The sequence below is a fragment of the Lathamus discolor genome, chromosome 2, assembly GCF_037157495.1.
Source record: "Lathamus discolor isolate bLatDis1 chromosome 2, bLatDis1.hap1, whole genome shotgun sequence".
In the NCBI taxonomy this organism is placed as follows: Eukaryota; Metazoa; Chordata; class Aves; order Psittaciformes; family Psittacidae; genus Lathamus; species Lathamus discolor.
In genome coordinates, this window is record NC_088885.1 from 120,405,603 (window position 1) to 120,512,443 (window position 106,841).

General features: G+C 41.2%; 3 protein-coding genes and 1 non-coding gene across 16 annotated transcripts; 1 reads left to right on the plus strand and 3 right to left on the minus strand.

Annotated features, from left to right (window-relative positions):
* The first annotated feature begins 22,275 nt into the window (after positions 1 to 22,275).
* Positions 22,276 to 68,688, plus strand: LYN (LYN proto-oncogene, Src family tyrosine kinase). Of its 10 annotated transcripts, XM_065668289.1 has the most exons (14): positions 29,148 to 29,240; positions 29,329 to 29,458; positions 43,882 to 44,018; positions 45,236 to 45,284; positions 45,377 to 45,482; positions 45,936 to 46,034; positions 46,128 to 46,231; positions 47,729 to 47,878; positions 49,156 to 49,308; positions 55,187 to 55,369; positions 56,258 to 56,334; positions 62,245 to 62,398; positions 64,478 to 64,609; positions 67,085 to 68,688. In XM_065668289.1, the coding sequence occupies exons 3-14, from the start codon at positions 43,887 to 43,889 to the stop codon at positions 67,285 to 67,287; spliced, it is 1,542 nt and encodes a 513-aa protein (XP_065524361.1). In that variant the 5' UTR covers positions 29,148 to 29,240; positions 29,329 to 29,458; positions 43,882 to 43,886; the 3' UTR covers positions 67,288 to 68,688. The 10 variants fall into 10 exon arrangements, with proteins under 10 accessions (XP_065524359.1, XP_065524367.1, XP_065524365.1 ...); XM_065668287.1 differs by lacking the exons at positions 29,148 to 29,240; positions 29,329 to 29,458 and adding an exon at positions 22,276 to 22,819; XM_065668295.1 differs by lacking the exons at positions 29,148 to 29,240; positions 29,329 to 29,458 and adding an exon at positions 22,276 to 22,819 and having other exon boundaries at positions 43,882 to 43,955.
* A 1,400-nt stretch (positions 68,689 to 70,088) lies between these two features.
* Positions 70,089 to 94,095, minus strand: LOC136008681 (kinesin-like protein KIF20A). 4 transcript variants are annotated; one of them, XM_065668285.1, is made up of 19 exons: positions 93,870 to 94,095; positions 93,461 to 93,608; positions 92,185 to 92,259; positions 90,379 to 90,498; positions 89,258 to 89,396; positions 88,975 to 89,159; positions 85,454 to 85,550; positions 84,788 to 84,985; positions 84,595 to 84,706; positions 82,937 to 83,008; positions 81,539 to 81,685; positions 80,927 to 81,092; positions 79,740 to 79,910; positions 78,888 to 79,027; positions 75,743 to 75,908; positions 74,132 to 74,249; positions 73,981 to 74,048; positions 72,196 to 72,315; positions 70,089 to 70,999 (listed from the first exon to the last, which is right to left on the minus strand). In XM_065668285.1, exons 2-19 carry the CDS (start codon positions 93,590 to 93,592, stop codon positions 70,724 to 70,726), a joined length of 2,502 nt encoding a protein of 833 aa, XP_065524357.1. In that variant the 5' UTR covers positions 93,593 to 93,608; positions 93,870 to 94,095; the 3' UTR covers positions 70,089 to 70,723. The 4 variants fall into 4 exon arrangements, with proteins under 4 accessions (XP_065524357.1, XP_065524356.1, XP_065524355.1 ...); XM_065668284.1 differs by having other exon boundaries at positions 93,787 to 94,095; XM_065668283.1 differs by having other exon boundaries at positions 84,788 to 84,982; positions 93,751 to 94,095.
* A 1,494-nt stretch (positions 94,096 to 95,589) lies between these two features.
* Positions 95,590 to 98,311, minus strand: RPS20 (ribosomal protein S20). Its single transcript, XM_065668298.1, has 4 exons — positions 98,196 to 98,311; positions 97,114 to 97,213; positions 96,207 to 96,280; positions 95,590 to 95,813 (listed from the first exon to the last, which is right to left on the minus strand). The coding sequence occupies exons 1-4, from the start codon at positions 98,196 to 98,198 to the stop codon at positions 95,631 to 95,633; spliced, it is 360 nt and encodes a 119-aa protein (XP_065524370.1). The 5' UTR covers positions 98,199 to 98,311; the 3' UTR covers positions 95,590 to 95,630.
* On the minus strand, positions 96,368 to 96,432 carry LOC136009530 (small nucleolar RNA U54). Its single transcript, XR_010610592.1, has one exon. It is a non-coding gene; the product is annotated as a small nucleolar RNA U54 (small nucleolar RNA).
* Positions 98,312 to 106,841: the final 8,530 nt, after the last annotated feature.

The following is a 106,841-nucleotide window of genomic DNA, read 5'->3' on the forward strand; positions in this document are numbered from 1 at the left end:
AATGTGTTGTTGGTCCAAATTAAAGTACCAGTCTAGACATACCTAGAGATAATGGGTGCCTTACCCAGGGACTGAACCCCAGCTCAGCAGCCTGGCGCTCTCTTGCTAGAAGAACTGGTGGGACAACTGGAGCTTAAAAAGAATTGAAAATCACTGCCAGCCATCTGCACTTCTCCTTATTTCTCTGTCTGTCTGTCTCTACAGACAGCAACTGCACACTTCTACTTTGCATGTCAGTATAACTTCACTTTGCCTTCACTTAAAATTCATTTCAGTTTGAGCTGAATGATATCAGGCTGGCTGGCAAACTACAAGTATCTCATTCTCTACGGACCAGCAGTCCCAGATGGGACTTTGAAAGCAGGGCTCACCAGCTGCAGACAAGGTCCACATGAACACAGGGCATGCTTCAAGCCACGAAGACTGGCTTGAGGCAATGGAAGGCAGCGGGGAACTGGAGTATCACCGGCATAGCACAGGGCAGGGAACACCTAAATCCTGGCTTCCTCTCCAAAATTATCTTCCAAAATGCCTTCCATGGCATTTTCTATGAATTAAAGCTATATGTCACCTCACATGAGAGTTGCAGATACGCACCACCCTTACAGGTGTTGAATCAGACGTCAGTTTACTAATAAATATTACTCTGTTAATTATATATCTACCATGGGTTTTCCTAAAATATCAGATGCTATGTAAACACCAGTTCTCTAGATAGGTTATCCACCTTTTTTCCTAATGGTCTCCATCTTGTGAGGCACCAAGTGTACATGGATGTTGGCCATCGTTACATTCATGGGTGCTTGGGACAGTGCAGCTCCGGAGTTGCGATGCCAAGGTGGAGCTGCTGGGTGTAACTCAGAAATGATGCAACTCCATCGAAGAAATTAATGAAGTGGTAGCAAGTAGGGCAAGACTGTTTTGAAGTAAGAATGAATTATTATTGTATACTAAGCTGATTATGCATCCAGGTTGAGATGTACCAAATGGGCGGGTTATGCTGTAGCTGGGAGAAGCCAGGCATGCAGCCAGCCCCACATACAATGTGTGTGTTTGTGTGGTTGGTGGCAAGCAAATCCGTCACCCTGTTCGGAGAGTACTGTAAATGTGAGCGGGGTCTGCCAGATGGCAGACATTCGGAAAGACACAAGGAGAGAGAAAAGCGTAACCGCATTGTGCATGGCAGTAAGCATGCTGGGCCTGTCCACAGATGGGAACTTGAAAATCACAGCCCTGGTGCTAGCTCATGGGAAAAAGCTGACACAGCCAGGCTCCAATTCCTTGGCCTTCTCTGCATGGCTGAAAAATCAAGATGAGGGTCCGGATCGATCTCATCTTCTAAGTTGTCACAAATTTGGTGGAAAAGTCTGGACGTGGCTGAGCTGCTCTTTGTGCCAGGCACACAGAAGGACTGTAGGAAGACAAACTGACTTATAGTGAGTGCTCTTGCATCTCATTAGCTCTGGGGCTCCTGAGAGACTAGATCATCCCATAGGTTATATCAGAATAAAATTCCAAAACCAGAAAGCACAAGGACTGCAAATACGTTCCCTCTTCCTCCTCCTGCTTCCTTTGCTTGTCACTCTCCATGGGCAGCACACAGGATAAGGTATCCTAGAGCTGCTGAATGCCAATGTGGAAGAGGGAGGGCAGTTTGTATGTGGCTGGTTTTTTCAGTTGTGTTATGCTACTACTTTTAAAATTTTATTCTATGAAATAAAGACAAGAATGGCTGGAAAAAATAAAAAGAAAGCTTTTCTTGTTTTTTTCTTTCCCCTGTACTGCATCATCTGTATTTAACCAAGTGTCTTGATTCTTTGCAAAACATTTTGTCTTCTTTCTCTTCCAAGGAGGCTGAGGAAACAGGGAGCAATATGGGACTCACACCTGTGTCCTCCTCCCTTGCTTCAGGACACAGGTGGGCAAGGGTGAGCTGTAGCTCCCTGGGGAAAAGGTGCTTCTGGCTCGAGCAACAAGTCTCTGTGCAACACACGTTCTGAATTGCTCCTCTGGGTGATAAATAGGGCCAGTCTTTTAGCTTCTGATGTCCTGTAGTTTTATCCTTATCCCATATGAGCCCAAATAATATAAGCCTGAGAAACCTGTCTGGGTCCAAGTGAAATGAGGTAGCTCAGAACAGTTAATTCGCATGTTTAGACAAACCAGCATGTGGTTTTGAAGCCAGCTACTAATAAGTTTTTCTGAGTTCCAACTTACTCTAGCAACAAAAAGACCTAGCAGAAACACCATGATTTAGGTGTTGGTCTGTGATATATTTTAACATCTTCTGTGCAGCAGCTCTTGAGAGCGCATTGGGGTATGTGTATTTGTCAAGGATTGACAGAAGGGTGCTTTGTAAAGGTATGAAGCTCTTACGCACTGCTGTGATATAACAGGTTGTTAGTGACTTGTCAGTTCATGTTTTCAATTACTGTTATTACTATTATTTTAAAATTGTGGGTGTTTCTAAAACTGCTTTTTATCAGATAATAAGTATACTCATTCTTCAGTTACGGTAATTAGCATTCTGAGTTTGATTCTGCCACCTCGATGGCTCCAGGAGCTGGGACTGGTTACCACATACACAAAGCTCTTTTCCGTAAATAGATTACAACCTCCTAGTTTTAACTCTTGATGTCCCAAAGACCATCCTCACTGCCTCTAGCTTTGCTGTAGCTCCTTCCTGTCATTTCTTCAGAGTTTCTCTCCTACCAAACGATGCATCTTGCAAAGTGCCTCATTTTGACCACAGTAGAATTGCAGTCCCTAAGCAGTTCCCTCCCTTGACATGTTTCTATTGAGCACATTTACTCGAAGCGTCCCTAATGAACAGCTTCCATAATAGCCTCTCCTGGGATGCTCTTATGTTTCCTACCAATTGTGCATGCATTCCCCAGCCCTGGGAGGGGACACTTCTGACCATTGCCAGGCTACAGCCTGGAGCAGCCTGAAAATGCCATGTGTGCCCATCTAGCTGAAAACAAAGCTGGTGAGAGGAGAAAAATCTTGCTTTTAAAACTGCCTTAAAAGAAATTAATCTGAGTTTGACCTAAAAAGAAGCAAAGCAGCAGAGTAAATCAGTAAGAGCAGAAAGAAAAGAGAATTTGATAGTGTGGCACTGCTGGATGTGATGACACCTTAAGGCGTGTTCCTAAACCAGAAAGATGTTTTCCTGAAAAACTTCTAGTATTTAGCTGGGAAAGCTCTAAAGGGGCATTTCAAAGGAAGAAGAAAACAACTAAAGAAAGAAAATAATCCAGACCAGATGAAACCTTGGAAGGTGGTCCACAAGGACTTGCATTAAACCGGGGAAAGGAGACTAGGTTATCTAACAGAAGTGACTGATTTGTCTTAAAAGCCTTGTCAGGAGGCCATGCATTTTATAGCCCACATCCTGTCTGTGTAATATAGTTTTCTTGGAGAGAATCAAAATCTGCCTTTTTAATGACCCTGAAACTGCAGCACAGTTGTCCTCCTTGCTGGTGTACACTTGCCTATCATTCAAAAACTAAAGCCTGTTAATCTTGTTACCAGAAGTTTGTTGCTCTGCTATTGCCAGATGAAGCACCTTGGCTGGTTTTCTTATACTATGAAAGCAAAGGAACTGCTGGCAGGTATTCATTATGACAAGTCATCATGTTTGAAGCTCATTTCACACCTTAGGTTTACCATCAATCAAGTCCCTTCACCTTCCAGACCCACTGCAAAGCCTGTGTCTTTCTAATCACTGATAAAAGGGTTTCTATCTGTGCAATAGCTCAAGTTGCTCAAATAGCAAATTTGTTTGCCAGCATGGGGAGAGATGAAATGTCCATATTTGAGCTCAGGACAGGACCAGGTCTGTTGATCGCTGCCTTGGTGCGTTTGCACACAGGCCATCTTGCTCTGACTGCCAGAGAAAGCTGCAAATTGGCACGCAGATTTACTAAAGGCGCAGGAAGAACTAAACTGACTTTTTGTTAAACATGACAAGATTAGAACATAGTGGGTTTATTTTTAGGGGAAATACATACAAATGCTTCTATTTCCAGCACATTTATTTGTTTTCTAGCAGGTTATTTGTAGCAAGTGTTTACATCAACTTTCAATTTGGAGAAAACTGCCTAACCTAACCTACCAATGATCTTTTACTGCGTACAACCAACACATCCTACTTTCTATGGTGATTGGTGTATTGGTAAAGCAAACTACAACCAAATAATAAAGATAAGCTCAAAACCCTGCCCCTGGCTTGGCTGCTGCCAGGGGCCACACTGTAGGTGTGCTGAACTCAGACACTTCCCTTTGTCTTTTATGCGCTGGGGACACCTGTGTTGGGGTACCAGAAATGCCATGGAAGCTATTTAACTCTTCCCTGAAGACTTCATCCCCAGATACCTCCGCTGTCTTCAGGAAAACATCATCAACCCATTATACACTGCTATCGAGTAGCTCCTTAAGATGCAATGAGTAATATGTTTGAAAATGTAATTAACATGTTTTTCAATCATTCATGAAAACTCTTTTCATGCAGTATAAAGCTTGATAATGTCTGTGATTGTGCTTTGACCTGATGAAAGCTCTATATGGAAACTTATACAGTAGGTAATATTTACTCTGGCAGTGTGTCAGTAGGCAATGTCTACTGCTTTTATTGCTCTGTGGAATAAGAGTTTTGAATTTTGCTCTAGACTGAACCATTTATTGTCTTGAAATTGGCAGCAGTAACACCCAGCTGCATGCCGGTGTGTTCTATGTTTGTGAACAGGCTGATCCATGGGAAACAATCTAGCAGACAAATCAACGTCTTTATGAATTAAACAAAATCTTTCCTTGCATGAGGCATTTGAGCCTAAGGGAGCTATTACTTTGGAAAAGCCCACAAAAGGACTTCTTAAGACATCGACTTTGTGAGTCTTAAACATTATATTCTTAGACTGCCTTTAGATATGCTTTATTTTGTGTGATCCAGAGGACTCTTATGAAACAGTATCTGGTATGTAAATGGTGCTGGGGTCCAAGGCTCTAACTTGCAAGTCAGAACAGAGCTTGGTGTCTGGCTAAGCCACTGGGTTGCTTAGATTGTTCTTGTTCTGCTTCCCACCTTTTATTTTTGCCTGTCCCTGGGACAGGAACTGCCATTTCCTATCTGATTCTTTCGCATAGCACTGAAAAAATTCCTTCTTATAAGCAAGAGAGAGAGGTAGAAAGTTTACCAAGAAATAGCTGAGTGCTCAGTACCAAAAATAAGCATAGCATGTAAGAGATAATTCTGTGTGCTTAGAGCCAGTGCTACCAACTCTCACGGTCTTGTGAATGTCATGGGATCTGACGTTTTCTTAATTCTCCGGCTGATGGTCATCGAGGAACCACATGACAACCTTGACTTCATTAACACAATGAAAAAAATCACATGTAAATTTCTAGCTTTGTGGTTGCTGAGAAAATATGAAGCAAAGCAGCCTTGGATCTCGAAGATAAATAAAATCAGCTGATGGTCATTCTGACCTTTCATTCACTCCTCCTGTGTTAATGTGCCTGAAGTTTCTTGGCTGCTTCTTAGACATGACCGCACAAAAATGTGGTTCATTGTGAGCTATCCTGTGACAGTCTTCGCTCTCACCCCAGTCACCCACCTGTATGATTTTTTTCCTCCAAAAGCATGTGCTGACAGTCAGCCTGCAGCAGCGTACATTGGATATTCTCACGACTTGCACATAGCTTGCTCTCTCTATAGCTTCAATATGAAATGAGAATAATTGTATTTCCTTTCCTTGTCTGTTTTGGACTGTAGATTCTTTGGGACAAATCATTTCTTAGCACAGGTATACTGGTATATATATATATACACATATATATATACACACATATATATATACACATATATATACATATATATACACACATATATATCTATACATGTATATATACATATATATATATACAGGTAGCATAGGGCCAAACACAATCAGGCTTTGTAATTGATTTCTGTTTAATTTATACATCCCTTGGAGCAAGGACTGGGATACAGGCTTCCCCCCCCCTCCCAGGCTGGTCCAGAGGAGATATGACGAAGGGAGGAAGCACACACCAAATGTCCCCACAGCTGTGCACAGGCACGTGCCAATGATCTGCAGCCTGGACACTCATAGGTGAATAACAATGCATTGTGTTCCATAAAAGATGAACCTGGAGCAATGTAATGTTGTTAATGACAGTGTGAATTACATCTCATGGACATTTTTTAATCAAAACCAAACAAATAATCATGTTACTAAATTCAGGGTATGATCCATGTCAAAGAATGTGCTCTGCATGGGACTTTTCCCAGACTTTGGATGATATTGTTTGCTTTCTTGCAGCACGGCTTTCAGAAGATGGGCAGGCACATTCTTGTCACGTGAGTTTTTCTGGACTACGATAAGCTTCAAAGAGAGACTCAGTTTCCTTATTCTTCCCTTGAATTCACATGGCTTTAAGATGTTGCCTTTAGCCTTTCAGAGTTTGAATGTTTGATATTTTGGGGGAGAAATGTGAGAAAGAAAGAAAAACACTATAGTTTCCGTTCATCAAATATTCTGGGTGAGTCATTCGCCTGCATCGCTAGATAAATGCAACAGGACATCCTGTAACCGTTGTGCAGTTTCTCTAACTTCTACTTTTTTTTTCCCCTACAACATAAATAGTGAAGTAGGGAAGAAAGTGGCAGTGGAATCTTGTCCGAGCACTCTTTTGCACTTGGATTCTCTCCCACATCAGGAGGGGGAAGTCAGTCACTTCTTGGGGTGTATCACCTCAGTACTGAGGTGTACTTCTTGAGGTGTATCACCTCAGTACTGAGATACACAGACGGACCGCGGTCTCCTCCTGACCAGTGGCAGGGAATTCAAAGGCAAAGCCTCCTGAGGGAGGTTAGAAACTCTGATGTAATTTCCCTGAGCTTTTTGCCTCATGGAGGAGTTTCTATCATGAGGGGGGGAGCATAGCTTTGAGTCTTTGCTGGAGCTTTCCTGGAAAAGACCTGGAAGGGGAGTGTCTATGCCACAAGTCTTTTCTCAAGACTAATCTACCCCCAACCATTTTTTAGCTCTTGCATGCCAGCAGAAGAATTTCTAAGAGATTTCTTTTCTTCTTTGCTGTGCTGATAAAGGGATACAGCTGATCAGAATACCAATGAGTGCTCCATCCCTGGCAGTGTTCAAGGCCAGGTTGGATGAAGCCTTGGGTGGGATGGTTTAGTGTGAGGTGTCCCTGCCCATGGCAGGGGGGTTGGAACTAGATGATCTTGAGGTCCTTTCCAACCCTAACTGTTCTATGATTCTATGATTCTATAAGTGTAACTGAAGTCAAACAGCTCCTGCTCCCAACAAAAGAAAACAATAAAACACAACACAGTAATTCTGGTCATAGAGTCGTCAGAATTAAAGATAGCAGGGAAACAAGGAAAAGTTGAAAAACTGGAAAAAAAGTTAATCTTCTTTCTCCTTTTTACTTCATCTGCAAGTACAAACAGAGATTTGAACATTAGATCTATCAAAAGTTGATCTGATCTTTCCTAAGGGCCTTGGAAAAACAATATACCTGTTATCAGGTAGATAAACATCAGCTGGAAATCTCATAGTAAGCGTAAAGAGACAGATGCATATGTATGTGTGTGTATATACATAAATAATCAGCAAAATTAAGCAGACATCTTTATGCTGACAGACCAAGTGAAGGGGAATTATTATAGAGATAACAACTGAATAAAGCTTAACTTCCAGTAATAACTTCTGACAGAGTTTCAGCGGCACGACTTCACATGAAATAACTGGAATCTCCTGAAATTCACCTTCCTCCTCAAAATCCCTTTGCCAGACTTGTCCCTACTCTGACACTTGGAAGCTGATGAAACTGGAATGGTGGCGTGTTACTGAGGTACAGAAGGTTTTATTCCATTTTTCACTGCCACTTATTATATATTGCCTTTACATAGTGCCAAGGAACTGCCTCTCTATATTTACACAGTATGTAGCACAGTGGTCTTTAGCTGTGGTCGTGGTTTCAATAAACCTCATAAATAAGTACCAGGAACCAAATCTGTTAATAAATAAGTCTCATAACTTCATGATCTGACAGTGAAATGAGATAAAGTCAGTGTCTAACTCCTATCAAGCATGCTTAACTGTGGCACTGTTCCTTCCCTCTCTCCCATACACACACAGCCTCAGCAGGCCTATGGAGGTGAGGCTCTTTGGCTTCATTTACTATTTACATCAACATTTTCTCCAGGGTGAGAAGTTCCCTGTAGCTGTTTTACACACCTCTCATCTGCACTTCTCACACTTCTTCATTCTTTGAGTTTTTCCCTGATCTGGTCACAGGTATGCTGGCAGCAGGAATTTTGTTCTTTATATTGGCAAACTTTTTTTCTCCACTTTTCAATCACTGACTCTCCTCTCCTCTTCCAGTGCCATCTATTCCATAACAGTTTTTGTCAACAAAATGTCTTCCACTCCCTATCTGCTTTCCACATCAAATTCATGCCTTAAGTCTAGACCGGGAAGTGTCTGGGGCAGGCATTGTCTCTAGGTTGACATATACGTATGTTTACTTATCCTTCTCTAGGTTGACATATACGTATGTTTACTTATCCTTGAAAAGCCCCAGCTCCAAACCCCAAAGTCCTATTACAGTAACTAATGCTGCTGTGGCTGAAAAAGCTTTAACCTATTAATTCCAGGAACCACTCTAACCACTATTTTCTAGCCTTGACCAAAAGTAAAGTTTACTATCAGTTTCTTCATGGACCTCCTAACCTGTGGGCTCTTCTTTCATCCAGCTCTGCAGCCTCTGCTGAGACTGTTCAACATCAGCAGTGTAAAGCCTTTTCTTTTTTCCCTTTTAACTGAAATAGCCTTCCTGAATAATTAGGATTTTCCCCTGCTTTTCTTCAAATATTAGCTGAATCTTAGCAGCCTCTCCTAATTGTTCTCACACTATTGTTTTCTAAAACCTTTGATTTAGCTGGCTTAGTAAATCATGCTATGAAAATTGCTAAGAAATTGCTAATCATGTTAGGAAAGCTGCTTTGTTCCAGGTGGTATTTTAATTCCTGTAATAGCTAGCAACTCTCTTTAGTGAACTTACTAACCTGCTTCCAGTGTTAGTTGTTGGTGATTGCAGTATCACTTTTCTATTATGTTCTCATCACCTAGTCTGGTGTAATCACTGTAATTCTTTACTTCTCTTTGTTCTTCAGAGCACACCCAATACACCAGTTTAGGGTTGTACTTGTTTCCTTTATATTCAAGGACTGGCACAGTTAAGCCACTTCACAGAAACTGTATTTACCAAGAAGTTGCAAAGGTGTTTTATATTGTCACAGAAAATAAATAGTTAAGCTGGGACGTGAAGGAGAGTTGGTGTTAGGCTCTTGTTAGTTTTTACATTCTTATTGAGTCTGTTTATTTTTGTAAAGCCTGTTTCAACATAACCCAGGTACTGTGTAATGTCAAGAAGTGTAACACTCACAAAGCATACACAGCAGCATGCTCAGAAGCGGCATGCTGGCTTTTGCATGAGAGAGTAGGTAATCCTCTACCTGCTGTTGGTATCTAGCCTACTTCGGTGTAGCCAAAATGCACCTCTATCAGAGAACCGGTGGATGGCTTATGTCGAGATCACCACTGTCCCTTTCCTTAAGTACAGGGCAAACCACCGTCAGGGTTCATGTCATTGTCTGCAGGCAATGCAGGAGAATGATAAGGAAACAAACTGTCCTTTCATAGCCTGGCTTCACCCCAGTCTCCTGGGGGTAGCCAGACTCAGTGATGGAGCCCGCGCCTGTAGAGCGGCAGTGTCCATGGAGGTGTTACCCTCCATGTGGCTCTGTGGCTCTGGCAGACACTGTGCAACTCCTCTGCACAGGAGCTTGATCCCAGCTGACACTCAGCCTCAGAAGGCTGTAGGCAGCTGCTGGCAGAGGTAGGTGCACAGTGTGGCTGTCTTGTGCAGGTGCCTCCTGACCACCTCAGAGCTGAGGCTGGGTCAAATGGCCCCTCTGCATAGCCTTTCCTCACCCATGCAGCCAGCTGAACAATAATCATCAGACTGCCCTACCGATGTCTCTGTGCCTCACAAACATCTGCCTCTGCCTTTCTTCGCCTTCATGTCCTGAGTGTGACACCCTGCAAATCTGTCCTGGGAACCTGGCTAAAGCTTCCCCCCTGAGATCTCATCACATTCACGTGCTCGCCATCTGGGGATTCACAATATCTTGGGAGTTACTTGTCAGCTCTCTCCTGGTACATGCCGCCGAAGTGCGGCTGCTCAGTGCAGAAGTCCTCTATGCCACCAAGTCCCTCTTTCCTCTGGCTGTCTCGTTCAACCCGACAGTTTCTTTGAGCAGTGGGAATCCCGGGGGACTCCTTCACAGAGATTTTCAGCGTTTCTCTTTTTAAAGAAGTAGCCACGCTGGTTCCTATTTATCTTTGTTCATATTTTGAACTGCATAGACGAGGGGGAAGCCAAGAAGTCAAACGTAAATGGGTTGCTTAGCCCTTACAGACTTCATCTCCCATGCCTGAAGGATCTGTCTGGCCAACGACATTTCTAATGTCATTAAGTGCTATAATTTAATATTTCTGTCATTCTAAGCAGTTTCTATTCTGGGCTAATTCTTTCAGGAGTGTCAGGTTGTTAGGTTTCTCTGTGTGCGTACAATTAGCAAGCAGCCTTAAGTTTGCCCTGGTACCATAACAGCAAGTTAATATTATTGTTAGTTGTCAAAACTAGACTCTTGCCAAAACTGCTATTCATGAAACAAGCTTTCAAGAAACAATATATTACTGACTACAGCTACCATGCAGTTCTCAGATATCTGCTACTTTGATTTTTGATTTTTAAATGCCATTCAGTCTTTAAATGGAGCACAGATTTTTTGCTCTGGCAGGCAAGGTTAAACTTACTTATGCAATTAATTCTTCTTTTTGTTTCATACACTTTGCCTTAGTGATTTACTTGGATAAGAACAAATGTGTCTTAATTAAAGATAATAGGATGGGAGAAAAGGTGGGAGACAAAAGAGAACGAGGAGCAAAGCCTTCAAAAAGCAAAGCCCAGAGTAATTAGGATACCGTATCAAAAAGAAAATGGAAGGCAGGAAGGCAAAAAAAATGGCAGGACTGTGGCCACATAGTTTCAGCTTTGCCCTGTAGTAGATCTGTTACTAAAGCACCTCAAGAACTCAGCCCAAAAAGCTTTTATCTGGGAGAGCTGCTGTTCCACTGATTCATTTTGAAGGTTAGACTGGATGTGGATTTCCTTCAAAAATAGCTTACTAAAAATCTAGTTAATTTTGCAGTAGAGTGCATAAATTATGGAGAGTATGAGACTGGAAGCTCTCAGAAGATTGTTATCCAGAAAAGTGAGTGACACTGCTCTTTTTGCATTAGACTTATTCTCTCACAAACACGGACATCTAAGACAGAAAACTCTGAGACACATATACAGGGGTAGCAGATAGTGATGCCCAGGCTCTGATTCCTTTATTTTTGATATATATACATATGCATGAGCTTGTGCAGCCACATTCCCATTTGTTTTGAAGCATTGCTATCTTCTGGAAGCCTCTCTCTAGCTTAGTGGCACAAGAGTCACGTGGCGGATTTTCTCAGAATGGTCATGAGGGCTGTAGCTGTCACTAATAAGAGTTTCTTCTGCTGCTTTGGGGCTGCTGAGAACTATTCCTCTGATCATGAGCTTGACAGATAATTGGCTGTTGCTTGATGACCCTGTCACCATCATTGGCAGACATTGATTTGACACATCAGGGCAGGCAGCTACTTTGGAGTCTGGGTAGTGCATGTCCCTGACAACACATGTCCCTGACAATGTACTACGTTCATGCAGAGGTAATGGCAAAGCAGAGCAGCATTTTAAGTAATGTCACTGAGCAATGGGACGACAGCTACCATGTTTAAAATGCGTGCACACTTGCCTTTTTAAAGAAAACATTTGTCTTATTATCTACAAATCTAATCCAATATATGGTTTTAGGGACTGTCTGACAGTTTTCTCTCATTTAGTGCATTACCAGGTCAAGTAGATATCTTACATTTTCAGCTATGCCTACAAATTTTGAAGCATTTACTTCTCTGCTGTGGGTGGATTTTTTCCACTTTTGAAATCTTTTTATGACTAATAAATCTGCTTAATCATCTACATAAATGTCAACAGTTATCCAAACCTGTGATCTATACTGAAATAATAATGTTATCAATAAAAAGCATTAGAAAATTTACAGAAGGAGCTAAAATCTTCATAGACCTATATGATCTTATTAAGTCTAAATGCCAAATTGAAGAGGAAATCAGAAGCCAGAGAAGTAGGAGAACATGTAGAGTCAGATGTCAGCTGTGTCCCATCTGAGATCATTTAAAGGCCTGAAAGAGATGGAATCCTGTTGGGCAATTCTGGCGATAACAGCCAAGGTGCTTGAGAGTCACTTAGCAGCTACACTTCTGGATGGTTCTGACAGCCTTCACTCTCCTTTGGTCCGCTATTTGGTGGCCTTCCTGGGAGGTGAAGGACTTGGAAAAGATATATCAGCCTTTTGATTTCTCAGGCCCAATACAATGTGGGTTTTTTAATATTACTTTCACCAGCTTTATTTAGCACAAATTATAAGGTTGGAAAAACTGTCTCTACAGTAATTTAGTAGATTAAAATTATATTAGAATCTAAAGTGTATCACATACTTTAGTTAAGAATGTTAAAGATGGGCTTTATCCACTTTATCTCTGAGCTTGCACATTCCACAAGCACACTCACAGCTGCACCTGAAGAAATGCTGATATATATACACACCACACTTACCATTAGGCAATTTGCATGCCTAATGTATGTATGCATTTCTATTTGTTGGGTGACTACACAGTGCACCTCTGTGTTTCTTCTTGTGAGCAAATTTGATTTACTTCTGCGTGCCAGCTCACTTAAATTTAACCCTTTATAAGCCAGACGGCTGCCTTAGTGACAGCAGTGCGTGCACATGTGTGGAACCTACTTGCAGGCTGTGTTAATAACCTCGTGTTAGAAGTGTGAACTGTTTGACTTGTTCATGGAAGCTGTTAAATAAAATTTCATGTTACAGTACAGACCACAGTAAAAAAAAAATCCACATGCTTGCCATTTTACTTCATAAGGATGAAAATTAAGTTATTTAATCAGACATCTCTTAACATGCATGCCATCTACAAGATTAGCCTGATTCCCCCAAGAGCTCAGTTTTAAATTGCTTTTGACATTTGAGCTGTATTTATAGTGCCATCCTTGCCTCTAAGGCTGTGGTCCAATAGAGCTGTAAACCTCATTTTCAATACTACTGCACCAAAATTGCAGTAGGGGTCTAATAAAAAGCACTGCCCTCATACATATAGTAGAAAGTTTTGATGGATTAATTCAGTATCGATGAATTGTAAGCTGGCTTTGCTGTAGTACAAACTCAGTGGCTAGTGCGATCCCAAGAGTCTACCCCAATGACTCTTGCCTCTGCCCTGATCATTCTGTTCAAAGACAATGATCCTTAGATGTCACCTACAAGCTTGCAACCACAGAATTGCAGAATCATTAGAGTTGGAAGGGACCTCTGGAGATCATCTAGTCCAGCCCTGCTGCTGAGGCAGGGCCACAGAGAGCAGGTTACACAGGAACACATCCAGTCATCCAATATTACATGCGTTGGCTATCTCCAATGGACAGACACCAGTCAGGCTTCTTTGTCATAGATTTTATCTTAGATTCTTGCCTTTCATCAGGTCTCTTTATCAGGTGATTTCCTTAACCTTTGCTTCAGTGTTGGCACAACCAGTCTGCCAACACAGCACTGTCACTGACAGCCAAGCTAACTGAAGTCAAGCCATAAATCTATGCAAGCTACAAATATAGCTGGTGTTCCTCAGAACCCCCTCTCTAGGAGGCACTATGCAGCCTATTGACCTTTGTGGACTGCATGTATCAAGATACATTTCACCATTTCCCACAGACACTTCAGTGGGTACACCAAAATGACTTGGGAAAGTTAAAGGCAATGGAAATGAAAGGATGTGTGAAATGGGTGTTGACAGGTTTGCTGTCCTTACGGTGGTGGACCACATCCTGAGCAGGGACAAACACATACGTTCAGAGAAGAAAGGGGAATCCATGGCAAAGAATCTAGGGTATCCCTTTATTACACTTGAGGTCACTCACTTTAAGGCAGAGGACAAACTTGAGCATAAAAACATGCCCACATGGAAAAGACAGCCAACGAGGAATTAAATACTCTTGGTAGCCAAAAACTGGGTTATGTTGGGATTTTTAAGTATTCATTCTCATCCTAAGTACTTTACTAACAAAATAGTTAGTACATGAGGAATGCTGTTCTTTAACTCTTTCATGCCCCTAAGTCAGTACCAGAGGCTTCTGCCCTGGTTTGTTCCAAGCTTGTACCATATGGTACCTTCCCATCACTACCCAGAGTGTCCCTCTGGCCCCTGCACTGTCATACTTTGTGTCAGACTGAATTGCAGGTCATACTCCTGCAAGCCTTTCAGGCCTGTGATCCCAGTTCTGCTGTCTTATCCTCAGCAGCTCCCAACCTTGGAAAGAGCCACTTGCCATTTAGAGTTAGGCTTGTCTGTAAAGGAGAAGAGGTATTACCAGAGGAGCAATCTGCCTTTAATGCCCTCCACCTTGATGCAAGTTCACTTACTTTCTGTCTCAAAGGCAGAGGATCATGCTGTGCATCCTTCAGAAATGTATATGCTTCCGCTCACACTAGGAGGTCTTCTTTTCCTCAAGTCTATTACCAGCATAGGTTTGCCACCACTCACTGACTCCAGTCTACAGTCCTTCATGGCTTAGGAGCAACCTGTACAAAGAATATATACATGGAATCTGCCAACAGTTGAGCTGGTCCAGGCGGGGCAGAAGTTGCTGGTGTAGACCTTCAAATAACCTTTGGAAAGGTTCATGACCTGTCTAGCTAAGAAAAGAACAAGGGTTACTTTTATTTACTTACTAAACCAGTTCCTCAGATTAGGTTGGTATTGACTACAGTGAACATCAGTAATTCCTACTCCCTCAGAATCTCCTAATTCAGACTTAGTTTTCCTGACCCCTTCGTATACTATCCTAAACACCTCCACATCAGACAACTTACACAAGGCTGCTGGGGAACAACTCCTGATAGAGCAGGTAGTGCCTGTAGAAGACACTGTATGAGATTCTTGCTTCCTGATCCCGCACAAGAACTCAGCAGTGCCCATCTTCCACTCTTCAAGTATGTGTGGAAATAGTTGCTATGTCCAGTTTTATTCAAGATTTTAATTTCTTTTTGCCTTGATTTTTCAATTACTTCCTACTTTTCATTTATTTCCAGCTGAGAGCATTATTTGGGGGCTTTCACAGCAGCACTGGATGGCATCAGAGATGTTAAGGGTTGAAATTTCAAACATTTCAAAGCCTGAGGCAAAGAGCTGCAGAGCTGCAACGGATGTGATGGCACAGCTGGGATTTCAAAGCCATTAGGGCCTGGATCCAAGAGTGGGATACAAAGGGCTTCAGGGGGAAACAGCAGCTGGGAACAGGAAAGTCAGGGAAAAGTTGATTTACTGCTCATGTCCGACATACACGTGATTTCATGTTATAGCAAACAGCTGTCAACCACTCGGCAGAAAACAATTAGTCAGGTTGTCCCTGACGATGTGACCCTCCCAGTTTTCACAGGAAACCAGTGAGCTGCAGCTGGTGGAGGCACTGGCTGTAGTTCCACTTGTTACATTTCTAGCCCTCCACCATCTGCTCTTTTTGCTCTCCAAGTTTTTTGTGAAGGACACAGCATGCAAACAGGAGCCTGCTTTGGAAGGGTGGTCCAGTAGCCCTCCAGCATCCTTTTAGACATAGCGCACACAGCCTTTTTGAAGACCTAACCTGGGGTGGTAATGCAAGAAGTTCTAGCAACAGCTAAATTGCTGCTAAATGCAAGAAGAGGTAAAGAGGCTTATCCGGTATGAGGGTGATTGAGTAACTCCAAATCGGCTCAGTAGCAGGCTTGTACTTGGCATGGCTGCATAGCATCAGATGGGCAGATGTGAGTGCCTGTGCCTCACCAGACCAGCTAGCCTGAAATGACAGCAATAAAGTATCTGTAATGACCCACGATGGCTCCTCTTAGCATTCCTGCTGATGGAAAACTGTGCCATGTCAGGAAACAAGCAGTAAGAAGATCACCTTACTCTGTTGCCGTTACAGATAGCACAGCTTTCCAAAACGTCCTCTGTGTCCACAGAGGATGTAGGCTTAGAACTTCATGGGTGGGAGATGTCACCTCCTGTCTCACACAGGCAGCTGTCACTTTCCCAAGCCCAGGCTGCAAAGTTAGGTGTTTCCAGATTTCACATAAGCCAGGCAACCTTCTTCTTGGCGGTGAGTGGTACTCCAGCGATAACTATCTTTGGTCCCAGGTAAGAGCTACTTCTCATAAACCCTGTGCAACAAGGTGGAGGGCTTGATAACTTCAATCAGTACCAAATGTTTTCATCAGTGCTACCAGCTCTGTCTTCATTAACTCAGCATCCACATATGTTGTCTGATGCTTTGTGCCATTCCAGAAGAAAATAAAAGCTGCACTTGGTACAGGGATGCCTCATATGGATGTGACCAGGAATGTGCCTTCCTACTGCTACTGCAGCTGTTCAAGGGCAGCTTGACTACCGTGCTGTTCTTGACAGCAGCAATGCTAATGATGGTCCAGTGCCTCTCCATGAGGAAACTTTCTGCAGCAACTGGCTGATCTTAGAAAAGGAATGCTACACTTCGATAGCAGCCCACTCTGGAAGCTGCTTCCAGAAACACTGTGTTGCCTCTGAACTAGCAATTCATGTGGCACAGGACAGGCAAGATGCAGTCTGGGCTCCCATCCAGGCTGGTGATACTGGGAGAAATGCCCAGAGTACAAGGCAGCAAACAAACAAGCATACCAAAATATCACCACGTGCTAATTTGAAATGATCATACACCTGCTCCTGAATGAGCTCAAATCTGTTCTTTCAGGTAATTAAATATTAGTGATCACAGAACTGTATCCTAAATTAAGCATGACTTAAACACATTCCCTAATAGTGTGGGCAGCCTCCTCAGACCAACAAATAATATCTGCAAATGCCACAAACCTTTAAAAGCAGAAGGTTCATGGAGTCACTTGTTGTTAGCTTGTACTTATCATTGCTTACCTGAATGAGCTGTGAAGAACCCATCTGTCCAGCCGCTTTCCTTGCCTCTGTGAGTAAGATATATTCATGAGAACCAAGACAACCCTTTATTTGAGCTGTCATTTCTCCAGAAGGGCAATTGGGATACTCTGTAGAGCACACATAGACCACTTTCCATCGGGATACTCATCAATGTTGTGCAACCAACACAACCTAGCTTGTTGCAACTGGTTCTCAAATTAGCTTCCAGTGTTGGATACATTTGATTTGCTAACGAGCAATTCTTCTGCCCACAGCCATGAAACAAGTGGAAACAAAATGGGAAAAAGTCCTATGTTTAAAAAGGGTAACAGCAGGTGAATAAAATATTTAATATCAGCAAAGACACAGAAGGAGCTTTTATTAACTTTCAGAATTAAAGTACCTTAAGAGAAGCACTTTTTCTATGTACTGTATTTTTATGGGTGTTCATAGGGATCCATGGGAATCAGAAGTAACAAGATGAAATAAAAGAGGGTGAATTTAAGATGTATGGCTGAAAATATCTGTGTAATAAAACATAAGCGACTGTGCAGTACGCAGACGACTGTCTGCAAGCAAGATGCCAGATTTCCTGAATTTAACCTGAGTGCGCATAGTGTTAGCATACTCAGATGCTCAGATGTTAGGTCAGACGCAGGTTGGGTCATTATAGGCATCTTGCATTATTCCCCAAAGTGTTTTTAAATAATTTCCAAAATTTTAGCCATAAAATTAGTCGAGGTTGTAAATTCATGTGTGATATATTTTAAATAATCACAATGGAACTACTATTAAAAATTAAGGTTTTTTTTTGTTTTCATTTCCCTTTAGTGTTGAAAACTTTCTTTTCCGGGTTCCAAACTGGAAACAAGAACAGGAACTGATGAATATCCACACATGACAGTGCATTAACTTGCTTCATGCTTGACGGTAATGTTTATTTCCTGTATTATTTTTCCCTGAACAAACAAACAGAAGCAAACTGGCTTTATCACATGAGGAGCACATTTCTTAGATTAAAATTTGTAAATATTCTTACACAGATCAATATGGCTTTCTCTGAAATCAAGGGTTACAATAGGAAAGGAAACGACACAAAATGAATGCCACAACATACTGCTTTTATTTCCTGGGGTTTTGTTGTTTGCTTTTTTCTCCAGTGACACTGTGTGAAGAATGTCTGTGTGATTTGGATCTCCTTTGTTATAATCCACTCTTTACTACTCCTTTTGAAATTGCTACATCATTACAAAGTAATTAACAATTTATAACAACTTTAACTACTTCATGATAATCCCTTGAGGAAGAAATAAAATACACAAAAACTGTGCAAGCGGTGACCATGAAAATGCTGGGATTTTCAGAGAAGAGACATTTTAATATGTCAAACTGAGAATGAGTTTCCAAAACTTTCTCATTCAAAAAAGCCAGATGCCTCAATGTTCTAATTTTACACCTGTCTTTGCTCTCTCTTTCCCTGTTCTTCCATGACTTAAAATTCTTTTAAACCTATTTTTGAACAAGGTGATCTTGCCCCTGCTTTTTTTTAATGGAATGAACCCAGGTCTTCCTTAGGTTTTCTCTCAAGCTACTGCTCTGGCTGTGCCACTTATGCTTTCATCACTAGCTACTATTCTATTACTGCTCTGCTTTTGGGTTCAGTACTATTCTTCCATTACTGCTCAGCAACCATGAGATTAAGAAACACATAAAAACATATGGTAAAATTTGTGGTTTCATTGTCCATGACAAAGTTTGATTTACTTCAGAGAGCCACTGTCCCCTACAGTTTGTGCCACTTTGCGCTCCTGGATGCCATTCAATGATCAGCAGCTACCTAGCTGGATTGGTGTGTAGCTAGATTGGTCTGTAGTCTACACGGCCACACATAGGCCAGTTCCAAAGGAAATGGTTCCAAAGGAAATACTGCTGGATGGTCCTTTGAGCCTACTGACAAATTGCTGCACTGATCCCTCATCCAGGCCACTTAGTACTCTCAAAAGATTTCCAGAGCTGCTCTGGAAGTTAACTTGGGCCAGGGACTATTCAACTACCAGTTTGGTGTACTCTGTGTATTCTGGATGCCAAAAGCATGGACATGGAGTTTCCCAGTGCCAGCTAGCCTCAGTACCAGAGCACTGTCTTGGAGACATGCTTAATTCAGCCATAGAGACATAATCTAGGAGTCAAATCTGCCCAAGGTGAAAAATCGATCGGTGAGTGTGAACATTAGCTGGCTAACATGACTCATAGTCCTTCGTACAAGGACTTCCACTGCAGGGACAGGCGTGAAGTTTGTTTCTTGCCCTGTTTTACACCACCCCTTAACAGCAGATCTTCAGCTGTAGGGAGGCTGGAAACAGCTTATTTTTCCCTTTTGGTGAATATATACTGAGGGAAAGAGCTCCTTTCCTGCTTACCCTTTCTAAGCTACATTTTGTAGGTATTCCTTTTATCAGTGGGGGTGAGGATGCATAAAAAAGTGACCTATTTCAAATGATGTTAACAACCTCTGTTTTTTCTTATAAAGCAGGGTGTATTTGTTCTACTCCAACCCTTCTTCATATCAGTTCTTCTGAGGCAGAACTGGTGAGTTTGTGCTACACCTCCTCCACCTACTATTGCACAGCATCCTATTAAGGGCAATTCAGCACTACTTTTATTTTTCCAAATTACTCACATTGTAGGTAAGATTGTATTTTACTGGACTGCATTTATAAAACCAAATTTTGTTTTATTTTCACTAATGCTTTGACAGGAGAAGGAGATTTTTAAACCCAGCAAAACACCTGATAACAAAAGAAGAAACAGGGAGGAGAGAGGCCAGGACATGTGGGATCTGTGCACCATTCTTCCTCTCTGGGAAGAAAGACACAAGATCAAGGTACTTTCCCTGTAGAGGAAAATGGAAACATGAGTCACAGTACATTTTCTTGAGCCTCTGTGACAGCACTTCCAAACAGAAACATCTCATTTTACATAAGCTTTTGGAATTCAAATTTCCAACCAAAAAAGCCCACCAAGCCCAAGACAATGTAACTAATGAGATCTTTCCCTTTTTTTTCTATAAACTTTTCATACAAAAAAAGGTTGTTTTGTGGGGTGTTTTTTTTTTTGTTTGTTTGTTTGTTTTGGTTTTTTGTTTGGTTTTTTTTCTTTTTAAACATCTTTACATAAGTTTGGGGAAGGGAGAAAATATTTACCAACATTTTATTAATCGAACTTGAAGGAATTCTTTATAATATTTTTAGAGGCTGGTCTTACAGTAAGCATCTACAGGACATTATTTTAATCAATGATGTAATTCAAAGAAGAACTGTAATTCAAAGAAAACAGCCCTGTGGAGAAGGGCTTGGGGGTGTTGGTCGATGACAAACTTAACATGAGCCAGCTTCAGTGTGCGCTCACAGCCCAGAAAGCCAACCATATCCTGTGCTGCATCAAAAGGAGCGTGACCAGCAGGTCGAAGGAGGTGATCCTGCCCCTCTACTCTGCTCTTGTGAGACCTCACCTGGAGTATTGTGTGCAGTTCTGGTGTCCTCAACATAAAAAGGACATGGAACTGTTGGAACAAGTCCAGAGGAGGGCCACGAGGATGATCAGGGGACTGGAGCACCTCCTGTATGAAGACAGGCTGAGGAAGTTGGGGCTGTTCAGCCTGCAGAAGAATCACAGAATCACAGAATCCCAAGGGTTGGAAGGGACCTAAAAAGATCATCTAGTCCAACCCCCCTGCAAGAGCAGGGTAACCTACAGTACATCACACAGGAACTTGTCCAGGCGGGCCTTGAATATCTCCAGTGTAGGAGACTCCACAACCCCCCTGGGCAACCTGTTCCAGTGCTCTGTCACTCTTAAGAGAAGGCTGCATGGAGATCTCATAGCAGCCTTCCAGTACAGGGATGCTGGGGAGGGACTCTTCATTAGGGACTGTAGTGATAGGACAAGGGGTAATGGGCTCAAACTTAAACAGGGGAAGTTTAGATTGGATATAAGGAAGAAATTCTTTACTGTGAGGCTGGTGAGGCACTGGAATCGGTTGCCCAGGGAGGTTGTGAATGGTCCATCCCCGGCGCTGCTCAAGGCCAGGTTGGACAGAGCCTTGGGTAACATGGTCTAGTGTGAGATTTCCCTGCTCATGGCAGGAGGTTGGAACTAGATGATCTTAAGGTCCCTTCCAACCCTAACTATTCTATGATTCTAAGACAAGCAACTACTGCCCACTGCTTTTCAGAGCTCTGCAGATGCCCAGGGACATGTGGGACAGATTTAGATGTGACACATTACGGTCTGACTGCTTCTATGGGCTGAGTCTTACATGGGACAGAGGTAGTGGCTTGTGTGCTGGAGTCGCAGCCTTGAGACAAGACTGCAGCATATACTAGAGTGAAATGATCGTGTCAGCTGCATACCACCGTGAGTGGCAGGCCTTTCCATCAGTGCCAAAGATCTTGTACCTGGCATGACTTTGACTGTTTTTCTACTGAAATTCTGTCTCTGAAATCCCTGTGACCCAAACTCATCCAGGTGGTCTGGCAGTCCACACGCGACACCTTCGCTCCAGCTCTTGCAGAGCTTTTCAGCTGCATCCTCTGGGTGTTATGTCCATACTTTCACATTTCCTGTTTTGCTGACCTGTGAGGCTAGTAAAAAAAAAAAAAAAAAAAGGCAAAACAAACAAAAAAACCCCAACAAAAAACAACAACAACAACAACAAAAAAAAAGAAAAAAGGAAGGGAAAAAGAAAGATGAAAAGAAAAAAAGAGAACAGAAAAAAAGAGAAAAGTAAAAAAGAGGAAAATAAATAAAAAAAAAAAAACAAAAGATGAAAAAAAACCCACAATATAGAGACGGAAAAAAAAAAAAAAAAAAAAAAAGAAGAAAAAAAAAAAGGAAAAGAGATAACCTTACTTGTTCTTCCTTTTCTTCCAACCCAGCCTCTCATGGACCTGAGAAGTTGCTATAGGCGAGTTTTGGAGAAGTTAATGACTGTTAGGCTGTTGGTGGACTAAGACAGCCTTTTCTGCCTTTCCTCCCAGACTGTTTTATTTGGACGTAACTTTTAACGGGGGCCGGTTCTCCTCCTGAAGCTTGCTCTGGGGCACTCCCTCCTTGACAGCAGCAGCAGCTCTGCGGGCCCGGGGGCAGCCCGGCAGAGGCATACTCCCCGCATACCGGCGGCAGCTCCTGCCCCACTTCGCCCCGTTACAGCCTCCCTCGCTCCCCGGCTCAGGCTGTGGAGCGGCGCCCCGCCGCCGTCGTGCCGTGTGCCGGCAGCCACCCGCTCTCCGCAGCCAGCCTCTCCCTCTGTGCTCGCCCTTCGCTGCCCTAGCAGCCCCGCATGCAAATCGAGCCCAGCACCAGGAAGTAAGCGGAGCGGCTGCGAGCCAACTGCCGGCGCTCGGGCGAGGTTCCTCCGCCGGCTGCCCCCCTCTGCGGCCGGCGGGGAGCAGCACCGCGCCCCGCACGCACACCGAGCCCTCCCGGCCCCGCCGAGCGCCTGCCCGGGACACCCCTTTCTCTCCGAGCCCCGGCGGTAACCGTGGAGCTCATTCGCTGCCGGCTCAACTTTCGCACCCGGGCAAGTAAGTGCCTTCACCGGGTGGTAGCGCCGGGAGCGGGCGGCGGCGGCCGTAAGTAAGACCAGCGCTCCCGGCTTTCTGCCACGGGCGTGCACGGGGAGGGAGCGGAGGGTGCCCGGCCGGGCAGCGTCCGTGCCCCCGCCCCGGCGCGGTGGGTACAAGGTGCTTTCCGGGGCGGCTTGCCCTCGCTTCTGCCGCCCAGAGGAGGTGCTGCTGCCGTCTGACCCTGCCGGTAGGAATGGATGGGGTTTTAAAGGGAATATACGGCATTTGGGGAGCAAAAGAGAGAAATCGTTCTCAAAAGCCTGATTTACCTCTTGCCGCTTCTCCCGGCTTCTGCTGTGATCTTCAGGGCTCGGGTGCCTTCTGGCTGCTTGTTGCCGGAAAGCATGTAATATTAGCCGATCAAAGACTGCACTCAGTGCCTCAAGCCAAGGCAGTAGCCTTGACTTAGGAGAAACGATGTTGCCTCTGGGTATTCCTTCTTAACACCGTTTTTTCTAGGAGAGTGATTCCTGGAGCGTCTTACAAGTTCAAGCTGCTTCCTCTTGACTGTGTGCTCAAAAACACCTTAGCTTAAAAGAAAAAAGGAGAAAATGGTCTTGCGATGTTTGATGCATGGTGTTGCTTGCTGGCTGCTATTGTAACAGTACTATATGCCTGAGGAATGGTCTTGAGGGGTTTTCTTCCAGTTTTAATGTAGGATCTGAAAGTCAGGCTAGGTCTCTAGCTGATGTTGTACCTTCAGTAAAGCAGTTAAGAGTTTCTCTTGAAATGACATCTTTTATCTGTTTGTAGGGAATGGGTTTGCAAGAACTCATCTTGCTGCTTCGCTCCCCTCTGTTGGCACTGAAGACCGAATTGATTAACACTTAAAACTTGTTTAGCCAGATCACGTTACTGCTGATACACACAGGGAGCACAAAGGTTACTTAAAATGCTTACTGTATTGTTTCAGCTGAAACCCCAACTTAATATCCCATCTCTTGCTTTTCATTCCCACCTTTGAAAAAAAGAGGCAGCCTGACCAATCTTACCATATTTTAGCCCATCGTAATACAAAATAGAAATTGCATTTTCTTATTGTGATGATACAGAGTACCTGGGAGACTTTAGTAATTTCAGAATCTTAATGCTAGTTGCAAGTATCTGTAAAGTATGAGTGCCATGTAGATAAGTCGTAGTAGCACTAAAGAGTTATTAAAAAACCAACCACACAACCAAACAAACAAAAAAAAAGAGAAAGGTATTTGTTGGGAAATTACAAAGTTACGTTGGGAAGATGTCGCTCAGTTTTTCAGAAGGGATAGTCAAATTGTGCTTGCGTGAGTTGTTTCCGACCCAATATTGAATGTGGAGTAAGTGCTACTTACCTTTTCTGTGGTGGGACTTTGTATCCCTACGATAGCACTGAAAGTATGGGTGAGAAAAAAAATCTAAGAGCTTTCTATGAAAAAGCAGCAACAGGCTAGAAATCAGGTACTGTTATAGGGTGTTATGAAATCTTGAGCAAGGTTAAAATTAATGAACTCTTGAGATCAACAGATGTCTCATTCGATGGATCCCTTCTGAGATTCATAGCTTTTTGCTTTCTCCATTTCAACTTGGTGAGCTACAGACTAGGTAGAGTTCTTGATTCAATAGCATAAATACCTATTCTGTGTGCTATTGAGATGCATATTTTGTCTTAACCATAATGGTGTAGATCAGTGTAGAGCTTTGTTTGTAACTTGGAGTTATTCAGCTTTTTTCCTGGGGTTTGGAGTGGATTTTTTTGTTTGTTTGTTTTATTTGAGTAAATAAGTTGAGGTTTTTTGTTTCCTGTATAAATATATAAAAGACATGGTAAGGCTTAGGCCTTTTCTTGTAAGTTCCTTGGGCAATGGAGTTGCACAATGACTTCTGCTGACAATGCAATGAATTATGAAACTTTTGCATAAAAACCCCATTGCCTTTATGATGTTTAATATTCCTGGTTTTAATGTTACCCATTCAAGAGAGTTTCCATAAATGTGAAATTCTTTCTTGCGTGTATTTATGAAAATGTAAGAATTAATAAATGTTTAAGTAACTCTTTCATAATACTTTTTACCCCCATTTTGTCTCTAATGGAAGTGAGCTATCTTCCTTTGGCCTTGGTGGCTCTTGTAAGATAAGTGGCATCACAGAACAGCAAGTGTTACGGGGAAGTTCCTAAAACAGGCAATGAAAAAGGCCTAAGGTCCTCCTGGCTCAGCTTAGTACCAGATCTTCAGTGGGGTGGCTCACAAGCCTGTCTTGTGCTGCACATCAGAGAGCAGCATTTGGCCTCTGCAGCTATTCAGAGAAGTTTATGAACTGCAGTATTTAAGCCGAGATGTGATTCCATTTCTGTCACAAAAATGAGATGTTTTCCTACCTGTATTTTGCATGATATTTAGAACCTTAATGGGCATCTTTGAGGTTTTTGAATGGAAAGATATTGACCGTGAAGCAATTTTCATTTTTTGTAGAGAGCTAGGTGGTGAGGTCTTTCCTCCCTTCTGTTATATGCATATGCTGCGTGACTTTATTTCTTGTGTCCAGGGAATTGTAGAGCCACGTTTACCCTCAGGGCTCAAGGGGCCCTTTGGAAAACTGAATGAACACAGAAAACAAGCAGATGAGGAGTAACTGATTAAATAAAGGCATGGGGTGGGCATTAGTTGCAGACTAGGATTCCCAGTGCTCTGGTCTTAGTAGCATGGCTGTACAGAGTTGGATTTCTACAGCACCAGTGATGCCTGAAGGATGTGAGCTGTCACATAGTAATGCAAGGAATGGGAGGAGAATCCATTGGATGGGGACCCTGAGAGCTTGGGGAGCTTGGTGTGCAGTAGGTGATATTTCCTTCTGAAGCTGTGGAGCCAAGTGTGTAAATAATTGCACCAAAGCACATGACTCTGTTAAGTAATATTTATTGTTATTTTACCCCTATAGGATTTCTGTTGCTAAGAACAGCTTCATTCTGATGAAGAACCAGTGCCCTGCTGAGAATTAGGATTTTTCTCCTGCTGATTGTATTCCTACTTCCTATTTCTCCCATTTACTTGTGTCCCCTCTTTCATGAGAGTGTAGGAATGCTAGAGATGGTATAGAGAGAAAGGCTTCCAGACTTGACGAGACATGCCACAGGAAACAGTGCAGATAAAATTGTAGAGTTACATTCATACGGAGACAGTCTTTAGTGAAGCATAAAAGGAGAAGGGGACCGCCATACTGTAAACCGTACTGGTACCTTCTCAAAGAAATCAGCTTCTACTAATAAAAGGCAAATGCAATGTAACTGTCCTTAGTGTGACTTAAACTTAATTGTCCTTTAGGGAAGGATGGAAAGGGCTGTGCTTTCATGTTTATTTTTGCCTGATTCAAATACATTTCCTGTTGACATTGTCATTAACTGCTGTAATTTCCGAGGCTGAATCACTCACGGTCATGTTCGGCATCTTTCCTGAAAACGTGGGTTCACAGAACAAAATGCAAAGGCAGAATTCACCTTGTGTTGGAAGCATTTCCTCCAGATATTTATAAGTTACTTGTATTAGTTATGTGCCCTAAGGAACTACCCATAGAGGCAAACAGATCAGTTATTTGTGTCAGCTGAACGTCAGAAGAGAGATGGCATTTTGACAATAACACTTTTCTGGGGAGAGAAGGAGGAAACCAGGAAAAGGCGAAGGGGGAAAATCAGTAGATCTCATTTCTCTGGGGGAAAAAGGATAGACTAGCACCATTCAGGCCAGTATTTGCCATCCCTTAGGTCAGTATTGTCTATCTTTTTCAAACTCCTGGCATCTTAAGTATCTACAATTGGTTCCTGTGTTTGCGCAGCATGCTATCTTACTTCTTCAGTTCAAAGGACTCAAATGATAAACAGTCTGAACAATGCGTCCTTCTTCCTCTATGGTCTCTGCTACATGTAGCATGAGGCTACTTCTTCCTGTCTAAATTGTGGTTGATATGTTGTAGAATTTGCTACTTCAGTTTTCAAATGCTTGCTTTTTACTGTGCACATTCTTGTGACCAAGCTATTTCTTGAAAGTGCCTGTGAAAGCAAGTTGTGTGATCTTAAACTGAAAAATGTGATAGCTTACCACAGGGGTTGAAGTATGGGATGCAGCTGTACTTCTGGAATGGTGTTTTCCGCAGCTTTCTCTATTTTAGAGTGCTACTGGAATTCTGGACATGATAAAGCTTGGAGGGAATGGACTCCCTCTGGGATACGTTCTTAACTACTCCTTTGTTGGCTTAGCAGAAAGCCATTTCAGGAAGTTCGTCAACAAAAACATAGTCTGTTAAGTGGGTTTTCTGATGTGACATCTGTAATATATTGCTTTGCCTTTCATGTTTCCTTCATTACTTTTTACAGATACATGTATACGGACCTTTTTGATCATTTTTTGGATGAAATCTTATTCAAGCTTGTTCTTGGGCATAAACCGAAACAGTATGATGTTACAGGAGTTAGCGCAGAAGTGTATTTGGCTGCTAAGCAGGTTTGTTCTTTCCATTTATGACTGTACTAAGGACTATGAGCAAAATAAGTATGAAAAGGTAAAGAGTATGCTTAAGTGAATTCCTGCCTAATGAAAATGTATTTATAAATCAGCAGGTTCAAACTAGACCAAGTTTTACTCTATTCAGATAGAGACAATATTTCCCGGTAGTATCACCTGAGTAAGAAAAGATGTGGATAATATTGCATCTAGTGTATTTATTGAAATTGCCTGCTTGAGTATCCCTTGCCAGCAACATGAGGTTTACAGACATTAGATCCAGTGGACAGAAAATGGTTTTCTCTAGGGCAGTCTTATCTTTACCATGTGTCTTAATGGGATCTCTAAAACCCTTCAGTAAGTGCCTTGGGGTGGCTGTGATTCAGGTATGAATGGATGAGAGCTGGAGCACATGGTTAAGTGATTGCCAGAGCTGGTGTCAGTGCCACTGAGGAAATGAAAGTTTTCGGTAAACACACAGGAAGGGGATGGGCAGGAGAAAGAGGAAATCCTATGTTGGATATCCTGGGTTCAACTTGTTCAAAATATATTGTGAAGTTCATTTGAACGTGCCATTATGGTGTAGCAGAACATGTAGATGGTTTTCAAAGTACACTTTTGTAACTACAGAGCTACTGTTGCAAAAGATCTGCTAAACTATGCAAAGGCTAGAGGAAAGCCTTGCAGTAAGTGAGGGGTGTGGGAAAAGTTGCCTTTTAAGCAACTCTCCAGCTGTATTGCTGGTGTGGCACTTTGTCTTCCTTTTTCTATATTGTGCGGTCTTTGCTCTTGTCACTGATTTCCAGCTGTGTCTGCGCTGGCTGTGAGAGAGATGGCAGCAGCTGTCCTGGCACCAGTGGAGAAGCACTGGGGTATGTTGAGGTGAATGCTAAGCCCATTTCTCTTGGCATGTAGATGGTTTCTGCTAGGCAGGCTGTGCACAGCAGTACTGGTAGGCCTGACCAGGAGAGCTTGTCTCTTCTGAAAATCTCACACTAAATTTCCTTGGTAACAGTTCCCATCCTTCTGCCCATGATGCTCACCAGTGTGTCTGAGTCTTAGAGCCGTACTGCTTCAAATGTCTTTATTAGTAACAATGTGCTGGTTGTTTGTGGCTGTTTCTTCCCAATTTTCAGGAGAAAGCCATGTTTTGGTCTTTATCCTGCTGTAGCAATGCACCCTACGGCTGCTTCCTTCTCCAACATATTCTGTTGTTTCTTTCTCTCCAGCTTTGTCTTCAGGACTGTCAGTGATATAAGCTGTTTATTTCATCTCTGGACCTAGATGTCTGTGCAGCAATGGTTTTTTTTCCCCTTCCAGAAAAATAAGCCTCAGCAACTTTCATAGCCTACAATTTGCAATCTACTTGTGCTACCTTATCAGTGAATATGTGCCTTGAAATATGTGCTCCCAGCCTCTCGAGGAGGTGTGAAGTCCAATGAAGTACCAACCTGGCAGTACTGACATGGTATTCACAGTGTTTTAAGAAGCCTTTGTACTTTGTAGCTTTGTACTTTTATAGATGGCCAGCAAGACTGTCCTACCTAGAGTATGTATTATATGTAGGTATAATCTCTCTTCAGACAACCACTGTTGGTGGTTGATTTTAAATGGTGACCTCAACCTGTCTTGAAGCAGGTTAGTTTCTATCTATCTTGAAAATGGTCGGTGTGGGTTGTCTGCTGCCCCTTTGTCTGCCATTCTGCGATGTTGCATCAACCTTCTCTGGTCAAGTTTCATTTCTGTTTTATGTGCGAGATCTTCCTGTCCTTTGTAGTGGCACATGTAAAAGATTTTTGAACCAGTGTTGACCCTCCTTGTACATACATCTGGTTCAGTGAAGCAGGACTTGGATTTATCAGCATGTGTGCTGGCCTGTGAAGAAGAAACCAAGGCTTGGTACCGTGAAGGTGCGGAGCTAAGGTGACAGCTCTTATTCCAGGATTTCAGTGCTGTGCTCCTCAGCACTGGCATGCCCCATATGCTCTGTCCCCACAGAAAGTGAAACTTCAGAAATTTAGCTTTCAGAAGGCAGTGCAAGTTTTGATGAACCAACTTGAGCAGAGCCAGCACCAGCAGAAAAGAGATTTGGCTGGTGAAGTGAACAAGTGAGAGAACGGTGCTTCAGGTGAGATGTTTCTGCTCTCAATGGCGCATTTAAGCAGGGCTGAGGGCATTGGGTGCAAGTGTCAGAAAATGCAAAATTCAGCATTTGAATAGCTGATTTGAATCCAAGGTCAGAACAGTATTCTCTTCTGTAATGTATTTGAGTATGTACAGTGTCAGTCTTCTTGCTGGGTTTAGATGGGTAAAAAGTCCTTTCGCTTGCTCTTGCAATAAAAGCAAAAATATCAATATGCTTGGCATGGTATGATGCAGAAGAGTAATTTCTCCTTTGAGCAGAGAATGCGGTTTCAGTGATGTGACTATATATTTTGTTACGTGTTTTGTATCTTGTCATACTGATTGAGAAAATGTGCTTTCCTAGGGACCCTAATTGTCTCTACCCCATTACTTATTATCCTTTACATTCTTATTTGATTTTTTTTTCTTCTTTCATCTCTCTGCTTCTGCAGCCTTCCCTCTTCATTCATTTCTCATCATCAAGCTGATTTCTGACTTAGCAGGGATTCAGCCTCCTCTCCTATGCCTTTTCTCATATGGCTTTCATATGGTCCTGAGAACTTGATTGCATGGCCAACAATGAAGCAGTCTTATGGATTTTTAAAACATCTTCTTTGCACAATGCTGAATTTTGTGGAATTCAATTGTAAGTTCATTGTGGACTCATTACGGTTCTGAAACAAACTTGGGCAACCATTGTGAACACTGATTTATTCTTATTTCTTGCTTGGGAAGTTAGCTGCATGCACCGTGAGTGCCACAGTCACATATAAACAGTGGGGCTTGAGCATAGTTTAAGATGTTTTGGTTAGGTACAGTGTAATCACATGGTCTGCTTATGAGCTGGAGGTTTGATATTTGAAGTTACAAAGGTTATAAACTTTAATGAGCAGCCAGTATGATTGTAGAAATCATGCTATGAAATTCTTGCAGTTTGCAGTATGAACATTAAAATACTTCTTGTCACGAACTTCCAGTTTACTGTGTGTTTAAATCTGCCAAAATTATCAAGCATGGTGCCCTACTCTTTAAGGTCTGTGTCCTGTATCATATGTAGAAAGTCCTGATATGAGTCTCTCAAAGCCTGTAGAGCTCCTGAAAGTTGTGTGCAGTCACTTACAAGATCAGAGCCTAGTTCAGTGGAACTGGCTATGGTTGTAACTGCTAGTCTTCATCTGCTATCAACTGCAAGGCTTTTGACCGTTAAGTAGGACTAGAAAAACAGCAAGTACTAAATACTGTGCAATCCAGTTATGATACATCGTGAATACAGTAATGTTGGTTGTTTTCAGAAAGCAAGAGATGCTAAGGCAAAGTCAAAATAGTAGCAGTGGTCAAAGTATTAATCAGTTTCTGAAAATGAAATAAATTAACATACTGAGCAAATGCAACAAGTCAGTCCTCTACTCAGAACTTCTGTTTACTGTAGAATGACTTCTCTCAAATATAAAAGTCAATATTCATGCATAGCTGCTGTTCTGGTGATTTGGAGAACTCTGTGTTCATCCTTGCCCTTGAAAAAGACTATCTGCAAAGACACATGTTTAAAATGCAAGGTTTCTAGTTCTCCCTTAGAGCATTTCAAGCAGGAGCAATCAAGTGAACCGTCACACCAGCTATTCATATCCATCTCTCAAAAGAGAGTTTCCAGGTTCCCACTCTGACTCCTCTCTAAAAATAGAATGTAAAATATTTTTAATTTTGGTTAACTGCAGGGAAACGTCTTATTCATGTGTGAAACAAATGTGAAAAGCATACTTAGAAACTTGGGTGTTAATTCTTACTCCGTGTTCATTCAGTGACGAATTTCCTTTTACACTCTTACTGTCACCACAGCTTGAGCATGTAGTTGCACAAGGCTATAGTTAAAGGGTATTTCTGTTTTTACATGTCAGGCTTTCACACCTGAACCAGTAGCAATTTGCAGTCCTTCAGGATGTGTTAGGTAGGTTTATACAGAGTGTACCTGTATCTGTTAAAACCGCCCTGATCTTAAGGATTTAATCTAAAAACCTCCAAAAATTGCTAATGATATAGCTGTTTTAGTTTTATTTATCAGATTTGCAGCAAACTGGTGCTTCAGACAGTACATTTTGGTGCCCCCACATGTACCCCAAATTGCAGCAGTTGTTTTGAACCATTTACTAAGCTGGGTGGGAATTCAACTGGAAGCTGAAAGCTGCAGAACCTGGAGTACAGTCTTACACCCTTGAAGTTAAGGGAGGTTCTGCTACTTAAATCAGCGAGAACAAGGTGGTTCCTCACAGGAATACTTACATGGTTAGTGCTTAGTGTTCTAGTATCCCTGCAAAGATTAATTATTACAGGGCTTCATTTCTGCTGGTGTAATTTACTGGCAATGGACTCAGCACTCTCTGATTACTTTATTTTGAGAACTCTTGCAACTTCCTCTTCCAACTTAAGTAAGCTTGTCCAAGGTTTGCAAACTTCCAGGAGGAACTAGGCTCTGAGTAAGAGTGTTAGCCCACTCAGCATGATTGATGTAACGCCAGATTTTCATCTGAGCTTAGATTCATTCTCAAATCCATATTGCATACCCCAGTACAGTGGCCTGTGTACAGGTAATGAAACATAAAATAGTCTGCTGAAGAAGTAACTCTTTTTCTGCAGCTGGATTAAATGCTGGTATTTGAAGAGGATGGTAAAAAAAAATCTAGTTTTCTTTTGTGAAATTCAGTGTTTTAGATGGGTGCCCAAGGCATACCATGATGCTATTGTAACAAGAATACTATGTATAAGTTGCAAGCTTGGTCATGAGTGTGTGTCTGTTTAAATGTGAACTGACTGAAGAGGAAGAAGCCCTCTGACCAATGGAACTGGATGGTAAATGCAGCATGTAAGGCTTATAATAATTATGTATTCCATGGGCATACGGTTAGCTGAATTTGAGGAAACAAAAGCTAATATGTACTAATGATCTATGCCCTCTTTTCCCCGTTTATTAAACACACTGAAAGCAGAAGATAAACCTAAAGGAGAAGCATTATACTTTCTATGAGGTCACCCTTAAAACCTTCATCGGGGCTTGTTGGCTGTGAGTTTTCTTCCTCTTATGTTTTCATAGGCATGTTGTGATACTTTCATGCTTTTTGAGTGGGTTTTAATTACAGGCACATCTCAGAGCAAGAGATCACATCTGCAAAAGGCTCTTTATTGCCAGCAACATCTTTAACTAGTTGAAGATGTTAATAAATAGCCATCTACCCTTAGCCATAGCAGCTATTAATGATTCTTCCTAACAGATGTCCTGTTAACATATTCATCTTGGCATGTGGAGGTTCAGCATTAGGCTGCATTACTTGAATGAGATGAAGGTTTCAAGTATCAGCTGCTACCCTGCAAGTCGACATTCCTATTGCCTCTCTGGAGGAGGTGGAAAGAGTGATAAATTTCAGTTGATGACCTAGTTGGGGTATAGTCTGGTGATGATATTAAAGAGACACATTAGTTTTCCCTAACTCAGTGGACGTTAGTAACCCACTCATTTCATGCCATGTTGTCTTCTGAGGCTCAGTGATGCAGGGAGAATCTAGCTCTCATTTCTCTTTCATGTATCACATAATGAATGCAGTCATTGGGTACTGCAAACTAGCTCATGCGGGGCCACTTTTTTAGTTGGTGTGATTTGTTTGAGTCGCTGTGCCTTTGGTTTCAAGTGCATTGATGGGTAGGTTGAAATCAACACCTGTGTAATACCGCCGTGTGTATGAACTAGGCTGTTAGGACTGATATAGAGAAGTCCTTGTTGCGTGCTTCTGATTTACATCTTGTTTTGGAAGGCAAAGTGTGTGTGTGTGTGTGTGAAGGAGAAGGAGAGAGTGAGGAGCTAGGTAAGTACTGCTGGGAGTGAAGAAGGTTGGGTCCCACATCTGTGCTTTCCAAAGAAACTGTGAGAAGCTTGTCCTGCCCTTCCATCGCATCGCTTGTTGTGAGGATGATGTCATATGGGCTACTCCTGGACCTCACTCCAGCACCTTATCGTTTTTATGGAGAGTTTCTAATTTTACTATGCCACAGTGATTGCTCTAGTAATTAAAAAGGGAGAGGAGAAGGCTCCTTATACTACTGGTAGACATGGACATCTATAAAGCTCAGGGTAATGCTAGACTACTGAAACTCAGCACACTGCCGTTATTGGCCAAAGTCATCAATTTAAAGCTGAAAAAATTGTGTGTGCGTCATAGATACACTCAGCTTGGAATGTAGATATAGTCCTTGGGATTTGCTAGGTGGAGTGAGATAACTTCCTAATACTTAGGAAAAACGCTGATCCTCTTCAGTGTAGTGGTTTGGCCAAATTTCCTCTGGAAATGGGGATTTGGTTATATGGAGCCGCTGTTTGTCATTACTGAGGTTTTTTACCAGTGAAGAAAATTATGTTTTTACTTACAGTTTGCATGACACTTTTAAGTCTGTGAAGTATTTTAGGAACCTTCCCTTTAAGTTAGTTAACATGTTGGTACAGTTTCTTTTCTATCTCATATGATTCTTTTGAAGAATTTGAGGAGTATTTATTCTGTTATGTCAAATTAAGATGTTATTTGACCTTTTCCCCTATCTTCAGAAGATACAGTACAGTGGAAAAAAGTTGAGGAAATGGAAGATGTGGTTGCCTGAGGGCTGGTGAATTAATTCGTTGTTGATATTGATTCAAAATTCTGGAGGATACAGTTGAGGCAAATGATTGTAATAAAATGAAGTGAGTGTTACAAGGTCAGAAAACAGATGTTAGCTTAATGTAAGACATGGATTAAAAATAGTACCAAAAATACTGACCACGTGAATCTGGAACAATGTCAGAATATATAAAGTCTATTATGCAGTGTTAACAAAATTACAATCTTGTGTGGATTAACTTTCTTGTGTTTTGGTATTTTTCTTCAATTGAATAAGCAAGGATTAGTAGTTTTGTGTAAATTATATTCTGCTTCATTTCAGTGTAATGTTTTGTTTCAGGGTTTTATTTTCGTCCCTTTGCAAGCATTATAACATTATTGTACTACCACAATGGCGTTTGTCATTTTCAGTGTTTCTTTTTATTTTTTTTAATTTTATATTTTTTCACTACTGCCAAAATTCCTGCTTGAAACCAAGCTTTTACAGTTGTGGTTCATTTACAGAAAAATAAAAGATGCTTCTTTCTTGATCAAGGCCTCCCACCCCTCTTAGAGCTACCTTTCAAGTTATCAACTATGATGATATGTATTATACGTGTTCTCATATATGAGTTCCAACAAAGTTTGTGGATCACTTAGCTGAGCACTGAATAAACTTATCCTCTCCCTGCAGACTTAAAGGCAAAGCAGGCAAAGGTTTGGCTGTGGATTAGAATAATTTGAATGTAGAAAACTGTTTACCTGAACTGATACAGTTAGTTTTACCAAAGCACTCCTATATTAAAAGTTGCAGAGGGAAGTACATAAGCCTCAAACCTCACCTGATTTCTGTATAGCTCTGTTGGACATCTTCATACTTGGAAGTCTGCGATGTGATAACTTAAGTCACTTATTTTCCATTTAGTATATCAATGTGTAAATTGATGTTGGTTATTGCACAGCTAAAATGCTGGGTCTAGTAAGCAGAAAAACAATGGGGTGGTATAGGAGGAAAGGTTTTTCCTTGTATGATGCAATTGTGCTGTTCAGAATGGGTTTGCCTTTCCCAGAAACACATCAGTAAGGCATCGATCTAACAACTCCAGGTGTTTTTTCTGAGCAGAAGCCTCCTTTTCTTATGCCAGGTCTTGAGAGGTTTTTGCTGTATGGTGTATTGCACGGTCCACTTCCACTGTAGTCAGATGGCAGCACACTTTTTTCCCTGTTCTAACCTAAATTTTTATTAAAAAAAAAAAAGTTTACATTAGGAATTGGACTTGAGTTATGAATGTTGCAGAGTCCTACCTGTGATTTCAATATGCAGGCCAATGTGGGAAAGGAAAACAGGGCACCAAAGAATGGAAGAATGAGTGTCAAGAATGTCTATGAGGGCAGTGGTCAGCTTGGTAATGAGCTCTAGAAAGGTATCTATCTGCCAATCCAGACTGATTTAGTTGGATGGAGATACTGGTGTGCTGACGTTGGGAATCTGGGCTCTGAAGAGAAGGAGCAGAAATACTGGTGCAGGGCTTAAAACTGAATGTTGCAGAGGAAGTAGAAATGTGAAGGATTTATAACCATTGCAGGAATGCCGGTGTTGGGGAGCATGAAGGTGATAGGGTGATACTTTCTGTAACTGATAAAGGAAAACATTAAAAAAAAAAAAAGCTGAGATAGCATGGACAAAGTAGAATTTGTCTTGGTCACAATTGCTAAGGAAGGAGTTGTGAAAGATGAACAGGGTAGTGGTGACTGTCTGCTGCGCTTCCCCAAACTCTTGGTAAGAGCTCTTTCTGTTGCCTAATGTTACATAGCGCTACATTGAGACTTTTTTTCTGTAGTAGTTTCATTTGCAATTAAAAAATAGGAGTCCGTTTGTGATGTTGGGAGGGATTAGAAACACAGGTGGCTGAGAATGTCATGCAGAAAGGATGGTCTGCCTGAATAATGGGGAGAAATTTAATACTGGAGTGTAACGTCAAGCCGCTGGAGATACGAAAATCTTCTGTGACAACAGTTTGCCATTATGAAAATGAGACAAACTCTAATGTCTTAGCAGATCGCAAGGTGATTATAAAAGGCTAGTGTGATGGAAGTGTGAAAACAAGAAATGAATTTCTGGAATTTATTGGGCAACATATTTCTGTAGGTGGAAGAAATATTAATATCGTTTGCTGCAAGGCATTGCTCAAAGTCATCGTGGAACACCTGACCAACTCCATCCTTCTGTTCTTAAGAGGGATGAGTTCAAGCTGAAACAGATGTGAAAGGCTCCCAGGATAACCAGTGAAAATGGAAAGGCCTGAGGTGGCTTGGGCATTAAAGCCTAGAAAAGACTGAAAGAGATGTGACATCTTCCTAATTGCCTGTGAGGATGAAGGGCTAAATGCCATTACTGGCCCCTGAAAGTGCTTAAGACTCAGAATTACAAGACAGCTTCCAAGCCAAGTGAAGTTCTGAAACTCTTCAGCAACAGTATTTTGTTCTAGCCACACACCCCCCGACCGCCCCCCCCCCCCCCCGCCCCGGGCACCCATTAAGCTCTCTAGGAAAGGAGCATGGCAAACTTCATCCTCAGCTTGTGTGATGCGATCATGCTGCTTAGAATGGGTCTTCCTTTCCCAGAAAGTAGTTTTTTGTCCTGTGCTCTAATCAGGGGTGATAAACTAGATAGATCTGCTGTCTTGCTGTGATACAAGTGCGCGCTTGGACAATATGAGGGTTTGATTTAAATAAGTTTGAGACATCCCTGACCAGTGTTCAAGGCCAGGCTCGATCTTCTAGTGGAAGATGTCCCTGCTAATGGCAGGGGGTTGGAACTGGATGTCTTTGAAGTCCTTTCCAATCCAAACCATCCTATGATTCCATGATCTATGAAGTCTCACAGTAAAATGTTTGTTGCATGCTTTTCCATTACAGCAGTATTTGAGTCTTGATTGTTACACTGGCGATTCGCTTGTTTCTCTTCTTTGCCTGTTTATGCAGATATGTATGCCAAATTATTACTTTAGCTTGATCTCACCTCTTCACCAAAAAAGAATGAAGCAGTTAAAGAATTGCCCAAATTCTCTCCTTTTTTAAAAAACGCTGCCAACTGGACTACTGCTTCTCACATCACAGGAACAGCAGGAGTCTGCACTGGGCAAGTCTGTCATAGTTAAACACTGAGCAGATTTAGGCTATCCATGCTCCTTTTTATATGCATTGCAGGTAGCACATGATGATTAGTGGCACATGTAAATGTGTATCATAAAAGGGATAAATTCAATTTGGGGGGCATAGAGATGCTGTTATTCAGACCTACAGAAATAACATAAATTTTAAAAGAGATTAAAATACATGAGGCTAGCAGTGACTGAGACATAGATAACTGTTTCAGCAGAAAGGCAAGGGAGGAACAAACTGCTTAAGTTCCCCTAGTTGGTCTCCAATGCAAAAACAAGATGTAGGAAGTGAAACAAGCCCAAGATGAAAGCTGACCCAGGATTTCTGTGTTTGCAAGGGTCTAGTTTGATGAAAGATGCCAGGCAGTCAAGACTGACAGCAAAATTAAATGTATATATATATATATATAATATTATCTATAATGTATTACATGTATTATTAAATATTATACATACGTATTTCAGAACAAGGCTGAACAAACCCAAACCTGATCATTTTTGAGACAGGCAAGGAATAGGAATCCACTTCTCCTCAGTCGCTCTCCAGTTCAACTCTTTCATATTGCTCCCAACCACAGATAATTCATTTTTGTTACCCTTATTCTGACTCTGGGCTAGTGGCACATCTTCACTACTACACATATGTATAAAGCAGTACTGATGAGGCTTTGCTGAGCTCTACTTCCTCAAATTAAACTCCTCCTCTGTGTCTCCTGGAGCTTGCTTTGCCATTCTGCCCCATGTGACGATGGATCAGAAGTGAACCCAGATTTCCCAGGCCTCTCAAAGGTGGTTCTCCTCAAAGTCGCAGTAACAAAGATATGAAACATCACTGCAACACTCAGGTACCACAGGTGATGTGGAAACAGGTCAACATGAAGTGAAAGTCAAAGATTAAGATAAATTAGTGCCTTAAATTTAAGATTTTTCCTTTTTTTTTTCTTTTTTTTTTTTCCCCATGGAGTGGGAAAGTTGAGCAGTTGATTGAAGTGATGTAGAAAGTTGGATGGGGCAGTTTGTGTATTTGGGCAGAGTGGGCTTATGATTCTTCCTCCCAAGCAGTTTTAGGTCAAAGTCGATCAATCTGAGTTTGTTTTTTGACACACTTCTGCCTTGACCTTGGGGATAATGTAGGGAAGTCTCACAGTCTCATTCATTCAGCAGATCTGATGAAGGCATCGCTGTTACTTCTGGCTTTATAACTTGTGAAGTAGGAGCAAACCAGTTGGCATTAAAAGCCAGAATGAAACATCTAAAGCAGAGGAGGGAAAAAGGTTTTCAGTGTTTGAAAAAGGTGTTAAAAAGTAGAATTTACACCTCTACTGTCTAAGCTGCTTTAATGCAGAAGCTTAAATAAAGAACAATGTTTAAGACTCAGAATAATTTGGGCCTTTATTTTTAATTTTTTTTTCTTTATACTTCTTAATGCACTGTCTCTTTTATTCATATTGCTAAGGAGCATCTTTTATATATATATATATATATATATTTACGTTGAAATTTTGTGGCTTAAATGAAGAGTTTACTGCTTATAAATCCTGTAATTGAATACAAGTTTATTTCATTTATGTACCTGTTAAAATACATATATATGTATTTGTTAAAAGCCTAAGCCACCGACAGAATTTATGTTTCTGTACAATTACCTTTTGAACAGTATTTGTTTGATAAAATAGAGTTGTTTGTCTACTCAATATTGTCATTCTAATTCTTTTAAAGGTTACTTTATTATTGGAAAAGCCACAGTATCTTCTGTTTTAGTTGCTTTTTTAAGTTTGCATTTTGTGCAAAGATTAAAATGAAGCCACTCTAAGCTGTTGAAAAATGTGTGTGGATTTGAGAATCATTTTCACGAAGACATGACTTTGATCAAGAAAAGCCCAGACATATCAGGTGGACTTTTAGGAGATGTTTTCTAGTGTGCATCATAAACATTGTATGTAACAGAATTGACAAGAGGAGAATAGTTGTGACTATGAACAATATGAAAAATGAGATTGGCTTTGTAGATGATGCAAGGATCATCTACATCTGGGAGGAAATGAAACCTCTAATGCTGCTGATGGTGGATGGACAGGTGATGGTCACGCAAACCTCGACTGCTTGCAGTAGGAAGTATTGTGGCTTTAGACACATCACTCTGCTGGTAATGTGGCAAAAGGCAGATAAAGCAATAGTAGTTTGGGGATACACAGCAGCTTTTAACCCTTCAAAAATGTTGCAGTAGTTTCTGACCCCCACTCCCCCAATCCATTTTGGAATTAAAACCTAAGTGCTGCTGTAGCAAAAGGAAATAGGGGATTCAGAGGGAAAAATCAAGACAAATGCCTATGTAGGATCAAAATTTGTGACTGGAACAACCTGCTGCAGAGGCTGAGTGTGATGGTTGTTATGGATGCTCCTGTGGCTTTTCAAAGGGTGCTTGATCTTAGATCTTTGTCACCATGGTACAGATGTTAACCCAAGTAGCTGTCTCTACCTTTTAGCCATAGAATACAGTATACTTTTTGTTAAAAGAGAAGTTTTTACTTTTAGGATATCCATTTATGAAAGTTAACAGCTATGTTATAGAATTTCTTTTAATTAGATGTTTTTCTTTCATGTCTAGAGATGTGGGCAGGACCATGAATTAAAAGTAGTCTCCTGTATTGCAAAACTGTTGGAATGGGAAACATCAGAGTAGGGACTGACAGCATTCCCTCTGATGTCTAGATTATTTTTATCTCTGATGAACAATAACATAGTTTCATTCGTAACTATGCTCTGTTCTCTGGATTTCTCTTTGCTTACTATCTTCTCTTTATATCTGCACAAAATGCTTCCCTGGTGCTCCTTGTGATACAGCAACAGCGAGCTATGCAAATAAACATTTTACACCAAGTTATGTATTTTATTTATGCATGAATGAACTTCCCCTTCAGATTTTCCTTACAACTACTGTATAAACTAAGAAAGATGTGCACAGCATACACATTTTGTACTTCATGGCTTCTTTATTTATGTGGCTGGGTTGCTAGGGTCAAATGTGTGCAAAGTTAACTTTGATAATGGTAGAGCATTTTGTATTCTGAAATCCATTACAATGTGTTGATTGAAACTCTCCCATCAGTGCTTGCTGTTTATACTGGCCCTATGAATTTTTACTTGGATACCAGTCTCGAAACCCTGGGAAAAGCCAGGATCAGATTTCAGTAAAAATGTGTGATACTGTGTTGGAAACGACTGTATCTGGCATTGCAGATGAATGTGCACTGAGAAGAAATCTTTCGAAACCGAGACAGTTACATTTGCTTTGGACATTGATCTGATCTTAGGGAGTTTTAAATGTGCAGTCCGGAACCCAGTGCACACAGCTTTACCGAGGGGTAGAGTGTACAGAAATGTAAGGTCTTGTGGCCTTTGAAGAGCTTACAAGTCTTTCATTTCACACTACCAAAAGACTGTGGATCATTGATCCAGTTTCTACTGCTTAAAAACTATTCTTCAACTTTTTTATGCTTTGTCTCCATTGTCTGCCTATATAGAAATAACATAAGGTCAGAAAATTAAATATTAAGTTACATATAATGTGCTTAACTATATTGATAGTTATTAATTGATATATATTAAGTGCTAAACCTTTGTTTCATGTTATTACATCTTTTCCATATGTTTCTTTTGCAAGATTTGACGGGCTTGTTTTATAAAGAATCTCAAAGTCTCAGGATGTGTCTACAGGAACATTTTACTTAGATTGGGATCCTTAATCTCCCTGAAGGAGTTGCCCCCACTTGCTAGGCTGTAGTTTGTGTTGTGAAGCAGAGTTGGAGTGCAAGAACAGGACTGTTTCAGGAAGGTACAATGTGGGTCTTACCTTCAGTTAAACCATTGCTATGGTCTTGCTCTGACTTGGGGCTATACTGGAGTGAAGGGGACAGTAACCCCTCTTCAAGCAGGTATGGGCTTTTGCTCCAACTGTTGGGGCTGTTCGCTAATGTAGACCTAGCTATTTCCCATAAGGACAATCGGCTTTCATCTCTGTGCAGAAAAAACCCATAAAACAGTGTTTCATGATGAGGCTCACGATCTTCTCTTTGTTTGGTGCCATCACATGTGTTATCTCACGTACGGTATTCATGTGATTTCACACCAGGTCAAGTAGACTTCTGTGGGAATTACAGAGCACCTGCACATAGGTATTACTGATCTGTTGTTGCTACTGTCATGAGCAAATGCTAACCTTGGGCCACCAGCATGGCCTCACAGCAGGCTTAAGTTACAGCTGTTCATGCGCTTTAAACTGCGGAAAAAAATCTGAGTAAAAATGCCTTTCTCTGAGTTTACACTGGCACTGGCAAGCTGCAGTCCCTAAAGATATCTTCAGCTTTCTTACAGCAATAGGAGAAGGGGGTTTTGGCTGACAACTTAGATCAAATTACCTATGCCCTCTACTTTAGCTGTTTAATCTGTAGAAGCAGAACTATTCAAGAGCAAAAAGGTTAGCACTTAGGTGGCTAAATACCCCATCTTGCAGACACAGCAGGTAATTAAACACTGGGCTTCCTGATGTCTAGGGTGAGTGTGCAAACACCAGCCTGCCTGTGGGTGTACAGAAATTTCCTATGAAACGTTAACTACAGAAGTGTCATCTGTATATCCGCAATTACAAATCAATCAAATTATGAAAATAAAAAAGTCCTTTTCAGTGTTTCAAAACAGCAATGTGGAGTTACAGCTCCACATGTAACCCATGAAGAGCTGAGGATATGGAAAAGCCTCCCACTGGGTGTTTTCACAAACTAAAAGATGTTTGTGAAAGATGTTTGCTTCTAAGGGGAGATCCTGGCTGAAGGTTCCCCCCGAGTGCCTTCAAATGAGTGTGAAATGCTAGCACACAAGAAGAGGAAACTTTATTTTCTGCCTCTGTGGGATGATGGTGCCTGGTCAGTGCCTATTGATTTTCTGTATGATTCCTTATATTTTTGTTTCAAGAGAAGGCAAGAAGGGGAGTGATGAGTTCTCATGCTGCTTTTAAACCAGTATCACAGTTCACTGCATCACTGCTGAAATCTTATGGACACCCAAGATTTGTTGGCAATAGGTGACAGATAATTTGCAGAAACAGTAGGAGAGGAGATACCCTTCTCTCATGCTTAGAAGACGACATCCAACCTGACAACAGGACAGTGCATCTGTCATTCTGTGGTGCTTTCCTCAAGGGCAGGATGGGAGATTAAATGAAGGTGACGTGGGAAGCTGAGACCTGCCATGTGGGAGTGCTTGTGGCCTTGGTTTATTGTTATAGTCAGTTAGGATCCTGATTATTAACTGTATTGTTACAGAACTGTAAGGCTTAATATGAACCCAGGGCAATCTGGCTAACTTTCCTGTCTGCAGGGGTAGGGTGCGTAAGGCACTGTCCCACTGAAACAGTTGTGTCTGCACATGGAAACCTCTACTACTTTAACTGTTTACAATGATAACCTTCTCTGTCCTTGAGAGGATGGTAAAAGTGAGATGTAGTATAGGGCATTTCAACCTGTTTTAGCTTCTCTGGCTGGATTTTAGTCAGGGCTGGTTTACTTGAGCTATATATGCGCTGAGCTCTTATTTTAGGTTTTATATTGTTCTTCAAATAACTGGATTTAAGGATTAATTAGGGCGGAGTGAGAGTGTGTGCCTGCAAGGGAAAATGTGACTGAACCTAGCATTAGAGCACTGACCTGAAAGCAGGGAGGGAGAAGGGAAGGAGAGGTTTGAACAGCATTCATAGTGGACTTTTTCAAGAGTAAGTATAATTGCTTTCCTCAGATGAAGGAATATAATGTTGTATATATGCTTGCTGAAGTACTATATAATTAGATTATGGGATTAGCCATAATCAGGTTTCAGCCATGTAGATGTTAACAGCTGTATCTCATCTGATTTAGCATGGATGCACATCCGGAAAGCAGGACTATCCTTCTAAATTGTATCAAAGAAGAAATACTTGTGTGGGGATTTGCCATCACTGATATACACATCGGCTATTTTAGACTGCTGTAACAGGCCTGTTTGAACAAGGAGATTTGTCACTGGTGGTCACAGTAGCAGCATATCTGCCAAGGAGCTGCATAAGTCATCAGCCTCGTGTGAGACAGGGATTTGAATCAAATGGGGCTCCCTGCTAGACAGACATAAGCAAAGTGAAGTGGGGAGATACTGGCATTGCCGACACCAGCTGCAGTCCCCATCATTTGGACTGGGATTTTTTCTACATCTTGCAAAGCAACCTTTTCTCTAAAAGAAATAAGAAATACGGAAATAAGTTGTCACTACAGTAATTATATTTTTCTTACATCTATTCTGAAGCTCACAGAAGTATCAGAGAGATGTTTCAGCAGGGCCAGCGGATTGGGGTGGGAAAATGATAAGTCTGAAATGGCTGGAATGGTAAATAACTCTTTTGAAATATTCACTTCGTCTGTGGATTGAGACAAGAAGTAATTTCTTTCCTTTGCAGCAGAAAAGAGCTTTTTGCTCCTGTTCCTAAAGTACAGTTGTTCTCCCTTTGAACTGTTGTGTATGAAAAGGAAGGACATTTTTGCTACGTAGCCCAGATGATTGCATGGGAAACAGCTTGGTTTATGGTGTAATGTTTTTGTTTAATACCTTTTTTATTCCAACAGGAAATATGGGATGTATAAAATCAAAAAGGAAAGAGAATCAGGATGGAGATGGGCTAGATTTGAAGAATCAACCAGTACGTAAAACTGAACGAACTATTTATGTGAGGGATCCAACGTCCAATAAACAGCAAAGGCCAGTAAGTAGATAGTCTCAGGGGAGAATTCCAGTAGCAAGATCAAAGCATGAGTGGCATTACTTAAGTTTCAATCCAAAGCACATGCATGAAAAAATTCAACTGATCGTTAGTCCACACTTGGGCTTTTAGTGTTGTGCAGTTCACCCTCAATGAATAAATACTTAAAGAAATAAAAGTAAAAATTTGTGATTTGTTACTTAATTACTTTGTTTGTCATAATTTTCTGCATGAAAACAGTAACCCTTGGCAACACTTAATGTAGACATAGGTATGACTGCAGAAGAATTCTAGGTGACTTTGGGAAATGTGAAGTAGTTAGAACTGTTTTTAGAAGCAGGGTTGCTGGTGTTTTAATAGCTATGGGATCCGAGTGTTTACTATTCTGTTTAAAAAGGATGAAGTAATCATGGGTGACTCTTTACCAGCTCTAGTCAGCTTCCCTTTTAATCGCTGAAGGCCACTACTTGCCCTTATACTAGGTGTGTAGGTAAGGATGGGAGGAAAGCAGAGGATACAGTTATGAAGGGAGCAGCGCTGTGGGGCAGGAGAAACAAGCCAATGCAGTTCGGTGTGTGCTGCCTGGCACTAGAAAGGAAGGGTGCCAGGAAGGGGAATCCTGTTGGGTACCAAGTGGGTTTGCTGTTTTGCAGATTGCCTGACCCTTTTATCCCAGCCTCTATACAGTGCTGAGGAAACCGTATTTCCTGACTGTGCTTACTTAGGGTCCATGCTGTCTGCAGGTGTGAATGATGCCTTTCTCACCATCTCACCAGCTGACACAGATGATTCAGTGTGCTCTCCAGTCAGCGTACACACATCACAAACTACAATTGTTTCCTTTTTAATCGCTCTTTATTTTTACACAGTGTTAGCAACAGAACTGTGCTTGTAGCTCTTTAGCGTGGCAGCTACGTGTGAATAACTGTCCCATTAAGGTGCCCTGCCTAAAGCCTCTTCAGCAGGTCACAAAGCCGTTTACATCCTCCCAACAGCCTGTGTCACACCTTCCCGAGGGATGAGCTGCTCAAGTCAACATCTAGTGGGGTTTACTGTATTTTTATGTTGTGATTTGCTCTTGAAGAATGGTGGGAAAAGATTGGAGCATTTTCATTTAAGACATAGAAGATGATACCAAAGCAACTGAGTAGTATGTAATTGTAATGTAAGATTGTCACAAAGATCTAAAGCTGCTTAATTAAAGATATATTTTATTGTAGGGAAATACAGAAGCACAGCTCTTACCAGGACAGAGATTTGTCAGCGAAGGTGAGTTTTCATAGGAATCTTACTGCTGTGTGCTATGCCCACGTCAGCCTGTGAAATAATCTGAACGTGCCTTTGGCTTTCTGCGTTTGCAGAAACAGAGGAGCGTGGAGTCATTGTGGTAGCTTTGTATCCCTATGATGGCCTTCATGAAGATGACTTGTCCTTCAAAAAAGGAGAAAAATTGAAAGTTATTGAGGAGTAAGTATGACAGTACTGATCGTATTGTAGTTTTTCTTGGGGGTCATCTAATTCACTATATAATGTTTTGCTGTCCTACTCATCACAAGTATATGAATGGTAACAGAACTCCCTTGTATCTGAAAATACAAATGCACATGGAGCTGTTACAGACTGAATGGGGCTTTGAGCAACCTGGTGTGGTAGAAGTTGTCCCTGCCCATGGCAGGGGGGTGGAACCAGATGAGCTTTTAGGTCCCTCCAGCCCAGAGCTTTCTATGACTTGGCAGCTGCCCTCGGTAACAGCAACTGAACATTGATCTGAAGAAGCCAATGGCTGCTCAGGGGGCTTAAGTTCAGAGGAAAGATTCCTCTTCTCCCGCCAGTGAGGGCAAAGCTCTCAGACAGTAGAACCCAAATGACACTTCATCATTTTTCTTTCCTGACAAAACTACCATTGTTTCCATTTTTCAGGCTGGGAGAATGGTGGAGAGCAAAATCTCTCACAACAAGGAAGGAAGGCTTCATTCCCAGCAACTATGTAGCAAAAGTAAACACCCTGGAAACAGAAGAGTAAGTTCTCCCCAGCCAACATCTTCCTCCTGGTGATGTATTCTTTGTGGGTGGCGAGGAGAAATGGCTCTGACTCTTTGAAATACTTCTCAGGTGGTTCTTCAAAGACATAACCAGAAAAGATGCTGAAAGACAACTCCTGGCTCCTGGAAATAGTCCTGGGGCTTTCCTGATCAGAGAAAGTGAAACATTAAAAGGTAGGCTTTGGGGTGAGTTACCCTGGAGTTTGTAGTAGAGTTAAAAACATACAGTCTGCCTTCACAAAAGAAGGTATCAGGTGGCACTGGGTGTGGAGTAGGCCCCGTGTGTCCTATTGTGTGAATTGTCTGCAGTTCTATGGGAGTGGGAAGGATGAGAAAATCACCAAGAAAAGAGAGAAGAGAGTTACAGGTTAACACTCAAAGCTGAGGTAGGGAAAAAAGCCCTGTGTGTGATTACACTGACAAGAAGCAGGAATGAATGAAGCGAGAGATCTTTTCTCTTCCTAACAGTTGTGATTCCTTTGTTGAAGGACACTTCACTGTAAACAGATGCTGCATTTCATAGTCTTCCATTATTGGATCTATATCCATTGCTGCAAGTTTTACAATGTAATTAGTGTGTAGCGAGGGTTTACTGCCCTTCAGGAAGCACTTTGGTAAAGGTTTATGCTGAAGACAGAGCTCTTTGTACTGGAAAGCTTAGTGAAGCCTCCAGACTCTTCAACTGGGACCCTGAGAAGAGCATAGGAGGTTCTACCCCAGCACCTGGACTCTGACAGCAGCCAGATTAGATTCTCCAGCTGGTTACCCTAACACTGCATCCTCCAGAGGAAGATGCATGAATCCCTTCAGTGGGTCATATGTCTGTCCTCTCCATAGTGTAGCTTTTCTGGCACTAACACTGCAGATCTAACTAACTGCAGTTAGGTAGCTCTCTGTGATGAGCCCATATCATTGTTTCTGTGCTCAGATTTCATTCAGATTCCTGAATGAATTTCCCAAAGGAGACTCCTAAATTCAGCATAGGCTGCTGAGAGGAAGGCAAAGTACCCCCAAAATGTTTCTTTTTAACCCCTTCTGTCACTGGATCTGGTTTTGGTGAGAAAGAAGGGAGTGAGATCATTTCTTATCCTTGGAAAGTGGACAAGAAGTGTATGAGTAGAAGAAACTAAGCGCTCTGTGTTAAGGGTAGATGCTCTGCTCCCCCATCTTAATTTCCAGCTGGGGTTAGGCTGCCTGAGACCAAGAGATCTGCTCTCCCTCCTGTGTACCTCAAGCCATCTCCAAACTGTCCTTTTGCTAGTTGCCCCATGACGTCCGGCGTCTTCCTATTCTGAAACACTGATCTCCCTGAATTTCAGCCTCTGCCTGAGGCGCTTGACAGCCCCAGCCTTGCTTTGCCAGCCAGTTCTTCTCAAGCTGGGGGGACTTCCTGCAGAAGTGGGCATTGGACATGAAGCTGCCTGGATTATGGAACTCCTGAGCTTGTTGAATAAGATTGAAAAAGAAAGTGTGATTGTAAGCATTTTGGTGACCAGTTCAGGACAGGCTATTGGGTAACTTCCTCCTGTTGCTTGCGAAATGCTTTTTGAGGAAATAAAGGAGTAAAAAAACAATCCAGGCAAAAAGGTGGTTTTGTTAGGCTTGACCGTATATGCATGGGCACTGTAGACTTTTGCTATCTGTTAATGATCATCCTTTCTTTATCCACAGGCAGCTATTCTCTCTCCATAAGAGACTATGATCCACAGCAGGGCGACGTTATTAAGCACTACAAAATCAGGAGTCTAGACAATGGAGGATTTTACATCTCTCCAAGAATAACTTTTCCCAGCATCAATGATATGATCAAACATTATCAAAGTAAGTTAAATCAGCTAGTGAATTACTTAATAGAATACAGTCATTGTTTCCTGTGAGGGAAAAGAAATGCTTTCTTGTTTTATTTCGAACCTTTTAATCTTTTTCTTTCTAAATAAACTTGGCATGTATGTTATCAAAGATAAAGTAAAACCGGAACCCAAGTAATGTTGTTATCATAATCAGACCTAATGCTGCTTACTCTGTGGCATGCTCTTGTGAAATCAAGAATAGCTTTATAAAACACCTCATCAAAGTTATGATGATATGAAGCTATAGTAAGAATTTCCTGCATTGTAAATAAATTAATTCTGCATTTGAGAGTAAATTTGTACTCACAATTAGCAGAAATACACATACATTTGTGAATGTCATCTTTTCTCTGGTGTTGAGTGTGGAATTGTTCTTATTTTCCTAGACATTTATTATTAATTTATTTATTTAAAATAGCATTTTGAAGGAAGTAAAATTCCAATAACTTTAAAGAACAAAAATTGCACCACATGAAATGTGTGCGTTTATTATTTAAAAAAGGGAGAGGCGGAAGAGGAGAGACAAATTTCTGCCTATGTCTTAGCTACTAAAGTGACTTTTCATTCTGCATAACCTCCTGGTTGAGAGCTCTAAAACGTGGTGGTTTTTAGTCCTGTAACTGGGAAGACAGAGAAGACAAAAAATTGGACAGAAAAAAATAAGACAGAAAATCACATAGTGATGTTTTAAATCCACGCTGAGGGCTTGGCCGTGAGATTTCTCTAAGTTCTTTGACAGATGTGGTGATTCTTTGGCACAGCTGGAAAACCTTGAGAATTATTCAAAATTTGTATTAAAGTTATAGCTAGTTAGTGTCTGGAGAAAAAAGTAATGGTGACCTACTTCTGCTTGCATGCACATGCATGTGAAACCATGCTGCAAGAAAAGGCAATGACAAATTCAGAGTACAGGTCCCAAGCCTGACTCCAGTGTGTGTCTTCCTTAACATACTGTCAGTAATCAGATCTTGTAATTGATTTATTTGGTACGAATTAATAATCTCTTTGTAACCAGATTCATGTGATGCTTCTTTATTAAATTTGTCTCTGAATACTAAATTTCAGTTCAGAGGCTCTTAAAGTTATGTGAAAGCACCAGAAAAGTTCTATTTTCATCTAAACACCTGATTAATTTGAACATTATTTTCAGCTGGTTACTGCACCCCTGCAATGCAGTAGCAATTGCTTCAAGTTGTGAGGCACACAAGTGTAACAGATTTTGTATTTTGTTTTTACTTTGAAAACCAGAACAATCAGATGGCTTATGCAGAAAGTTGGAAAAAGCTTGTATTAGTCCCAAGCCTCAAAAGCCGTGGGATAAAGATGCATGGGAAATTCCACGGGAGTCAATTAAATTAGTGAAGAAACTTGGAGCTGGTCAGTTTGGAGAAGTCTGGATGGGTAAGTTTATTCGTTTGAAGTAAGTATTTACATCTGCTGAAAGAAGTGTCATTTCAGAGACATTCAGAAAAACGGTGGATATGAACCTGGTCTGATATGCTTGTAAAACAGCAAAAATACGTCCAGAATACACCTTCTGTGAGGAGAGAGGGTTCATGAGGAGGAGCATACCTGACAGAGACATGGGACAAATCCTGTAGTGTTTTTTCTAAGGGAAAAAATAGTAAGGACTGTAATTTAGAAGGTCAAAGACAATGGGGCTTTTTGTTGTGTTTTGTGGAGGAAGTAGAAGGTTCTAGTAAGATGTGACTCCTGATTCTCAAAATTGATGGGCCTCCCAGAACTTGGTTCAAATCAGAAAGTGGTAAAGAACATGAAATAAAAATAGATTGTGTCTTTTAGTGAGCTCTGTATTGAGTTCTCAACGCCTTTTGGTAAAGAAGACAATGCGACGTAATGCATGGGACTGCCATACTGGGTGAAAAATGGGGACACTTAATCCAAGATTATTGTGTGCCAATTTGCTGCTCAGAAAGTAAATGATGTATGTAGCGAGAAGATTAGAGATTGATCACCCCCTACCTTGAATTATCATACAAGTCCCCAATTATGAAAGTGTCATAAGACTTACAAGTTTTAAATGTTAATATATACCCAGCAAGAAATGATAGAAGGAATTATTATAAACGTAATTAGCTTTGCTTATAAACAGTATTTTCTCAGCCTCAATGACTTCCTGTGGCAAGGAACTACGATCAGTATCTAATCACATTCTGTAAATAATCCTCTTGCTTTGAAATGCTGCCTATTCTGGTATCTGAGTATTCTTTTTGGTTCTACATTGCAAGTTCTTCTCACTATTCCTCACTTAGAGATTTGTTACCAGTTACCATCTTATTTGAAGTAAACTATACCTTCCTCTCAAAGTCTTCATTAGGATGTTTTTTCAGGCCAAATAATTTTTAGCCCTTCCCTGTATCTCGTTTTTTGGGTATTATATTTAAATAGTAATAACATTATTACAGTTATAATAATAGTGGATTACATTCTTGTTGTTGTCATTATTACTATTAAGCAAGATTCTGTAGGCAGGGAATTAACTTAAAAGTGAAACCCAAAGCTTACTAGAAGGCACAAAGCTATGAAGGGGCCTCTGATGACCCACAGGAGTGTAGTAGTCTGATGGGAATGTCATTGCTTTGAAGAGATGCCCTCATTTAGAAAAGTAAATCACAGAGTGGTGCTGTTTGAGTGGCAAATTCCACACACAACTACAGCTTCAATCAGAAAGCTCTAATTCAGTCATAGGTGTAATCTTTTGATATAACTCATGTAAAAAAATCAAGCAACACCACACTCTCCAAATATAATTATTCCAATTATTATACTTGTTCCAAATAAGCCAAATTCAGCCTTTTTATCTGCCTTCATGAGAAAAAGGTTAAGAAAGCCTCTAGCTAAGATATACATGAGTGACAATTTACATGCTAGTTAAGACAAGTGTCAGCCATTGTGTAGGGTTTTTTCTGCCTAATAAACCAGGGGCAAGAGAGGTTTAACTGACACCGAAACTTCGTGGCAGGAGGTAATCATCTGCTTGAAAATGTCGATCATTTTGGGAGGTGACTACTTCTGCACACACACACACAGACATAAAACTTTAAGAGGGCGTTTCTGTTTCAAGATGTTTCCTCTTGTTTGTGTCATTATTTTAACATCTAAATTGGGCCTAACCCCTGCATCTGAATTGCTGCACTGTGAGAAAAATGAATGTACTGTGAAAGCGATCGCTGTGTTTCCTCTTCTCTGCTTCCTTTCTGAAGCAAGAGAAGCCGATTTGCATGGCACAGGTCCTCTCGAATCAGGAACATGGTTAATCTTAGAATCAAGGAAGTTCAAGCTGGAAAAGACATATTAGGTCAGCAGGTTATCAGCAGGGTATCAGCAAACACTGTATTGCAATGATCAACCAGTGGCATCAGAAATGTGGAGATATTAAGAAACAGCCTAGTTGGTATGCTCTTCTGATTAGAGAGCTAGTTGTTACATGCTGTCCTCATACAGAACAAAGTTATTTTTCAGCCATAATGTGAATTAAGAGAGAAATATTGCTCCATGGCTCAATTACTACATAAATTTCTTCTTGATAAAGGGTACTTAGAATTGTGGTTTCAGTGTTGCGCTCAGACGAACTGGGTTCCCCAGTAAAGAGAGATATGGAGCTACTGGAGAGAATCCAGCAGAGTCACAAGGATGGCTAAGGGACTGGAGCATCTCTCCTGTGAGGAAAGGGACTGTGCAGCCTGGAGAAGAGAATGCTTGGGGAGATCTCATCAATATATGTAAATACCAGAAGGGAGGGTGCATAGTACAGAGACAGTCAGTGGTGAGTGATGGCTGTAGTTTGTAAAGGAGTGATGTGCTAACATGCAAGAGGATGTAGAGAAGCTGCTGTTCCTCAGTCTCTTCCCCAGCACCTCTTGAAATTGTAACGGCCTGAGACATTTATCTGTCTTCTAACAGTGTCATTCCTCTATAGCTCAAACAAATTGTTCCCAGTGTAACTTTGCAAGAAATTACTTCAGAAGCAGGGGAAGAAGAAGGCTGCATCTTGTAGGCTTGTTCACAGAGTTGTTCATCTTCAATTCTGGAGGTCTTTTCAGAAATGATAAGCTCAACCTCATCATTGTTATAAATTCATGTCACAGCTTGGCCTGATTAAGCCCTTGCAAGAATCTGGGGGCAACCTGGTTGTCCAAGATACTACTCTGGTGAGATAATCATAATCAACTCCAAAATAAATACCTGAAACACCAACAATTTTGGGGGGATTTCTATTCTAACACGTAAAATCTGGAGAAACTGGCTTTCTATGTCAGACATGGTCGCATTCCATTCCTCAGACTTGGGTCCTATTGCTTGCATCACATTTAATTTTTAACAAAAGTGTAAACTGCAGAGAGTCTTGCTTCTTGCCGTGGTACGAAAGGGGTTTTGACCATGGAGTTCAGTGCATCTGGGCAGCTTGTTTAGTGATAAGATGAACCAGAGTAGCACTGCAAGAGCAGGGTCCATGTTTTATGCATTTTTGTTCGTAATGTGCACTGATACAATGTGAACCATAATGCTCTCTGGTATTAATAATCCACGAAGAGAATTCTCAAGCAGGGCTAAAAGAAAAGTTAACAAGCCAAACAGAGCCATTAGGATGTATTTTATTAATGAGGCACATCTTGCTTGCATCTCACGTGTAGAAGATTCTCTCTTTTGGCAACCTCCAAATTAGAATATAAGGAATACACATTTTGGAGTTGTGTTTTCTTATCCAGCTGTTAGAAAAAAATAGAGAAAATGATGCCACAGAAATACTTCTATGAAAATAAAAGAGATCTAAAATGAACCAAGGAAGCTTACCGGTACTTCTCATCAGTATCAGAAATGGATTTTTATAGTACATGCGTGAGCTGAATGTTAGTTGCAAAGAATCTGAATTTAATGTCAGATATTCTAGATGTAAGCAAGAATTTCATTGCTTATCTATCTTTTAAAATTCATGTCTAGGTAGCAAACTAACCATGTGTTCATTCATGTCATGCGGAAGGAACACTGTGACACAAGTGGTAGGTTTACACCCAGAGCCAGGTTCAGTTCGCCAAGACAGACATTAGCAATGGGCTCCGAGCCTCAGGTACTGTGTGAATCAGGGGTGAGGCAGTGCTGTGGCCACCCCTTCCCACAGCTCCCTGCCTGTCACTGGAATCCTTCTGCGATGCAGACTGAGCCTTGCATTTGCTGCTGGTGAAGCACTCTGAGGTCACCAGCTTTCGCTCCACCTGCACAAAAGCTGCAGTTTCTTACCTGTACAGTGAGAGTGTGCCTGCAAAGCAGGTGATCGTTATGGAATCCACCACAGGGGTTCTCACGGTAAAGATAAGCGACCTGGCATGAGGACTAGGACTTTGTTAAGCTAGGGTGGTACAGATGCATACTAGAAAGACGCTGCTTACTCCAGGTCTGATGTGAGTCTCAGCCCAAAGCAAGCTATACACCAGTTTTACTGGTAATGGGTGACAAATGCCAGTTTTGCCTAACTGACAAGGGTCAGGTTTTTTACAGATGCCATTGTATCTGCTGTTAGAGTTCGTGACCACCTTTCCTCAGTGATTTGGTGTCTCATCCCTTCCAATACCTGGTGAAATAAATGAACATGAGAGATCAAGATCAATTATCTTTAGTGCTATCATCAGCTCATTTGCTTTGCGTGTAATCACCAAAGGATCAGGGTAGATGTTTATCCCAGCAGGAAACCTCAATATTGCTGTTGCAGTAAAAAAAACCTTTCTATGAGTAGCACCCTAGTTTGATTCATTTTTTTTTGTGAATGTAAAGTACTGTTACATAGTTACTGTTAAGTGTCTTGGTTGTAGTTCCATTGCAGAAATTGCTAGGTTCAGTAGAGTATTTGACAAACTGGGAGTGAAACTCGTGCTGTGCTTTAGGATATGGGATGGAATAGTAGTAATGATACAAACAAGCTTTCTTCTTAAGCAAAAAGAAATGCATTTAACGTCTCTTTTTCTGATAGATATAAACCATATACCTGAGCTTTAACAGCACATTTGACTACTGTTAGGTCATATAGAGGCATATCTTTGTTGTGCTTTGACCTGACCACATTTGAAAAAATAGATTTAATAATCATGCAGGTGAATGTACTGTGATTGATAGACAGGGTGACTTTCCTCAGGTGATGATCCTCCTTTAAAAAAGGCGGTAGAAGACTGCAGTGGTCAGAGCAATCCCTGAAGATGTGGGAAGATTAGTTCCTTGCTTTCCCCCTGATATCTTATGTTAGGATAATAAATAGTATAAAGAAATTGTAGACATTTAGAGGTGTATCCCGTGTCTGGGTTGTTGTTGAACAAGGAAATGAGTCATGAAAAGTTTTGCCTCTTCTGAGAAATAATTTTGCAATTTTGAATGGCCATGGTGGGGGACAAAAGTTGCATTTATATCCCTCTCCCTTTCTCTCTCTCCCTCTTACTTCTTTTATTTTTTAGATTATATGACTTCATAATATAAACTTAACCATCAGTTCTTGCTACTCCTTTGTTTATGCTATTTAACATTCATTTAATGTTTGGAAAACATTATATCAGAATGTAATTCACTGCTTTTTACTGGTAGTTGCTTTTTATATAACTAGAATATTACATTAGCAGGTTTGATAAACAGCGAAATGAAAGAGCCACGGTCTTTTCCACTCTTGGCGTGGGCTATGTGATAAGAAATTATCTTGTTTTCAATCTTGCCCTGAGCACTGCAGGATTGCAGTCCTGGCAGCATATCTTTGTTGGTCATAAGAACACTTATTTGATTGCACTTTCCTGTAATGCTTCATTTTGAGCACTGAGGGTTACAGAGAGGATTATAAGCATGAGATCGACATGCATAAAATGGCTATAATCATGGAATTTAAAGATGCTCCAGAATCTTGCAAGTAATCTGTGGACTCCATTAGATTCTGAGACAAGTTAAGTGAACCTTCATTAAAACATCTTTTGGCTGAATATTTTAGGGGCTGCTTGTACATGAAAACTTTGTATGAAGATGCTTTGCTTGCTTTATTTGTTTTGGGTTTTTTTCAGATGAATGATTTCTGAAAATGGGGAACGGATTATTTTGCACTGCAGTCTTGTATCAGTTGCAAAATAAAAAGGAATTCTAGCATAAATATTTGTGCTACATCTGGCACTTGCTCTCAGCCTCTTAGCTATTACTGGAATCCAACCTCAGCTGCTTTACAAATTCCTAGTGGTCCGGGTGCTGTGTGGCACAGAGTGACTTGAACTGCACTGACCGTATTCCCTCTTTTTAGGTTACTATAATAATAGTACAAAAGTGGCTGTGAAGACTCTGAAGCCTGGAACGATGTCTGTGCAAGCCTTCCTGGAGGAAGCCAACCTCATGAAAACACTTCAGCACGATAAACTCGTCAGGCTTTACGCTGTAGTGACCAAAGAAGAGCCTATTTATATTATAACAGAATTCATGGCAAAAGGTGTGAACAGTGTTGGATCTGTGAGCAGTGCTTTAGTAAACTCTTCTGCTTCTTCTAACTTAGTCCCAGTTCTTTAAAAAGGAGGGAATAAACAATGAAAACTTAGGATTTTAGCATTATTCTTTTGAATGCTTCAGTATAAAGTGAGAGAACACCTGTCCTAGAGGAGGGGTGAGGCTTTAATTTCATGATTCATTGCTGTGGTTGTGATTGCTTCAGATGCAGAGCATAACCCCAAAATAGCTCTGGTTCCCTTGTGCTCCCTACCTGACTTCTGTACCTGGAGTCATAGCAAGGCAATTAAAACAAGCCTTAGAAATGGCCTTACATGGCTCTTGAGTTGGTAAATACATAGGTAATAAGGTGAGTGATGAGTGGTCCTGCCAGGATGGTTGCACTGCTAGAAAAGGACAACCTTTATTAGAGGATTACTACACAAAGTAAGTGAAGTTTCCTTCTTAGATTGTCTTGGGTGCTATATTTTCCTGGGCTGTTCTGTTTTCAAGAAATTCTGCTGCTAACTTCGTAAACAAGTGTTGAGCCACTTAGTTTTTATGATGTGGAAAGGATCGATATGTGGGATTCTCTTAGACAGCTTTCCTGATAGCCCATAGACTAGGGTACTTATCAGAGTCAATACCACTGAACTAAGGTAAGGTCTGATGAGTTTTCTACACCCAGGAAAATGGCAACACTTGGGTGCCTGACATGCTGATTTGGATGCTACCGTTGTTAAACCATGTAAAGAGACTGCCTTACTGTAGTCAACTTGAAAATATGTCAAAACACTTGCCTGCAGAAATTTTGTGATCAAGAAAATCGGAGACCTGGCATGACCTTTATTTCAGTAATAAGCTGCACTGACTTGGTCTTTCTCTGTTTTAACAGGAAGTTTGCTGGATTTTCTGAAGAGTGATGAAGGCAGTAAATTGTTGCTTCCAAAGCTGATTGACTTCTCTGCTCAGGTAAATTTTAAGAAATATGCTAAAAATTAGTGGGGTTTATTTCTCTCTGAGTCTAAAACTCCACCTGGCAACTTTGGGGTTTTGCATTAGAAAAGATTTTAATTTTCAGGTAAGTTTTGCTCTGAGGAAATAAGGCTGCTTGAAAGGGGGGAATAGATAAAATAGGTTTCAAACAAAATATGTGAAATTAGGCTTAACTCGCTGCTGGTGACCTGCTAAAGATGCCAGTGGTACCCTGCTTAGGCAGTGGTAGAAAAGCTGCTTTCAGTTCACCTGGCTGTGAGTTGGAAGTGTAAGTACACATTTGTGAGTTTCTGCTTATGAGATTCTTTCAGTGTTAATAAACGCATCATTTTTACTTCTTAGGTCAATTTGTGAAACTTCTCTTAAGCTCAGAGAACTATAGCTGGGTTTCAAACTCTTACGTAAATGACCGTGAAATAAATGAGATCTAGTCAAATGATGTTTCAGAATCTGATTTATGAACCAAGAAGATTGTTTCAAAATATACTGGTCATTCCATGTCATAAATGAAGTAGGTAGAGAGAGATGTCAGGCTGATTTGTGTGTGTCAAAGCCTGGATCAAAAGTTCCTGGAGCCCAGTGTTCCACCTCGTACAGTTGCCAGCATTAAATGTCCAGTGAGGCATATAAGAAAATAGAGTAAGAATTGAGCAACTTTTGCAAGCTGTAGTTCATGTTACTAATAGGCAATGAAAACATTTCTGCTAGGTTATTGTTTCACCCACCTTTCTGGGGTTTTTATTATGCATCAGAGTTTACAGACTGTTGTACCCTATTACACTGACTTGTTATAATCCATGGCGAAAGACGAGACAACTTTGAAAACGTGTAAAAAAACATTAGGGCTTATAAAAAAAAAATCACTATGTTATGTAGTTTAATGTAACTATTGCTATATAAGTGAATAGAAGATTAGATATTAGGAAACATTTCTTTACAGAGAGAGTGGTGAAACGCTGGAATAGGCTTCCTAGAGAGGTAATTGATGTCCCAAACCTGTCAGTGTTTAAGAGGCATTTGTACAATGCTTTTAACAGCATGCTTTAACTTGTGGTTAAAGTGGCTTGAAGTGGTCAAGCGGTTGGACTAGATGATTGTTGGAGGTTCTTTCCAACTGAAACCCTTCTGTTCTAGGGGATATTTACCCAAAGAGCTCCCAGTTCTTTTTCTCACAGTTCTTAAAATCGTATTTGCTTCTGTTTCATGAGATCTGCTGAAAAAGTATGGTGCAAATTCAGTGAACCTTCTGCATGTATAAACTCGTCCTGCTGCTTTTGCAAATTCATTATCTACGTCTACCATGTAGCACACACATGCCTGGTGGCTGTGGTTAGGGAAATGATATGAGTTGTTGCTGAGCATACTCATAAGTTTCGAACCATCTCTAAGTAATCATTTTTACAGGATTTTGGTTTAAAATAGAGCAGGAGGGGATTGGAGAGCCTAGTTGTTTCTCAATATTTCGGGAATTATAGGTCACACCCTGTTGTTCTTTCCCCAGAGTGCACTTCATTTGTAGCCAGATAAAAACTAGGCGCAACTTAAATACTGATTCAGCACTTATATTTTTTCCTCATTTTGCTTGCCTGATTTTGCAGGCAAGTCAGCATGTGTGGATTTGGATTTACTGACAGTTTTCAGGTGTCTCATAAACCACTTATATGCACTTGAACTGTCCTAGCCCACTTCTTTCCCATTTCCACCCTGTTTTTGTGCCTTTGTTGTTCACATTAACCATGTGTGCATCCTTGGCCCTTTCAGTGGAGACAGAAGCAAAGGCAGGCATTTAAAAACTTCGCTGTAGCATTTCTATGTGGTCTTCTCCGTCTGTTTTATGTGAATGTTTTCCTTGGTCTTGTCCTGTTACTAATGAATCCCCACTTATACTTACAATTTGTAGCACTTTTTTGTGGGTGAGCTCTTACGATTTCTGTCATATTGGGGTATTGGTTTTGTATTTTGTAACTTGCCCTTGTCGTACTGGAGGGTTTCTGGCCAGGTATGATTTGGCCACATTTTTCTCATGAAGCACTGTCTTTATGGTAAGTGTGATTGCCCTTGCACTTAATAATTGTGGGGTTTTGATGGTGTGCTTGTTCCTGAAACTCTTATCCCATGAGGTCGCACTTGTCAGGGCTTCGGGTTGTTTAAAACTTGCTTTCCTTAAAACAAACAAACAAACAAAACAAGAAAACTTCATATTTTGCCGTAATTTCATTTCCTTTCATTTTCATTCCACTCTTTTTCATGATCCTTGTCATTTAGTTTTTCTTCTGAACATGATATATGTTCTCAGCATGATGTAAAAGTATCCTTTTAGGTTGACCTTAAGCAAACCCATCTGGCTTCTTTAGTACTCCACATTTTTGCACACAGCCTAGAATGCACAGTGGAATCAATTACACCTGTTGCTGTAAACCTCTTTCTGCATGGAGAAACAGCAATGCAGACTGTCTGTAAAACATGGTTGGTTTGTGATAACTCTTGCAAAAGAGGATCACAGACCTTGGAATGGAAGTTGAAATCAAGTGCATTTTTTGAGTTTAAAAATGGAGCTATGAAGGAAGCCAGAAGTTCTCTGGTTTTGTAGCAAAAAAAAAAAAAGCAAAGCCAAATGAAAACAAAAGCTGAATGTCACCTTCTGAAATAGAAACACAGGACTGCCCATCCCTCTGTGTGCTGTTCAACGTTAGCTGTGATGTTTCACCAAGGGCACCTGTGAGCTGTTCAGAAGGTGTAGCTCTTCTTTGTCCTTAGGCAGTCGTCTTCTGAAATGGTGGTTTATTAGGTTCTCCCCTCCCTGCTTCAAAGTCCTTTGCTGCTTTCTCCAGACACCTTCAGAAGCTACAAAAAGTGGGTCCGAAAGCAGGGAACGCATGTTTTCAAAGCAGCACTGCTTGCCCCATGATTTTGTTACCATTTTCTTTCAGGAATTTGCAAGATTTTTATACCTGTTTGTGAAATGACCCACAAGTATTCCGGAAAGTTAAGTAATTACCCTCTTTTATAGATAGGAAGAGCAGAAACAGAGAGGAAGGAGCACTGCCAGCTGAAACCATGCCCCAGATGGGTGACAGAGCTGCGTAGAGAACTGCAGCTCCAAGTCATCATTCACTTGGAATGGGACTTTCAGCTGAAGCTTTGCAGTATGGAGGCTGACTTGTGGAGTCATTTCTTTCTTCCAGAAGACTTTTCTTGCATTCTTACCCTGTTTCCAGTATTCAGAGATTTGGTGGTTGGTTGCTTTTTAAAGGATTTAACTTGGGTATTTCTGGAAGTGTGTCAGTACTTCATTAAAGGTGAAGGGGAAACTGCTCCCTTCTTGGTAGTAACGGTTGTGTGGTGTAGGCAGAATCCTCTCTTAAAGGACACAAAACAGATTCCAGAAACCCAAATTACCTTTCCCATCCTGTTCCTGAGTAGTAGTTACATGTAGCCGAACAGTCTTGACAGGTACCAAGGATCATTAATAGAACGGGGGAAAAGGCTTTCTTTTGTTCCCATGAATTTCTCTACCTTTAACATATCATTTGGCAATGAAAACCCAACAATTATTACAAAGAGTTATCACACGGGCTTTGGCACCAATTCTCTTGATAAAAAAAAAAATCTTCTTTTCTTTTTTTCTTTTCCCACGAGCAAAGGTTTAATGTGACCATATGTGTGAATTGTCTGGTTGCTGCATTTCCGCTCCTTCTCCCATTCAAAATTCCTTGCCCATTATTCTTTTCCTACTTGGGAATTTTTTGCATGCCCAGATGCTGGCATGTATGTGGCTTCTTTGAATTTCTCTGATTCAGTGCAGTCAAAGCCATTGTCCTGGCATTTCACGGAAATGTAGTCTGTATTTGCTGAAAACTTACTGATTGTTTGATGTCGCATTCTTCATTTGTGACTAATCAGATGATGACTTCAGTGAGTCTGGCACAAGTAAGAGGAAATAAAATGGTCTTTCCTATGGCTTTGCTTGGTTGGGCTTGGAAACTAAATACTGCCATCACAAATGTTTCTTTTGTGAAGTGAATGTTTCCCCAGACAGCAGTTTGGCCAAATGTTAAATCCATGCAGGGAAGTTGGAGGAAAGTTGGTATCTTTGTGATGGTTAATGTGTTTTTGGTGATATTAGTGGACCTGTCTGCATTTTGGTCGTATCTGCCAAGCTGGCTAGTTCAATCTCAGCACTGATCTTGCAGCAAAACCTTCTCTTTCATCTCTTATTCCTTCCCAAACCCAAGCAGTGGCATGGAGAGGAGAGAGAAGCTAAAGCGGGCTCTGAATCAAATACTACTCTTCTATTTTGTCTGTAAGTCTCTAGTAAGACCCTATGTGGCAATTATTCAGTAGTAGCTGCTTCCTTCATTATAAAAAGTCTTATTTCTAGAAAAAGTGAAATGCAGGTGTTCATTCTCTTCACCATCAGGGTTGCTTTCTGATTTAGTGTGAGACACCCCCACACACACATTGTACAAGGGCAGTGTAGCAGTCTGCTCTGAAGAATATATCGGTTTGTAGGAAGAGGTTTGCAGTGAAGGAGGTGGGAGGGTAAGTGGCTCTATTTTTCCATTGCCTAAACCGAAAAAGAGGAACGAAGACCTCACACACAAACGTGTAGGTTGTGTTGTAAGTGGTGGCAGTGTGTGCCTTCACAGGGGACCTTCCTCGGGGACCTTTTAAAAATGGGTAAGCAGAAGTGGTGTTAATGTTTTCTTAAGGTGCAGTCAGGTGCTCCTGCCTGCTTTGCTGCACGGCTGAAACAAGCACCTCTGGTGCTGAGAAGGTGTCCGTGCACTTGCCTTCTCCTGAGGTGGGGAGAGCCCGTGTACGAGTGTGCCAGGGACTGGCAATGGAGAAGGACCCTTCCTGCGTTACTCGTGCTTTGTTAGCAAACCTGAGAGCTCGTGCATTCCCCAAAGCATGAGGCCATGAGTGAGCTCTGTGTCACCCACAGACGTCCTGGAGAGGTACCTGTGGCACAGGCTGGGCCATGGCCCTGCCTGGGGATGACCCATCACCAGTCTCACAAGGAAGATTAAAACTGGCAGCTCACAAGCACTGGATTTATTTTCCCTTTTTCCTAGCTCCTCTTTTGGACAGAACACCATCTACACGTCAGTTATATTGCTCTGAGTTTAGAAACTATCATTTCAGTTTCCTTTTTTCTGAAAAGTAGAGTGGCAGCCTGAGCAAATACTGGGGAAAAGATCATCCCCAGTGCATCTTTTGAGGATATTAATCATCTTAAATTTGGTTTGGAAATCGATTTGGGCTGCTGAATACAAATTAAATTTGCTTATGACAGTATGTGAGAGCTGGCTGTTGTTAAACACTCCTTGTTACATGTTGTTGTAGAAGAAAATAAAGTTGTTTGACCTGTCTTAGTAATTGTTTCCCGATTGTCCAGGCCTATTCTGGGTAAATAGAATGTTGTGGGTTGTTTTTTTTACCTTATCTGCACTGTTGTTTCATCAGTCCTTAAAAGAACATCTGTATCTTGTTTGACGTATTAATTCCTTACATTTTCTTCAAAATTGGAAGGCAAACCCAATAATTTGGAAAAGAAAATATTTTAGTAGAAATCTAAGGAACATTTTAATTAAGATTTTGTTTCAGGAAATATGTCTAGTACGTATCTCTGATCTTGCCAGCTGTTATTCACCCAAACAATTCTTTTGAAGCTGCTACTTTAAGTATAGTATTGCAGGACTGGATCTACGTGTAGGTTTTCCACGGCAGTCATCCATTCCTTGCTTCCATCTGAAAAATGCTCCAAAGACAGAGGTAACGAATAAATGGATGTGGCTTTGCTGATACCTTGAAAGAACAAAGAGACCTGCTGATGGTGTTGTGTGGTGGTAAAATATCAAAATACTTGTTTTTTGGTTACAGATTGCAGAAGGGATGGCATATATCGAAAGAAAAAATTATATCCATCGAGATTTGAGAGCAGCGAATGTTCTGGTTTCGGACTTGCTGATGTGCAAAATTGCTGATTTTGGGCTAGCGAGAGTCATCGAAGACAATGAATATACAGCAAGGGAAGGTGTGTACTTTTGTTTTCGTCTTTAAAACTTCAGCTTCTGCGAGGCAGTGGGGATGGATCCAACAATAATATGGTCACCAAGGACAGAAAATGCTGTAGCAACTTCCTGGAGGCAGCATTCTAATGCCAACAACTTTTGAAAAGAATAAGGAAACAAGCAACCTGTCTGTGCTCCCCAGGCTTTTTGAAAAGTTTGTTTGAAATACGTAGAATCATAGAATAGTTAGGGTTGGAAAGGACCTCAAGATCATCTAGTTCCAACCCCCCTGCCATGGGCAGGGACACCTCACACTAAACCATCCCACCCAAGGCTTCATCCAACCTGGCCTTGAACACCGCCAGGGATGGAGCACTCACAACCTCCCTGGGCAACCCATTCCAGTGTCTCACCACCCTAACAGGAAAGAATTTCCTCCTTATATCCAATCTAAACTTCTCCTGTTTAAGTTTTAACCCATTACCCCTTGTCCTGTCATTACAGTCCCTGACGAAGAGTCCCTCCCCAGCATCCCTATAGGCCCCCTTCAGGTACTGAAGAACGAAGAAAACTGAGTACTTAACTGCAATCAGTTTTCTCTAAATTGCACAAATTATTTGCACAGCCACAGCTTCCATCCCTCTGAATTAAATGCCAAGAAAATATGTTCATGTTCTCTCATCACGTCCTGATGTGCCATACACACCTCCTTTCACTTGGAGAAAGGAAGAAGCCCTAGCAGGTGTGGTTGCTGGTAACAAGGAAACCTTTAGCAGATCTGGTTATCTTTTGAAGCCGCTTTAGGAGCTGCAGCATTGATTTGCATGTTCAGCAGCACTGAACACTGTAGGGACACTGGAAACCTGGGTCGTGTTCTGCACATGGGTGGGAGGTAACATCGCAGCAGGGTCAGGAGTGGCAAGAGGGGAAATTGTGATATTAAAGATATTTGTCTAGGTTTTGCCAGGTGTGTTTTGCTAATTTGGTCAAGGATCCTTTCAAGAAGTGGGTAGTCAACTTGTAGTGAAAAGTTTTCATTTATGCTTCCATGCACAGATTGCGTTCTGGTAGCTTTGCAGAGCAGGTTTGTTGGCTGGCTTTCCCCCTCTTGTTTTAAATACACTACCTCATATTTTCACACAGTCTGGATGGAAACTGGGGTAATGTAGGACGAAAGGGGAAGAACTAAGGTATGAGGAAGAAAGTGAACAGTGCATTACAGTTGAGATTAAAGGAAGGCGAGCTATACAGCAGTCACTGAGTAACAGTTCAATAGAACAGAGGAAAGGGTCTGATAAAGCAGTTTTCAGAGGTAGAGAACCCGTATCTGTGGTTTTTAGCTAGCTCTGGACATTCTGTATTGATTAAAGGAACCTTTCAGGTTATAAATTCTTTATGCCAAGTTTCTTTGATGTGTTTTCTGCCATTCGGAAAAGTTTCCTAGCTTCTGTGGTATTTTGCATCAGAATGATAGAGCAGACTAAAAAAGGCAGAGAGGCAATCTGCTTGTATTACTTTTCACGGTCTGAAGAGCTAACGTAATATTTCCCAGTAAAGGTTGCTTGAACTTTTCTTAGTTAACTGTAAGGAGTTTGCTTTTATATGCAATTTCCTGGAGTCAGTTAATTAGGCATGAAAGACAATATTTAAAGGTATGACTTCTTAAGATATCACCCTTTGCACCTGCGGCTGAATGTGAAATGTGCTGGGGTATGTGGAAGCTAGACTGACTTTCTTTAAGATAGGAAAAGGTAGTTAAAGTCTTGCGAAGTTCCAGATGATGGGAATTGTAAGATTGTTGTCTGACCACTGGTCAGAAGGGAAAAATGGTGACTAATTTTAGCATAAAATCACCATACCTGAGTTAAAAGGTGCTACGTAACATTTGGCGTCTTATTTGCATCTCTGATACAGGACATGCAGTGTGGCAACATGTATCCTGCAACACATCTCTGCTGATACCTCTTGGATAGAAGGAGTTGCTGGGAACTTTGCTAATTTAGGGGTATCATAGGCAAGTCATTTAAGACCTTTTAGTGACTTGATATGGAGTGTTTGCATTTGCCTTTGCCTGATTGAGACTGTACTCTTTTCTTTTTTAGGTGCTAAATTCCCTATTAAATGGACAGCACCAGAGGCAATTAACTATGGATCTTTCACTATTAAATCGGATGTGTGGTCATTTGGGATCCTCCTGTATGAAATCATTACGTATGGGAAGATTCCTTATCCAGGTATGGGCATGTGTTTATACCATTACTCTGTATGTATACTTTGGTGTTAAAAAGCAAAGAAGATATAAAAAGAAAGAGCTGGCAGCCGACAGGAGCAACAGCAGTGATCTGGAAAATGTCTTGCCTGTTTGAAGAACTTTGCTTTGAAAACTTATAGTCACCATATGTGTGACTCTGGGGTAAATGTTAGCAAACAGACTAAAGGCACCATGAACGTGTAGTTATTTTTATATATTCAAAAGGGGTTAAAACCACAGTGAATATAGCATTGTCACAGATCCCACCTTTATGGTCTGCAACACAGCCCCACAGCAAGGATGCAGTGCTACAGGTTCTAATGGTGCTGTGTAAGCTGCTGGGGTTTTAAATATTGTAGTACAATGAAGGTACTAAGAGAGCATGTTTTCACAAACAAATAGGCTGTTAGCTAACCGAACAAATATGAAAGCAGACCCCAAAGTAGTGTTGATGTACTGCTTGGAATATTTACTCTTCGTTGCTCCATACAGTCCAGGGATGAGAGCACAGCGGAGTACATCATCTGTGGCTGCTGCATTAGGTAGCTGGGAAGTGGTTATGTGCTTCATGTTTTATTTTTCTTTCTTCATATTTCTTCCATGTCTTCATTTCTTTAACACATCTGTTAAACAAAATACATATTGTTTCCAGCATACAGCTAGCTTGTATGAAGGGTATTTTTATGGACACAAAATTGTCACATCTCAGGCGTAGGTGATTAACTCTGTGCAGCAGACTGTATTCATTTAAGCTTACTGAGGTTATGGAAAATTGACCTAAGTTATCTTGTGAGCAAGTGGGGCAAGTACAGCCATGTTCACCTGTACTTCTGAGAAGAACCCTTAGGATCCTGCAGTTTACAGGCAGTAAAGGGAGAGCAGATATTTCCTCTAAGCAAAGCTTTCCCAGCACTTCCAGTGCAACAGCTCTTGCTATTTAAACAGCGAAAACATTTGCACTGCCACTTCATGAGTATCTGGAATTCTGCATCCTGAACAGCCAGAGACAGCAGAGGGGCAGACCTGAGTCCCTGAATGGACAGGAGGCTCACCCCCTTGGGTACAGCGAGACAAGAGACTCAGGCAGGGGGAAAGGGTGATGGTGGCCAACTTTACATTATGGAAGAACATATCAACTTCCCATACAAGAGGTAGAGCCAAACCAGACATCCGCATTGCTCAGTAAGGTTCTAGTCCAGGAAAGCACTTAAGCTCAAGAGTAGCCCATTTCGACTTCAAGAGGTGATAGGGCTGCTTTGGACAGCAAAGTGTTCAAATATATGCTCTGGGCTGGCTTTTAGGTAAGGGCTATAAAATATGTGACTGAGTAGTAGGTCCTCCCAAAGCATTCTAAACACTGCTCATGTCCCCAGGAAGGATCAGATGGGAATTGTACGCAGCCAAGTAAAGCAAGGTTCTTCCCACAGGTGGGATACCTTTTTTTCCATTAGCATGTGCATGTGTACCCAGACAGTTGCTATGCTGAGCTGGGCTCACGAGGTTATTTCTGGGTGCCTTGAATATTGTCCTTCCCTGAGCAAACCTATGAGCTCACCTGGAAACCAGCAGTACAAACCACAAACTCCAACACCATATTTTCATTTTAAGTACAAAATCAGTCAGTACAGCAGACACGGTATTGCTGTACTACTGTGGGAAAACACCTCTTCTAACGGAAGTCTGGGCAGTACTTTTTGTAAGTATGAGAGCATTTTTATGAGCACCATAAATAGGCCAGACACTGTGGATTCATTTGTCAACCAGCAATTAGAAGTTCAAGCCTCTTGACTGCATACTGGAAGATTTTAATAGTTTGCATGCATTGCTCGCATTAAACTGGAAGAGGAATATATGTCTATTTTAAATAGAAGTATAAACTGGAATAGCCTATTAGACTGAAAGTTGATACTGAAGAATCAGAACAGCAGAATAAATGGGTGACCAATTTACCTTACATGAAGAAATGTGACAGGCTTGGGCAAATTACCCAGGCAGGGCAAGAGTAACTCTGTCTCAGTACGGGTAGAGTCTGCAGCAAGCAGGTTAGAAGCTCTGCAGGTAGAGACGAAGGTTGATGCAGGGTGGGCTTTGCTGTGAATCTCACCACCACTGGAAGCAGAACAAGTGGTGGCAGGACTGGTCACAGGAACAGAATGGAGCTGGTTCTGGAGACAAGAATTACTATTTTTCCCATAGTCATGTTAGTCTTGGCACTAATGAGGTCACTGCACTCAACTGGGGAAATAGAAATCTTCCCCCCAGGACTTCCAGAGCAAGTTCTTCGGTACTGGTGCACACCTCAGCCTTGTTTATTGAACTCATATTAATAACTACCTTTAATAAGTAGCAATAGTCTTGTATTATGGTGAAGATCTTTAGAATGAAGTAGATAAAAAAAGAAAAAAAATAATTTCTTTAGGAACTGAGATCATTTAATGAAAACTTTTTTTTGTTGAAGGTATGAGCAATTCGGATGTGATGGTTGCTCTTCAGCGTGGGTACCGAATGCCACGCATGGAAACCTGTCCAGCTGAGCTTTATGATATCATGAAAACATGCTGGAAAGATAAAGCAGAAGAGAGGCCAACGTTTGATTATCTACAGAGTGTGCTTGGTGACTTCTACACAGCAACAGAAGGGCAGTATCAACAACAGCCATAGAGCAAAGAACACTTTTTCTATTGACATGGATCATAGGCACAGACTACTATTTGGACAGACTGCTCAAACCAATTACTTCACAAGTTTGGATGTCTTAACTGAGTGTGGAAGTTGAAATGCTGAAGGAAAGAGTAATTCTGCAGAGAAAAAGTAGTATTTTTATTCGGTTAAAACAGTTCCTCTAAAGCTTGAGGTTCTCCTTAAATGCTCTGTGTTTTGCATCTGCAGAATCATCCCAAAGCAAGCAGGCTTTCTGGGGTGGGGAGGGAGAAGGAAGGAAAGCCATCATGCACTGGTACAGTTTGCCAATGCCTTCTTAGGATCTAAGTTATGCAATGCGTTACTAAGAGACCTCTATAAATGAGGCAAGAAGATGCCTGAAGAGCTGTTTTCAAAAGAAAAAGTCATGAAGGAGAACTTGGAGATTTAAGACATGGTGATGTTCTTAAATCATCTTTTCTGAAATGCAGCATCTTGTGAAAATTACTTTTATATCTTTATCATTGTTATTTCACATTAATGTCTGGAGTACTGTCACCTCTTTCTGAGTGGTGTCATGGTTTCCTTTACGGAAGGGTGATGTATGTAATTCTTTACACTGAAGATGATTCTGTTTTACTGCTGTATTACTCATACGAAGTTTAAAATCATTCTCAAAGCATCACACAGCCATCACAGCTGCAGAAGTGCAACATGAACACACAACACAGCAGGAGCGGCAGCACACCTAGGACTGTGTTGAAAGTCATGGGAAAGCACAGGATTTTGAAGGAAGTTGATACTTTCATTGCAATCACTGAGACTGTTACCAGTGAAAATATCTTAATTTTAATCCTCTGTGGTTATTCAAGACTATTCCTTATATTTTTGCTGCTTTAATCAACTAACCTCAAAATGTGTTTTAAAACTAAAACTAGCTCTAGTCCTATCAGAAACAACTTGTGGAAATACACAATAGGATGTCAAGTTACATTGCAGCGACACTATAGGTGTGTTGCTCACTACGTAAATCCAGTTCCTAAAAGTGAATGTAGTTTGCTGAGCTCTACCTAAAGAGGTGTTCTATCAAATTACTTTCCAAAACAGCTGAGCTAGTGCAATTGCAATGTAACTATTGCAAAGCTTACTTTTTTGTTCCCCCAAGTGACACTGGTTCTTACAACTGAAACCCAGTAACATTTTTGCCACCCCTCCACCCAATTATTTAGGCAAATGGTACTTTGCAGAAGCTTAAAACCTGTTTGAGCCTCAGTGTGCCTACAATGGGCAGTATAAATACTCATTGCTTTTGTTTTCCATTGATTTCAGTCAAACTGTGCAGTTTAAGCAGACTATCAGTTAAATATGTAAATAATTTCTATTGTATGGTGATTTTTAATTTTAATAAACAATCTGAAGCAAGTTGTATGGTAGTAATTTGAAATTAAACAAATTGCTGATGTTCTATCCAGAGTGGTAGCTTCATATCGAACAGGTGAACATCTGTTCATCACCACTAACAAGATTAAGGGATTCTGCTTTCCTTACACCTATTCAGCTTTGAGAAGTTGAAAAGGACCAAACCAGCTATTTCTGCATCCTTGTTAGGGTTTCTGCTTGGTCTGGAGGGCAGGAAGAGTGGAAATCAGTCCTCAGCCATCTTTTAAAAGAGCTTTAATTAAAAGTCTTTAATGTAATACCAACACAGTCCACCGCAATGCTCTGGAAAACATTAGTTAAGAGTTGTCCAGTCCTTCATTACAGGCTTTATTTTGTTTTCAGGGGGAAAAAAGAAATAGCTTAAACTACCATAACCTTGTCTTTCAAGCCATTTCCTGTAGCCAACCAAAAGCTCTGGGAAGGAGGGTGGAACAGTTGCTCTGAGAATAAGAGGCTACAGTTAGTGTTACATAAAGTTGCTAACATTCACTTGTCTGAGATGATTGTCAGACTGTCAAGGTGTACCAAGTAGAACATCTGAAATGGTGTTGCAGCAGGTTTCCAGCCTTAGCCTGATTTAGGGTTTTTTAATTTGTTTGGATATTGCTGTTCTTTGTACAAATTGCCCAAAAACGCTTTCTTATTCAGTGGATCTCCACTTAGTGTATTGTGTAACTACACCAAAATATTAATAGTTGGAATACTTTGTGGGTGAGCAGAATATTACTTTAGACATTCTACCCTGGAGGGATTATAGGCCTGTAGAACTACTGGAGCCAGATAAGCTGTGTTTAACAGAAACATTCAAAACATGAGAACAGCACTGGCTCAAGTGCTACATCTCCAGCCTGGTTAAAGACATGTCAGAGAGTGACTTATCACTGCATTTACACAAACCAGCTCAAAAGTCAGAAGTCCTGGCAAGAGCAGTTACACCAGGGAAAGGCTGTTCTCAGTGTTGCACAGGAAGCCTGCACCACCTAGCGTCTTCACAGGAAGGGTTGAGGTTCTTGCTCTGAACTGGGTCCACTTCCACTACGAGGAACAGCTTTACAGGGACTGAACAATCCCATTTACTTATGGATTCTGTCTTGTTCTAAAGCAATCCTCCAGCACTAACAGGCATGGTACTTTCACTGTAGTTAGGAAAAACTCTCACAGTCACTGAACTGAAATAGCTTTAAGAAAGGTACTTGAAGTTTTATCATGCTCCAGTCTTCCTTCCTTGAGTTACTAGATAAGTCATTTAACCAGGGCTACGATTCTTTCAACTCAAGAGCCTGTCAATCACTATGATCATTTGGCCTCAAAATTTATAATCTTTTCCTTACCTTGATTTCACTGATTTTCTCACCTTCAGAAAATGAACAGTCAGAGCTCAATTTGGCAATGTAAAAATTTATTATAAATAAGTTTTTCAAAACTTAGTGCTTATTCTTACTCAAATTCGAATTATATTAAAGCAAGTTCCTTTACAATGCTGAGCTAGCTGAAAAACAGGAAGGAGCCAGATAAACCTCACCTTGTTGCCTCTTCTAGCGGTTTGCTCAGTTTGGTCCCAAGATGGCATTCTCCAGGTCAAACCCTGAAAATTAACTGAAAAACCCCAGCTATTTTAACTACTTGGGATTAAGTTTACAAGCCCTCTGATTTCTAGGAATCAACAATGAAAGGAAATACTTAGTTTAAGATGGTAACAAGCAGAAGATAAACATCCCACTTTGCATAAATCACACATTTACCAGTATGGAAGACCATGATAGAAGTTCAAGCAGCTCAAGAATTAAAATTACATATTTATTTCCCAAATCACATCCCTATATCAAAATTAAAAACACAAGTTTAGATCTAACCTTACATAGTTCTATATTCAATACTGATTCAATTAAAAGAGTTCTGTATTAACATTTTTCTCTCAGTTAACATGACAGTGAAGATGGCATCCACAAGTGAGAAAAAGCTACCAACAGTTTAAGATAAAGAAGCCCAGTAACTGCACACTTTGATTAATCAAATATTAGTCCTTTGCTTTATGAGCCAATAATACTTGTTTTCCTGAAGAGGATGAAACACCTTCATACTTCCGCCAGCCTTTACCAAGAGGTGTAATAGCAGTGGCTGCTACTGTGGATTTCAGGTTAGCCAACAAGCCTTTCCTGGGCTTCTGTTGTTTTGGCTCCTCCTTAGAGAAATGCTTTTTCCTTTCATCAAGTTCTTTTTGCAGGGAAGACACTGTTTCTTCCAGCTCAAGAACACGTTTAGCCCAGTTCTGAAGACTACTCATTTCTTGATCCTATGAGGATAAGGCTGTGTTAGGCATATGAACACTCCAGTCTTTTTCATGAGGTTAATTTTCTGTTTCAGATTATTTTATTATACCAGTAAACACACTTGTTATTACTATTCCAAATAGCTACTCAGTACCCATTTCTTCTGAATTACTTTCATGTAATTTAGAGAAAAAACGAACTACAGGGCCATCATATATAGTTAGAAACCAAGTCTGGCTAAGAAGCTGGTGATAAAATGCTTGGCCAGACTATGCAAAGATTTGCTGTTGTTCTAAGAACCAAATAAAGGAGGCTTTCCTAGCTCACCCTGCTATTACTGAAAGCAAAACTGGTCAAATCAAAACTCTTATCATAGTCATAAGTCTACCAACCAGATTTGAATAAATGCTTTGAGTGGGCAGAACAGAGTCTCAAGCATGCTCTTTAATCCTCGCAGTTAACAAAAAGTCACCTTGTTATGTCTTAGAACCTACTAAGAAACAAAGTTCAGGATGAATAATTTTCAGCCTCAGACTAAAAATCATGCAGAAGGTAATTCAATGTTCAAAAGGAAAACATCACTAAGCAGCCTTATACTTGCCTTGCTTCATTTGTAGACTTACATAGGTGCATAGTGTCAAGAGTTCAAAATTTTCACCTTTTTGATTTAGGAATCTAGTTGATATCTGAGGTCAGACACTGTCAGCTTTATGAAGTTCCTACTTTTGAAGGAACAATTTCTTTTTTTTCAGTATTAAGTAGTTTACCTGCCCATTATCTTCTATCCAGCTCAGCCATCTCTGCAGGTGGCTAGCTTTATAGCTTTGAGGCTCTAGCCCTTTGGTCTTGTTGCACAAGCACTTACCCACTGACACCTTGTTTGCCATCAGCAAAACACTTCACAGCTAGAGTTCCAAGTATTTTCTTTGCTTGGCAGTTATTTGTGGCACCTTCAGATTAGCAGGAATTGTTGGCACAGAGTTACCCTATTGTCTGTCTATCGTTTAAGCTGAAAAGCAAGTCTTGTCTTACAAGACACAAAGTCAAGGCGTGAAACACAAGGGCTCTGACCTCATCACTCAGGAAGTTAGGGACAGAAAAAAAAATAACATCAAAAGAAATTACTAAGATGAATGGTGTTTTTAGACAAAGATGAGAAGCATCCAGTACAACTATAGATACAAGTAATATTAAAGTTGCTTTTAAATTGCTGACAAACCTTGAGCATGATTGTATGCTTCAGTTGACTGTTCTCTTCTGCTATTTTTCTGTAGTCTGCATTAGCTTCTAGCAGAGTTTCATTTAATTTCTGTATTTTTAACTTCAGAGATTTTATAAGCTGAAAATAAAACACACACACATTGGAGTTCAAGACTGCGTTTTACATTAATTTTATGACTAGAACTCATACAGACACTAAGAATTTCTGATTAATACTGAGCAGTGCAAGCTGCAAGATTAAAGCAATGCGGATGAAGTCTGCTTCTCTCTGCTTCTCCCAACCTCCTACGTCTCAACCTATCCCTTCTGGTGACAAAATACAGCTGGAGCATTAAAGGGCTATTGTGCTTAAGCTACTGGGTTTACACAGACCTGTCAATTAAAGGCCAGCAGCACAGACTAACCTATTTCTGGAACAGTCTGCTCCTTTTCAGTAAGGGTAGTTAAAAAGAACACTCATCTTATTAAAGCTATTCATATAATGAACTGAAGCACAGTTGCAACAGAAGATATCACCTTTCTGATGGGAATATTGATGGATTAAGTCCTGAGAGGGAAAAGAAACTCTGAACCAGAAAAATTAAAGTTATATCATTAATTTACTTCTCCAAGGTTGGAGGGAAAATATCTATAGATTACTAAAACAAACACAAACCATACCCTTTGCTTGTGTTTAAAGGCTGAATGGCAAGAAAAATAGTGAATTACTAATCACATATTTGCAGGTACATAAGGCAAAGAAGCAGAAGGGCAATGATGGAACCAACTGCTTTAAAATGCTCTCACTTCAGTTATTGCCAGGCAGCAAACCCATCATTATAGCACTTTCTATCCACACAGTCAATACAGTATCCCCATATCAAGCATAAGAGCCAAACTTTCATTGAAATCCAGAATTGACAAAGGAAATGGAAAAGGATGTGAGCTCTCAAGAACATGAGTGGAAAACAAATGCCAGGGCCATAACAAGAAACATTAAACTGTGCAAGGAAAAAGATATTTTTGGAGAACTCTTTCTCAATAGAAAGGGATTTAAGTTCACTTTCCATTTACATGGTTTATTAGAACCAGCTGTAAATATTTCTCCAACCCCAGCCCCATTTGTTACTAGTAAAAGGAACAAGGCTTGTCTCTTCCCTCCTCTCCATTCTCTTTAAACACAGGAAACTAACTGTAGCTTTACAAGTTCATTCAAGGTAACAACCAAAAATGAATACCTAAAACGATTTAATTTTTTTCCCAATAACACAGCCTGAAGCTTATAATTTCCACCTCTATATGCTATTCAGAATGCTGAGATCTTACTTGTTTGAGAAATGGAGACATTACCCTTTACTTCAGTTTAAGTGGATAGGAGAGTTCAGTACTTGCAGAAGCTATTGGTTTAAGGCACTATTTTGGCTCTAGATCTAAACTGTTACCACGTTCTGTAATTGTTCCCCTGTGCATGAGCAGGTAGCATTTCAGGAGGGAAAGCGCTGAGGCCATGACAGCAATGTTTACAATAACTTCCAATACAAGGCTACGTACTTCCCTAGTTCCAACTCACATCATGTTCACCATGGAACTTGTTACAGTAGTAGATGCCTTTACAGACTAAAACCAGAACACAGCCAATCTCTGGAAAAAAATCACCTACAATGGGCAAGGGCTTTTTTGCAAACTTGATGCCCATTTGCAAGAATCTTCATGTTTTTGTCTAGAATGCAGATCTTTAAGCACTGAACCATGCCAGAGTTTAGGACAGTTATGCACAGATTTGTTAAATACTAAGCAAAGCTACCTCTTCTTTCTCTTGGCATTGTTTCTGCAGTCCTTCATTGGCTCTCTTCATCGTCTTGTTCAGAAGTTCTGTAGGCAAAAAGAAAAGCTTTCTTATTCATACACAGTATAAAAAGTAAATAGAACTTTAAATATCCAGATTAGATTCCTACCTAGTTCCATGTAATTTTCAGTAGTTGGTATATCCGAATTCGGACTTCCCAGAGCCAACAGCCTCCCTGACTGTTCGTCAAGTTGCTTTTCCAATTGGAGTATTTTATTCTCTCTATCCTAAAAAGAAGGGCACATGGTAGAATTTGTCTAAAGGAGGATGTTACTTTACACAGGAGTTAACTCTTCCAGTCTGAAGATTTCCAAGTTGTATTAAAAGTAACCATATGGCAGAAAGGAAGCTTTAGTGCATCTGCATTAAACACTGTTGTCAGTTAGCTTGCTGGATAGGAAGAACATTTTTTGTAGAATCAAGCTTCAATCTCGATCTCTTTTTCAGTACCTGTTAGATTGCTGGAGTAGGATGTCAGAGTGGGAAATCAAACAAGAGTCACCATCAAGATAAGTTATTAATCTAATTCTGGCTCTCTGAAGCTGCTCACTCAGATTTTATGTTGTGCTCCAGTTAAGACTTTCACATCTTAGGGATTTTATCAGTTCCTTATTTGACTTGCTACCAAGACCATCTCTGTTTCTTTCCTTATGCAGCCTTATGGCCAGTGTACAAGGCAGCTATAAGTACAGACAGCACTATTAGAACTCTTTTCCTCCACCCCTATATGATGAATAGCTAGGGCTTAAGTGAAAATAAAACCAGAGTCTGAAGAAAAAAGACAAGTGTGAAGGAGCTGAAAAAACAGAGGCAATTACACAATAGTGTTGCTTGTCAGCACCTGAATGGAGAGCTGTAAAAGCAGAAGTGTTTATACATCACAATCTCCAACAGAAACCCACTTCCCTCATGTCTTGAAAGGAACCTGCCTACTGTTGAAGTGAGAGATATCTTAGTTCCTGAACAGGAAAGTGCAGTGAGAAAGCACCTCTGGTGTACACCACAGTTCTATTCTTCCACTACAGACCTTCTGAAAAGACTGAGACCCACAGGTCCCACTCTGTTGCCTGGATACACTTAGCCATCTACGCAGAGGTTAGAAGTAAAGACTGATGTTGTTGCGCATGGCTAGCATGACTCAGTTGCGAAAGGAACAGCAACTTACTGATGCCAACTCTGACCAGTTCTAGGTATAAATGCCTTCAAGAGATTAAGTTCAACCCTGCATAAAATGTAATTTCTTATCACAGTTTCTTATCCCACAATCCTCCACGTAGTCTTTCAGAGCAGAAATACATTATACCTAAGAAATACCTACCCTGTATTCGATTCCCCACTGCCCTTTCAGGCTAGCTTTTCACTCCACACCCTATATTCCCAAGGATCTCCACAAAGACAGACTGCTGTATACACCACCCATCTAGGTGTTCCAATCATTGCATTACGGAGATAAAAATGACTTGGATTTAATTTTTCTGGGTTCTCAAAGATTGGAAAAATTAAGTATACACTACAGGTAGTGTAAGACAGAGGATATCTCTATCCCTATGGTTAGCACTGGACACCAGAACAGCTAAGCTGAACTGCTAGTTATTTTGACTATTCAGTGTTATATTTGGGATTCCTGAATTATTCTGTTAAGGAAAAGCAAAATTTACAGTTAAGAGGCTAGCACACAATTTTTAGCAATATATATGAGTGTATAGAGAGTACGTCATACCTCAACTTTCTCTTGTTCAGCTAGAAATTCTTCTACGGGAACATACTGGTCTTCAATTTGTTCCATTGCACACATATATGCATGTTTCTTGATGGCCTCTTTATACATTTCAAATTTGCTCTCCAGTTTTTCTTCATAACTGTCTTTCATATCTTCCAAACGGTTGCTAAGGAGAACATATTAGTTTTATTTAAAACATTAGCATTCTAACTATTACAATTTGATTATGTGTGTTCAATAGGCAATATCACAGTTATTCATCTACTCATAGATAGTGAAGTTAAGAGATCAAGAAAGTACTTTCCTCCTTTTTATTCTCAATAATCCTACAGACTTGCAGCAAGGTGTAACTTCTACATGACATACATAAAAAACAAGCACTAACATGTGATAGATACAACTATACCCAATTAGGCCTGATATTTGAAGCATATTTCCAGGGCAGTGTCCTTCACATTGTTGTTTTGGGATTGGGTTTCTATTTTTTCCCTTAAAGATAAATGCCAAATTCATTTCACCTTATTATTTCAAGACATTACACATTACTCTGCTCTCATGAGACCTCACCTGGAGTATTGTGTGCAGTTCTAGTGTCCTCAACATAAAAAGGACATGGAAGTGTTGGGACAAGTCCAGAGGAGGGCCACAAGGATGATCAGGGGACTGGGGCACCTCCCATATGAAGACAGGCTGAGGAAGTTGGGGCTGTTCAGCCTGGAGAAGAGAAGGCTGCGTGGAGACCTCAGAGCAGCCTTCCAGTATCTGAAGGGGTCCTGTAAGGATGCTGGGGAGGGACTCTTCGTCAGGGACTGTAGTGACAGGACAAGGGGTAATGGGTTAAAACTTACACAGGGGAAGTTTAGATTGGATATAAGGAGGAAGTTCTTTACTTTGAGGGTGGTGAGGCACTGGAATGGGTTGCCCAGGGAGGCTGTGAGTGCTCCATCCCTGGAGGTGTTCAAGGCCAGGTTGGACAGAGCGTTGGGTGGGACGGTTTAGTGTGAGGTGTCCCTGCCCATGGCAGGGGGGTTGGAACTTGATCTTAAGGTCCTTTCCAACCCTAACTGTTCTATGATTCTACTGCCCCCGCAGTGACACAGAACATCACCTCAACAGAGAAAAGGCACCACTGCTGCTTCACATGTTCATCCAAAAAAGTACCCAAACAATTTTAAAGCCAGTGCAGGTGTTAAACTGCCATGTGTTCAGCTGTCAACTTAACTCAGGGATAGCCTCAGTTAGCAATTCAAACAGCAGGAAACTGATTTCAAGGAAAGAAGAGTTAAGAGGAAGTAAATTCAGGTTGAGCAACTTGGACACACTTTTAAAAAGTCTCCAAATTAGTAATATCAGCACATGCAGACACAGTAATTTACAAGATTCTAAACTAAGAACAAATCATCCAGGAGCAAGAATCCAGGAGAGCTTAAAGTGATACAATGCTAAGGCACATGAAAAACAACAAGGTGCTTGGTGACAACCAGCATGGCTTCACTAAGGGGAAATCCTGCCTGACCAATCTGGTGGCCTTCTATGATGGGGCTACAGAATTGATAGATAAGGGTAAAGCAGTTGATGTCATCTACCTGGACTTGTGCAAAGCGTTTGACACTGTCCCACACAACATCCTTGTCTCTAAATTGGAGAGACATCAATTTGATGGATGGACCACTCGGTGGATAAAGAGCTGGCTGGATGGCCGCACACAAAGAGTTGTGGTCAATGGCTCGATGTCTGGCTGGAGACCGGTAACGAGTGGTGTCCCTTAGGGATCAGTGTTGAGACCGGTCTTAACATCTTCGTCGCTGACATGGACAGTGGGATTGAGTGCGCCCTCAGCAAGTTTGCCGATGACACCAAGCTGTGTGGTCCTGTTGATACACTGGAGGGAAGGGATGCCATCCAAAGGGACCTTGACACACTTGTAAGGTGGGCTGATGCCAACCTGATGAAGTTCAACCATGACAAGTTCAAGGTCCTACACCTGGGTCAGAGCAATCCCAGGCACAGCTACAGACTGGGCAAAGAAGAGATTCAGAGCAGCCCTGCAGAGAAGGACCTGGGGGTATTGGTCAATGAGAAAATGAACATGAGCCGGCTTCAGTGTGCGCTCGCAGCCCAGAAAGCCAACCGTATCCTGGGCTGCATCAAAAGGAGTGTGACCAGCAGGTTGAAGGAGGTGATCCTGCCCCTCTACTCTGCTCTTGTGAGACCTCACCTGGAGTATTGTGTGCAGTTCTGGTGTCCTCAACATAAAAAGGACATGGAACTGCTGGAACAAGTCCAGAGGAGGGCCATGAGGATAATCAGGGGACTGGAGCACCTCCTGTATGAAGACAGGCTGAGGAAGTTGGGGCTGTTCAGCCTGGAGAAGAGAAGGCTGCGTGGGGACCTAATAGCAGCCTTCCAGTATCTGAAGGGGGCCTATAGGGATGCTGGGGAGGGTCTCTTTGCCAGGGACTGTAGTGACAGGACAAGGAGTAACGGGTTAAAACTTAAACAGGGGAAGTTTAGATTGGATATAAGGAGGAAATTCTTTCCTGTTATGGGTGTGAGACACTGGAATGGGTTGCCCAGGGAGGTTGTGAGTGCTCCATCCCTGGTGGTGTTCAAGGCCAGGTTGGATGAAGCTTTGGGTGGGATGGTTTAGTGTGAGATGTCCCTGCCCATGGCAGGGGGGTTGGAACTAGATGATCTTGAGGTCCCTTCCAACCCTAACTATTCTATGATTCTAAACTACCTTAAGCACGTGCATGCGTGTTAACATGATCAAGTGTAAGTTTTGGAAACATCACAAGCCCCAATGGGGCACCTATAACAACTTTCCACATCTGCTAAATACTAATAACAAGTCAGAAAATCTCCAGTAATTACAAATTAAACAAAGTTTAACAGAAAACAGCATTAATTTTCCATTGTACATGGGAAGAGGTTGATCTGTGCAAGTTGATCTTCATGTTCCTTCTTCCCTTTTCATCAGAAGCTTTGAAACTGTACAGAACTAACTTCCCTAAGTAACATAAGTAAACATGTCTTGCGTATACATATATGTATATACATGCATATGTGTATATAAATGCATGCATTTATATAATGTAATATATGTAATCCTTTCAGTCTTGAAGAGAACTGCAACATGACTTGCCTCCAAGCTTCCTCTGTTTCCAACAGCTGTCGGAACATTGCTTCTGCCATCTCTCTACGTATCTTCACCTCCAGTACGAGTTTACTTTGCCTTTCTGCAACTAGTTTCTCCTTTAGGTCCTCTGTAGTTTTCAAGAGATCCTAAATTCAACATATTTCCTTTCAAAAAACAAGCTAGAAACACACGTTTGCAACACATCACATGAAACACATGATATGCATGTCAAATTAAATATTCATACACACAGCTATCCACAGAGGGCATTTCTACAAACCTGCATTTTCAGGGGGGCTGCAGAATAGGTTAAATGTGATAGAATAATATAAAATAGTTTGGGTTGGAAAAGACCTTCAAAGGTCACCTACTCCAACCCCCTGAGTTCCTGGCTGCACATACAATCTTTCTCTATCTTGATGGTTTCTGCTATCAAAAAGTTTATTACTCTTGGCATTTAAATATTAATTTGCATAAGCGTTTAGTATAAAATGTAATTGATCTTTACAATTCATTAATGTTAGATTGCATAGATCTGTTTTTTAAATGCTGCATCTTAGCTTGTTCCTGGTGTACCCAAAAGAACGCAAACAGCTAAAAGCAGTTTTCAATACACATGCTGCTTTTCGTTACTCTTACCATTAAGCAATCAGTTGAATTCCAAATCTAGCACTTGACTTAATTAGAAAGCCACAGGCAGCCTTCCACAACTACACTTGATCCCTCAGAGCTAGAACACTTTAAGATTATATGTCTGCCTAACCCCAAGCAGAAGCATCTCTTAGATTAAAAGCTTCTAATATTATAGCTAATAGTGTTGGCTTTCTTGAGTACAGTCTTTAGTAGATGTGCACCTACCTCGTGACTCAGAATGGTGATGTCCACTTCCTCTTCTGCATAGGTTTCAGTACTGTCAGGAAAGTCATCTACAGATGTACCAGCATCAAACTGCATGATAGGTTTGCCACAATCTCCAACAAGCTTGGGTGAAAAGCCATCTAAACTTTTTGGTAGGATTGTCTGGATTACCTGAAAGAGCCAGAATTGAAAGCACTGATCTATCAATGCTGTCAATATTGCAGATATCAGAATACTAGGAAGAAGTGTCATGAAGGTATTGTTGTATTTAAACTATATTTAACGATTACAAGAATATTAGCATAATTTTACATGTCGCTTACCAGACAAAGATCTATATCAATATGAATTTAAGGCTTCAATACTCTAACAAAGTACAAGTATGCTTGTCTAGAAAGGTGTTTTCTCCTTCTAAAATACAAGGTCTTTGTGTGGTCTCCTGGGAAGGTAATGAAAGGCAGCAAATCCCCAAACCATTTGTTCCTTCCTGAAATACTGCAACTAGGATTCAGCAGTTCATGCTAGTTAAAAGATTTTATGTCATGGGACAACACATCAGAGAAGCTTGTCTCCTCAGTGCACACTTACCTTATGAAAGTTGCAGCTGAAAAGAATTAGAGAACTTTTTCTCTCCAAGATCACACTGAACATGCCATTACAGACTTGGAAAGTGTCAGAACTCATCCATGGTTCCAGACTAGAAAAAGACTATTTCTGCCAAAAAATGCAACATAGCCCACCTTCCCACTCCCTACAAGAAGCAGCTTCTACTTTTACTGCCACCACAAGCTGTCCCAGAAGTTTTGAGCAATTGCCATCTCGTGCAATAGACACTTAAATGAACACAGGTTAAACAATTCATCAAAAGCTTGAAACATAATCTTGCATTTGCTCATATATAGTTTAACCAGACATATCCGAAAACACCTGGACTACTTTTTCACAGAATGTTGGTGTGTAGAACTGAGCAAGCCAGAGAGCTGCAGCTATCTTTACTTATTATACCACAAGAAGGTGGTAAGGACTGGCAAGACTATCAGAAGCCTTTTAGAGAGAAGCCACAGGCAGAGTAATTAGTACGATGCATCAAAAGTCCAAATCACACTTGAGTCCATACAACCTGATAATTTCACAAACCAAGGGTAACAAAGAATGCAGATTAGCAGAAGGAGTAGATGAACTCTTACCTGTTTGGCTATAGCTGCAAATTTCATTACATGTAGCGTTTCATCATATGTGGAGGCATGCTGATTAATGTTTACAATCATACAAGCTGTGCCTTTTCCACAGAAGAATGGCTGAAACAGACGAGTCAATTTGCTCTCTCTGAATGGAATATAGCTTGGCTTCATCCTTAGGGGGAGAAGAGGGCGAAACAAAAAAATTGCAAAGCTACATTAAACTTCAACTAAGCTTAGTTCTTGTCAGGAAATAGACCCAGTAGGATGCTCATATTTAAGCCTTAGCTATTTCATACCAAAGAGCAAGGTCTTTCCTGGATCTCATAAGGTCTCCAACAAATTAAACTATTTAAAAGTAAAAAAGTAGTATAGCGTCTGTGCCACAGTTCCCTAGTGTTACAAAGCAGATACTGGAGCAAGCCAAAAGCTAAGTACAGGACACGTCAGCTATCTGACAAATTTACATGTATAATTTGGAGATGGAAGAGAACAAAACAGGAGCTTTGTTTTGATCATACACACACTAAAAAGTCTTGGTAGTTTACTTCTAATTGCCCTTTTTTATTCTCTGTAGTTTCAGCCTAAAACTTAGATTGTTGTTTACAACTTATCACTTACTTTGGATTTTGATTTTGCTTCAGTGCTGCAATGCATTTTCCAAGGATATGAAGAGAATTATTAATATTTCCTGCTTCTTTTAGTCTGTCTCCAAAGGCTTGTGTTTTATTACACCTCTCTGACCCAGCCAAGTCACAGAAAGACAACCTGCATGAAAGAATTATCCACAGCATGCACATAAACTTGTTTTTAAACAGTATGAGAACAGAACTGCATGTCTTTAATTCTTTATGTGTCTACAGTGTAAATGAGTGACTCATTTCAGCCTACCTAGATCACAGAATAAGTTGTACTTTAATGGTGATGTTTTGTCCAGGAGGCACTATGCAAGGCACTACACTGTATTTAGGGTAACAGCACTAACCTATCTTATCTTCCCATTGTATATGAAGATACTTGAACAAGACTGCTTCTCCTAAGGCAGTCTATTCAGCATATCCAAATAACTCTGCTGGTAGCATTCATCTAAAAGTTTGTAGGCATTCTTACATAAAGAATTCAGTTCAGTAACCTAAAATTTTGTTGCAATCCGAAAGTACTTCCAGGCAAGATAAAAGGAATTTGAGACAGTTTTGCACACTGGGGCAATGGCTAAGGAGCATTTTGCAGTCACTTTCACCAGTTGCAGCACTGAGAAGATTGCAGGATAGTATGCAGGATACACTGTGGACTGCCTCTTTTGGTTAGAGAATTACTTGTTCACTATTCCAAGTAAGAACACAGAAGTCCTCCAGAGATCAACTTAGAGCTCTTTGCTTCCCTCTAGCAATTACGCGCTACTGAACTCAGATCACTGAACTGCCCCTAATGGTACAATAGGTTACAATCAGAGGTAACTATCCTGCATAATCAAGGAATTTTGTCGTTTTCACTTCATATTAAGAAAGCCCTTGAAATACTCTCACAGTTAGATAATTCACATAATCAAACTGTTACTCTCTTATACAAATTTATTTACACAAAATAAAACCTTTGTAAGATTAGAGCCTTTCACACAGCTGAAATAAGTACATACTAATACTATACACATTATTAAGGCACATATTTCAACTATGTGAAAGGCTATGAATACAGTGTGGTATTACATAGTACTACTCTGTCCCCACCTTCTCATTATGTTAGACAATATATGTATATTTCCCTCAATTTTTGTACTATTGAGAGTTTTAACAGGCTCTTTCAGCCAGACGTTAACAGAGTAAGAGACAGGGAAACACTTCTGCATCTGTCCTTATCTGACTTCCAGTCAGTTTTATGCAGCCAGTGTAATTCCAATTTCCTTCTCAGCTCTTGGAGTAGTTGTTTACTAAAAGAAAGTTCACCAGTTTAGAACACTTACACCTTACCAACTTTTCTGAAGTATTTACATTCTGGTAATCAGCTGAAGCATTCACTTACTCTGAAACTCCAAGAACACGCGGCTGATGCTCATCAGTTAGCTTTAGTAGCCTGATTGAAAATATACTGTGACTGGAATGAAAAGAAGTTCTTTTTAATAAGCACAATTATGAAAATTAAGCAGTCACTGAAGCAAAGTAAAATTTTTATGCTACAGAAAGTTCAGTGCTGAAGAAAGAACAAGAATTAATTTATCAATTTACATTAGTTACCTTTGCAATGCATTCATTTGGCAGCAAAAAGCAGCAGTAAAAGTTGTACTTGACTTTCCATTTCTTTTAATACAGGAAGGGAAAAATGTTACATGAAACCTACAAACTGTCTTGGACAATAAACAAGCCAGTTCACTTAAATCAGCTGATCAGAGGATGAGTGCTCAGGTAGCCACTTCAAACTTCAGGCAGTATCTGAACTCAGCAGATCTGAAGAACTGATTAGGAATAGGTACTGGCGAAGGGAGTAAGTTAAGGTTGGACAGCCCTGTAATTTTGCCTACAGTTATTTGTTCAGTTTTGAAATTATTCTGTTTTCTAGAAAGGTTGAATTTGTAACCTTTGAAGATCCAGTTATTCTGTTCTAGACATCAAGCTACAAAAAAGAACCAGAAGTGCCTTGTCCTCAGTTTACCCAGCAAATCAGGAAGCGCACAAGACAAGCTTCTCTAGTATATATTTAAAGCAGTGCTTCACTCTGAGAACCAACCCACAACTTAAGAATTGGAGTTTCTTAAAAAAAAAAAAAAAGAAAAACAACACACCCCAACTTAGAAACAAGCTAGGTGTAAGTCAGCATGTTCTCTGGAGCAAAAAAAGAGGACATTCTGGGCACAAAACTCTGACAAAAAAAAAAAAACCCACACAGTTCTTTTCTGCAGTGCTGTAAGTAAGAGTGAAATTCAGGTAAAACCATAGCATGAAATTCAATGGCAGTTGTCTTTAGCTAACAGAACAATACAACTTCTTGTTTTTTATAGAAAAAGTAGGCTTAGTAACACTGTGACTGTATTAGATAAATATACAACATGTCCCTTCCACACTGAAAGAAGAAATAAAGAACAGGACATTAAAATCAAGTAAAAAGGCATTTTCAACAGAACATATACCACCGTCTCCATTTCCTCCTGCTCCATCAAGCCAGATTCTCCCTGAGCCCTCTCCAGAGGGGGGAAAGCTAGGATCTTATTTCTTAATATACCAAGCAAGGTCAGCTAGAGCACAGCAAGCATCCAGGTAATCTAGCAGCACTGCAAGGTACTGCACAACTCCTTCCTACATCCCCCTACTGACAGGCTCCAAGTTTCCAGGAATTGTATTGCCAGTGATGAAGAGCTAACCAGCTTTTCCTTCAACATCCTTTCACAGCCATTCCCACTCAGCATCATTAGCATTTACCAATATGTATAGCTCTAACGGCACTCAAAAAAGAGTGTGATTTGATCTTTTAGGCTACCCAAAGCCGTGAATAGCAACCCAAGTCCAGCTACTATTAAAGTTTCTTCCAGAAAGAATTTCATAATAAACCATGAATAATCAAAGAAAGTCTTAAACTACTATTAAAGAGTGGTTAATTTGAAACACATTCAAGAGTCTTCTCCTCCCTTCCCCTCCTCCTCCTCCCCTTAAAAGGAACAGAGTATGCTTACAATTAGAGAAACTAACCTCCTACTTGATTGCTCATTCATTCTAGTACAAGCAAAGCTTCTGTTCTTGTTTCCTATTTTCAGTATTTTGCAGGCTTCTTCAGTGCTCTGAATGTTAATCCACTTTAAGTCTGTGAAAAGAGACCATTTACATACATTTCTGATTATCAAAGATATTCTGTGAAACTGCTAAGGTTATAAAACAGTATTACCTTTAATATAAGAATTTCCTCCTTGATCCTCACAAATTCTTAAGACTCTGCGCTTCTGAGTTTTTGATGTAGATAATACATTTAATAGGTCATACACATATTCATTATAAATTTCACAGAAGGAAATCCACACAGATGCTTGTGTCTTTTGGTGCATATTAGTCCTGTACTTATCAAGTGAAACAAAGTTCTTCTCTGCTAACCCAAAACAAAGGAAAAGTTCAATGATTAAACAACATATTGATAAATTTTATAGTATATAGAACCTTCTAAAAGGAGGAGGCTTGTATATGTGTTGTACAATTAGATATACAGTACTGCATAATTTTGAGTTTACCCAAGAACGTTCACATTTCTCAGCAGTCACCTGCACTGAGAATACGCTCAAAATCTAAGCTATTGCCCCCCCAGTACGCTTCCCGAAGTTTATACATTCACTTTGCAGAACTAAGCTTCCCTCTTCTCCCAAAAGGAGAAAAGGTATCAGAATATTTTCACATATTTACCCTTCCTCCACAGTAGAGCCATTAAAATTTTGTTTAACTACTATACTACAAAGTAAATATATGTATACAGAGGGGTTTTTTTAATTCACCAACAGTTACCCATGTATATTCCTAAATTTTCACAGTCCCCTTCACCTCAAAATTTTCCACTGCATTTTACCTAGTGAATTAGAAGGAAGACTTTTTGAGGTACAGTTGGAAGAATTCGACTCCACATCACACGTATTTGTTACAGTATTTGAGCTGCCTTCTGTCTCCTTGAGAAAATAAGACCATTACATCCATATGAGCAGACTGAGAACAGCAGAAGTTAAAAATGACAGAAATTCCAGTATTTAGATGTCAAAACAGTATGAAGTGTTAAGCCACCCTTACTCTGAGTGCAGATGAAGTGTTTTTAAAAATATTGAACTAAATCAATAAATGCTCTTTCCCTCACAAGAACAATCACTCTCCGATATCGCAGCAACCTGTTTTGGAGGCCAACTGCTGCTAACATAGGTGGCTTACGTCATAGTTCTAGGAGAAACAAGATCCTCTGTCAGACTGCGACAGCGCAGAATGCCTTTATGAACTGTTGGGCAAATCTCAACAGTACTTCAGTCAACCGAGAGAACTGAAGAAGTAAGTTTCTCTCAGGGGCAGATGGCAGGGTGGTAAGCAACAGAGAGAATAAAGCAGCAGAGATTCTTAATTTGCCTGCTTGTTACAAATCACTTTTGCAAATCACAGGCTTGTGCCAGGTCTGTAAGAGTATGAGTCAAACTTGCTTTAAAACCTCAGAAAAAGTGAAATAAATTCATAAAGACCTTAAAGATCTGATAAAGCAACAGCCTAAGTTGGTTTAATTAATACTGAATTACTAAAGGGCCACTAAAAATCCTATATAGAAAACAGCACAATCTCTTTAAGTACACACATTTGCCGAATTTCTTTACACCAACGAAATTATTTAAAAACCTGCCAAGGTTTGTCAAAGCCCAGGCTTCACATTACCCATAGGAAAACCAGTGTAACAAAGCAACTCCCACTATTTAGATATTCCAACATCTCCACATACTACCTCCCTGCCCATTTTTATAAACCAATGCAGATTTTCATCAGGACATTCACTCCAATTTCCCAAAACCTAGTCTTGATAGAGCATCATCCTAGCTACAGTAGAAGAGGGGAACAGATTCAGAGAAGTAAACCTTAACGTTCTAGCTATTTTAATGCAGTGCTAAATTCATTATGGACTGACTACTGCTGCCTGTGTTACTCGCTTTGTATACCCAAAATGGAATTTTTTAGAAAATTATGAAGTCGTACTTTTAGATCTTTCATTTTCAAGATAAATAGTACATGATTTCACTGTAATTTGTAAGTGGCCATGTTTCTTGAGTAGTTACAAGTATAACCACAAACATGGATTCTATTAATTCTGTCTGTGAAGTACAAAGCTGAGTTCTAAAGCAGGGTATGGGACTGACACACATGGCATACCTATGCATGGCAAAACCAGAATGTAAAACACCCAGTGCCACAGTACTTGTGCATGTGATAAATTTTTGTAAAGGTGTTTCAACAAAACCGAATTAGCTATGCTGCTATACTGTTCTTCAAATCATTAAGACCAAATACAGAAAAGAGCATGAAGATGACTGCCTGAAAACAAGCGGGAACAGGAACGGACATTGTTTGCCAGTGACAGAAGCTAACATTTAATATCATATACAAGGACAGGTGGGAATAGGAATGCAAGTAAAGCACCATTTAATCCAGAAAAAAAAGTATTTAATCCCAAGAATAGAACAAGTAAAGGGAAGGAAAGAGAGGGTGTAAACCACAAGCAAGAGTTTTCATATCAGTAATGTATAGAGAACAAACAGTAGAACATTAAATATAAGGGTATTGCAGTAACTCAGAACAGTTTAAACTGAGAGAATGAAAGGAATAGCAAGTTCTTTCTGCACAACATGTAAACTGAGCCTGGGTAAAGGGCCTACAGAAGTCCATGTAAACCAAAACCAAGACCACCAAACCATATCTGCTCTCGGATTACAAGCTTCAGTGAGCATCTGAACAGTAATACTATTCATTCCTAAGCTATCAAGCAGCATGTGGATAGCTGAGCTATCACTGTGGAAGCACTGTAATATGTAAGGTCTTGTCATGTATTATTTTCTAGATGTATTTTTACCTTTCCTTCCTGATGGTGGTCTTGCTTTTCACTGTAGTGCATCAGCATCTAGATCACCTACTGCAACATTCAGTAACTAAACTATTAGTGAAGTCAGATTGTGATTTAACAGAAAGGAATATTTGTAAAATATTGGGTTATCATCAAAATAAGATATTTGACCTCCCTTTCTAGACCTCAAAGTCCTGCTTCTTCCTTCTTGCAAGCTTATAAGTTCCATAAAGTTACTTTTAATATTTACCTACTACCCTTCTGACCACCTCAATGTATATTAAAGACCTTCACCCCTGCGCATGCACATACACACATAGTGCAAGTGAGCTCTTCAGAAACTCTCAGATATGTAATCTTCAGCATCGTTGAGGTTTTTTGACTGGGATCTTTCCTCAAAAGTTAACCAGACTCAGACTAAACAAAGGTTGGTTTGCAGAGTTTATATCAAGCAATAGAATTTAGAGTCAAACTTTACATATGAATTTGATTCATTGAAGGATATTCTTTCAGAGCTAACTGGAGTACTTTAACTGTGTTGGTACCAAAGACCACAAAAAAGAAAACCCAGTCAATCACTACTTCTATAGTTTCCAGAATTCCTTCAGAGTTGCTTTAAATGAAAATCAGCTGAGCCTACTGCATTTTGGGATTAAATGCAAGAACCACATTTCAGATTAAAATGTTCTGACAAACAAACAATTTGTGACAACTTGCAACTCGGCTTAGAAATACAGAACAGTCACACACATAAAGCTGCCCATTTTCTAGTGAGACCTGCTTCTTACACTGGAAACAGAAATGACTAGGTAATGAGAACAGGAGGCTGGAACAGTAGACTCCTCTATTGTACTCACAGTCTTCAGAGACCAGAGTTAAAGATACATATACTCTTCTAAAGCAGGCTGTATTCCTTCTGGAAAATTTGTTTTATGTAATCTCACTTCACTTGCTGTTTCAGAAAAGTTCCTTTATGAAGTTACATAAATCGCATGTTTACAAACTTTTTAATCTGCCTTAAGGCTGTCTTCAACCAAAATGGACACTTCTGCCTTCTTCACTAATCCTGCTAAGATTTTGCCATCATCTCTCTTAAAATAGTACTGGCATTTGAACAACTGCCCTGGGATCCAGCCTGGGAACCTGACCCAAAAGAAGATTAGCTTAAGTGGGTTTTCGATTGGTCAGCTCTCAGACTTTTCAAAGGCTAGTGTCACCATAGTGTCAGAACTGCTCCTCTATAGAAATCCAGGCTTTGGCTTTGCAATTTTTTTTGCTTGAACTGTGTGCTGCCTGCTGCAGAAAGTTCTTCCAGTTTACCCTGAGCTCCAAAACCAGACAGTTGCCTTATTCCACGGTTCACCAAGTATCCTTACAGTAGCATTAGAGATAGATTCTTTAGTTACCCAAAGAATCAATAGGGAAACAGAGATTTTAAAGATAATCTGTTAGACAGGAAGCTTTTAAGAAGCTTCATTAACAAGGAAGTATTTGATTTGATCACTGACCTCTTTCAGTGATGCAAGAACAGCCATTTTCATGGCTTCTTCTTGCTTAACTTGTGCATCTTCTAGTTTCTTAACATCGTTACTCAAATATGGCTTGAAGTTCATCTTCAGATAATGTCTTCCCCTGATGTGGTTAAAAACCACATCAAGTGAGCGAGGTAAAATACCAAAATCCTTTGAAGTCCCTTAAAAATAACACAAGATAAAATGCAGATGCTCATATAAACTTCTCATTGGATTTTCACTTGGTTGTCATACATGCTTTTTGGCAAATATGTTATACCTTGGATAGTGAATGTCTTGCCTGCATTTGTAACCCCGTAAGTAAACACCAGTCCATTCACTCCATTAACATATGCTCCAACTATCTCTTTCATTGAGCCTTCGAAAAATTCACTCTGAGTAGTTGCTGGTCCAAAGACCTTGGAGAAGGGGAAAACAAACAAACAAACAAACAAAACCCCAAACAAAAACAACAAGAAACAACAACAAAAAAACCCACAAAACAAAAAAAGTATGAAAAAGTGATAAATGGCACAAAGTAGTTTAATATATCAAAATATTAAGCACTGATTAGTTGTGACTACTTTTTCAGAGCAAGCTGAGGAGGCAATACCAGCTTCATTTTCCGTCTTGCGTGAACCCCAGCTGATTCAACATCTTCTGTTGGGTTTTCATAGGGTGCCTGTTTAATTCTGAGAGGCACTCAGGCTTGGCCTTATTTTTGAAGGTTTTCCTATTCCTAAAACAAACCGCTCAGTGCTACTGAGCACATACTGTTTCGTGGGTACTTTCAAGAGCTCGGCTAGTGATGCACGGCTCCCCTCCTCACTCTGCAGCAGTCACCCACCACTGATAAGACAATCAGCATTACAGTAGTCTGAATGACTCAATGGCCTGGAGCTGTATTTTGATACTCCAAGAACAGTTTCTTGCAGTAGGTAATAGAGTTAAGATATTTACTTCCAGAGTAGGATGTCCCAGCAGTTAGGCTGCTATTCCTTAAAAAATAAGTTCCTAAACACAAGTCCCTTTAAACATGTGATTTCCTGTAACACTCCCAGATAAGGGCATCTTGAGGAACGGCAGAACCGCACTGAGTCTGTGCCTACAAGAAGCTTCTATAGCATCTAAGCAAAGAGAACAACAGAACTACCAAAGAACCTTCCTTGTGTCATCTAATAGGCATCTCCATTGTAACATAGGTTTCTTGACAACCCGACAGTAAGTAATAAGCAGCTGGGGGGGGAGGGCAGGTGGTTAAGGAAAACACCACCACATGTAATCCCAAGGAGGAAAATCACATTGCACGGTACAGTAGAAAAATCAGTTATTATGAAAAATAAATTATCATCATTGCGAAAAAATAAACTATAACTGAAAATTAGAATAACGTTTGCCTACCTGAGAAAACGTAAACTTGTGCACAGTACGACCAATTCCTTTCTCACTGTTTTTCACTGTAGAAGACTCTTTGGGTGCATTAAGAATTACTGTCTGGTCATCTTCAATAGTTACACAACACTTAAAAGACAAGACAAGGTAAACCAAAACACCACACAAAGTTATTTAGGAAGACAGAAATCTGAAAAACCAACCCAACAAGAACAAACAAACCAACCCAAAAAGCCTAGTGCTTTCATCTACTTACCAGAGCTACATAGAACTGCAAAATTTACATATAATCTCTCTTGAAGCATGCAACAACTATAGAGATACCCATTTTACATGAAAGACAGTGTATACAAAGTTAAGGCAATTGTCTGGAGTTTTCTGTAAGGTACAAATTTTGTGATTTATATTGTGTGGCTTGCACAATCCTAGCTGTGAAAACAAAGCAATATAAAAATCTACTGGCTTTCTACTTCAGTCATTTTCAGTGTGAAACAAGCTATGACCAGCATAAATAAAATTAATTTTGAAGCATTATCATTTGATTGATAGATAGTGCTATCAGTAATGAAGGAAGCAATCAGTTTCAAGTATAGGTGAGGTACAATTACCTACCCCTCACTCAATAAATGCAGAATGCTGTATCATAGAAAAAATTATTTTACACCAGACAGGGTACTAAAAATATAAACTGAACTATCCGTGTAGCAGAACGGTGTCTTGAAGCATCAGCTGCAAGGATGGATTGTAACTAAATCTAACATTTGTATTTAGAGGCTGGCCAGAGGTGGTAAAACTAATCTTCTATGTGTGGCATGTACACAGGAGGTACGGCTCGTAGAGTCTCAATTTGCAAGTCTGATTATCAACTGGTATAGAAGCTCTAAGAAGCTGGGTACTGCATTTAGACCAATCAACTGCTCACTATGCCAAGGTCTAAACTTGTGTACATTCATCCCACGTTGCAAGAAACAGGAATGCAGGTCAGATGTACTAAATCCTAGAGGGCTACAGAAGAATCCAACATGTGCAGCATGTGCCAGCAGCTTTATAGAAGCTCATGAGCAGTCAAGGTCTGCAGAGCTGGAATCCAGGTGGTAACACATCGCCCTTGTTGTCTCCCCCAGCCAACCCCGCAAATAAGCTGGCAGGAGTTGGGCTATTTCTGACTAGGTACACATTGTTTATGTCCAAAGAACACAACTTCCTGCTCTCCAGCAGGTGACTCGCAAGAGTCACTGACAGTTGTATCACGAGTACGGAATTTCATCCAGGTAGTCAAAATTTTCCTACTCCAAAAGGGAATAACAACTCAATCTGATTTTGTAAATCAATTTACCCTTACAGCCAGCTCAGATTGATGAATGATACCAAACTGGAAGCACTGACAGCGTGTAGGAAGGAGGAGTGTTCTGTGTGTTCGCATGTGTACATGTATGTATGTAAAACACTGAAGCATCTGAATCCGACAGTATAAACTGCAGACGTTATAGAAAAAAAACCTTCACAGGCTGAGCAACAAGTCACCGGGATGAGGCAGTAGACTGTTCAAGCACTCCAAAGAAACCCAAGGGTCAGGTTCCTGAACTACTCCTGGAACTGCATCATCTCTTCCATTCAAATAAAGTACCCAGTGGAATTTTGCAAAGCTACAGGCAGGCATGTCTGTACCATGTGATAAAAACATTACATTTACCCAGGTGTCCACTAATTCTATTTGGAAGCAGTACAGAACTTTTATAAAAGAAAGTCCCAGTTTACAATACTAGGTTCTACTTGGGGGAAAAGAAAAACTCATTTCTTAATTCTACGACTAACCTGAGGTTCATGGTTTTCAAGCTCTGCTACAGAAAACGGCCTCACTCTCAAGAAGACTTTCAAAGGCTGATACACCTATTCATAGGAATAAAAAAAAAAAACAAAAAAAAAAAACACAAAAAACAAAACCGACACACACACAAAACAATCCACAGTCATAATGGCCACTTTCCAAATAGAGCACCCCCCAAGTCACATCAGCATACATCTTGAGTGCACCATTTCCTTTTTTATCTCGCTGCCTCACCTCTTCCTTCCTTGTGAAGTTCAGATTCTAAGCTTCCATTTGCTTCTTCATCCCTAATGCCCCTAAGCAGCCTTTTCTTACCTCCCACCCCTCCCCTCCACCCCCTCTTCCTTTCCCTTTTAGTGTTCTTTTAGGACAAAGCCAGTATCTTGATTTTAAAAGAGGAACAAACAGTGACATAAATTGCACTGCTTCCACCTTCTGGTGTTACGCTGTACTGAATTCAAGCTGGATTTTCTAATAGCTGCTCTACAGCATTTCACTTCCACTGTGTATGGAGCATGCTAACAGATTGACATATTCCTAGTCTCGAGGCAGCTTCATTACTGCTACCTAGGCACAAGCCCCTCATCTTCCTCACAGTAACAACCATGAAACAGCTCTCAGTTGCCAAGGTGGGCTTTTCCATCCCACACCATTAGACAAAGGTCTCCCCATCCAGCTGAAGCTGGGAGATTTTTAGAGGGATCCCAGCATTCCTTCTTTCCTCATATAGCTTCAAAGCCCCTACTTTGGCAACTTGTTCATTCAGCAGATGGCTCAACTAGAGCTCTCCCCGTCCCTCCCACAAGCAGCACTCTACTAATCATACAAAATTAAGTCACCTGAGGGAAGTAAGCCAATCAGGAAACCTACAAGTCTATAAAGGCAGGAATGCAATACAACCTGCAGAAGTGCACTGCAGCACTGCATGACAGAGCTGTATTTCCAATCACCCAGCAAGCTCTCAACAAGGATCTGTATGCTTGTTTAGCTTACTAAGAGGAATGGTACAGTCACATTACATTCAAAGTGCAGTTCCTGAAGTCCTTTACTTCCTTCTCAAAAGCTTAGACATTGCTACAACACATCATGTAGCACTGACCACCAGTATTGGCTAATGGTTGTGATCTATTTGTAGCAATGAGAAGCAAGCAGAACCAACAGATCCTGGGGACAGGCAAATATAGCAGTTACCACCAAAAAAGTATTTGTCTTAGAGCTTAAAAAACCCATAACCAGAAGACCCACTACAAAACCAACCCACACCTGCTGTTTCTCTGTATTAGGCAATACAGTTGACTCCATAGGTGAAGGATTACCCGATACACTGAGAAAAGAAACTGATTCCATTGTATCAGGTGCTTCTGCAGAAATATAGCTTTGCCCTTCATCATCCATTTTCTGTGCAAAGGAACTTGAAAAAGAAAGACAGACCAAAATAAACATCATTTTCTTACAGAACAGGCAAAAATACTTAAGGAGCAAAGCAGAAATCAAGGTGGCTTGCACATGAACAAGCACTTCTGAAGAAAGTAAGCTTGGGTGTACGGAGGAACCTTAAAAATCGACCGACAGCAGAGAGCAAAACACACAAGCGAAAGCACGCGGACAGCCTCGGGTGGGCATCACTCATCCATCGGCAGGCGTTGTGCCACACGCGGCCCGTAGCCCGCACCCCTGAAAGGCTCGACAGCACCAAGGCGTCAGGGACTCAAGGCCACCGCGCCCTGCCCGGGTGAGGCACACAGGCTCAGAGCGGGAACCGTTGGCACACGGGAAAGGCACAAACGAGGGGGCCGGGGCCGGAGCCGCCCCGCCGGCGCAGTGGGAGCGGTATCCGGGCCGGGCTCAGCGCCGGGCTCAGCGCCGGGCTCAGCGCCGGGCTCAGCGCCGGGCTCAGCGCCGGGCTCAGCGGAGCGGAGCGCACGGCGCCTCAGGCACGACCACTACCTTGCCGCGCGCGGGAAGCGGCGCCCCGCGGCGGCGGGAGCGTTTGGGCGGCTGAAGGCGGGCGCTGATTGGTCGAACGGGACGGGGCGGGGTGGAGCGACGGTGACGGACACGCCCGGGCAGGCACAAAACGCGGCTTCCTCAAAACGCCCGGCAGGGGGCGCCGCCGCACAGCGCAAGGCAGCCGCCGAGCCGCGGCACCGGGGTGGCGGTGCGGGGTAACGGGGGACGTGGACGGGACGGAACACGGCCCCGCAGTGTGTGCTGCCGGCACTGGGTTCATACGTGCGCTTCTATGAAGGTACGGGGGTGGAAAAACCAAACCAAAAAATAAAGGGGTTTGAACGAAATAAGGCAGTGTATGCCGCAGCATCTCGGCATCCAGAGGAGCAGTGTTTGCCTGAGCATGTGCCGTGGGGGAAGACACTGATACATAAATATTTCCATCAAAAGTTATATAAAGTTGCATAGGTGCTATGGAACCACTTCAACACCACCCCGTATTGTCATGAGCTTAAGCACAAAACAAGTAAATTGCAAAACGCTCAGGTTACACAAAGGCAGAACTGGGGAAGGTCAAGCAAAGGGCTTACTACGGTGGTGAGGAGGGCCTTATCACCTCAACCAGCAAATGGCCTGCTGCTCCAGTAGTGCAGTCTTCTTGCATGAGCCTAGCTGTTCTGGGAGTAGGGAGTTTTATTTCTGCATAGCACAAGACCCAGACCCAAAAGTGAAGTTGGATATCTCTACAAGCAATATGGAGGCAGATGAAAAGATATTCAAAACACTGAAGAAAACTTGGTTTTGAAAGACCCACAGCTGCTCAAAGAACATAGACAGCACTTCAGGTCATTACCTGTGTTTAAGGAATACTGTGTAAGTTGCAACCACAGCCAACTATAAGCCAGTAAAACCCTATTTCATAGCAATAGGTTTTGATCAACAGGAAAGACCAAAGACAGAAAGGGTATTAAAACCAGCCAGCCCTCCTCAGATCCCTCCAAGTGCTTTCGGTCAGAAGGCCACAGGGTTAAGCAGAGGGAAGACTACTTGGGTGAAAGTCAATAGCTTACACAGAGAAATCAGCCAGCCTCAGCTAGCAACACTTTTAGTTTGTTACTTGTTTGCCAGCTTATCGCCTTTTAATATGTCTGGTGTCACAAAGTCAGGTTCTTCCCATGCGTTTCAGAGCACCCCATAAAAGCACAAATAAGCTTAAAACTAAGCATAGAAGCATCCGTCAGGCAGGTCATAGTTATACTAACAGAAATTGGCCTTTAGGGACACACAGGTTTCTTCTCTGCTTAGAGAAAACAATGTCAAGTTTCATCTTCCTGATGTTATAATCCTCTCACACAGCATTTTATGACCTGTTGTTGTTCTTCATTAAAATCATCATGGGGCTACACAAGACTCTTGGCACGCACATGAAAACAAAACAGTGATGAAAATTTGTAAATCAACTTTATTCAGCGATGACCACCATCTAGGCATCAGCGATAGTAACTTCAACTTCTACACCTGGCTCGATGCTGATGGAAGTGATCTGCTTCACAATTTCAGAAGGGCTGTGTAAGTCAATGAGCCGCTTATGGATACGCATCTGGAAACGATCCCAGGTCTTGGAACCTTCACCACAAGGTGTCTTCCTGGTAGTGATTCGCAGAGTCTGAGGAAGAATTGTACGTACAGGGTGCTGAGTTGATGCATACAGAAGACTAATCTACAATCAAATCAACCCACTTAATAATGCTATCTGACATCAATGTCACTGTAAAGTTACTTATGTTCTACTCATGTTAACATTCCTTCCCTATATTCCATTTCACAAAAAAAAAAAAAACAAAACAAACCACCCCCAATCTTGATTAAAATAAACTGAAGAATAGAAAAGCCCCTTCCATGCTCAACGTGTTTTGCACTAAGCAGTTGCCCCAAGTGTCAAAGTAATTTGTGAACTCATTACCCGTTTACATGGGGTCACTCTCAATTTTTAGATGTTGTATGTGCATACTTGCAGAAAACCCCCAAACTTTTAAGACAGGAAAAAAACGTCAAGTACCTTGGTGGGCATGCGAACAGGTCCTTTCACCTTAAGGTTCTTTTCCTTAGCACCTCTGATCAAGTCAGCACAGACTGGGAAAAAAAAATACAAAATAGCTCAGGTGTGTATTCCCCCCCCCCCCCCCCCGCTTTTTTTTTAAGTGAAGATTCCAAAGAAGATGTTGGCTCAGAATAGCGTATGAAGTGATCACTGGCATTCATTTGAAGGGTCATCCTCATAGCCAACCACACACAAGTGGAAGAGTTACGCCATGGTAAAGTATAGTCACATTACAACAGTAGGCAAAAGCCACTACCACAAGTTTAAGCTGTATTTAAGCTATTACCAGCCTGAAGATCCTGCACCAAACAGCCATTGTACAACACTTACATTACATGATTAAAACACTGGCAAAGCCAGTTTGTAGACAAGATTAAATAATTTCTTAAAGAATATTGAACTTCTAAACTAAACTCTTCTCAACAAGAGTGACAAAATGCCAGTCAACAAACTGGTGCCTTTCAGTTCTAATAAATTCAAACAGTGACAACTGAAACCACAAGAAATAAAGGGAAGACGCTGCACTCTGTTATATTAGTCATTGTGACATTTAGTTTTCAGCGTTATGAAAACCCCCAAACACTAGCTTCCGTTGAAAATTAAATGAGAGTCCCCTCATCAATGTATGAAGCACTCTAGGTTGGCTTTGTGAGTCAAGTCACCTATGAGCAGGCAAATACCAACATCTCTAAAGACAGCTGGTGTAAATACATTCTGTTTTGTAACACATCATATCATACCCTGCCCATGGCAGAGGGGTTAGATGATCTTACGGTCCTTTCCAACCCAAACCATTCTATGATTCTATGCATACTGCTCGTAGCTTAACAAGCTACCCCAACTAAAAAACAAAGCTATTACTCACCCTTCTCAAGTGATTTTACATTGCGACTTGTCAAAGTAATCCTAATGCGATGAATCGCTACCTCTTGTTCCACAGGTGCTTTGCCAGTATCTTTAAACGCCTGAAACATTGAAGTTACAAACATCAGACACTACAGTTAATGCCAAACAACGCTATCTGCAACCTCTTAAAAACAGATTTTCAGAGTGCAAAGAACAATGTAAGCTCTGGGACTATTTTACTGTACTAACTAGATGGCATATCCGAGGAGCACGGCTGCATGGAAGAAGCAGTGGGAAGAGAAAGGCAGATCCAAGTCCTAACTGCTCTGAGGAAAAACAGTGGTTTTAGCGTCTAACTGCATCTCACAGTGGGAACTGCAAGAACACCCCTCCCTGGTTTGCCTCTATACAGCCGGCTGCCCAGCGACGAATAAATAACATGCATTTCAGATTTCACATACCTTATAACTTCACCTCTCCACGAATTAAGTAACAACGATATCAACAAAACACCAACAACTGGATCTGGCCAGAAAGAGTAAATCTGGCCACTCAGGCAACTGATTTGAGGAGCTTATACAATTAAAGCTTCGCAAGTAACTAGGTGCTAATGTAGGCCAGGGGAACAGCAGAAAATAAAAGCGAAAACACGGAGAAAATAAGGTCTTACAAAGCTGCGGGCGCACTGCGCTGTTTCTCACACCGCCGAGGTACCGCCCGCAGTATTAACTGACGCACCCTCCTCTAACAGAGCCCGGTTTTGGGGCGAACGCGTGCGGCCCGTCACCACCGCTCACGCCGGGCTGCGGCCGCTCCTCTCCGCCGGCGGGCAGCGGCCCCGCTCCCGGACGGGAGCCCCGCGAGGAGGTAAAGCTCCCGGCCGGGCTGAGCTCCACCACCCCGGCACAGCCCCCCCTGCCCGCCAGAGGCTCCGTGAGCCGCCTCAGCAGCGGAGGGCTCCTCCCAGGCTCCGCAGCCCTGCCCGGGCGCCGAGGCTCGGGAGCGGCCGAGGGCCGGCAGCGGCGGGCGTACACGCGGCGGTGCGGGCCTGTTGGATGCGAGGGACGGCGGCCCTTCTGCCCCTCAGCCCTAGCACCTCACCATAGCGGCAGCAGGGCCTTCCTGGCCGACTTATTCCCGGGCGGGCAAGGGGGGGCGCGGGCCCAGCGAACAGCGGTGAGCCAGGAAGCTGCGGCGCGGCGAGAGGAGGCCGGGGCCGACGCGGGGCGCTTATATAGAGAGCGGCCCGCCTCCATCCGGGAACTGCGGGACCTTTCACCCGCCCAGCCGCGGCCCGGAAGTGCTGGGGTGTCTCGTGTCGGGCGGTGGTGGCTTTGGGGGTGCTAGTTGGGGTGTTGGCAGTGCGAGGAGAGGGGCAGAGCTCCGTTCCGTTCCGTTCCGGGGCCCACGGCGGGTTGTGCCGAGTGAGCAGGGAGGTCTGCGGGGCTGCCGCGCCACCCACGCTCCGTGGGTCTTAGCGCCGTCCCGTCCCGCTCCCCGCAGCATCCTGAACGGCTTGGGCTTTCTGCTGGGAGAAGTACCGGGATTTGGTACAGCCAGTCTTCAGTGCTTCCAGTGGTAGCGAGCCTGTGCCCATCTAAGCCTTTATTGTTTTCTTTCAGTCGTTTTTACTGAAAGTGGAGGTGAGGGTACAAAAGCTTGAAGTAAAAGTGCAGGTGTCATGCTTAAATTTAAGACCTTAAACTTAACCACAGAATGGTTTGGGTTGAAAAGAACCTTAAAGCAAATTCAGTTACAACCCGCTGCTACAGGCAGGGATGCCTTCCACTAGACCAGGTTGCTCAAAGCTCCATCCAGCCGCGCCTTGAACACTGCCAGGTATGGGGCAGCTGCAGCTTCTCTGCACAACCTGTGCCAGTGCCTCACCACTCTCGCAGGGAAGAACTTCCAAATACCTGAATCTACCCTCTCAGTTTGAAGCCATCGCCCCTATTAAGTGAAGTTGCTTTTATTTATTCAGATTAGGCATTGAAGAGATGATTTTTAATGAGAACAGTCATCGATTTGGCCTGGGCACTGGTAACTGTCGGACCCAAAACTAGTGTTCTGCTAAGAGCATGCCTGTTCCTAGTTACATCACTACTTGACAGGTTTATTGAACAGGAGAGACATGTTACATGTTAGGAAATGATGGTCTATGGTGGTGTCACTGTGATTATCTTTTAAAAATAATGTTTTCATTCTAGTTTGGGGGTTTGTCCAGTAATGATGGACATGTGTAATGTTACCAAAACCACTGCCGCCTTTGGAGGCTTAGTAATTACTACAGTCATTCAGAAAAGCCTGCTTGGTGTTATAATAGGAACTTAATTTGAGCTATCATGCTGCACTTACTTAGTATTTTATTTTTCCCTACAAAATGCATTATAGGTCTTCATATGGTTCTTAAGCCTCATGTGATGCAGTTAACTTTTTAATGCCAATTATTCAATTTTATGCTCAATTTTGTGCTCGATTTTAGGCTTGTTTTGCTCTTGGCTCATTTGTACTTGCTCTTTTGAAATACCTGGTTTACTAATAACTTCTTTGGACTAGATGCTATGTTCTGATAAAACAGTTCCAATAAACATGCATACAGAAGTTGTCATCCTGTTGCTGCTTCCTGAAATGCAGTCATGTCTTTTGCCAGTGGAGATCAGTACTTCAGACATCTGTTCTGATGGTAGTCCTGTTTCTCTGGCTTCTTCCTCCCTGCAATAAGAGCAGCATTTGGTTCTGGTGGTTTGTTTTCTGAGCCATTTAACTATTATATTAACAATTTTGAACACTCTTATGCATAAGGAACCTGGTTTTACTCTGTTATCAGCTATTTCAACTACTTCCTGAGGAAGTTTTCCATCCGTAAGTGTTTTATATTTCATAGAATCATAGAATAGTTAGGGTTGGAAAGGACCTCAAGATCATCTAGTTCCAACCCCCCTGCCATGGGCAGGGACACCTCTCACTAAGCCATCCCACACAAGACTTCATCCAACCTGGCCTTGAACACTGCCAGGGATGGAGCACTCACAACCTCCCTGGGCAACCCATTCCAGTGTCTCACCACCCTAACAGGAAAGAATTTCCTCCTTATATCCAATTTAAACTTCCCCCGTTTAAGTTTTAACCCGTTGCCCCTTGTCCTGTCACTACAGTCCCTGACGAAGAGTCCATCCCCAGCATCCCTATAGGCCCCCTTCAGGTACTGGAAGGCTGCTATGAGGTCTCCACGCAGCCTTCTCTTCTCCAGGCTGAACAGCCCCAACTTTCTCAGCCTGTCTTCATACGGGAGGTGCTCCAGTCCCCTGATCATCCTCGTGGCCCTCCTCTGGACCTGTTCCAGCAGTTCCATGTCCTTTTTATGTTGAGGACACCAGAACTTGTCATTCTTAAATACGTGACATCACACTGGTCATGCTGAAACACTTGATTTTCCAGTTATCCAGATGGTTCCCAATTGGCCATCTTACTACATTATTTACTTAGAGTTTTTATGAAAGTTCTTAGTAAACTTTATTTCCGGATAAAATACTGAGTAGCTTGCTGCCAAGAACTAATTCCTGTGGGGTTCAATTAGAAATATGTCTGAATCCTCATTGATGACAGACCTGTAATCTTAATTTATTGACTTTAAACTCTACATGCGCGACTGTCAGTTTGTGTCCTACTGAACAACTTAATGTGCGGATGCATTATATCAACGCTGTTCCTATTGCCTATCAAATGTATGCTGTAATTGCATGAGAAAAAAAAGTAAATCGGAAAATATCTTTTCCATACATTTAAACTGTGTAATTCAAGCAGAATTTCCTCATTTATTTCTTGTTCCTATATCTAAAAGTCAGGTTGTTGGGTTTTTTCCCTCAGATTAATGCAAGGTTGACAATAAGTTCCTGATTTTCTTCCTTTCTTTCTTATTTTTCTAGTATTGGCACCACCTCAGCTTTCTTGGAGATTTCTTTTTTTTTCCCGAGCTTCCCCAGATTTCTCAAAGCTTATGGAAAAACCGCATTAACGGCACACAACACTCCTTTGCCAGGTCTTAAAATTCTTGGATGCAAGCTATCTGGAGCTGCTGATTTGAAAACCGCCTTACTTCTGTTCCTACGTTTAAGGCTTTCCTTAGCTATTGTTAGAATTTTCTGATCTATGTTGGTTTTCTCCACAAGTGTAGAACAGAAGTTTTGTCTGAATTTCCTGCTTTCTGTGAAAGACACTGTAAATACTCCTTCATGCTCTTCGTATGAGTAAACATCCATTGTGTGTATCTTGACCTCTTGAGTATTTTGTCATTCTCGCCTTCCAATTCATATTTTGTGTTATGCCTGGCTTTCCTTCGGTTACATATTAATTTTCATGTAGGTTTTGCTCCCCAGCTAGTGCTAACTTTAGTTACAAGATCGTGAGTTTGGATTTACAATACACTGTTGGCGTATGCTTTTTAGATTAAGCTTCCGGGAGTGTTTTCCTCATGACACGTAATTAAGAAGAGAAACTATTGAGAAGCAAGACATGCTTTTAATATGACTTAGTCTGTAGCAGAAACAAGTTAATAGCTAATTTCACGATTTAACATGCACAATATTCTTCTGTGTGCATTTGTGACACCTTCTGGTTTTGTTTTTATAGGTTACTGGGGTTTTTTTCTCTCTTCCTTTGACCAGTTTATCCTTCAGAAAGTCCTGAGTAATGAACTGAATATTTTGTTATCCATGTATTTTCCACTAGCTTATAGTAAAGCCAGTTAGATTCAATTTATGATTCCAAATTAGTAATTCAATTCCTATTAATAAAAAAAATGTATGTGTAGGGAATTAGGTTCATGTCAGGTTTTTGGTCCTTTGCTTAAGTTTAGCCTGATCATCATTACTTGTGCTAAATGAATGGTCACCTGATTCTTTAGCTACTTGATGCCATTGCATTTAACTTGCTAAGTTTCACCTGGGAAGCTTTAGTGGTTTGGTTTTTGTTTGTTTTCTCCTCTGTGACAGGCTAAATTATACAGTTCTTACCTAGAAACAATGTCATAATGTTCTACAAATCTATCCCATTTAGTCTAGATGTAGGTTAACCTTTTGTCTTCCTTTGTTTGTGTGACAAATAGGGTATTTGAGGAGATCTGCCAGATGTTTTTGTAGTGCTTGACTGGTCATAATTTAAGAGTAGATCTTGGTATGAGTCTACCTATGTGACTGGAGTGTTTACTGAACGAGCATGTACCTGCTGTCACTCAGCACATCAGTATCACAAGAACTTCTCGAAACAAAAGCTTGTAGTGTCTTCTGGTGAATGCTGAACTCTGATATACCTTTGGATGGTTCAGGAAGGACAGATGTATTCACCCTGGCTTTGCGAATTGTCTTGTAAACACCATTTATTTTTTTGAGTACATTTATTCTACTTATGTCATACAGGTGGGTTGTGGATGGTTTTGGCAGGGCTCACAGTAGCTTCCTTAAATCTGCTTTGTCATGGGGATTATTTGATGTGGGCAGCTCCCTGGAAGCTGGGTTATGCCAGCTTCGTGCCTCTAGGCTTTGCTTTCAATGGTGATTAACATATTGCCAAAATATATTCTTATTTACTTGTAAATCACGTCTTCTCCACGGTCTTTGGGATCTCAACACACTTCTAGAGGTTTTGTTTGAACTTCTGGTCATAAAATACCTGTGAAGCAGGGTCATACTCAGGGCTTTTCAGGAAATAGTCAGTAGGTGGTGGAGTATCTACACCAGTCAGCGGCAATCCAATGAAGGCTGTTCTCAAGCCTTTTAAGAAAGGCTTCAGCATCTGGTTGGTCTTAATTGTAGGTATCTGCTGATCCTCTTGTGTTAACTTGAAGTTACACGACTGTAGCATGTCTCAGAACTCTTCTCCAGGTTCTTTGTTCAGCAGTTAGGTATTACCTGTTAATATCCCTTTGTCCCCTCTAGGATTTGAACATCTGTATTTATTGTGTCTACAGGTACCTCAGCTATTGAAACTTCAAGAAAACCCACTGGAACTGAAAATAGCCCCTTTTCAAAGACTGATTTGTATAGCTGGGTAGTTGTAACTGGGAACTAATGTTCTCTGCAGGTAGCAGTGGGGCAGAATGCAGAGTGCATGAGCACCAGTCTGCAGCTGGAGTTCTCATACCGCACCTAGCCTGTCCATTTTAAGTTTTGTAAATTTTCGTGCCAATTCTGGCATAAAGCTTACCACATAAAAATGCACACCCCCTCAAAATGCTGAGCTCTCTTTAACTTCAAAATTGCTCATGTAACCATGGGAAACATGGACTCGGGAAAATTGTGCTTTGATGGAGTCCTTTTCTGTTAACAGAAGTTGTTGCAGATACTGATTGTTGAGTGACTTTTTCAAGTGGGCAGCATGAACTTCATTGTTTTCACCACAAGCTCTTTTCTCCTAAATATGTACTTTACACCTGAGGGGTAGTCCACTTGGCTTCTAATACCACTGACCCGGTTAGAGCAAAAATTCGCCTTTGTTGGTCTGTTTTGCCTTGTTGTTCTGATACAAATCACAGTGACAGTGACAAAAAAGACATAGCTGCAAATATGCTAGAGCATTTCTGGTGACACCAAATCTGTGATAGATCACTGCAGTGTGCCTTTGAACATTCAGGATTGAAACAGGATTGTACATCTGGACTGCTTTGAGGAGGATGTTATTTGAATTTGTCCTGCCTTAGTTCAGTTAAGATGTCTTTTCAAATTGATGAATTACATCTCCTGTGCTTGTCTGGAAGGATATTTGTTGCTTCTCCACTCCTTGCTCTGCAGATGTGATGCTTCTGTCTGATCTGTAATAATGAAACAGCAACTTTTTGCAGAGAATAACTGCAACTCAGTCTTGAGAGCACTGTGGCAGTTTAGTGATTAGTGACATGTAATTTGCCAGAAATCAGTGAACTATATATTGTGGATCAATATCAGCAATACAACAGAAATCACTGTACTAGATCCTTACAAAGTATTAATAAGCACCTACAGACTTCTTACACACCCTTCTACAGCTGATCGCACTCACGTATTCACACAGTTCTTATGCACATCCCCTCTCTTGTGAGAATCGTGGGTTACAAATTCACACTTTCACTTTGGGGAGTGCAGATTCCCCTGTTCCTATATCCTTCTTGTTGGAGACGTGGGCACGGGTACCTGTACAGCTCGTGCACATGCCAATGGAAGCATATCCTGTGTGTTTTCACGTGCTCTTGAGCAGTGGGTCCCTACTGCTACATCTCATCCTCTCATCCCTTTGCCTGTACAGAGCAACTACAGACCGTGTCCGATGCTGAGGATGCTGTCATGCTTTAGAAGTAATAACACCTGCTGCTCCCACCCCAGGGTTTCTAACAACAATCACAAATGCTCATGCTGCTTTTCAAGCCTTTAAAGGCTCTCAGAAATCTAATCCCCTGGTTACTGTTTAATCTGGGTGATCATTGTCTTAAGCAAGCTTTGTTATTGTTAATTTCCTCTTAGTGTTATCAGGTTTTGGGCAAACATCCTCTCAGAACATGCTGGTTTGGGTATTCTGTTAGCACACACTATTTACCCTCACATTCCTACCGTACCATCTGTTGTTATCCAGGCTATGTTACCAAGAGGGGAGCACACAATTCCTGTACAAAAACCACGCCAGCATCAGTCCAGTGAAAGCAGAACTAGTGGACACATGGAAAAAAAACTGTGGTTTTGCATCCAGTTTTTATTTTGGGAATCACCTTGGAAGGCTTCATGTGTGGAAAGGTTAATGAAGTATAAAAAATTAATTCCAAGCTACTGGATTCTCTCCAGTCCAGATTTGGCCACTTGAGGCAGCACTGCTTGGCACTGTTTGTCCTGATCTGTTTCACTTTGCAGAAACAGACACTCGAAGAAGACTGCAGTAGTTTGTAGCACATGTTGAAAAGTTGCATCTACTCCAGTAATACCAGTGAGACTGTTTGAACACAGCCGGCTGTGCTAACAGCTGCATTGGAAATGGCTTCCAGGATGCTGGTTGGCTTGCTGCGCTTACCTGGCTGGCTTCTCTGTGGACACTTTGTCCTTGGGGGGCTTAGGAGCTAGGGGTGAATGCCAGTGTGTACGAACTCCCACAGTGCTGTGCTAATAAAGACTCTGGAGTTGTCTTTCCTCCTGATGTCTACCTCCTGCAAAGACTCTGTGGGAAGCTACCAGCAGCGGAATGTTGGCATGGTTGGATGTCTGTCCTTGAGGAAGAAAATGTTGATTAATTTTACAGCAATTATGTTTACCAGTACATGTAGTCCACATGGATTTTTGCCCATGACCCTCTGTCTGCTCTGTCTGGGTTTTAGATCCCAGTTATGAAGTCACTGATCATGTTTTTTTCTTCCACAGACCAGTTTAATCTAATCTAATTCTTTGTCGAGACAGGGTAGGAGGGAATTGTTTCATGGTCCTTGTGCTGCCTTTCTGTCATGGAGCAGGGATAATTTAGGGAATGATCCTGACCGCACACTGCCTTGCAACTAAAGGAGGAAGTTCTCTGGATGCAGCATCGCTGCATCATGGTTTTGTTGGGTTTTTTCCTGATAAGTTTTTCCTCATCCCGTGAAGATTAGTTTCCTCTTTACGATGTTCTTGATCCAACCAGGTTTCAGATGGCGAACATTTCCAAGCACAAAGTTTAGCAAATGCTTGCTGTAGATGATGAGATTTAAAGCGAGGGGGGATGGCAGTCTTGATGGAACAGGACTGTTAGAGCAGGATATTAGTTGCATCTCACAGTTTTATCTAGATTACATCCAGGTGTCAGATTGACTTCTGCAGGACTTGTGAAAAAATCCCCTCCCCAACACCGGCATCTGTACAGAAAGACTAAAGCCAATTCAGTAACGCTTCTGCTGTTGTGACCTGACCCTCTGTGAACTAGCCATGTTAAATTACTCAAAACCTGATAGAAAGAGGAATAATAACATAAAACTTAGGACCTGGAACTAAAGGAGATGCTGTGCTGTTAAAGATATGCTTTAGAAACAGGAATTAGTAGCCAGTGAGGAAATCATTACGCTGTGATTGCTCAGAACAGCTGGTCGGATCGACAATGTCACATGAAAGTGATCCAAGAGGCATCAAGTATTAAGAAGTTTTGGTTTCAAAGGGCTCACAGACTTCTCTGGAAAGCTAATGTGGCAAAGCGGCAGCTGCAGTTTACTGCACACCGATTACAAGGTTGCAGTAGGGGGGCAGGAACAACCACTGTCGAGTGTGTAGTGTCATTCCATAGGAGACCCAGCACTTCTGTTAAAGAGAACAACTTACAGGAGTGAACAGCACGTCTCTTAAACTCATCTTTCACCTAAATAGATGTCAGAAGTTCCTACTTGTAATGAAAACGGAGCTTGTACATGTCCTTTCATACCAGTGTCTAAAACATTCTTACAAATATGGAATGTGGTTTGATTATTCTCTCAGGAAATAATATAAAATAGAAAAGTCTTTTGTCCCCCACAGCAATCACTTAAATGTTGTAAGAGCAACTATCTGTAGATGCACATGAACGCACTTCCAACATTCCTACCTCCGCACACAGTGAAAACTAGCAGCAGGTTTTCCAGACACAGATGAAGGGGAACAGTGCTGTCTACAGGTTTAAAACTGAGTAGAATGTAGTATTAGCATTTAATTCATTTTTAGGCAAATAAAATGAATTATTGTGGGATACATAGAAGGTGGTTTTAGTATTGAGCTATGTCCCCTGAAAAAAAAAATC

What these genes read in the sequence shown, in the direction of transcription:
- LYN (XM_065668286.1), top strand. Translation starts at nt 28,163, where the DNA reads ATGGCAGCAGCTGTCCTGGCACCAGTGGAGAAGCACTGGG. An exon ending in CCAATAAACAGCAAAGGCCA is followed by an intron (nt 44,019 to 45,235) that starts GTAAGTAGATAG and finishes ATTTTATTGTAG; the next exon opens with GGAAATACAGAAGCACAGCT. An exon ending in ACAGAGATTTGTCAGCGAAG is followed by an intron (nt 45,285 to 45,376) that starts GTGAGTTTTCAT and finishes CTGCGTTTGCAG; the next exon opens with AAACAGAGGAGCGTGGAGTC.
- LOC136008681 (XM_065668282.1), bottom strand. Translation starts at nt 93,827, where the DNA reads ATGAGTGATGCCCACCCGAGGCTGTCCGCGTGCTTTCGCTTGTGTGTT. An exon ending in TTGAAAACCATGAACCTCAG is followed by an intron (nt 90,499 to 92,184) that starts GTTAGTCGTAGA and finishes TTGTCTTTTAAG; the next exon opens with TGTTGTGTAACTATTGAAGA. An exon ending in AGCATACAATCATGCTCAAG is followed by an intron (nt 71,000 to 72,195) that starts GTTTGTCAGCAA and finishes TTATCCTCATAG; the next exon opens with GATCAAGAAATGAGTAGTCT.
- RPS20 (XM_065668298.1), bottom strand. An exon ending in TGTAAAATCACTTGAGAAGG is followed by an intron (nt 96,281 to 97,113) that starts GTGAGTAATAGC and finishes TTTTTTTCCCAG; the next exon opens with TCTGTGCTGACTTGATCAGA. An exon ending in CTGTTCGCATGCCCACCAAG is followed by an intron (nt 95,814 to 96,206) that starts GTACTTGACGTT and finishes ATTCTTCCTCAG; the next exon opens with ACTCTGCGAATCACTACCAG.